The sequence below is a fragment of the Brachycentrus maculatus genome, unplaced genomic scaffold, assembly GCF_059751285.1.
Source record: "Brachycentrus maculatus isolate JH-2025_06_01 unplaced genomic scaffold, ASM5975128v1 h1tg000175l, whole genome shotgun sequence".
Taxonomy (NCBI): Eukaryota; Metazoa; Arthropoda; class Insecta; order Trichoptera; family Brachycentridae; genus Brachycentrus; species Brachycentrus maculatus.
The window spans coordinates 1,864,098-2,008,276 of NW_028280927.1; the positions used below are offsets into that span (position 1 = coordinate 1,864,098).

The 144,179-nt window shown below is 31.3% G+C and overlaps 3 protein-coding genes and 1 pseudogene across 8 annotated transcripts in view; 1 reads left to right on the forward strand and 3 right to left on the reverse strand.

Moving 5' to 3' along the window:
• Positions 1-10,448: 10,448 nt before the first annotated feature.
• LOC148308174 (uncharacterized) lies at positions 10,449-67,609 on the reverse strand. The gene is made up of 7 exons (XM_088262225.1): positions 67,516-67,609; positions 44,465-44,642; positions 38,034-38,212; positions 27,578-27,628; positions 25,941-26,057; positions 16,028-16,112; positions 10,449-11,145 (listed from the first exon to the last, which is right to left on the reverse strand). Exons 1-7 carry the CDS (start codon positions 67,607-67,609, stop codon positions 11,055-11,057), a joined length of 795 nt encoding a protein of 264 aa, XP_088118351.1. The 3' UTR covers positions 10,449-11,054.
• A 27,505-nt stretch (positions 67,610-95,114) lies between these two features.
• Positions 95,115-106,423, reverse strand: LOC148308175 (DNA repair protein XRCC1-like). Its single transcript, XM_088262181.1, has 8 exons — positions 106,244-106,423; positions 105,766-105,960; positions 104,496-104,663; positions 102,675-102,858; positions 100,831-101,322; positions 98,980-99,163; positions 97,506-97,771; positions 95,115-95,982 (listed from the first exon to the last, which is right to left on the reverse strand). Exons 1-8 carry the CDS (start codon positions 106,292-106,294, stop codon positions 95,255-95,257), a joined length of 2,268 nt encoding a protein of 755 aa, XP_088118307.1. The 5' UTR covers positions 106,295-106,423; the 3' UTR covers positions 95,115-95,254.
• A 6,888-nt stretch (positions 106,424-113,311) lies between these two features.
• Positions 113,312-140,738, reverse strand: LOC148308176 (inhibin beta chain pseudogene; annotated as a pseudogene). Of its 4 annotated transcripts, none has more exons than XR_015837720.1 (4): positions 140,501-140,738; positions 138,612-138,684; positions 117,408-117,616; positions 113,312-116,778 (listed from the first exon to the last, which is right to left on the reverse strand). The product of XR_015837720.1 is annotated as an inhibin beta chain pseudogene, transcript variant X2 (transcript). The 4 variants fall into 4 exon arrangements; XR_015837719.1 differs by having other exon boundaries at positions 138,612-138,687; XR_015837721.1 differs by lacking the exons at positions 138,612-138,684; positions 140,501-140,738 and adding an exon at positions 119,554-119,700.
• The window catches only part of LOC148308177 (uncharacterized), a 20,797-nt gene continuing 16,535 nt past the window's right edge, over positions 139,918-144,179 (forward strand). Inside the window, exons 1-2 of one of the 2 annotated variants that reach the window (XM_088262234.1) lie at positions 139,918-140,481; positions 143,526-143,615. In XM_088262234.1, coding sequence (XP_088118360.1) covers positions 140,470-140,481; positions 143,526-143,615 — 102 coding nt within the window. In that variant the 5' untranslated portion in view covers positions 139,918-140,469. The remainder of the gene's footprint in view (positions 140,482-143,525; positions 143,616-144,179) is intronic. The other variant, XM_088262233.1, reaches the window with a different exon arrangement.

Here is a 144,179-nt window from a genome sequence, read left to right on the forward strand (position 1 = left end):
ATATATATATATATATATATATATATATATATATATATATATATATATATATATATATATATATATATATATATATATATATATATATATATATATATATATATATATATATATATATATATATATATATATATATATATATATATATATATATATATATATATATATATATATATATATATATATATATATACATATATATACAGTATCTACTCAATGAATTAGGGCCACGCAGAATTTCGCGCAATTTCTCAATTCAAACAGGAATAACTCAGAGAAAACCTTGAATAAAACAACATTGAATTTTATTTACACATGAACACTTTATTACGCTTAAATTATGCATATATATTCATATAAATATAGTTAGTATTTAGTATTTCCACCTTTGGCAGAAATAACTGCCTCAATTCTTTTTGGCATACTTAAAATGCACTGTTTTATCATGTTTTTTATTTCTTCGTCTTCTGACCGAATTTTTTGAATATTTTTTTTTAGACAGTCTACTGTCGGATTTGGAAATGAGTTTACCTTATTTTTTAACATGCTCCATACGTTTTCTATAGGATTAAGGTCCGGAAAATTTCCAGGCCAGGGGAGCAAAGGCAGATTTTTGTTAGACAAAAATTTTATTATTGATTTAGCCCGGTGGCAAGGTCCTGGCCCTGCATGAAGGTGTATGGACCTTCTGTTGGGTCGAGTGTATGGTAGAAGGGCAATAAAATTCGTTCGAAGACCTGCTTATAGGAATTTTGGTTCATTGTTCCTTCCACGAAAAACAACGGCCCAGGTAAATTGTTAATAATACATGACCATATCATTGTTGCAGGGGGGTGTTTGATAACTTTTACCACACAGGCCTCATTGTAACGTTCCATTGGTGTTCTCCTGACGAATCGACGGCTCTCTGTCACGGCTTCTAACCGGCACTCATCACTAAAGATGACCTGAAAAATAATGAAAATTTAAGTTTAATTCAAATATATAAGTTTATTTACTAAAATGATATGTTGAAAATTCAATTAAAATAAATACCTTTTTCCAATCATCTACCGAGTAATTTCGATGTAGCCTGGCCCATTTTAATCGATCCGCTTTCATTCGTGGTGTCAATTTTGGTACTTTTACAGGGCGCTTGCATTTCAGATTTACTTCGTAAAGACGTCGCCTCAGTGTTGATACCGATATATTTATACCCTCTTCTTCCAATTTTATTTTTAATGTTTTTGCTGATGCACTACGGTTTTCTAAGGCACTTTGAACGATTTTTCGATCAGTCCTCGGTGTTGTTTTTCTAATCCTACGACAGTTCTTTCGCCGATTGCTGGTGGCGGGTGACTGATTTTTTATTGATTTTGAAATTCTGTCCACTGTTTGACGAGAAACGTTTTCTTTTTTTGAAATTTCTCTATTAGATAGTATTTCTAATTTCAGTAGCACTATAACACTAGACTTTTTTTCCTCGGAAATGTCTTTACTTTTTCCCATTTTGTCCTTTTCAAAAAAAACACTTGTGTTTACAAAAAAATTTTATACTTTATTAACTGAAATTAAAAATTAAGTTTTTTTCACAAAACACGATAACTATATAACCTCTCTGAACAAAACAACAACCAGAACTCAAGAAACTTCACTAATAAATGAGATAAGACTATTTTTTGAACTTTCAATTATCTGTCTACCTGTGCTAATTAGAGACCTTTCTCAGAAAAAGGGTTTGAAATTTTGTAAAGGCTTTAATGATCCAGGTATATTTTACATATTATTGAAGGTAATATACATGATATTAGATATCAATAGAAAACTTAAAGTATTTATGTAAAATAAATATAATAATCCAAAAGATTTCAGAGTATTCAAAAAAATAATGGGTGGCCCTAATTCATTGAGTAGATACTGTATATATATATATATATATATACATATTTATATATATATATATATATATATATATATATATATATATACATATATATATATACATATATATATATATATATATATATATATATATATATATATATATATATATATATATATATATATATATATATATATATATATATATATATATATATATATATATATATATATATATATATATATATATATATATATATATATATATATATATGTTATCTTTTCTAAAGCATCGACTCTAAAATCTATTTTAAGATCATCTGGTTTTTAAGGGTTAATCCTTTAGTAAAAGTGTTTTCACGATTAAATGAATATTAAAAACATGTTTATGAACAATTTCGCTTTTAATTTGGTTATGATATCTATTTTTTTTACATGTTTTCAACTCTGAATTGTTTTGTTTAGATAAAAAAAGACAGAATTTAACTAATTTAGTGATTCAAGGACATATTTTTGTCTTACATTATTAAATCTATACAATATTATTAGGATTTGACTTTGTGTTCAATATTACCTTGATTAGCGATAAATGGTCCTTAATTTTGGAATGGCGAATGTTACACAAGTGTATAAAGTAAACACTTAAGCCAGCCAAATGCTATGCCATAAGCCCCGGAATGCTCAGACTTCAAACTTCTTTCGTATAAAAAAATTATAGATGTTACACCCATATACGAGTATAAAAAACAAACGCAATTGCAAAATGAATATAAAAAAGTTACCTAGGTTGACTGTATCTAAGTATTATAATAAATAGAATACAACAGTGTTAAGCTAATATGTGTAGTATATGTTACAATATACTGTTTTTTATGGCTTTTTTTCAAACATATTATAGTTTAAAGTGAGTACAATAAATGATTGGTTATAATTTCCTAAATGTAATGTATCTCTACTCTACAGGTATTCTATAATGACCAAGATAAGCGTATTTGTCTCAAGTAGTGTTACGTATTACCGGTGGGAAGATGTGCGAGGAATGGGTTGAATGTTTCCACAAAATGATTGAGCGGCCAACGAAACTACATAATATTGTAACTCTTATGAATATTCTTAACAATAAATCCTTTGGTCTAATAATGCATTTGTTTTATTTTATTTTCTGGCTAGTTCCTATTGAACATTTGTAACATTTACAGGGATATAAAGGAACAAGATAATACCGCATCAGGCACAGTTGGTCATCAATATTTGCAGTTTAGCAAACTTGCAAATATATTATTCAATGTTGCTACAAACTCGTATGATAAAATAATGGTAATTTTAATAATTTTAAACAACTTTAGAGTAATTTTCTAAATTTGTAACTTAGTCTGTATTTAGTTCTTACCATATCCTTGTTATATATATGTAGAAGGGGATTCCTCGATTTACTAGGATTGGATCAGCCTGGAAGCAGATTTATCCGAGGTACTTTGTATTTCCAAAATCACTAAAAAACGTTACAAATTTATTTAAAAAATAAAACATATTAAAAATTTGTTTGTGTATTTTTCGAAAAAGTCAATAGTGTATATTATTTTGAGAAATAAAAAGACTTTGTTTTTTTTGATCCACTCACATGTAAGTGGATCAAAAAACAAAGTCTTTTTATTTCTCAAAATAATATATCAATATGGCCCACAAAGTTAATGCTTTCAATATTCAAAACAAGTAAATATTGGGTTTTGAAAAAGTAAATAGTGGGTAAAAAGGTACATAGTCACTACTCTGTTTCCACACAGTGTAATACATTTTTAATAAGGTCCTTTTGGTATATTTGCAGAAATATTTTATTAGGCGAGTTCAGCTGTTTAAACTGAAATACATAACTTTATAAAAATTTGAGAAAAACAGGTGATTACAATATTTTTACTAGCCTGGAGGGGAAGTGAGGGAGAGGAAGATCCCCACGTGATAGACCAATCAAGTTAAGACAGCAGCAGGCACTTCGGTTGGAATGCTATGTGCAGCGCAGTCAAGGGATAACCGGAGAAGAGTTATTGCTTCAACAAGGGTCAAAACCCTCTACTATGAATACTAAAACGGAGAAGAAGAAGACAATAGTTTTCTTTTTCAAACTTTTTTTTATATAATTTTTTTTACATACCAAAATTTGTAGTTAGCCAATTAGTCAATTGTAGGTTTACACTGATTAAATCGGCAATAATTTGCTGACTAAAATAGACACTAACATATCATTTCCAACGAAAATTAATGTATTTCAAATAAATAAAGACAATTTGAATGCATAATGTTTTGATATATTTTTATTTGGCCTCAAACTTGACAAAGATGATGCAGTGACATCAATTTAGGGACATGAACATTTCATCAACAGTAATAAATGAGGTTACATACTAAAATTTACATTACATAATAAAACAAACACATACGTATGTATTTTTAATACTTAAACATATTATAAGTTGTATTTTATAAAGACAACTATAATAATCAATTATTATTAAAAATAAAATAGAAATAATTAACCTACAATACATTTTTTACAGGAAGTAAATATAGTAATGCTAAATTATTAAATAATTTTGTAAATAATAAAAAAAAAATTCTTAGTAATATTAAATCAATAATCAAACACATATTCAAGACAAAGATTATAAAATCTCGTTATATTTTATATGTGAACTATTTAAATAATCTGAAATTGATACATAATTTTAAAAAAATAGAATTTTCAATCATCCAGCCATTTAATGATTGGTTTTGGGTAAGTTTTCATTTAGTTTTATAACATTAAGATATTTTTAAAAATCTATACATACGTAACAAATCATTGGATTTTATGTTTTTGCTATTAAATTATCGATAAACATAGATATTACACATACATTTTATTCTCCTGATACTTGTAATTCTAATGTCTCTATTATGTTTATTACATAAAACCATTTAAATAGCTGCGAATATATAAAAGAAATCCATAGTACCTAATAATAAATAATATGTAAATGTAAAAGTCCCGATTAAGTTTTACGTGTTTCAATCTGAATATTGATAATTATTTCAATATATAACATAGTATTACAAATATAAATCAGTCTATTATTTTGATTGACTTATGTTTTAAAATAATAAAAATAAACGTCATTCTGTCCAGACACATTTTATTGAGAAAGAAGTGATTAAATGAATTAAAGGTGAAATTAATACGAAACTGAAACAAATTATCTAAAAAAATAATAATAACTATTAGTTTTTGTAAACCGAATTTGTTCTGTATTTAAACCAACGTCAAATGTTTATCTTACAAAATAATGTTTAAAACCCAGGTAAAGTATTTGTAAACCATTTAAAAAATATTATGAAGAAACTCTTTATATGTTATCAGAAAAATAGTAAATAAAATATATATGAAAAGCTCTTTAAAAATATTGAAAACGGCTATTACGGAATCAAGGGTTCCTTCCTGTCAACATTTTAAATCATGCATTATACCCTTAATACACTATTTATTATTTAAATTATTGTTCAAATTATTGATTATTGTTAAAACAATAATCTTTTTTCGTGTATATAATAATTGATTACTATTCTCGCTTTGAGAATACACGTTTATTGAATTGACTGAGGTTTGATTGAAAAAATATTTAATTCTGTAGCGCCACAAAGGCAATTTTCCCAATTTCAAATACACCTCCATAAAATAATTCAATAAGGTTTATTGACATAAGCAAAAGCGAGTTACAAAATTTCTGTTTACTTTTTTCGGTAAATTTTATTCGGATTGGTCTCTATATAGATTATATGTACACCGCTGGATACGGAAAAAACCATCCCACTCGTTAAAAATGAGAAATTTGGCAATAATTAATTACGTTTGATATTCAAATCGTTATTTTCTATTGGTTTACATATCTGATGAATACCGGAAAGCACATTGTCCGATCCTCGGCCGCAAAACGATAGATTTTTCAGTGCCGGTAGATACAATTTTCTTGCTGTTATTACGTGAATATTGCTTCATTTTGCTTCGTTCAATCTGTTTTCTTTGTCAGATTTAAATCACCCCTTTTGCTCCCTTTTTCCAGTCTGCAGACCAGATTTGGGACTGTTTTTTTTTTAATGGAATCTTTAGGGTGTTGATTCTAAATGGAAGACTAAAATAAACATAATTAAACATTAACAGTGCATACGATGAATAGAAAATGTGTAAAAAAAAACCCAGGATTAATTGTATAATCATCACATTTAAGAGGATATTAATTTTGGAATATGAAATTTACTAACGAGTAATGTTCTCTAGATGTCAATTCGATAACTTTAACTTTACTAAAACTACCGCAAAAACACAAAAGGGTTTTTTTAAAATTATTTTTCTATAAAAGTAACGTTAAATTTGTCTACACTACGTAATTAAGGCCCGGAGAATAGAATTCGTTACGAAATTTCATATTTCAAAACGATTTAACTGTAATTCACATCATTTTCTAGTAATTTTCATCAAGTTTTTGGAATATTAAAAAAAATACTTAAGAAACAAGATTTTTGGAATATTAAAAAAAATACTATGGAAAGGTAACTAGTAGTATCCCAAATACAGGGTAAAAAGACTAAGGTTTCCTTAGAAAATCGGTTCGATGTTAAGGGATGCAATAGGAATTAAGTGCGACGGTACTTTTGTCCATAGCTGTACATTGGTTTATGAGTTTGCTTAAAAATGTACACGTGATTATACAATAAACCAAACTTAATTAATTTTGGGTTGTTTTACGGAGTGTTACCAACTGAGCCAAAGTTAAATATTAGGTTAATTACTTACTTATTGTAAACAAATATTGGGTAAATTTATTATTAAAATATATAAAACTTTAACCATGGTCAGAATAAATGGATTATTATAATTCGAATAAAAATCGCATAAATATTCTGAATACTATAGAAAACTGGCTAGAACACCATCGAAGTGAATATTATTTTTACAACATTTTGAGTGTGTCCAAATACTTGTTTACAAATCTGGATTATGTATGTGATTATAATCCAGGATTCGGACCTCACATACTAATTTAAGAATATCTGATTACTAAAAAAACTTCTTTACATCTCACCAATAGATGTCTCTTGTGAAGTTCTAGTGATTCAAGAACGAGGTATCTAAATTGGTTCATATATATAGAGCTTCCAAGAAATTGAGTAGTATGGTTGTTAATAAAGGAGAAAATTGGTGAATGTCACACGTGTGTAAAGTGATCACTCACAGCAGCCTATGACGGTCGTCAGCCTCGTAAATGCCCAAACTTACATATTCTTCTTCATCTTTGATGAGATGTCAAAAAACAATATGAATATTATTTTAGCCAATGTTTGACAGGACCCATTGGTTTATTTAAAACAAATATTTATACAAAATAATAATAAAGTAAAAATGTAAAAAGAACCGGAGAAACGCGGATTTGTGAATAAGTAAAAGTTTATCTTGTTTTTTCTTGTGTATATCACATACAAATATTTATTATTGATATTTTCATAAAGTCGCAAAGACCTTTGAAAAAAGTGAGAATGGAAGTTTTAGGTATATATTGACAGGTAATTGTTTATTTTAATCTAAAAAATAATAATGACTAATACAAATTCACTTTGTGGAATATAAGGTATTTAAAAAAAAAATTAAGTAAAATTTAATTTAAAAATCCTTTAAAAATAATTTAAAAAATATACAAATAATGAACATCCCCTCGTTTACTTGGGGTAACCCTTTTTACTGGGTTTCAGTAATTAATTATGGAAGTTTAATCATGGTGAATGTTACAGCGTGTAAACTGATGACTTAAACCGGTCAATGACAAGTCATAAGCCTTAAACAGGGTCGTAAGTCCTGTGAATGCCTCGGACTTGTATATTCCCTTCCCACAAAGTTCTTCGTCTGTGGTAACAATCTCTCGGGGATTACCACAATTTATGCATATATATTTGGAGACGCAAAATTTATACTCAAAATATTATTTTGTATTATTTTCAATTAAAAAATACGTGTATTATTCTAAATACGTGAATGAATTTAAGCAATATATAATTTTTCATTATTTTAAATAAATTATAAAATTTTAAACATAATTAATAAAAATTTATATATCGCGGCCTTTTGCTATTTTTAAAAATCAAAAGTTTTTCTAAAAAAGGGTAAAAATGAGCTTTTTCAAGGAAGAGACTATTTCAGCAAAAGTCCGGGCTCATCCGTGGTTTAACCGCAATTAAAACATGAAATATTACATTAGGGGTAGACGCAAACGGAAGCTAATTTTAGACTTTAAAAAATAAAGAATGAAAGAACGGAACAATGTATAGGGGTTGGCTATTTTCCCTAAGGTAATTGGATTTTCAGTATATTATATTAAGCTTCATTTGATCGCGTAGCTACCAGGCGTATCCGACCTGTGGTCTGCGGGCTGCATGCATCACGGCAACGATATGAACGCGGCCAAACATTTAAAAAAAAAATTGATTCATCACCTTGTGGTTATATTTATCTTTTCCTCGGTAAATACCAGTATTTCGTAAAATCTATCGTGACACGTGTTTAAACTCACAAATTTAAATTAAGATTCACATGCGATGTTTGACATTGATACTGAACGTATCGAAACACGTGTCACAATAGGTTTTAAGATAAACATAGTGGTATTTACCATTTTAAATAGAAAATAAAAATTGCAGAATCACAATATTTTTGAGGATGCAACTGAAATTATCATTAATAAGATTGCAAATAATTAATAACTAAAAATTATGTTTAATAATAGTGAACAGATAAAGGTTAAGTATTCTCTCACATTTGAAAAGGTTTAATAAATCTGATATATTTGTATGAAAACCTATAAATATTTGAGGGTGTTCAGAGCATAAATATAATTATTGGCGAAAATCATAGTTTAGAACGTTGTTTAAATTGCAATTTTAATGCCACATATGGAGACAGTTGAATATTTTAGTTTTTAGTGTACAGTTCCGATAGTGCTCCCATTACTCGAATTTATAATTAAAATAAATAGGTATAAACATCTACATATAGCTGTATCTGTTACATTTTTGATAAATACGGAAGAATAAAAAAATACTTAAAAGTGATTATTTTTTTACAACAAATTTAATAATTACATTTACCTTAAATTTAATAATAACCTGTAATCAGGTACATTAAATTTAAGTTGTCAAGTTTATTTTGCACATATAAGAAAATCTTTAAGGGGCCTAATTAAAACCGGTTAATTTAAAATGTTTAAATTGAGTTAACGAAGAGATGGCAACAATAAAAAAACTGCATATATATATATATATATATATATATATATATATATATATATATATATATATATATATATATATATATATATATATATATATATATATATATATATATATATATATATATATAATAAACACAAATCCTCTTAAATACACACATGTTACTCACAACACATACATAAAATATACTTAATAAGGAACTAAAATATTATAATTTAATATTCATATAAAAAATTAATAGAAATAAAACAATCTAAAATTAAAAGTATGATTTAAAGATTGTTTTTTCCTGACCTCACCTAACCTGCGTTTACTAACGTCAGATAGGATTGCGTTAGTTAGGTTAGGTTCGGTGATATATGACGATTCACGGCCTAAATAGAAATATTTCTTTTTGTCTACCCAAGAAAAAGAAGCAACAAGAAGAAAGGTTTAAAGCCATTGGGACCGTGAAACTAGTAAGGGGGGAACATTAATTGATTTTTGTGATAAACAGAGGATTTTTCTTTCCCTTTTCAAAGTGTTTCTGTAGAGAGTTGGGTTAGGTTCGGTTATTTTCTATAGAGATTCACGACCACATAATTTTAATTGAGTTAAGATCCGCTGCCGCTTATAAAGTTCCCAAGAACATGTCGCTCACTCCTTTCAAGAACGTCATAAATCGAAATTCGTCAATTTTCAGTTGTGTTTGTTTACGAAATGCCCAGAAAATGTACTATATCCCAGAAAAAGAGGAATATTTTAAACTTTATATTTACCCGATACAGGGCAGAAAGCGTTGTTTTTGCATTTTGAAGAAAAGGTATTGTTTAATTATTTTTTTTAATATACTAAATATTTTTCAAATGGAGAAAAAATCTTCAGTTTTTACCTAAAAAGATCTGTTGTACAGTAAAAAGTTCAATAAGTTGATTGATATTTATTTTTAATAATTTATATTATATTTTTAAACATTAAAAACGATCTCCCGAAAAATCAAGTTTTTTTGATTTATGACGTTCTTGAAAGGAGTGAGCGATGTCATATACCATATATTTCGTCAAGGAACTCACACGTTTTACAAGTATCCAAGTTGCACAAACTAGCAATTATTACTTTTCTCCCTTTTCATTCCCATATTTGAGTAATATTCATTACAGATCTAGTATCTCGATCATATGCGATCTGATTCACTGATCTTGCACAATTGGGTAAGAAGAGGAATTAGAAGAATTATTACACAATTTGTGTAAGACTTTCAGTTTTTGACAAAAAAAGATTCTACACTGGATTCTTGACGAACTTATTATTATGTATATTCCTCTCGTTTAAGTTTTCGGAAACATGAAATAGGAAATCAATTCAATATACGATCAACTAGGGTATTCCTTCAAAATATTATTTACTGATTTAAATAACATAATGATTGAAATATAAAAAAATAAAATAAAAAACGCTTGTGACTACATTTTTGAGTATAATAATGTAAACACGACAAGTTTCAAAAACTTCAGATTGTGAGAACATCAACAAGTGAACATATAATTGACATCAAACTCAAAAAAGTGGTCTTACACAAGCGTTTTATGTATTTTGATTTTTAAATCTTCGACGTAGCTTGAAGTGACAACGGTGAATTTGAGTTATAGATTATAATTAGCAGCAGATCTGAGATCATGAGATGGATACATGGTTTCTCGTTAAGTTGTGATTGACGTATCTAAAAATAGTTGGGTTATTTGGGATTGGGGGTTTGAGGGGATGCGTGACTCTAATAGCACATTTCCCATCTTGCTCGCCGGCCGACGAGGCTGAAGGGCTGTTTCTGTGGGAGTCACGAGACAGGTAATTTGTCGTCCATTCCAGTTTGAAGGGTCTAAGAATAGGGTCGGGTCGCGTCGAGGGGGCGCTTACCGCCGCCCCAGCCCGGTCCACAGCAGCGCGGGGTCGTGGCTGTTAGCCCCACGGAGCTCCAAAGGGCCGGGGTCCTCTACGAACGATCTGCAATGGGAACTCGCTGTCAAGGGAATTACACAGCATATTAACAAACTGCGGTGCATGGGTAAGCCAGGGTGCTACAGCTAACAGTCAGCATACAGAAGGGCATATGAAAACAGTAAAAAAAACTCTAAAGCGTCAGCAATATGAAACGAACTATTTTTTTAGAAAGGTCAAATTTTGAATTTTAGGAAATCGCGAAGCCTCTTCTTTTAGAGGCTTGTCTGGAAGTAGGATAGTAAGGATAGGGAAAATAAATGTGAAAATACATTACAAACACCCAGACCAATTGAAAATAAATCATTCTTGAATTTATTTTGCACTTGGCGGGAATCGAAACCGCGACGCCAGTTTCGTAGTCGAGTGTCTATCTTCTCAAGCGGTTGGGTGAGACTGCGTTTACTTTGAGTAAATTTGTTTATAAGTTCAAAAATTTATTCGAGCATCTTTAATTATAACTAGTATTGCTTCGCATTTCGAAAGATTTTTTTAAATACTGGAAAACTAGCATCTCAAGGTTCGATTCCCGCTAGTTAAAATATTTATGTTCAGTTTATCTAGGTATTTTTTTATGGGAGTTGCATTTAATATTTACCTTAATTATTATGTACAAAGTTTATGATCAATAAGTGAGTTTTTCTTTCTTCTAGCTAAAACCATGTTTTTTTATTATCTAGATATTGCGCAGTTTTTTTGTAGCCTTTCTCTTCCAGACAAGCTTCTAAAATAGGGGCTTTGGGTGCTGTTAGCTTCAAACATGACGTTTGTCTTAGTTTTCATATTGTCAAATGCTGTACAGTCAAAATTAAGAAAATATATATACATGGAAATATAATACAGCAAATGCATTCTTTAAAAGCAGAAAATTTAAAGCACGTTTTATTACCACATATAAAACATTCAATATTAATTTATTCCCACATAAATAAGAGCAATTTTTTGGAAATATTGATGCTTTGGTTGATATAAAACATTTCAGCAGACTTTTTAAGAAAATATTAAGTGGATGTGAAAATTTAAGGGCACTTTTTCCAAGTTTATGAGTGGAAGTTATGAATGAAATTTGGATTTGTCACGTATCGTGTTTAGTGGAGCAATGAGATAAAAGGAGGCGGAGGAAGTGTTTAGAGATGATGTGCACATAAATATAAAACAATTATGGCCATAACGTGATAAAACATGAATGGATCATACATAATTTTTGAAAATTTTAATGTCGAAAAAATAACGCCCACATCGTTCTGAGAAATAAATTTTGGTTTCGGGCACGGTTTCATACTTATTTTAACGTATTTAAAAATGGTTTTCTCAAAAACTTTAAACGGTATTTACATATTCTATTTTGTCTCGCCTCTATAGTGTTTTTATCCACACCACATTTATATACCATGCTGGAGGTCACGGGTTCGATTCCCAGGGGGAGTCAAAATATATTTTTTTTTCATAAAATAATAGTGTTTTCTAATAATATTTATTTGAAATTACCCCAGTCTAGTACCTGTAGAGTAAGAATGATCACCTGGCCTTCATAAAAATAACATACATAATTAAAATTGCATCAATTTGATGCAGTGCCTTATGCACCATTGGGTGCGCATGAGGATAAGAACGGAACATACCTATCTTAATAAATGACGAATTTTTCAGTTATTAAGGCTGTACTCTCAAATATGCAATTCAGTACGTAAACCTGCTGCGCGAGAAGCTATACGTGTATTCCGCGCACATTATTTTTTTTAATTTGATTTTTTAAACTCCTTACCTTTCAATAACTGTTTTCTTTTTAAAACTATATTTGTGTTTCGAAGAAAAATATTTTTTTCAATACAAAAAAGGTGTTTTAAGCAATAAATTCAATTAAGCTAAATGTTACGTAGGCTTATAGAAACTTTTGTTGCGGGCTATCGATTATAACGCCTTAAAGAAAATACCATAGAAATATAATGAATTACGTTTTTTTTATTTGCCTCTTTATCGATTGGAGCGGACGATCGAGCTAAAGTTTATTATTTTGTCAAATTCGGAAAATTTATTCTCTTTTACAATTCATTTTTATTTTAAGCATAAAACTTATTCTGAAGAATTTCAATACAATTATTTTCCGGGTCACTGTGAACATTAAGGGAATATTAAAGATATTACGTATTTAATGTTCACTCATTGTCATTCATACTGTGTTTAGGGAAAAAACTAATACAAATTTCATTAGTCTTCCTCGCAAAGTTCGTCAAATGAAAAGAAATAATATTTATTTTACCGTTCTTGTACCCTGGAAGTTGGATAGAAGTATAATCATTTGAAAACATGTGCTGAAATTGTTTTTCAAGTATGTAAATATTCTAAAATTACAGCGAATTCTGTGATATTAATTTGACGTATAACTTTTTTAAAATCTGAAGATGTTCTATTTATAAAAAGCTATCAAATTAAGTCGAGGAGACGACAATATTATAGAGAAGGAGATGACAATATTAGTTGAAAGTTCATAGATATAATGTTTATGAAAAGCTGTAAAATTAAGTGAAGGAGATGAGTCGATTAGTTTTAATTGCATAGATGTTCTATTTATAAAAAAAGGTATCAAATTGAATGAGTAGATGATTCTCTTAGTTTTATTTTTATTTATTTTATTAAATTTAAACTTCATGTACAGAAAATAGAGAAGTACATTAGCGGTCTTATTGCTAAAAAGCAATATTATCCAACCAACCAAAAACATTCTAGTGATATTGATCAAAACGTTTGATACCATATATAGCTGTTTGCAATCAGAGGGTAGATAATACTTGAACATTTAAATATATCATAAATTACAAAAGATTATAATAAGGAGGGCAAAGGATAAAGGGAGATTAGGGAAGTAGGTAGAGGGAAAAACTAAGGGAGGAGGTTTGATGGACAGTTAGGATTCTAATGATAAATAGTAATGTCTCAGACGTTTCTTAAAAGTTATGAGAGAAGGCGTATTTTTTACAAGGAGAGGTAATTACTTTTCTATATATTCTATTAACGAAAAACTATCGAATTAAGGGAATGGGAGGATTATATTAGTTTAACTTTGACAGGTGTTATATTTATGAAATGTTATTAAATGAAGTAAGGAGATTATTATATTAGTTAAAATTTTGTAGATGTTCTATTTATGAAGAACTATTTAACTAAGTGAAGGAGATGTTTTCATTAGTTTTATATTCAAAGATGCTCAATTTTAAAGAGGAAATTATTAATATCAATTTTAATTTTAAAGATGTTCTATTTATGAAAAACCATCAAATGATGTGAAGGAGATGATTATATTACACATGTACATAAATGCTATTGGTTAGATGATAGACACTAGAGAAACTTCAATTAAAATATATTAGATACATATTATTATAGTTGGGACCAAAAATACTGATACATAAAAATAAATTAAATTATTTAGGCAAATCGTTGATATGGATATGGGGTCCAGGGAATTTGCCTCAGGCGTTGCTGGGGAAATACCATGGTCAGATTACTTTCCATTATTAATATTCAAGAATTCTGACTCCATGTTTCGTTATCTTTGATGATATTATTATTTCTAAAAATAAAGGTTGTTATTAATATTTTATTGTGGTATGCACACTAAAAAATCATAAGTATACGTACACTAAAAAATAACATTAGGATGCAAGTGTTATACGAGCCTTTTTCTATATTTAAGTCATAAACAATACTCTTATTCTACAGTTTAAAAGGAACTACATTCTTCTTGGTAAGGTGTTTGTATAGGGTCTTCCAATAAGAGGTTTCATTTTGAACAGCCCGCTATCTGGGCAGCTGCCACTTTTGAAGCTGTCATCTTTTGACATTTGACAAGTAAAAACGCGATTAATAAAAATGCAACGATACACGCTTCAACAACGCATTGAAATTGTTAAAATTCACTACAGAAATGGTGAAAATTTTGCAATCACAGTTCGTGAAACTAAAGCACTTTTTGGTCGTCGTGAAGCGCCTTCTCGGCCAGCAATAGTGAAACTTGTCAAATTGAGCTGTTGGGACAACTTGGTGATGTAAGAATCGAAACCCTCAACGTGTCACTGTTTGGTGCGGTTTTTCGGGCTGGCGGTGTGATTGGACCTTACTTATTCGAAAAAGAGGCTGGCGCAACTGTTACGGTGAATGGATTGCGCTATCGAGCTATGATTAATGATTTTTTATGGCCGGATTTGAAGATATTGATGTGGACGACGTTTATTTTCAACAAGACGGCGCTACGTGCCACACAAGCAACGAAACAATCGCAATTTTGCAACAAAAAATTCCTGGCCGTGTTATTTCTCGAAGAGGTGATCACAGTTGGCCCCCGAGATCTTGTTATTAAATTAAAACCTTGAGACTTTTTTCCTTGGGGCCACGTAAAAGATAAGGTCTATGCCAATGCTCTTCAATCGATTGAAGACCTTAAAGATGGAATTCGTGAAGTTATCGTGGACATACAGCTGCAAATGTGCGAATAGGTCATGGAAAATTTCATGAAAAGGATATGGTGCTGCAGCCGTAGCCGTGTGGCGGCCATTTGGCTGATATCGTCTTCCATCGTTAATCGCATACTTTTTTCTTAACAATGCAATAAATATTCATTGATTTATCTTAAAATATACCAAAATGAAACTTCTTTTTGGATAACCCTATATTTAATAAAAACTTTTTGCTTGTACTTTGAACAATTTCGGGGATTGGTATTTGACAAAAAAGCATTCTAGGTTATGTATGGAATAGAGTACAAGATGAGCGTGCAGAGCTAGTGAAGCAGTGACGTGGCAGTCTAGAAGCGAAAGGGGAGGTGAGGTAGATACGTTACGTTTTGTAGTAGCGTGCCGGAGTGGATTCATGCTGTGCGGGCCACACTGACCTTATGCGGTGCGAGGGTCCGTGAGAGCGCAGCGCGTGCAGGTACGCAGCCGTAGCTGCCGGCCGGGGACCGCCGCGCGAGACGCCTGAAATCGCGACAAATGATACAACATCTCATCATTATTCTTCTTCTTCTTCCTGTGGCAGAGTGTCTGTATTCCGTCTTGTATGGCACGTCTCACATATTGTGTTTGTTTCTTTCCATTTAAGAAAGATGTGTCGAGATGGTTTGGACATGTGGAACGTATGAGTGGAGAACGAACGGTTAAACAAATTTATGAGGCGAATGTAGTTGGAAAAAGAAGCAGAGGAAGACCGAGGAAAACTTGGCACAATCAGGTATGTCAAATACTTGAAAGCGGCCGGGTCAGGAGTCGTAATAATCGTCGGGTATGTATGAAGAGATGCATGAATGTAGAAGAGGCAAAGAATGTTTGCAAAGACAGAGTGGTGTGGCGTTCAATTCTCTCTGGCTACCCCTGCGGAGAAGCGGCGTGATGGTTAGTTAGTAAGTTAGTTAGTTTTCTTTCCATTAGGTGTCTGATTTCTACATTAGGTCCATGTATATGGCTACACAGTGTTCCGTGCTATTTCTCCCAAGACTATTCCAGCTTCTGTTGTAATACCCTGCTTGTGATATTTAAATGGTTATGTTGGATCAAAGGTGCTGCATAATAAGGTTGTTTTCTTTATGTTGGTACTGCATTGTGTTATCGTCTTTCTATGTAGTGGTTAAGGACTTTGTACTCGGTTGTGAGTTAGGGTTGTTTTTTTTTCTCCATCGTTTATTACAATAGGTTATCGAGAAAAAATCAAAGACTTTGTGAAAGTGATCCGTATTAGAATGTCGATGAATGATAAATGATGAATGTCGATGAATGATGAATGTCGATGAATGTTGAATGTCGATGAATGTTGAATGTCGATGAATGATGAATGTCGATGAATGTTGAATGTCGATGAATGATGAATGTCGATGAATGATGAATGTCGATGAATGATGAATGTCGATGAATGATGAATGTCGATGAATGATGAATGTCGATGAATGATGAATGTCGATGAATGATGAATGTCGATGAATGATGAATGTCGATGAATGATGAATGTCGATGAATGATGAATGTCGATGAATGATGAATGTCGATGAATGATGAATGTCGATGAATGATGAATGTCGATGAATGTTGAGTGTCAAATGCAATCACTAATCAGGTTTTGCATGCCCTTCAGATGGGCATCCAGAGTTCTTGGGGTGGAGACATGAAGTGAGGAATAGGCTGATCTCAGAAAAGATAAGCCAATTATCCCCGTCGCGGGTAGTAAGTTGATTGCTCAAACAAGAGAAGTCTGTAAAAAAATAGAAGAGGCCTAAATCCAGCAGTGAAGAGACGGCTAACAAAGAAGAAAAAGAAAAATCAGGATACCGAAATTGACTCATGTTTATTTAATATAGTTATTTGTTTAATGTAGTTACATTTTTAAGTACAACATAATACAATTTCTAAACATTTATACATATCGCTCACTCCTTTCAAGAACGTCATAAATAAAAAATCGACAATTTTCAGTTGTGCATGTTTTCAAAATGCCCAGAAAATGTACTATATCCCAGAAAAAGAGGCATATTTTTAACTTAATATTTACCCGCTACAGGGCAGAAAATGTTTTTACATTTTGAAGAAAAGGTATTGTTTAATTCTTTTATTTAAATATACTTAATATTTTTAAAATGGGGAAAAAATCTTCAGGTTTTACCTAAAAAGATCTGTTGCACAGTAAAAAGTTCAAAAAGTGGCTTGATATTTATTTGTAAAACATTGTATTATATTTTTAAACTTTAAAAACGTTCTCCTGAAAAATCAAGTTTTTTATTTATTACGTTCTTGAAAGGAGTGAGCGATATGTCAAACTTAATGTTTTAGATTCGCTGTGCCTCTCCAAAAAAGAGACTGAGCTCTTGTGCTTGGAGAGGGACTTATACTCAAGGTTTAATGTTTTATATAATTAATGATAAAATAGTTTTTTTCCAATGTATATATTTAAAATTTATTGCTGATCCTAGATTCCTAGACTCATATTAACTATTTGTAATTAATCTCTTATAACGAAACCATTATATATGTACATATAAATCTTTCAGCTATAAACACTTTTTAGGGACGTCGCATATCCGAGAAAAAGGGAGTAGGACGAATTATATCAAAAGTTCATATAATTTGATATAAATAAATTAAAATTTAAAACTATCTAAATTAATTTGGATATCACATATTCGACAAATGCCATATGGCGCTCTTTATTTGATTGAATTCGTATAATAGTAATAATACAATATTTGTAACGTTAAAATTTTGATATTTGACAGACAAGAAACATACACACAAACGAGTAGTTTACTTGTATGCTGTCTCTCAAATGTCAAGAGGATGAACGTCTGCCATACACAGCAGTGTAAGGCAAGAAACAGGAGGAAGATTGAAGGGGAAGTTGTAATTAGTGAAAAACGGCTGAGGGAAGACAAACGCAACAGAATTAAGTAGTTAGTTCGACAAACATCCCATCTGCATCCCTAATGTCTACGTTGTACTAATTGACGATAATATTACATTACACGTGTATTGCTCTCGGAATAACTAATTTATTCGAGAATATTCTCCCCAGAGGAATTATGAACTCTTGACTCGCCAAAATGATTTTGAATTTAAATTTAGCATAACTACTGCTTATTATAACGTTCGTCAGAATTGCTAAACCGCTTTAGTGCGCCTCCTGAGACACCGTTGTAGTTCCAATTCTTTTTTTATTTGTTTTTTTTTTAATTGTATGTCGTTAATAGTTTGTAAATGGAAAAATGGAATAAAAGAGAATATATATTACTCTACCAGCGATTAATTTGGAAATATTTTTTAAGCACATTGTTGTACAATTAAAGAGTTAATTTAATTCACAAAGCTAGTAAAAGTAGATTTTAATGTCATTAACTGATTCGGCACTTTGTGGTAAAATCTATTCATTTACAATTTAAGTTTTGCTTAGTAAAAACAACAATTTCTTAAAATCTCTAATGACACGTGTTTCGATGCATTCCGCACTGCAATTACAAAAAAATTACATTAAAAACTGCGATTACAAAAAATACAGTTTTATGTGGAATATGCCATCGTTAATTTGATTGTCGAATTAAGCAGAACCATAAAAAAAACACGAAAGATCGAAGTGCAAAATAAATCATAAAACTATCATTATGAAAAAAATGCACGCATTATCATTTGTTATAAGAATAAATTTATTACAGGGCATTATTGATGTCTTGGCATTAACGAGACCTCTGTTATTGGCTGGTTATACAGGCGTGTGTGTGTATACGTATATAAATATACATATCTGTTCACTTATTACCGCTATTTAAAATGTCTGGACTTTCATATACTTCCTTCTTATCAAGTTCTTTGCTATGATACCTGTAAAAATCTTGACACACCCGTAATATTGCATATTTTTAGTATTTTTAGGTAGCTAAAATTACAGATAATTTTACTCGCTTTCTCGGAAATAAAAAAGTACTGTATTATTTTGTGGCACGTTTAATAATTCGTTATCCATTTTTATCAAACGAGTTCCGGTTTCAAATAACGCCTGTCCTAGAGTGCGTTCAGCAAATTCAGGATATAAAAGACAGTTGACAGGTCCATACGTTTTATTAATGACGCCCACGGCAAGCCGTCACTAAAATATCGCCAAATCAGCATGATCATGTTTACAAGCAAATCGAATAAAAATGGGCTATTCGAGGCACGCAGAACAAAGCGGATCGGTTTTAATATGTAACATACATATATTTAGACTTTAACCCATCCGCATATCAGTTTTAAAAATACATATACTAAAAACTGATTTAATGTAGGTATGCCCGAAAGTAAAGTTGCCCCGCCCGAAGTAGAGGTGACATGGTTTGTCAAACAATGACGCGCTAATATTTTGCACCTGATAAAACGAGAACAAACGTAGAAATAATCTACTACATTTTTAGTGTGTCCAAAGAATCGGACCTCACATACTAATAAAAGAGTTTCTGCTCAAAAAAAGCTTCTTTTCATCTCACCAATAGATGTCTGTAGTGAAGTTCTAGTGAATTAAGAACAATGCTTCGAAATTGGTTAATATATATATATATATATATAGAGCTTCCAAGAATTTGAGTAGTGTGATTGTCAATAATGAATAGAATTGGTGAATGTTACACGTGTGTAAAGTGATCACTCAAAACAGTCAGCCCCGCAAATGCCCAGACTTCCATATTCTTCTTCATCTTTGATGAGATGTCAAAAAATAAGTAGAAATAATCTTCAAATGCAAAAAAGGTAGCCGCACTACACAAATTGATTTTTGTGGTATAAATCAGTCCAACAAATCATGTGACTCATACTTTTGAAACGTTAAAGGCGTTCAAATTCAACCGAATTATAAAAAAATAAACTGTCTCACAAATATATTACTGTTTTAACAATAAATATGGTACATATAACTATTGCGCCCATATTTTATCGAGTGTCTAGATCAGAAATGTGATGAATTGACAAGAAAAGTTAAAAAAATAACTCGGTAAAACATTATGCCTGGGATGTTAATATTAGAATTTTAACTGATAAGTTGATATTTTAACCAAAAGGATAATTACATCCTTACAAGAACATCTTTGGTCAAGTGCCTTTAATAAATTTCTATAAAAATAATAAGAAATAATAATAAAATAATACAATATCTCAAGTTCTCTTCACTGATTTGTATAATAGATATCACACGGAAGTATCTTTATAATATGAACTACCCACGGAGGTGTGGCTTACAACGAGTGGCTGATATGCGAATGTAAAATATTCTTAGATAAAATAAGATATGGTGTCCGGTATGCCGATGGGTTAATATGTTACATATATTTGGAATTTAAATAAAATGTTTTGACGGCGTGAAAATAAAACGCGTTTATTATTTGACGTACGTGTTGACAGGCGAGGGGGGCTAATGAAAAGGTTCCGGGAAAGCTGGTTCATCAATTTACGTACCTACATGCCCACATCAAACGGAAGTACGATAAGCTGAGCTTAAAAGCTGTTGGGTATCGAGTATATGAGGTCCCTTCACCTCCTCTTTTTGCGCTGATAGCCGATTTGGGAAGGCAATCAGTTGCCGTTAATGCATTTTGTGAATTCTATTGTTCCTGTGACGACCATTCATCTCATACATCATCATATCGGACTCATCGAAAGATTAAAAAATGGTTGCGAATTTTGAATTTTGGCAAGATATTAACGATTTTTTGTTGGCATAAAAACACATATTGTTCTTTTGGTAAAAAATTGCGTATAACATTTTGAGTGTGTCTAATTACAGGAGTTATTTTTCATATTTTTAAGAAGAATATAGAAGTCTGGGCATTTACGGGGCTGACGATCGTCAAATGAAAAGTAACTCCTGTAATTGGAGATAATCCAGATTTGAGAACAAGTATTTGGACACACTCAAATAGTTATTTTTTCAATATGTGCACGAAAGGCTTTTTTTACTGTTTACTGGTAGAATTTCCATCCGGTTGAAATAAGATCCGTATCGGTGACCTGTCAACATGACAATTTAGTCCTAGTTTTAGTATAAAACATCTTTAGATAAAAAAAAATTGCGAGAATCCCATCTATACTTGAACTTTCTCGATTAAAACGTCCAATTTAATGAGAAGTTACAAATTAGAGGAGTCATTACCGTTATCCGTTACTCAAAGATGTAGCTACTATCAGGTTTCTTGTTATCCTGTGCTTGAGTTATCGGATGCCTCCTTCGAATTAGGAAGTCAATGCGATTTAGTGGCAGAGGATAACGATTGTGGGCTGACATTCCACAAAGGAAATAATGACCAGTGAACTCGAGGATTTGTGGCTACATCCTTACTGCAAACTTGACGTCACTCGCAGGACCCTCGGTACACTTATTCAAGTATTATTTATACCTATAGATATGTCAATAACAGGACTACATACTGTTCGACTGTAAATTTTTAAAATAAGATATAAAATGTTTAAAATAAAACTAAAAAAAAAAAAAAAAAAAAAACTAATAACGCTGAGATAAGCATTATCGATAAAAGTAAGAAAGGTGTGTTGAGATGGTTTGGACATGTAGAACGAATGAGTGAGGAAAGAACGGTAAAACAAATTTATGTGGAGAATGTTAGTGGGAAAAGAAGCGGAGGAAGACCGAAACAAACATGGTACAATCAGGTATGCCAAATACTTGAAAGTGGTCAGGTTAGGAGTCGTAACAATCGGCAGGTATGGATGAGGAGATGCATGAACGTGGAAGAGGCGAAGAATGTTTGCAAGGACAGAGTGGTGTGGTGCTCTATTCTCTCTGCCTACCCCTGCTAGGAAGCGGCGTGATGGTGAGTTAGTTAGTTAGTTAAAATAAAACTAAAACATTGTTATTTATAGATTTGGCGTTTAATTTGTAGAACTAGATTTTAATTTATGTATTTAATGTTAAATCAAAAAATGATTTTTTGAGTCTAGTAAGTTGTATTTTATTATTAAAAAACACATAAAAATCAATTCGTGATAATTGCTTCGCCTTGTTATGGCATGTTCAAACGAAGGTAAATATTAAATGGACTGACGGTCCTATACAATTCTAGGTACTGAGGTAATAGTTTTACCATGTGCAGTAATAATTTATGGGAGGCAATAATTGGGGATGTAGGTACATAATAATAATAAAACCCTTTTCTGCACCCCAATGGTGCATAGGGCACTGCGTCATATAAACGCAGTGTTATCTTGATCGTTTACACATGAAGGAAAGGTGATCAGCCCTCCGCTTCAGGTACCAGTCCAGGGTAATATTGAATAAATATGACAGTGAAAAAATCACTTATATTTATTTTACCCCCCTTGGGAATCGAACCCGGGACCTCCAGAACGGTGGCCGAGCGTGCTAACCATTACACTACGGAGGCGGACTGTAGGTACATATTTATACTTATATTCATTTGGTAGTAGACTCAAAACATCAGTGTTTGATTTAACATTAACACTCAAATTAAAACATTGTTTTTAGCCACTATTATTAAGTGTTTCAAATTGTAGTTATAGTTTTATTTTATAAAATTTGCCACAAAGAACTCGTATCTGCAAAAAAACATTCAAGAAAAAACAAGACTTCTTGATATCTCAACATAGATGAAGAAGAATAAGAGAGTCTGGGTATTAATAGGATTAACGAACTGTCAGAGGCTAGTTTAAATGATCACTTAACACATGTGTAACATTCACCATTCTGCCCGTGGTTGACAATTACACTACTTAACTTTCGGAAGTTGTATTTATGCTTCAATTTACACCTTTTTTCACACGCAAGTTCTCGACACTATGTTTGGTTGAGTTGAGTAAATTTTGTAGTTGAAGAGACCTTTATAAAATTATTTATATAATATTCTAGGTACTTGTTTTATTAAACATACTAGGAAACGCTTGAAAATATCATTTTAATTTTTTATTAAACTTTCATATACATTGTGACTTGTCAACTTGTCGTTACAAATCGTTTATAGAATTTATAACTTTAAACAAATTCATAGAATATACCCGTAAGTTAGATTATTTAATTATTTATTCAAAATGCAGTAAAGGAACATATTACACGCGTTCGTTGGATTAAAAATATATATATATATATATATATATATATATATATATATATATATATATATATATATATATATATATATATATATATATATATATATATATATATATATATATATATATATTTGAATAACCATTGCCAAAATCTGAATTTTCAAAAGCTCGTATTACCCTTTTCCTAAATGAAGGCGAAGTATAAAATAAATAAATAAAATTGAAACTTTGAATATAAGTGAATTTAAGCCACTTATTAAAACGTTTACAGTGCTGAATAAAAAGGGCGACATTTAACATAAAAAGAAACAATATCGAAATAAGGGTAATTTCATTTCAGAGGGCGGGTGCCTTGAATAACAATATTGTATCAATAAAAAGGCTATGTTTTTCCTTATTGTCAAATAAATGGTATCTACCTTTGCATAAAACATAATTGGATCGGTCATATACTAGTAAACAATTTACTATGGATAACTAACTAAACTAACTGCAATTTACAGTATGTAAAAGAAAAGTTTGAAAAAGAAAACTATTTTAACAAGCTGTTATTCTCAAAATTTGAAGCTTCAAGTTATGTATTTTTTTATTATTTTAAATTCTTTTGCATTTCATAATATATTATAAAAATGAGTACAAAAAAATACAAAATGTAAATACAAAAAATGATTCCTCAAAGACGCGGCCTGTGTGTGGGTATTATTATTAACCATATACGCTCCCTAGGTGGAGCATATGGAGTCCACAAACTGTCTCCAGGCTTTTCTGTCGGCTGCCAGCTCCCTTGCATCCTCCCAAGTCAGATCCGCGTCCCGAAGTTCTGACGAGAACTGCCGACGAATTGTCAGCAGTGGTCGTCCTGGGCGGCTCGAACCTGATGCCTTGTAAAAGAGGCAAGCTTGATTAAGGCTCTCAGGAGGCATGCGGAGTACATGGCCAAGCCAACTGAATCGCATTTTCTTGACGACAGTTGTGACCAAGATTTGCTGCGTCCTACGCCTTATCTTTTCATTCCTCACAAAGTCAAAGCACCGCACGCCTAAGATTCTCCGCAAACACCTATTCTCAAAGCTTAGTACACGACTGCTCTGGGCCCTTGTAAGGTGCCATGTTTCACAGCCGTATAAGAGAACAGGACATATGCAGGCATTGTATAGGCGCCATTTGGTTTTCACCGTGTGTGGGTATACATTATATTTTAGATTATAATGAAGGGCACTGGCAAGAATACAATAAAAATTGTCAGAAATAAAATTATCAGAAATGAAACAGAGTTGTGACTATAAACCTTTTTACCCACTGCAAAAACATTTAGTATTAATCAGTCTTGATAAAGAAGCGGTTAGTTTCGAAACCGGTAGACATTTAACTAAGTTATAATAAAATATTTTTTGTGATTTTAAAACAAAGTTACATTTTAAGTATAAAATGATAAAATGGAAAATCACAAAGTAAGTGCTTCAAATATAAATTATATTATGCATTATTTTTATAAATAAATTTGGGACATTGGTTTTTAGTGATTTGGTTAGTACAAATCATTTCGGATAATCTGCTTCCAGGATGATCTAATTACAGTAAATCAAAAGATTCCTTTCTACACACTCGTATATTACAACGATATGGTAAAAACTAATTAATGTTACAAAATTTCTTTCGAGTAATATAAAATGACTCAAGTAATTTCCATTATTTCATTTGTTCCGTATTGCCTATTTCTAGCTTCTAATATATTTGATTTAAATTTTGTAGTAATATTTATTGGTGGAATTGAATTTTATATAATAAAATAACAACTATATTTTTGTTCCAATGACCAGGTTTCATCGTTACCGACATCATCAGACTGCTGATGTCAGTATTGATGAAACCCAGTAACTGATCAAATAAAATATATGTGAAAAAAAACTGTATTGTTTTTATTTCATTATATCAAATATATATGACATCCAAAATTTAAACTAGAATATAATAAAAACCGAGAGAAAGCAACGTTAACCATCTGAATTGGTTAACCGAATAATATAGTTACCCATTAGTCACATCTCGGATAAGGGGCATCATTATCAGTCAACTAAATATTTTTGAGTGTCCGAATAGGTATATATTTTTCTTTATCCCATAAATCATATGTATTTCCGGTTTTCGATACATTACATATTTCTAACAGAAATGTTGATGAAGTATGTACAAAAATGTTTCTTTGCAAAAGTGATGAGAGCTTACCAAAAAAATGATGGTTTAAGTTTGGGGTTGGAGCTTGGTTGTCTTCAGGATCATCAGCAAGCGTCTCCAAGTGCTGTTGCAGCCCCTTGAAGTACTGCCCCACGTTGCTCAACACACCTGGAACAAAAAAATAATATATTTGAACTTATTCTCAAAAAAGAGCAATTCAATTCTTAAGAAAATGTAACATTCCATTCCTCCCTTACTAAGTTTACATAGTGCTAGCTAATTCAGCCACTAATAAATATTACTTTGTGTACTTATATGTATTTGATATATATATTTTTAATACCCCTGAAAGATAAGTTAGATCTATGTTGAAGAAGCGAACGTCCGTGAGCGAAATTGAGTAATAGTGAAATCAAGTAATAAATCTTAGGAAAATTATGAAAGTTACTGAGTGTTGATCATTTAAACCAGCCAATAACAGGTCGTAGATATTATTTATGCTGAAACTTCTTAATTCAAATCTGAATAACTTTGCACGTATGTATATCAGTTTAAATACAAAAAATGAAACGTTTTTGTAATGATGAAAATGTCATACAGAGAAAAATTATATTTTCTTCACGCACGTTTTTGTAACCACTCAATTTGGGATGAATTTTTCAGGAAAACAGGAAAACCAAAATACGGTCATAACTGAATTTTTTAAATTAAATAGAAACCATTATAGTTAGATAATTTTCCAGAAAATGTAGGTAATTACACATAATATTTCAGAAAAAATTGTAGGAAATAAATAAAAATATTAAAATGAACGAAAATACCTTTGTAACAAAATAAGTTATAAAATTGTATGGACGGAATTTTTCATTAATTTTTAACGTGGATAGTCAAATCGAAAGATAACTGTCTTAAGATCGGTCGATAGATAAATTATAATAAATAAAATATAAATAAATACGAAAACTATTTATCGAACAAGCTTTATATCAAGTTGATTATCTTAGTATTCGAATATCAAAATCATACCTAAAACTATGTTTTATAAACTCGCCTACGCCTTAATGAATAAATAAGGCGTAGACGAATAAATAAATAAGTTATTGGAGATACCAAGAAATGCCTCGGGTTCGATTCTCAAGGGGAAAAAATAAATACTAATTATAATGGTGCATGTTTGGGTAACCTCGGCTCGTAACGCATGTCTGTGTTGAAAACAGTAGTGTATGTTGGTCTTCGGGTCGACCAAAAATCGCATGTGTTAGACAATTTGTGTAGTTTTGAGTGTGTAAATGGTGCTATGGTGGTGAAGGGTGGTATTGCTTGCATGCTGTGTTAGTGATTGTCCTGGCAAAAAGACGGGTACGTCTCGAAACCGGTAGACATAAAAATCTCGGTCAGTGGTTACATACTAATATTATTAAAATTTTTGTAAAAAAAAAGAAGTAAAAATGACTAACCACAAAGTAAATGCTTTAAATATTAATATTGAGAATAATATAAATACTAATGACTTTTTTGCTTTAATTAAGGACCAAATTTATAAAGTATCTAATTGATACGGTGCCATATGCACCATTGAGTGTGGAGAAGACTTAGAAGAAGATACTTGCTAAGGAAATAATAGTAATCGTATTGGAAAATTCTAGCTTGAAAGGTAAACTAATTAGATATTATAATAATTAGCTTACCGAGTACTTTGTAGTCGCCCAGCTTCGAATCTTTTGCACCGGACATCTTACCTACAAAAAAGGTATCCCGGTTAGTGAAGCGCATAGCCGAGAAACGATCAATGATAACGACTGATTGGCTCATAATTCGATTGAGAATTAAACATTGATCGATTTAGTACATTCAGTTACTAATATATGGTTAAATTTTTTGGTCCTTAAAGAAGTATAAGGTGCAACTTAGTCTTTTTTGACATTCTCAATTTGCTTTTCTTAGTAACTCGTAATTTAGATACTTCCAAATATCTAATGCGATTAACTATTCATGCGTCGCGGAGACCACCATTATACCCAAGGAATTATTTCTTTTTTTTTGACATCTCAACAAAGATGAAGAAGAATATGGAAGTTAGGGCATTTACAAGGCTTACGGCCGTCATAGGTGTAACATTTACCAATTCTACCCACGATTGACAACCACAATATTCAAATTATTGAAACTTCTAGATATATTGATCAAACTCCAAACATAGTGCTTGACTTCACTAGACTTCACTAGAGACATCTGCGGTGGGATGAGGGAAGCTTTTTATAAAGAAGAAACTGTTTCATTTGAATGTGAGGTCCGAATCCTGTATTATATTCACATACTTGAGAAACGCCAGAAAACATCATTTCCATTTATTATTTAAGCTGATATTTGACCAGTTAATTTATTTTCGACCTTTTTAGTGTGCACACATATTTGTTCACAAATCTGGATTATCTCCAATTAGGAATTGTCAAAAAAATAATGTAAAAAAAACTCCCAATTGGAGATAATTCAGATTTGTGAACAAGTATTTGGACACACTCAAAATGTTGCAACTAAAAAAAAATTGCTTAAAAACAGTGTAGCCTATACATAACGGAAAGGTTTTTATTTATTTATTTTTTATTATTGTTTACTTATATGTTTTATCAATATAAACATTTAAAGTAGATAATTTTGAAGGAGTAGTCTAGAAACTAGGTCATGAATAAATTCAACTAAAAATATGGATTTTTTATTTTCAACCCGCGGGCGATATTTTTGGGGTGACGATAAAATACATACTTTATTGGAATCAGTATTTTATGTAACAGACAATCATAAAATACATTTCTTTATTAAAGGTTTAGTGTCACGACTTGCACGTTGTATGATATACTGTACAAGCATGCTATAAAATACCCGACCCAAAATACGTAATCACGTATATTTGCTATATTTATTTTTACCAAAGTTTTCATATCCCAAGACAAATGAATAAGAATATGGGGCTGTCGTTGGCTTGTTTATATGATCACTTTATACAATGTGTTAAATGTATCATTCTACCCATGATCGATAATCATATCACTCTAATTTCGGAAATTGCATTTATGCTTCAATTGAAAAAATCAACTCATGTTACTTCGTAATCGACATGTGTGGTTGAAAAAAGTAAGTTTTATTGTCAGCAACCTTCAAGATATACATGTAAGATTCTTTTTCGAATAATTTCTAGTGAAGTTCTAGTGATTCAAGAATAATGTTTCAACATTGGTTCATATATAATATAGAACTTCCAAGGATTTGAATAGTGTGGTTATCAATAATGGGTAGAATTGGTGAATGTTACACGTGTGTAAAGTGATCACTTAAAGCAGCCCATTACGGTCGTCAGCCTCGTAAATGCCCAGATTTCCATATTCTTCTTCATCTTTGATTAGATGTCAAAAAATAATATAATTTCCGATGCTTTAAGACAGCTGAAAATATAATTTAATAAATGTATAGAACTTATTTTGATAATCGGTTTTTGGGAAAATTTGGATACATTAAAATAAAAATCAGTTGCGAATAAAATCATCATCATTTTTACATTTATATTAGCGATAAAACAATAAATTTTCTGCAAAATAATAGTACTTTTGCACGCTGAAATGAAAATAACTAATTTTCAGTTTCAGATTGACTTAGAACTTTTAATTCATTGATTGGTAAATATGTAAATTTCTCTTAATTGATTACTTTGGAAACGTTAAAGAGGAAATAATTAAATTCATTGAAAACGATTGACCAATTTTCAGTATTGGTTTGATTATATTTTTATATGTTAATTTAAAACGATGCCCTTACAGAGAAAAATAAAGAAATGGAGTCATAAAATTCGTGTTGTCAATCAATTGACTTTATCTTAATTAATATCTTATTTAAGATTAAAACCCGATGTCAGAAAAACTTACATTTAAATCTTAGCGTTGGCAGTTTTCAAGGATTTTATTGGATTAATTTCAAATTTGTATCAAGTCCTGGGAATATCGATTCTTGGAAAAAAATATACGGCAAGGTTTATTTTTTCTTCCTATCACTACTGCTTCGAAGATAAAGCCTCACTTTTGTTCGATAAAACATAATTGAATCATTCTACAACAGCGTTTATCTATAATCCCCCCTACCTGAAAATCTGCAGATGTAATAGAAACAGTGAGATTTATATTTATCAAGATAAAAAATGATTACTTGATGATATTACAAGACGGGTTGTTTATTAATAAAAAAGTGACATTACATCTGCTAGATATTATGTAATAATAATTTTGATTATAATTTCTTGGACAATTTGAATAGCGCCATTTTCGTGAGAAATCACCTCATGGGCCCTATATATTATTTATAAATATAGCTTTTCTTAGATATACGAGCTCATATCTGTAATATGCTGTCGCGTATTAAAGGTTTTTGTATTCGTATTGTACAAATTTTAATAGATAAAATCAACATCCTTTAATATAAAAATAGTTTGAAAATGGGTTAAAAATTCCATTTTAATTAATTAACTAAAACCTATCACAATATAACTTACATGAAATTTAATTTGATTTTTATTCCTTTTTTTAAAAAGAAGTGAGGTGAAATTTCAACCCTTACCCGCACCCCAATGGTGCATAGGGCACTGCATCGTATAAACGCAGTGTTATCTTGATCGTAAACACATGAAGGAAAGGTGATCAGCCCTCCACTTCAGGTACCAGTCCAGGGTAATGATTATATATTTGAGTGAAAAAAATCACCTATATTGTTTTTCCCCCCCCCTGGGAATCGAAGCCGGGACCTCCAGAACGGTAGCCGAGCGTGCTGACCATTACACTACGATTCGGAAGTGAAATTTACAGTAAAATAAATAAGGATAATTCTATTTATTAAATTAAATTAAATGAAGTTTTTTTGGAACATAGCGACTCACTTTGTATGGTTACAATCAACATAAAACAGTATTCAATTAATATATTATTAGATTAAAACCAATATTTTTAGCTTTTCCACTTTATTTTTATTTGACCAGCAACCGGGTTTCGTCGTTACCGACATCATCAGACTGGTCAAACCAGTCCACTTTATTTTTCCACTTTATTTTTATTTGACCAGCTGGTCAAATAAAAATAAAGTGGAAAAGCTAAAAATATTGGTTTTAATCTAATAATATATTAAAAATGCAATTCCATCACGAAGTGTCAGTGGATAATTTAAAAAAAAGTATTCAATTAATTTTTTTTAAATCATGTAGGTAGGTACATGTGTGTATGTTTTATGAGAGAAATAATTACTTGATCGATCCATATTTAAAAGGTTATTCTCGACTTAAGTTGACTTAAATAAAGTTTTAATTAGGTTCAATGTTGATTTAATGTCGCTTTGGTTTCGAGCTGAGTTGAATTAGTTTAATATAACAGATTTTTTTTTCATTAATTCATGATTAATGAACCAATATTGTCACATGTAAACCCATGAATATTATCGGTACGGTAGGTACATGGTTAAAAAGTACCTAACAATTTCCCAACTTTTGTTATGATTATTTTTCAGTTTTTCATGAAAGAAAATGGACTATCAACATGTGCTACTATGTTATTTTAATCAGATTCACTGCGGGGGATATTTATTTACGTACATTACGACGTCATATAAATTAGGGGTAGCTAAATCATCCTCTCTCGAATGACTCTATACTTAATATCAGTATAAGTTCTTTTACAATAACAATAGTCAATACAATAACATAGAGGAAGATTAGTTATTATTTTAGATAGTAAGTAAAGGTCACAATGGAAATGTCCATATAAATAAAAATTAAAAATATTACTCTTTTTTATTCTAAATGTAATTTAATATGTATTTTTGATTCTTTTGACTAACTAACTAACTAACTAACCATCACGCCGCTTCCCCGCAGGGGTAGGCAGAGAGAATAGAACGCCACACTACTCTGTCCTTGCAAACATTCTTCGCCTCTTCCACGTTCATGCATCTCCTCATACATACCCGCCGATTGTTACGACTCCTAACCTGACCACTTTCAAGTATTTGGCATACCTGATCGTGCCATGTTTTTCTCGGTCTTCCTCTGCTTCTTTTCCCGCTAACATTCGCCTCATAAATTTGTTTTACCGTTCTTTCCTCACTCATTCGTTCTACATGTCCAAACCATCTCAACACACCTTTATTAATTTTATCGATAATGCTTATCTCAGCTTTGCATTCCTTCCTTATTTCACTATTCGTACATCTATCATACATCGTTTTGTCGCACATTCTTCTGAGAGATTGCATTTCGACTGCATTCAGTCTACTTTCATCCTTCTTTTGCCAACTCCATGTTTCACATCCATACATTAGAGTTGGATTGATTCTTTTGGTATGTGTGGTATATATCTAGTTGTATGGCGTTATATTCTTTCTGCCTACTCCCGCGGAGAAGCGGCGTGTTGGTTAGTTAGTTAATTATTTTTTAATCTTTTGTTTGTAAATACAAATAAGAAACTAGCTGAAAAATCCCTTATATGACTGACTCCCAAATAAAACACTTAAAAAAAGCATAAGAATGTTAATTTTGGTACTAATAGTACTTAAAAGAGCATGTTTAGGTTGAGAGAAAGCAAGGGTAACCAATTAAAACGCTTAAGCATTCTTATTGGTATGTAATATACATATCAGCAGTTTGACATACATTTTTTTGATTAAAATAATTGCACTTCACGGGCCTCATACTGTATTACTGATGACTTTTTATGCGCGAAAGACAAAATAAGTAAATAAAATATTTAAAGAATATAAGTATTGTATTTTGTATTTCGGCAAATAGTATTTTCTTTCTTTTATTTAACATTTTTGAGGTAGAAAACAGTGTCGATTTAAAGGCGAATCGTTTTCCAATATATATTTTCAGGTTTCATATGAAATAAAGAAATTTAGACCCAATTTTATCTCCATTGAACTTTAAACAATTCTGTATTTTTTAAGCACGAATGGGGTAACTGACGAATACACACACACATTTATACATATATATATATATATATATATATATATATATATATATATATATATATATATATATATATATATATATATATATATATATATATATATATATATATATATATATATATATATATATATCGATAAAATTATCGATAAAATGAAGAAAGGTGTGTTGAGATGATTTGAGCGTGTGAATCGAATGAGTGAAGAAGTTATATTAAAAATTTATATACATTTATAGATCTCGCAATCAAGTGATAAATCTTTAAACGTATTATGTTGTGTTTGTTACAATGAAATTCATCCCAATGGCGTACAGGGTGCTGCATCGTATAGCAGTGTTATCTTGACAATTAAATACAAGAAGGTAAGGTGATCAGCCTTGCGCTTTAAGTACCAGCCCAGGAAGATATTAAATAAATATTAGACAATAATATTTATTTAATATGAAAAACAATAATATTTATTTAGACCCTTTTGTGAATCCAGGACCTTCAGCATGTTAGCCTAGCGAGCTAACCGCTACACTATGGAAGCGGATAACGCAATTAATTCGAAAAGTGTCCATGAAAATAATATTAAGAATGTTAATACGTCTATAAAAGCAAGTATGTACATATATAAATGTATTATGCACTCATTAAGTATACCTTTTTACGCCCAAAATATCGAATCGATTTTTTAATAAACGAAAATAACACAAACGATTGAAATAGACTTTTATATTGTCAGGCAAAATCATAAATATCTATGGTGGACTTAAGGGAGATTATTTTTGGAAATACTTGGAAAATCGTGACGTTATGAATATGCAATAAAATGCCAGACCATGAGGTGTGAGTATAAAATGTATGAATTATTGGTAAACCTTTGGCGACACGCAACACCTGGAAAAGTGACGAGAAAATAAAACATTTGACTTAAAATGAATATAAGAATATGAAGAAAACTCTCAGGAACGAAAGTCAAATGAAAGCAGAAAAGGGTGGATATCATAAACAGGTGATTTTTACCATTATTTATAGACATAGGTTTGAAGCTCAGATACATAACGAGGGGAAGAATATTGTAAAATTATATGTGAGTAAGTAGCATTGGGAATAAATCAACCCATCGAATTAAAAAAAAATGAAATAACGACTAATTTAAGAGATTTTCGAAATGTAGTAGTGCGAGCGTTTATATACTCTTATAGTCTTGACACAATATTTTATGGCAGTACGTAATGATTTAAAACAATACACGGTAATTAGGTAGACGCTTGAGTGCGAAACGATTCCCGTCAATTGCAAAATTCAAGGAATATTTATTTTCAATTAATCTGGGTGTTTGTGATGTGTTTTTCACCTTAACCTTCCATTTTCTTACTATTCTATCTGCAGACAGCCTCTAAAAGTAGAAGTTTGTGGGTTGTTCCTTTTAAAAAATGTGTAAACGTGTAATTTCCGAGTGTAAACTCAGCTTTACTCCCCTCGACGACACCATGTTAATACTCGCTTGTTTCGAAGAGAGCATAAACATGAACCGCGCGTGAATACTACACACAAAGAGAACAGAATGTTCTAGTATCTATAAAAATAAGTTTCAGATTATAACATATTTTTAATAAAGTATAAATTGTCATTTTATAAGCATCTCGTGATAGTTCGAGGTAAATAACACGACCAGCTTAACACGAGTCGCTCTTGGGTGTAATTTTTTTTCGAAAACCCTCGTATTAGATAATATTAGTACTTCTGCTATTTGAAGTAAATACGAGTATGCATAAAAATTGTCAAGAAAAAGTACTAACTAATGCTAGAAAACTAACAAATAATAATATTCAATTGAATATCTCGTAAAAAACAAATATTTTATAGGGGATATTCAATTTAATGTCGTCATAGAATTATTGAGATATCAAACGTAAAACATATACTTATGTGATAAAATATACTCCTTTTTATTTGGTGAATAGCAAATAATGTTTTTAATAAAACATGATCTGTATAATAATTTTTGCTGGGTTATTTTCGTGTTCATAACAGGTATACAAAAATACAAATATTTTATAAATTGAGTACTTACTAGGCAAGAAAAAACATTAATTTTAAGTTGACACGCGTGAGGTTTATAGGAACACATTTAAATAAATAAATAAATAAGGTATTTTCAGATATTTCAGTTATTACCCTTTATGACGACGACATTTTGCCCTGTATCTATGATTTAGGTTGATATTTTTGTTACACGAGTGATTCACAAAACGCTCGAGGAACGTCCAAATATTAACTTGAAGAACTTAAGATGGAAGCTTAGCTTCCGAAACTAGTAGACATAAATAAACTCAAGTGGTATAAAAACAAGTGTTTTCTTTAATAATTTTAAAAATTGTCCGCCTCCGTAGTGTAATGGTCAGCACGCTCGGCTACCGTTCTGAAGGTCCCGAGTTCGATTCCCAAGGGGGGTAAAATAAATAAAAGTGATTTTTTCACTGTAAAATTTATTCAATATTACCCTGGACTGGTACCTGAAGCGGAAGAGTGATCACCTTTCCTTCATGTGTAAACGATCAAGATAACACTGCGTTTATATGACGCAGTGCCCTATGCACCATTGGGTGCGGATAAGGTTTTTTTTTTAGTTCACACATAAGCATGAAAAAATAAAGTTTATATTACCATATGCCATATTGTACTTTTATTTTAAACTTCTTTCAGTATTTTGAACGGAGATTAACGGGAAGGGATTTTTGAGCTGTAAAATATGTTCACAAAGAATACATAATAATTTCTTCACAACATTTTCAATGTGTCCAAATACTCCTTCACAAATCTGGGTTTTCTCCACTTAGTTAAGTTAATTACGATATTTATTCCTGTATGATAAAAAAAAAGCTAGGAACCTCGAAAAAATTCAGGCAAATAGGTACCTATGTAGAATTTAAACTCAAATTATAATGAGAAAAAGTCAGTATTTCATCGTCAGTCTTAGCGACCCCAAAGTAAAGCCTCCCTAAAATGATAATCATATTTTTACCTAATTACATCCTGTCAAGTGAGTATACGTACAAAGTACACATGTAGTGTGTATGAATCATCACGTTTATTTGGTAATCACTAGAATAATGAACACGTAGGTACGTGACGGACACGTAAAGGGTATTTTAACGTTGTAAAGTAAAATAACCTTTACGTAACGTACCTAATTTATCCATCTCGCGTGAGCACAACAGGTAGTATCAAATAAATAATATCCACCATCACGAATATAGGCGAATCTTTAACGCAAATTATTTTCAAAATCTTCTGCTTTTAAAACATTTTTGAAGTGCCAAGGATTTTTTATTATTATTATTGTTTTGCGCTTTTCGTTCATAATTGGATATGTTTCATATAAAGTAAAGTTAAAATAATTTATTTATTTATTTATTTATTTATGTTTTGTACTTACATTTCTTGGTGGAACTGTATTTTATAGAATAAAATAAAAACTTTGTAGTTTTTTTTCTACACAAATTTTATTTGACCAGATATCGGTTACGACGAAACCCTGTTTCGTCGTAATCGATATCATCAGAATAGTATGTTGCTGGTCAAATAAAATTCTTGTGGAAAAAAAACTACTGAGTTGTTTTTTCTTTTTTTAATTTATTCATTTAGTGCCAAAATAGAGTAATGTTAAAAACGTTTTCATAAACCGAATTATTTTCTTTTTCTTTCATTTTTCTAAAAACACTCAGTAATCCGAACGATTCTCCAATCCGAACGAACTACGGCATGATTTACGTTCGGATTATCGAGCTGGCACCGTATTGCGAAATGATTTTCTTTAAAACTGAATGCTCTCAACGCTTCTACGATTTTCGGATTCGTTCTTGTAAATGACTTATTTTATTGACATCTCAACATAGATGAAGAAGAATGTATATGGAAGTCTGAGCATTTTTAGGGCTTACGACCGTCATATACTGGTTAAAATGATCACTTTACACACGTGTAACATTTACCAATTCTACCCATGATTGACAAACACACTACTCAAATTCTTGAATCTAGGTTTATTGATCAAACCCGTAACACAGTATGCGCGAGTTCACTATTACCATCTATAGTGGGGTGAGGAAAGCTTTTATTAAGCAGAGACTCTTTAATTTGTATGCGAGGTGCGTATCTTGGATTATATTCACATACTTGAGAAACGCTTGAAAACATTATTTGCTCTAATTTTTATATTTGAAGCAATTACTTTGTGATTAAAAAGAAAACATAAATTACAAATTGATGATAATAAGGAAGGCAAAGGAAAAGGTGAGTTTAGGGACGGAGGTAGAGGGAAAAACTAAGTGAGGAGGTTTGATGGACAGTTACGATTCTAATGAAAAATAGATTTGATAAATGGATATGATAAGAAATTATTTTCATTAGAACTGAGAACGTTCGAAGGTATATTATTTATGTATTAATTTTAAATTAAACACAGATTTTTTGAGTCTACTAAGTTAACTTAGTAGACTCAAAAATCTGTGTTTGATTTTAAATTAATACATAAATTAAAATGGAGTTCTACAAATTAAACGCCGAATCAATAAATAAGTATATTATTTATTGACATCTCATCAAAGATGAAGAAGAATATGTTCTGAGTATTTACGGGGCTGACGATCACTTTACACACGTGTAACGTTCACCAATTCTATCCATTATTGACAACCACGCTACTCAAATTCTTGGAAGTTCTATATATTTATGAACCAATTTTGAAACATTGTTCTTGAATCACTTCACTAGAGACATTTGAAGGTATTCTTAACGCTTATACAATTTTCGGATTCGTTCTTGTAAATGACTGTTAAGTTTGGTACTATATGCCAGTTAGCCAGTTGAACAAAGGCAAAATAAAGGAATGGGTAAATGATCAAGAGTTAATTTTATGAAAATTGTAAAATGTCTATATTCTTAATTCTTTCTCTTTTTTGTATTAAAATCGTTAAAAGCAATAAAAAAATGTATTAAAAAAGAATTCCATAGACAAGACACACAAAGTGGCTTGGTGGGTTTCTGCAAACAAAAAAAAGTTCTAAATATGTATAAATTGTGATTTAAATAAATGTATACAAATAAAAAAATAAAAAAAAGACAATGTGAAGGCTTAGTGGTAAAGTGCACTCACCGACCCCCAGGTAGGGGGCGTGCACGGCCTGCGACCGTCTGCTCACGAAGGAGCCGTCCGACAAGGAAGGGGGCGCTATGAACACGTGGCTGCCCAGCGACTGGGGGCCCGACACGGCCGAGCCGCGCGCCATGCGGGCGGCCAGGGCGGCGCGCAGGCCGGACCGCTTGCTCTCCAACCTGCAAAACGGACAAATAAGTGACAAATCGCTCACTCCTTTCAAGAACGTCACAAATAAAAAAACTTTATTTTTCAGGAGAACGTTTTTAAAGATTAAAAATATAATACTGTGTATTAAAATTAAATATCAAGCCACTCATTGAACTTTTTACTGTGCAAAACCTGAAGGTTTTTTCTCCATTTGAAAAATATGAAGTAAATTTCAAAAACTAATTAAACAAAACCTTTTCTTCAAAATGCAAAAACAATACATTCTGTCCTGTAGCGGGTAAATATTAAGTTAAAAATATGCCTCTTTTGCTGGGATATAGTACATTTTCTGGGCATTCCGAAAACATGCACAATTAAAAATTGACGATTTTTGATTTATGACGTTGTTGAAAGGAGTGAGCGAAATGTATTTATACCGATAAATTATTTCTTCTTCTATCCTATACCGGGGTGCTTCTAAAAAAATTGGTAGTGGATTTACAAACTTGTATTTATTTAGATTGGCAGTAACAGGTATATTGAAAGCTTTTAAATGTAAATTCACAGTAAAATGGGGATGCATTTAAATGTAAATTCACAGTAAAGTCGGTAATGACAAAACCCAGTCACTGGGTTTCGTTATTACCGACATCATACGACTGGTAGGCGGGTAGATAAAATATTATATCCACAACAAGGTAGGGGTAGAATACATTTTTATTATTAACCCTTTCCGGTCCCCTAAAATTAAAAAAAAAATCTAGATAGACAGTTATATTCCAATTGGAAAAAATATTTTGGCCTCTGCTACACATACTGTTGTAATAGATACGAGTGACAAAAATTTAAGCTTGGAATTTAAATGAATAATTTTAATGATGAAAAAAATGTCGAATAACATCCGATAAAGGACATAAGAGCAAAAAATCGATGTCGAGATATTGGACCAATAAAGGTTAAGGTGTGTTCTATTTCTTTCATCATCTTCTTCTTCTTCTTCTTATTGTAGGCCTTACGGCCTGTTTTTAAGAGGGATTAGCCTCTTGCGACGTCGATTCCCAGCTATCGGCCCATCTCTTTGGTGGTCTGCCCGGGAGTCGTCTACCATGGGGTTGGCCGTACAATGCGATGTGGGGGAGTCTGGATGGTTCCATTCTCCTCACATGCGCATACCATTGTCTTCTTCGTTGCCTTCTCCACCTAACGACATCTTCGATCTCGCATATTTCCCTGATCTTGGCATTTCTCAATCTATCTCGAAGACTCTTGCCTGTTATGCTTCTCAGAGTCTTCATTTCTGACACTCTAAGCGTGTTTTTTGTGGCAGCGGTGTCTGCTCTTCTTTCGATTCCATACGTCATGATGGGTCGGACACAAGTTTTGTATATCTTGATCTTGCTGCCGATCTTCATCTCAGGGTTTTTCCATATAGCATTTTTCAGGCATCCTGAGATGGCTGCAGCTTTGTTCACTTGCCCCATCACTTCGCATCGCAGATCCGTCTGAGCACATAGGTCCACACCCAGGTATTTAAACTTTTCCACCTGCTCTACCAAGACGCCGTCCACAGTCACGCTACATCCCACTGGGGTGCGAGAGAACACCATACTCTTGGTCTTTGTAGCGGATATAGCCATATTGAATTTTTGACTAGCAAGGTGGAATGTGTTCAAGAGTAGTTGCAGGTCCCCTTCAGTCTCAGCGAATACAACGGCATCATCCGCATAGCAGACAACATCGATGGTTTCTTTCATCTCTTTTCTATAATATGTAACCATATTTGTTTATAAAAAGCATTGCTTACTTTGTGGTATGGTAATATAATACCCTGCTAATCATGCTAAAAAAAGCTTCTTTTCATCTCACCAATAAATGTATCTAGTGAAGTTCTAGTGATTTAATAATAATGTTTCAAAATTGGTTCATATATACATATAGAACTTCCAAGAATTTGAATAGTGTGTTTGTCATTAATGGGTAGAATTGGTGAATGTTACACATGTGTAAAGTGATCACTTGAACCAGCCTATGACGGTCTTCCGCCTCGTAAATGCCCAGACTTCTACCCATTATTGACAACCACACTTGTCAAATTCTTGTAAGTTCTATATATACATGAACCAATTTTGAAACATTATTCTTGAATCACTAGAACTTCACTAGAAACCAGCCTATGACGGTCGTCAGCCCCGTAAATGGCCAGACTTCCATATTATTCTTCGTCTTTGATGAGATGTCAAAAAACAATATGTATCCATTTATTTATATCACAATTTCAAACAATTTTTTTTAATTACAGAGACCCACCAAGCCACCTTGTGTGTCTTTAATTATTTACAACATTTTGAGTGTGTCCAAATACTTGTTCACAAAATCTGGATTATCTCCAATTACAGGAGTTATTTTCATATTATTTTTTGACATCTCATCAAAGATGAAGAAGAATATGGAAGTCTGGGCATTTACGGGGCTGACGACCGTCATAGGCTGGTGATCACTTTACACACGTGTAACATTCACCAATTCTACCCATTATTGACAACCACACTACTCAAATTCTTGGAAGTTCTATATATATGAACCAATTTAGAAACCTTGTTCTTGAATCACTAGAACTTCATTAGAGACATCTATTGGTGAGATGTAAAGAAGCTTTTTTATTAAGCAATTATAATAATTAATTATACTTTACATTTTGACATCTCTACATAGATGAAGCAGAATATGGAAGTCTAGATATTTAAAGGGCTTACGACCATAAAATTTACCATTTCGATCATCATTGACAACCACACTACTCTTCGGAGAATGATTGCAAAAAGTATTATTGTATTTTGTATATTAAAAGCATCGATAACTCTGTGGTTTGGTAATATAACACTCTCCTTCTCATTCATCGTTCACTTTGTGTAATAACACTAAAAAAAAGTGGTATTACACAAAAAGATTGATAAGAGTATAATATTTAACTAGCCAATGAAATGAGTACACGAGTCTGGCTAGTATTAAATAAATATTGCCTTGAAAAATCACTTACATTTTTTATATTTCACTACGGAGAAAACAAATAATGCAGGAGGCGGATGACCTTTTAGATCATAGATTCCCAAACTGGGCAACATCACTCGCTTGTGGGCGATTAAGTAATCCCAGTGGACAATTTTGGCTTCGAGAGAATTAGGTGGGCAATTTGAAGAGTCAAATAACAGATTGTTGAAAAATTGTTTTTTTTTTTAAATCTCTGTTTAGAATAGGAAGGATAAATTTTTCATATATGTTGAGATTATAAATTCACTTTTAAAAATTTCAAATTCCCTATGTGAAATTAAAAACACATCGCTCACTCCTTTCAACAACAAAATAAATATCAAGCCACTTATTGAACTTTTCACTGTACAACAGATCTTTTTAGGTAAAACCTGAATATTTTATCTCCATTTGAACAGTATTTAGTATATTTAAAAAAAAAAATCAATACCTTTTCTTCCAAATGCAAAAACAACACTTTCTGCCCTATGGCGGGTAAATATTAATTAAAAAAATATGCCGCCAGTTGGAATAAAGTAAATTTTCTGGGCATTCCGAAAACATGCAGAGCTGAAAATTAACGATTTTTGAAATATGACGTTGTTGTAAGGAGTGAGCGATATGTCACGTAACTATAATGGTTTTTATTAAAAAAATACTCTTAGGTACGTTTTATATTTACCATTACCGTAAACACAGATACAGTTTTCCTAGGGTTGGCGATTAAAAATATTGACATTGAAAATTAGGCGTCCAGTCAAATAAGTTTGAGAATCTATGTGTTGGATGGTAAAAAATAATTTCTACGTGTTATTTATTCACTAGGTACTTCGCTAAATAAATAATCAAGAGAAATGTAAAAGTTAGGTACATATATACCCTTAGTACATTAATGTACAGTGTACACACACACAAGGACATAAACTAATCTTCATTACCCAACACTCCCTTCCTTTTTTTAGAATTGCCAACATAAAATAAAAACAAATTGTGTTACTTAATCAGGGCTGCGGTTAGGCTTATTCAAACCAAGACAAATCTCCGTTTTACAAAGCTTTTTATCTACATATACGAGAGCTGTTTCCACTTTAATTTAGTTTTATTTTGTCCTCTTGAGAATGGAGATTAAATGTTATTTCTTAATTTCAATCACCCCTTCATACTAGAAAGCGTTTATTCGTAATTAATAAATATACCATAGCATGCAGGATTGTGTTTATATATAATAATAATAATAAAACCCTTATCCGCACCCCAATGGTGCATAGGGCACTGCTTCATATGAACACAGTGTTATCTTGATCGTTTACACACGAAGGAAAGGTGATCAGCCCTCCGCTTCAGGTACCAGTCCAGGGTAATATTAAATAAATATTACAGTGAAAAAATCACTAATATTTATTTGACCCCCTTGGGAATCGAACCCGGGACCTCCAGAACGGTAGCCGAGCGTGCGGACCATTACACTACAGATGCGGTGTTTATATATAATATACTTTTATTACTGTCAAAAACGCTAACACAATAAAACATTCATAGCATTGTGAGTGTCAGTACCTATACATGTATATCATACATTTTTTTCCTTCCAATTATCTTTTAAATATTTCAAAGAGTTCAAGGAAATCAACCCAAGAAAATACAAACAGCATTTGACTGTTACGTTGTTTACTGTTACTGTGTAAATTAAGCTTTAATTATTTTATACGTATCCATGTATGCAGATGCGTATGTTTTATACATGCAACGATCTCATAGTTTACAAGCAATTAAGTCTATTTTGAATCCATTTGCAGATTACAAACACACTCTCCCATCAGGGAATATTGCGGTTAGACAAGATTCGAAGTTGTCTCAAACTTTGTGATTGAAGATTATCAGAGCAAACTTATTTATAACTCAACTACTCGCACTTATATTCAGCTTATTTATTACTGATTACAGTAGTCTATTCTTAAAAAATCCAAGGGACTGAGAATTGGCCATCTATATTTGTAAATATATATATATATATATATATATATATATATATATATATATATATATATATATATATATATATATATATAAATATATATTTGTATATATATATATATATATATATATATATATATATATATATATATATATATATATATATATATATATAAATATAAATATAAAGAGAAAACAACAATATACACACGTGTAAAACAACTATTATTCACCAATTCTACCCATTATTGACAACCACACTTGTCAAATTCTTGAAATTCTATATTTATGAACCAATTTCGAAACATTATTCTTGAATCACTAGAACTTCACTAGAAACCAGCCTATGACGGTCGTCAGTCCCGTAAATGCCCAGACTCCATATTCTTCTTCATATTTTATGAGATGTCAAAAAATAATGTGAAAATGAATCCTGTAATTAGATATAATCCAGATTTTGTGAACAAGTATTTGGACACGCTCAAAATGTAATATGTGAATGTAATATGTGTGTAAAGTGATCACTTAACCAGTCTATGACTGATCGAAGGCCTTGCGAATGCCCAGACTTCCATGTTCTTCTTTAGATGAGATGTCAAAAAAGACAAACATGTCTTACCCAATAATGGGTATTTCCCCAAACAAAATTTAAAAAAATGTTATTATGTTGACCTTTTAATAAAATAAGAAAAATGTTGTTTTTATGAAGTACTTATTTTTTAATATAATTTATTATAAAACGTATTTTCTACAAGTTCTATGTTGAGATGTCATATATCGCTCACTCCTTTCAACAACGTCATGTATCAAAAACTTGATTTTTCAGGAGATCGTTTTTAAAGTTTAAAAATATAATAAAATGTATTAAAAATAAATATCAAGCCACTTATTTAACTTTTTACCGTGCATCAGGTCTTTTTAGGTAAAACCTGAATATTTTTTCTCCATTTGAAAAATATTAAGTATATTTAAAAAAATAATTAAACAATACCTTTTCTTCAAAATGCAAAAACAACACTTTCTGCCCTGTAACGGGTAAATATAAAATTAAAATATGCCTCTTTTGCTGGGATATAGTACATTTTCTGGGCATTCCGAAAACATGCACAACTGAAAATTGACGATTTTTGATATACATATGACGTTGTTGAAAGGAGTGAGCGGTATGTAAAAAAAATAACTCCTAAGTAGAGATAATTCAGATTTGTGAACAAGTATTAGGATACACTCAAAATCTTATATATAATTTCAGCCCTGTTATTATTATTAACTAAGATTACCTTATGTCATTCGTCTCTCCGAAGATCTTCATCAGTTCAGTGTCAGGATAGTGCTGGTCGAGGTCTTCATCATCAGGGACTCTGTTCCTATCATCCGAGATGGGACTTGGAGTTCTATCCTCCGCAGATCCCAAGGATAGTTCATAAGCCAGGAGATCTTGAAAAGATGGGTTAAAATCTGTAACAAAAAATAAAATTTATTGTTAACTTGTATCGAACCCGGGACCTCCAGAACGGTAGTCGAGCGTGCTGACCATTACACTACGGAGGCAGACAATAAAGACAAGGGGGGTTAAATAAATATAAGTGATTTTTTCACTCTAATATTTATTCAATATTATCCTGGACTGGTACCTTAAGCGGAGGGCTGATCACCTTTCCTTCGTGTGTTAACGATCAATATAACACTGTGTTTGTATAATGCAGTGCCCTATGCACCATTGGGGTGCAGTAAGGGTTTGAATTGAATTGTTAACTTGTATTATTAATCCTTTATCATCATTTTATTTTTTATTTTCGTTACATTTTAAGTTTTATTATGTAGACAGATAATTGATGCTATAGAAATTGAAATCTAATCGCATTGATAGGAAAAAATCATAACTATTTTCAAAGTTTGATTTTTCAAGCTAGTCTCATTATTTTGGTTGAGTCCATATCCTTGTTCTCTTATCTGGGTTTCTTCAATTAGTTATTTATACGATGTATGATAGATGTTCAAATAGTGAAATAAGGAAGGAATGCAGCTGAGACAAGTATTACCGATAAAATTAAGAAAGGTGCGTTGAGATGGTTTTTGGACATGTAAAACGAATGAATGAGGAAAGAACGGTAAAACAAATATATGAGGCAAATGTAATTGGAAAAAGAAGCAGAGGAAGACCGAGAAAAACTTGGCACGATCAAGTATGCCAAATACTTGAAAGTGGTAAGGTTAGGAGTCGCAACAATCGGCGGGTATGCATGAGGAGATGCATGAACGTGGAAGAGGCGAAGAATGTTTGCAAAGACAGAGTGGTGTGGCCTACCACAAGCGGGAAGGCGTGGTGATGGTTAGTTAGTTAGTCAATTATACATTTTGACATCTCACCATAGATAAAGAAGAATATGTAATTTTATTAATTGATTCGGCAGTTTTTTGTGGTAATATCAATCCTCATTAAATTTTTTGTTTTAGTTTTGCTTGGATAATATCACTATTTCTTAAAATCTCTTGTGATACGTGTTACAATGCATTCCGCATCATTTTCAATCACCCAAAATGCATCGGAATGCATCAAAATACGTGTCAATATACTTGAAGAAAAAGTGGTGTTTCCCAAGGAAAAATCAAATTAATAAAATAATATAAGTTAGTAAAGTGGTCACTAAAATAAGGAAATATGCTAGTGTAAGTGACCACTTTACACATATCGCTCACTCCTTTCAAGAACGTCATAAATCAAAAAACTCGATTTTTCAGGAGAACGTTTTTAATGTTTAAAAATATAATACAATGTATTAAAAATAAATATCAAGCCACTTATTGAAATTTTTACTGTGCAACAGATCTTTTTAAGTACAACCTGAAGGTTTTTTCGGCATTTGAAAAATATTTAGTTTATTTTAAAAAATAATTAAACAATACCTTTTCTTCAAAATGCAAAAACAACACTTTCTTACCTGTAGCGGGTAAATATTAAGTTAAAAATATGCCGCTTTTGTTGGGATATAGTACATTTTCTGGGCATTCCGAAAACATGCACAACTCAAAATTGGCGATTTTTGATTTATGACGTTCTTGAAAGGAGTGAGCGATATGTAACATTGACCATTCTACCATGATTGACAACCACGCTATTCGAATTGGTAAATGAAATGATTCATGCTTCGTTTCATGTGCGAGTTCGTACATCTGTGGTTGATTTGAGTGAGCTTTATTTAGCGGAGACTCTTCTAAATGTATGACAGATCCTAACTGAATTATTTTACATACTAGGAGACGACTGAAAATATGTATTTATTTTTAATTATCTATTTTACAAATAATCTAAATTGAGATAGCAATAAAAAATTTCCATATAAATATTTCCTAACATGTATGATATGATTCATACGTCTCGTTTTGAAAACTATCTTTTCAAAGTAAGATTGGCTAAAGTCATTTAATGCATATAAGGGCGAGAAGAAAATAGACCTTAATTTTGGATCATAATCAAATAAATCGACGACACCTACATAAAGTACTCTATCTGCAAATCTGTTACTTTACAGGAGAGAGCTTAGAATTTTTTTTCAACGTATTCTTTTTTATTAATTAACGGTTTTATCTGAAATTCTAAACTAGTATTATTCATTCAAAAACACGTTAGAACAATGTATTAAATCTTTTTAAAACTTTATGCTTTGTCAAAATGAAGTAGTTAGCGTTTTACGAGTTCAATTCATTTCGAAAATTCCATGTAGATAGCGTCTTTTACGTCTGAAAACTAGGCGTAATTTATTATATATATTTTTTTGTTTGTTTATATTTGTATGTAGATAACTGTCAGTTGATAACATACACCAAATATCTCAAAATTGACAAAAATGTAGTTAGAGCACTTAACGTAGGGCACGTCGAAATATAAAAATAATTTTCAATGATTAAAGAAAACACTTCGTTTTTTACCACTTGAGTTTTATTATAGACTACATGTTTCAGAAGTTAAACTTCCATCATTCAGGTCTATATAATAACTATTAGTTAGTTATTATATAGACCTGAATGATGGAAGTTTAACTTCTGAAACATGTAGTCTATAATAAAACTCAAGTGGTAAAAAACGAAGTGTTTTCTTTAATCATTGTAACATGTCTTACCACAAAGTTAATGCCGAAACAATAAATAAAATAAAAATAATTTATGTATCAAATGTTTAATCAAACACTAATTAAATATAATTATTTATATGTCCCAGAGAAGCCTAAAGATTGGTCAAACGACACCCTAGGTTTAAACCTTCTGCGTCAGAAGAGAGGGTGTGCCGATTCTGAATGAGCGGTCTTCATTCTTCGCATGTTATAAGGACGTCCCTGGGAGATATGAAACCATAAAAACTAGATGATTATATTCTCTTGGACACATTGTACCATTATTAGCTGAGGCAAAATGATGGCGGAGAGGGGGATGAGGGTAAACTTAATATCGACGAAAATAAATATACAAGGTGGGACAAAACAATACGTTCAATTGGTTGACATTAAAAATTAAATATATTTTGTTTGCAGACATTCTAAACTGACTAACTTATTTATTGATTTGGCGTTTAATTTGTAGAACTCCATTTTAATTTATGTATTAATTTTAAATCAAACACAGATTTTTTGAGTCTACTAAGTTGTATTTTATTAACAAAAACAAATAAAAAATTATTACATTGTGACAATTGTTTCGCCTTGTTGGGGCATTATCAAACAAATGTGAAGAATTTTTTTTTTTTTTTTGATCTTCACATTCGTTTGATAATGCCCTAACAAGGTGAAACAATTGTCACAGTATAATAATTTTTTATGTATTTTTGTTAATAAAATACAACTCAGTAGACTCAAACAAACTGTGTTTGATTTAAAATTAATACATAAACTAACTAACTTAGTTTAGAATGTCTGCAAACAAAATATATTTTATTATTTTTGTTTGCAGACATTCAGACATTCTACGTTTGCAGACATTCTACATTTGCAGACATTCAGTAATTAAATTAATACATTGTCTTAAATTTTAAACAATAAATAACCTTTTAGTTTAATAATATTAACACGACTATTTATTTTTTGATATCTCAACATAGATGAAGAAGAATATGGAAGTCTGGGCATTTACGGGGCTTACGACCGTCATAAGCTTGTTTAAGTGATCACTTAACGTTGAGTAAAGTGATCGCTTAAACCAGCCTATGTCCATATTCTTCTTCATATATGTTGAAATAACAAAAAGTAATATGAAAAATAACTCCTATAATTCGAGACTATCCAGATACATACTTAGAAAAATGACGATGAATATCAAGTAAATGCAGTTTGGCTGTCCAAACTTAAAACACAGTAAGGGACATTTTTTTATAGAATCTACTTAGTCCAAAAATGCAAAAAAAAGTACTACAAAAAATGTCCCATACTGTGTTTTGAGTTTGGACAGCCGAGTTACTTCCGATATGTGTACATATTTGGAAAATGTTCACCTCTTTGAGTACCTCAAAAGCTGATTTTAATTGATTTTGTTACCATACACCGTGTACAAAAGTAAGTACATTTTTAAGCCGTACTTTACGCCCATCAAAAAATAAAAAAAAGGATATTGACATTGCGGATGAAATGTGTCTTTTCTGTATTTTAATCTTTCTTGTAAACAAAATTTCCATGCATTAGGAAGATCATAAACAATAAGTTTTTTAATATTCGAGGACCATTTTGTTTACTTTGTTGAATATTACTTTTTAAATTTTATTAACGAAAAAATCTTCTTTTCAACTTAGTCACTAAATATTGCGTCGCGTCATTTACCATTATTTATTTTACCATTTTTGGTCATTAATTTTAGTGAAAAGTAATTAGTCCTGCGCTAACAAGTAATATTGAATAAATATGATTGCGAAATAACAACATATTTTTAATCGCATTGTCCAATTACACTTAATCAATATATGTATATATATATATATATATATATATATATATATATATATATATATATATATATATATATTTATATATATATATATATATACATATATATATATAAACATATATATATATATATATGTATATATATATATATATATATATATATATATATATATATATATATATATATATATATATATATATATATATATATATATATATATATATATATATATATATATATATATATATATATATATATATATATATATTTATCAGCCATTAAACGCGATTCGAGAAAACAAGCCTCCACACGCCACCATACACACAATAATTAATTGCAAACATTTTTTGGTTAATTTAAAGTTTAATATTAAAGCTAACAAAACTTGTACGATATTTACGTTGGATTATGCATAAAAGGGTGAATAATAATCGAGAATCCGTTAGAACATAAACGTGTATTTTAAAATGATTAGATAAAAATGTATTTTTTAACGTATGCTCGAGAATATTCTAAGAATTACCGAGTCTATTTTTTTTCACACACAACGCCTTCACGTAAAACAAATGTAAAAAAGTTAATAAAAAATATTTGTTGTTCAAATTCCAAGAATGAAACTATTAATCACAAAATAATGTCAGGAGTTAATTAATAAAGGAAAGGGTAAACGAAGGCTTTACAAAATTGGAGATTTCCGTGAAATTTTTACGTTTACTGAAAATTGCCTTTTCAGGAATTATTTTCTAATCTGGCTATAAAATACTACGGGTTTGTGGCACCGTTATATGTATCTCAGACTTTTTCTTTTAGAGTTCAAACCCAATATATCATAAATTGATAACTATTTTTAAAAAGCCCTTTAGTATATTATTAGATTAAAACCAATATTTTTAGCTTTTCCACTTTATTTTTATTTGACCAGCGACCGGGTTTCGTCGTTACCGACATCATCAGACTGGATGATGTCGGTAACGACGAAACCCGGTCGCTGGTCAAATAAAAATAAAGTGGAAAAGCTAAAAATATTGGTTTTAATCAAATAATATATTAAAAATGCAATTCCATCACGAAGTGTCAGTGGGTAATAAAAATCTATTAAAAAGCCCTTTAGGCTTTAAAAATAGTATGAAATTACAACATTTTGAGTGTGTCCAAATACTTGTTCACAAAATCTGGATTATCTCCAATTATAGGAGTTATTTTCATATTATTTTTTGACATCTCATCAAAGATGAAGAAGAATATGGAAGTCTGGGCATTTACGGGGCTGACGACCGTCATAGGCTGGTTTAAGTGATCATTTTACACACGTGTAACATTCACCAATTCTACCCATTATTGACAACCACACTACTCAAATTCTTGGAAGTTCTGTATATATGAACCAATTTAGAAACCTTGTTCTTGAATCACTAGAACTTCACTAGAGACATCTATTGGTGAGATGTAAAGAAGCTTTTTACTAAGCAGAAACTCTTATATTAGTATGTGAGGTCCAAATCCTGAATTATAATCACACACATGAGAAACGCCAGAAAATACCATTTTCATTTTTATTATTTAAGCTTATAATTTGACCAGACAATTTATGTTGTAAATAAATTAAAAAATAATATAGTATGAAATTAAAATACATTATTTTTGACATCTTAACATGAAACAAGAACATGCATATCTGGGCATTTACTGAGCTTACGACCGTCATTGCATAGTTTAATTGATCACCTTACATACGTGTAACATCCACCAATTCTACCTATGATTGGAAACCATGGTTGTGTGACAAAAATATGAAAATGTGCTTGTTAACTTTGAATTCTCAAGAGATTTATCGAGCGATTTTTTTGAATAATGTAAAAACTGTAGTTCTATTTTTGTGGAGGGTAATTATTATCATAACTTAAATACTTTTTAAACTTCAGATTAAATTGGATTTACTTGAAAGTTTTACTTGTCTAAAATTATGTAATACTGAGATACTCATCTTATGTAAATAGTTTTTGGTAGAAATACTTAAAAATGAAGTTATTTTTTTAAATATTTTTTTTGCACCAATGTATTAAATATTTGCTATTTTTTCATTAAAAAAGATAAAATTATTTATTCGTATTATTGAATTGAATGTTTTAATTTATACAGCTTTTGTAGGCTGGAGTTTTAAAACGCAATCATTTAAAAAACGACCGTTATTAATGTCCCACATTTTTAAAAGCTTTAATTTTTTTTCAAATATAATAAAATATTTTTAATCGGAACTTTGCCAAAATACCCTCCGCTTCAATAAATATAAAAATTCAATCAATGAAAATAAATAATGGACAAATTTTTATCAGATGTATCGTTTTATGATTGATAACTCAAACAGTTTTTAATTAAAAATGGCATTCCTTCATTTTCTTTCGTGTATTAAAAATATTTTCTCTTATCCTCCTCAGTGATTTGTCGCGCTGGAATATTTGATTTCGTAATACATATATCATGATATAAATTGTTTCTATGCGTCAAATATATGGTCCATATATCCAATGAAATTTTGTTGCCTTCTCCTATCTCAAGCCAGGAGTTCAATTTAAAAAAATCAAATTTGCTTTATGTTTTAAAAATGTAAATTAACTTAATGATGGGCACTACAATAGCATAGGAAATAGTACGGTAGTATTTATTGCTGGTATTTACAAGGCTTGCGACTCGTCATAGGCTGGTTTAAGTGACCACTTTAAACACATTTATCATTCTACCTATGCTTGACAACCACACGATTCAAATTTCGAAAGTTATATTTACGTTTTAATTGAAAAAATCTTTTATGTGCTACATCTTCGGTGACATCTATGATTGAATCAAATTAGCTTTTTTATTAGCAGATAAATGTATACCATATACGATTCATCACAAATCATTTTATATACTAGGAGACGCCTGAAAATATCAATTATTTTTTGTATTATATATTAAAACACCGTATTTTGTCCGCTTCCGTAGTGTAATGGTCAGCACGCAAGTCCCGGGTTCGATTCCCAGGGGGAGGGGGTCAAATAAAAAAAGTGTTTTTTTCAATAAATATTTATTCAATAAGAATATTCTAAAGCGGAGGGCTGATCACCTTTCCCTCATGTGTTCGATCAAGATAACATTTTATTTATTTGATGCAGTGCCCTATGCACCATTGGGGTGCGGATAAGGGTTTAAGTATAGATCACAAACTATTAAAAATATCAATAAAATAATCTTGGTATAAATAACTCTTAGCTGAAGCAAATTTTGAATTTCCAAATATTTTTTTTATCCCAATTTATACTTATATTAATTTATACTAATTTAGTATAAATTAGTATTCGTATATAAAAAAGTTTATTAACGACCGTATTTATTGCAACTGCAGACAGTTGGTAGAATTCCATATTGAATTGTTGGGTAATACATCCAAAATTAAACACGGTTGTTGGATTGAATTATACTTTATTTACATATATGATATGTGACGCGTTTCGTCTTATTAAGACATAATCAAACACTTGTTTGATAATGTCTTAATAAGACATTATATATGTAAATTAAGTAAAATTCAATCCAATAACCGTAATTTTGGATATATTACCCAACTATTATAAGGATCTGCAATAAAAATCAAAATGTAAATAGATTGAGGTCAAAGATTTATCCCAAGTGAAAAGTATTATAGTACTATTTATACTGTTCCTACAACATATAACAGCACTTAATGGGTTTGCGTGATCTTATATGAGCGTCATAAATACAGAATGTTTATTAATAACAATGTTTAATAAGAAGGTTTAATAACACTGGCCAACAATTTACAATTTTTATTTGTAACTTGCTTGAAAATACCTGGTCTTTATTCACTTTGCAAGAAATTCAATTAAAAAGGAAAGCAAAAAAAATGTAGCACGTCAGATTTTTTAGTTATGGATATTTTTAATTCTGATGTTGACAAGATTTATGTATAATTATGTAACTAACTAACTAACTAACTAACCATCACGCCACTTCCCCGCAGGGGTAGGCAGAGAGAATAGAACGCCACACCATTCTGTCTTTGCAAACGTTCTTCGCCTCTTCCACGTCCATGCATCTCCTCATACATACTCGCCGATTGTTACGACTCCTAACCTGACCACTTTCAAGTATTTGGCATACCTGATCGTGCCATGTTTTTCTCGGTCTTCCTCTACTCTTTTTTCCACTTACATTCGCCTCATAAATTTGTTTTACCGTTCTTTCCTCAATCATTCGTTCTACATGTCTAAACCATCTCAACACACCTTTCTCAATTTTATCGATAATGCTTATCTCAGTTTTGCATTCCTTCCTTATTTCACTATTAGCACATCTATACATCGTTTATACATATTGTGCGTACATCGTTTATACATATTGTGCGACAAAACAACGCATTATTATGTATAAACATATAATGCTATCGTATTTAATATTAATAAGTTAATACATTTCCACTGTTACTCCATAATTATCAATACTTTTTTTTAATCCTTTAGACCTTAGACTAAAACATATCTAGATACCAACCACTATTACGGTTTCAACGTATGGGGTCCATGCAAACAATAATATGACTGTAAAATCAAAACTTGACGTGATACAAGCTTGTCACCATATAGACTTATCATAAAAATTAAAGTCATAAAAATTTCAGTTACAAAATCCAGTTGACCAGCGTAATCAGACCATGAATTAAATCTGAGAAATCATGAAAGAAATGAGTTCTGTTAGTTACTTATTGAAGGATGCATTTTTTTAAATGGAAAGGGCAAAATAAGGAAATGTTTTAAAATCAATCTATTGTACGACATTAATTTAACAAATTCTTTAAATTCAATATATCGCAGATAATCACGAGATGACAAAATAGAAATTTTCAAAACGATAAAACAACATTAAAAGTAAAAAATAAAATGAAAGTTATTTTTGTAGATACTAGTATACACTGTTATCTTTGTGTGTAGCATTCACGCGCTGCTCATTTTCGATATGTATACTCACTTTGAGACAAGCGAGTATAAACATGAGCTATAGTCTAGTCGTAGATCATAAAACATCAATGCAATTGAAAACATTAAAAATGATTAGTGACAACACCTGCCAAGAAGCACGCTGTCCTCCATGAGCAATGTTTAATTTGTCATGTGTTGCTACAACGTTGAACAGATGACGCTACCCTTGTGATCACAACAGGTGATTAAAAAAAACTATAGCTAATGCAGCGTTGTCCAAATTTCAGAAAAATTATGAAATGTTTGAGAGATATAAGATTTTGGACCAATGAACAATTATATATTATGTATATAATAAGTAAAATAATGTTATTTTAAAATTATTGCTTGCTGAGCTTTAATTAATTAAGCTTTAATCCTTTTCAAAATAAAATTGTAATAAAATTAATCTGAAATATATTTTCTAAATCCTGCTAAAAATAACATTTTAATACCTAAAAAGAGATATGAAATTTAAATACATGTAATATGATTATGAACAAAAAATTACCGATACATTAATTTATTAAACGATATTTTTTCACCCTATGGGCTTTTACGATAAAATGGGTAGTGCACGAATTAAATGTGTCAATATAACATATAATAAAATAAAATAAAAGATTAATTACAAAATATAACACCTTTTGAAGTGTAGAGGAAATCTCTTCACCCTAACGAGGCATTTAATTTCAAAACCAAATCTCTTTTCTACAAAAGAGCTTTGGGTTAAAAATTCCATTATTTTCATAAAGGGAAAGTATTTTTGTAACTTGAAAGATATCTTAATCCAGAGGTTTGGAAAGGGTGCGATTAAATATTACTAATCTTCCCGTCAATTAAAATCTGAAAGAATTTGTACTAACAAATTAATAGAAATTGTCAACATAACGCCCTACCATTCACGTACTACCCTTATTTATTAGGGGTATATTCATTCAAAAAGCCCGAATATATATGTATTAACCTATATACGTGTATACTACACTATTATTGTATTGGCACATGCAATACCCTGGGGCATTGGTCATTTCTATAACCAGTGCTAGAAGAGTTTTAATCATATGTTACGCACTAGTTCTTCGTGTTTAATTACGTTATTGATTTCATAAAGTATTTAATTTACTGTAAATTCAAGTAAAGACAACCTTATGGGCGCTTGTCCACTCCCCGGAATTTCACCGTCCGGCAGTACGGTTTTGAAAAATGAAAGCGACTACAAAAGTTTAGTGTGATCGAATTTACGCGCAACGTAAGAAATATGGACAAAAGCGCAGGCCAATTCAAGCCAATCGTCGTTTAACGCTAATTAATTCCGTGTAATTCCGTGCAGTGGACAAACGCCCTATAAGTAAAATTATTTTTCATAGCTACAAAACTTTTAAAAAAATCATGCCGAGGAAAACTTGGCATGATGAAGAATTTTAAATACTTAGGCGTGGGCAAGTCAGGAGTTGGAATAATCAGCGGATATGTATAATGAGATCCATGAATGTGGAAACGGCGAAGATTATTTAAAGATTGTGGGAGTTTTTTCTGCCCACCCCTGAGGAGAAGCGGCAAATATTAATGCAAATTTTTCCCGGGAAATATTAACTAAAAAACGGAGCTGTATATAAAAAAAAATGTTTTAATTCTTTAACCATCTTTCCCAATTATTTTGAACATTACAAACCTATATCCAATATTATTAAATACACTCATATCAACACATATACACCCTTAATACATAAAAATATTATTTAAATACACTTTTATTCGAGTTTTTATCTGTCAACGAACTCTATTGTATTATTTTTTTTTTATAATTGAACACTAATAAGTTTTATTTATATATATATATATATATATATATATATATATATATATATATATATATATACATATATATATATATATATATATATATATATATATATATATATATATATATATATATATATATATATATATATATATATATATATATATATATATATATATATATATACGACTAGTTTCGAAAACTTACAGATATTTTCATCTTTTAGTAAAAATTAAAACTAAGTTTAAAATTAAGTTTTGATTTTTACCAGAAGATGAAAACATCTGTAAGTTTTCGAAACTAGTCGTATATATATAAATAAAACTCATTAAGTGGTATATTCAAGTGTTTAATTAAAAAAAAATAATCAACATGTCATTCCACAAAGTTAATGCCGAATCAATAAATAATATATCACTATTGTATTTCTGTAGAAATCTATAACTAGTTTTTTTCTATGTTTATATGTTCATTTACTTATATGTTCGCCTCCGTAGTGTAACGCTCGGCTATCGTTCTGGAGGTCCCGGTTTCGATTCCCAGGGGGGTCAAATAAATATAAGTGATTTTTTTCACTGTAATATTTATTCAATATTACCCTGGACTGGTCCTGAAGCGGGGGGCTGATCACCTTTCCTTCATGTGTAAACGATCAAGATAACACTGCGTTTAGGGTTTTATTATATTACTATTATATGATCATGCTTTATTGCATATGTTGCTGTTGATTTCCCCAAATAAATAAATTCATCAACAACGTTACGACCACCTACGCGCTTAGTTTACGATTCTCAAAAATATAAAAAAAATTACAACCTTAGTTGTTAAAAATATTGATATGTAACACTTGTCATATAAGATAACATCGAGATAAAAACAATAGCTTGGTAAATATATTAACATTTTTGTAATCTTGCGAAACACGCGTGGGTTTGCGAAAAGTACAAGTAAAAAAATAATAACTACGAATATTTTGCAAAACTCGAAACATCATCGCGGTAATAAAAAACGTTATTTATGTCTCATGCCATCTTCACACGGGTAATATTTTACGACTGCCGCAATATTGGGAAAAGAAATGTAACATTTTCCATTATGTTGTTCGCACTTTGTTTAACTTAATAAAGCAAATTCAAATAATATCAAATACCAAGAGGTAGAAATATAAGATTACTGAGGCACTTAGGAGATTTACCGTCTGTTTTGTGTTTCCCTTGAAAAAAAGTGTCATGCGTTACGTGTTTAAGAGGAATGTACCTACCCGTTAGATTGTGGAGCTCTAGCAACCCTTGTCATTTTAAGGGTCCTGTTTTTACATTGCGAAAGGTAACAAATAATGCATCTAAAATTTGCTGTTTTTCTATTACACATTTTTACCGACTTTTTAATCATTATTTTTTTTTACAGAATACATATACTTGTACAGTAAACCCCCTTGTAATGTTGAGATAAGTACCGCAATACGGAGTGACCGTTTTGGAGGGTAAATGTTTTAAAATCGTATTTTAATTTAATAATGACTCATTTCAGTCATTCGCTGGTGAAAATGTAAAAATTAAATTTCAAACATCGAACCCCTATACTGTTCCCTCCGATAACGCAGTACCTATCTCAACGTTATATGGGGGTTTAGTAATATTGGCTAAGTGCTTGTTTATAAGTTAAAACGAAAAATATACTGATATAATCCTTTCAAACTTAAAGGGCTTTATGAAATGCTCCTACAACACTCTTTTTGCTAAGTTTGTTAAAACCAAATGTGTATTCCCACTAAAGTAAGGCTTTCCGCTTTCTCAGAAATTTCAGAATTAAAAAGATATATTTTGGATAAAATCATAAAATAATGAAATTTATTTCATGGTTCACGATTCGTTTTTTATTAATTTTATTTTCATTAAATTTTGGCATAAAAATTCAAATTATTTCCATCCTTAAACTAATGTTCCGGGAACAATGTCCCCAGAAAACTCATAAAATAATAAAATAAAAATGTAAATTATTAGACTTTTTGTAAAATAAATTAAAGTTCAGAAACATTCTTATCAGTTAATGGCGTATATCATTGATTCAAAAGCCAAAAACAATACTTACTTTAAAAAAAGTTTAAACGTACAAAGAAAAAATATAATGTAAATGGTAAAGATATGTAAAAGGTAGGTACGATAGGTACTGAGGTATCGATTTTTCAGTTACATTATACTGTCAATATTTGATAATTCACCATATAACTTTTTTTCTTCTTTTTACTTAAGTAGGTACAAACATTGTCTTAATGGAGGATTTTTTTGTTGATATACAAATATTTAAATTTCATATCTTTTTGCAAGATTATTTTATTTATTTTATAAGGCTCCAATCGTTTGCGAGTGATTTTGACTATTACAAACAAAATGCATTGCAATAAAAAAGGTAGGCGTATAAGAGGAGATAGAGAGAGGAGATAAAAACAATAATAATTAATTGAAATTCAGGAAAATATTAAATGAATTAGTCGAACTTTTTTAATCAAAACCGTATTAAAACATGGACGGTAATTTTTTTGTTACCTGAAATGTAACTTTGTAATATGGATCATACACTTGCACATACACTTGTGCATACACACACACACACCCACACACCCACACCCACACACACACACCCACACACACACACACACACACACACATACACACACACACACACACACACACACACACACACACACACACACACACACAAACATGTGTGTGTATGTGTGTATATATACAGGTGCTTAATTAAGTAATTGTTTCATATACATATTATTTTATCTTCAAAATATGTACGAATAACAATAGAACTAATATTTCTAGAACGAAACATTAAAATTTCAATTTAAATAATCATTTCTAAATGGTTCACATTAGTCATATATTTTTGTATAAATTAAAATATTTTAAAAATGATATGAGAACTTGGATTAAAAGAGATTTTATTGTTAAAATATGAGAGCTTTAAAGCTTCGTCCTCAACGGAACATACCACTCACATTTAAAAAGCATTTTAATGTTTTAAGTATACGATGAGAATGTAGAATATTCAACCGTAGTTTCAAAATAACATTGCAATAAAGTAAAGTACAATTTCTAAAGTAACTTGAGTATTTGAAACTTGGTAAAAATTTTGTCAAAGGGTTTGTATTTTAATATTTTTACAAATGTGTGAAACGTTACTAAGAAATTTTTATAATGTTTTCTTTTCAAATATTTTAGATGGTTGTTCACGAACTGTTTTTAATTTCATTATTGATATTTCAACAAAGATGATGAAAAATATGGTAGTCTGGGTATCTACAGAACTGACAACTTATCATAGGCTGGTCTAAGTGATTATTTTACATGTACGTGTAACATTCACTATTGAATCCATGATTGAAACCACACTACTAAAATTTTAGAAGTTGTATTTATGCTTCAATTGACACTTTTTCCACATGCCAGTTTTCAGCACCAACTATGGTTGAGTTCAGTTTTTTTTCAGAGACCTTCATGAAATAAATCTATGTAAAATTATTCCTGAATCATTTCTGATCTAAGAGACGCTTAAAAACATGACAGGCAGTAAGCCTTGTAAATACCCAGACTTCCAAATTCTTTCTTCTTTATCTATGTTGAGATATCAAAAAATAATGTTTCAATATTCTTCTTCATCTATGTATGTTGCGATATCAATTCCTAAGTGCACAAACCCAGATAATGAACAAAAATTTGGACGCACTCAAAATATTATGCTGTCAATGCTAAGTTTGAGCGATGTATTTTTTGCTTAAAGTATCATTAATATCTCCCCTTAAACGATGATTTAGGTTTGAAAGGGTCAAAGGTTGTGTCTACTGTGTTATAAGGGTCTATATTGGTATTTAGGGGTAGGGTCAGAAGCCAAACCGCCCTTAATGAGATGAAATCTTTGTGTCGATGCGAAAACTTTAAAGGAAAAGTGGTGTATTTAGTTTTATCACGTGATCCAGTATATAGACTATGACGTCTTACTCCTTAATTAGTTTTTCTTAGAGTAATAACAACACTGAAAATGACAAGGATATGAAATAAGTTATACCAAATGAGTATCATTTCATGGGGATAATGCACAACGAATTGAGTGTGTCCAAATCCTCGTTCATAAATCTGGGTTTCTTCAAGTAGGAGTTTATTTATTAGAAGCCATTATGATTATTTATAATGGCATCTCAACATAGATGAAGAACAATATGGATATCTAAGTATTGACAGGGATTACGACCCGTCACAGGTTTTATAACTTCCATATTCTCCCCATCTTTTTGAGATTTCAATGTAAATAGTTCTTAGGTGGAGAAACCCATATTTGTGATTAAGGATTTGGACACACTAAAATGTTGTGAATGAAATACCTTGCTAAGATATAAGCCAAATAAAAATTTAAAAAATAAATATTTTACTTATTGTAAACCTCTAACCCTCCCCCTAACTTTCCCCTCTCCTTATTTATAGAACAATTTTATATTTTATATTTTAGTTATTATACAGACCTGAATGATGGAAGTTTAACTTCTGAAACATGTAGTCTATAATAAAACTCAAGTGGTAAAAAACAGGTGTTTTCTTTAATCATTGTAAAAAATAAATGTTTTCAAGATTTTCCTAATGAAGGTGCCAACCCCAAGGTAGACGACTCTCGAGCAGACCACCAAAGAAATGAATAGACAATTGGGAATCGACATCGCAGGAGGCTAATTCCTCTTAAAATCAGGCCACAAGGCCTGCACCAAGCTGAAGAAGAAGAAGAATGGTTGAGTTATATGAGAAATAAACTGTTTCAAGTAAAATTGTTAAATTTTTTCAACAAAAGCCAAGTAATTCGACTGGGTAAAGTATTGTGCCTATGTTCATGTTAATCAGATAATTAATTTCGGAAATACTAGAAGCTCCATGAAATAATAACAATTAAAAGTACGTTGTCGACCCGCGAGGCTAAAAGTTTTCTGTATAATAAAATATTCTTTATTTCTCCGTTATTCAGGTACGGTATGTAAAGCCTAGGGGTGTTTACAAATTACAAGGAAAACACGTCAGCTAATAAAGGGGTATATACGTACCTATGTAGGCTTTATGTGCGGGCAGTCTTTATACCCGAAACCCACGTGTAAAATGACCCAAACGTCTGATATAATATTATAGGTATAAAACAACGCAAACTTTGTCATTGCATGCATTGTCACTGTGAATGAAGGGTTTCCATTATTATTTTAGCTTTACTAAAACTTTAATATACGTGGAGCTTTACAAAATAGTGACAGATATATTTAAGATACCACTGAGGAAGAAAAATTCTCAACAAACTTTTGTTTGAAGGGTTTTCCATCTGAACCAGTGGTTCCCAAACTCTTTTGGCCCACGGACCCCTTTTCATAGTCAAATTTGATCACGTACTCTAGATGAAAAACTACATGAATGCATCGTAGAAAAATTACAAATTTAAATTTGATGTCTTGAATGGTAAATGGTGTCGTAAAAATGGATTGGAAATTCAGATTCTGAAATAGTTTCATCAAAGGCTGCAAAATCGGCATCAATTTTAATCATTCAACAAGAATCTCGACGCTGAATTTTAAAACCATGTGAAATAAGGTTAACTTTGGAGAAAAAAAAAATTACGGAAGCTATGTAAATTCATGTAATTTAATTATTTTGTTTGTCAATGGGATGATGATATGTAGGAACAGTGCATAAAACGATTATTTTGATCTCTAAAGACTTTTGTCTCCAGAACCTGATAGATTTATGCAAAAATTGACACAAAATACATAACATTTTTAGTGTGTCATTTTGAACAACAACATGAGTTATTTTCATTTCATTTTTTGACATCTCACATACTAATATAGGATTTTCTGCTTAGTAAAAGCTTCTTTACATCTCACCAATAGATGTCTCTAGTGAAGTTCTAGTGATTCAAGAACAAGGTTTCTAAATTTGTTCATATATATAGAACTTCCAAGAATTTGAGTAGTGTAGTTGTCAATAATGGGTAGAATTGGTGAATGTTACACGTGTGTAAAGTGATCACTTGAACCAGCCCATAACGGTCGTCAGCCCCGTAAATGCCCAGACTTCCATATTCTTCTTCATTTTTGATGAGATGTCAAAAAAAATAAAACGAAATACATAGTTTAAAGACTGAAATTTTAAAACTGTAATATCTTGACATTCATTTTGTCGGAGAGTCGCTCACAAAAGCATCGCAATGGCATTTAATATGCATTTGAGAGAGATGTGCAAAGAGCTCTTTCAAAAACCATATAATTATGCCATACAAAATGTTTTTGAAGTCTTTATCTGTAAGGAATATGGGTACGTTGCGGACAAAGTGGTGATAAGAACATCCCGCAAACGCAAACTCACGTCACACACTAAAAGCTCCTAATAACTTGAATATGCATAAAATAAAACAGAGTCAAAGAACTAGCAATATTTTATTGTCTTATTCCACCACCTAACCACACAACATCATCATTATTCACTTCATAATTGTACCATTGAAAGATTGATTACATCACTTCATATTTAATTACATCATTGAAATTTCCCATATTTAATTACATATACTATGTTTTTTACCCATATTTGATTCAAATTACCTACAACTATTTTGTCCTGGAAAATAAATCCACCAAAAGGCATATAATTTTCTTAGTGACTTTTGCGAAAAGGGTTTATTTAGGGTGTGAATTTATTAATGATTTCGTTTTAAAAATAAGAATAAAATATCTAAATATTTATTCAACATTTGCAAGTTCTTCTTTGACCTTCCACTCTTTAAAAGTATCTCGCCCATTTTGATTTTTATATCAAAGTAATCAGAGAATAAATTAAAATGACATTTTAAATTTATAGAGTTACAGAGATTTTTAAGACAATTCTTTAAAATGTTTGGATCTAGCTCTTAAAATGATTATGCTAATTTAATAACAATTATGTTAATTTTCTCTTTTATAATATGCTCTTGGAGTAATAATAGAAATATTACACGAAACAAAAGCGCTCTTAGAAAAATCTGAATACGAAATTTTGCAAGATAATACAGATATAGAATTAACATAAGTGAACGAACTCATTTCCTTTCTTTAAACGTAGCATTGCATACAAAGGATTTTTAAGAAACTGTTGGTTAAATGCGATACGAATGTATATATTTTTTACTTTAGTTAAGTTATCTTTTCGACGGTAAATATGGTCCTATAAAGATTTTTTTTTTAAAACGATAAAACCAAATAAAAAAAAAATAACGTTTGTTAGTTAAATATCTCCTCAAGTGTCACCAATTGCCACACCACTTCTCCGCAGGGATAAGGCAGTGAAAAAAACGCCCTACTAATCTGTTTTTCATACTTATATTTCAGTTTGGTAACTAGTTTAATGAATTATTATGCTTACGAATAACGAATTAGAAATAATGATTGTATTTTTCATATAAAATATGAAATACATCTTACTTTATTTTATTAAAATTAAACACTTGAATAATCCACTTAATCGAGTTTTATTTTTATTTACGACTAGTTTCGAAAACGACAATTGTTTTCATCTTCGGGTACAAATTAAAACATATTAATATGTCATTCCACAAAGTTAATGCCGAATCAATAAATAATACATCGTACTTGTTGTGTTGTAAACATATTAATTATTTAATAAGATATAAAATACAATATTTTGAGTGTTTTCAAAATTTTGTCCAAATATTTCGGATTTGGTCCACTTAGGAGTTTTTTATATCAATATTTTTATTGTATCTCAATGATTATTTTTTTTAACATCTCAACATAGATAAGGAAGAATATAAAAGTCTGGGCATTTACGGGGCTTACGACCGTCATAGGCTATGATGAGATGTCAAAAAATAATATGAAAAATAACTCCTATAATTGAGATAATCCTGGTTTGTGAACAAGTATTTGGACAAACTCAAAATGTTGAGTCTCAATATATTATAGATGTTTTTTATACATTTCGTAAAGGCTTCTGCTAATAAAAAAAACTTAATATATGCAATAAATACTAGTTTAGTATTAGTGTTAATCAGTCTTGATAAAGAAGCGGTTAGCTTCGAAACCGGTAGACATTATAATTAATAACAATAAATAATAAAACCCTTATCCGCACCCCAATGGTGCATAGGGCACTGCGTCATATAAACGCAGTGTTATCTTGATCGTTTACACATGAAGGAAAGGTGATCAGCCCTCCGCTTCAGGTACTAGTCCAGGGTAATATTGAATAAATACGACAGTGAAAAAATCACTAATATTTATTTTACCCCCCTTGGGAATCGAACCCAGGACTTCCAAAACGGTAGCCGAGCGTGCTGACCATTACACTATGGAGGCGGACAGTTAAGTTATAATAAAATATTTATGGTGATATTAAAACAGTTACATTTTAATTATAAGAAAAGTAATCGTTACACAGTTTAAAGGTGGTATAAGTGATCACTTATACCACCCAATGACACGTAGCCCTAGCCCTGTCAATACGCAGATTCTCATAATTTTTCTTGACGTGACTAAAAATTCTTGAAGTAACTAATTAATTTGTTGAATGAAAAATGTTTTTTTTTTCTAAGCAAGTCAACTAATAAGCAACCCTTATTTGCCAATGACGATTTTTAATAATAAAAAAATTAATTAAGGGTGACAATAGACCAATTTAATTCTATTTGTGTGAGTTTAGTCAATGATTTCGAGGACCTTTGATTTCAAACTCAAATTTTGGGAGGTGGAATTGTTTTTTATTCTACGTAATTGGATGTCTTCTAACGAATGATGAAAAATTTTGCGGTCAAAATAATACATAATTAAGGAAATTCATTAGGTCTACCTGAATGACTTTGTTGTTTTCATTTTACTTCTGTTTTAATTTAATTGTTTTTTAATTGAATTTTTAATGAAATACCCCTACATAGATATTATGCTTGTATTTAATGAATTCTATTTAAAAAAAAAATAAAAAAAACAATACACTAAACCTATAACCATCACACTGCTTCTTTGCAAGGGTAAGCAAAAAAAATAGAACGCTACACCACTTTCGTTGAAAACATTCTTCCCCTCTTCCACATTCACATATCTCCTAATACATACCCGCCGATTGATCCGACTCCAGATCTGACTACGCCCAAGCATTTGACCTGCTTGATCATGCCAAGGTTTTTTCGGTCTTTCTCTGCTCTTATTTCTTACAAACTTGTTTTATCGTTCATTCCTCATTCATTCGTTCCACATGTCCAAACCATATTTCACCATACCTTTCTTCATTTTATCCAAAATGCTTACCTCAGCCTTGGATTTGATTTAATTCAGCTTCCAGACAGGATAATAATATCAAAATATTGATTATTCAATTAAGAACCTTAATCATTTCACCAATCGAGATAAAAGTAGACTGAATGCAGTCGAAATGCGTATTCTTAAACGAATGTGCGACAAAGCGTTTGAATGAATTTAAGGAAAGAAAGCAATAAAATTAAGAAAGTTGTGTGAATTTGGGCATCGAATAAGTGAATAAACAAATGTATGAGAAGAACGTGGTTGCTAATAGAAGCAGAAAAAGACCGAGGAAAACTTGACATAATCAAGTATTTCAAATGCTTGAAAGCACACAGGTCAGGAGTTGGAATAATCGGCTGGTATCTATGATAAGGTGTTTGAATATGTTTGAATGTGGAAGAAACGTAGATTGTGTGCAAAGACAAATTGGTATGGCGTTCTATTCTCTCTGCTTATCCCTGCGATAAGCAGCGTTTGTTATTTAGTTGGTAAGTAAAAAAAAAATATTTACAGCCGACACACAAGTATTTGCAAAAAATAAAGCAGTAAAATGTTGAAAAAAGAGAAATTTTCAAATAGACGCCATAATGATATTCCCATTTTTCCACAACAAAATTTTAGATTTTATTTTATTTCATTTTAAAACAAAAATCTGACAAAAAGGGTTGATTCTTTTTTTTTAAATTCTTTGAATTCATATTCTCTTTACATAGAATTAAGAATTTCGTATCAAATATGTACGTGATTTTTTTTTCGCAGCAAATAAACGTTTATAACGGTTTTTTAGCGGCCATAATTTTAACAACTATGTATAATATGCAAAAACTGGGAGTTTAGGGACCGTTTTTATGTTTAAATTAAATAATATATTAGAGGTGTGAGTTGCGCCATTTTGTGTTAATTTAATTTTAAAATTTAAACAAAATTTCCATTAAGCTCCCACTAACCAGCTAACTAACTAACCATCACACCGTTTCCCCGCGGGAGTAGCCAGAGAGAATTGAACGGCATACCAATCTGCCTTTGCATAGAATCTTCGCTTTTTCCACATTCATACATCTTCTCATACATACACGCTGATTATTCCGACTCAATGCACCGTCTGATGGTTTCACCCGCCTCTATTGAGTAATGGTTAGTGCGTTTGGCTACAGCCACATGAGATTCAAAACTCGATTTCAGGGAGGTTAAAATGAAATTTAATTTTTCTAAGGAAAAAATATTTCGCACCACCGTGAATGGGTACCGGAAGCGCAATACTGATTGTCTTGCTTTCATGTGCAGTGTCCCGTGAACCATTTTTTCAGTGCAATATCGGAATAATCATATAATTTAACTTGCCTGCGATATGTGCAATGAAATGCTTAATTCAATAGACATCAATAATATTTCTTTTAAAACGTTTAAGAGAAATATTGATGATGTCTATTTGACTATTTGATTACTTAATTGAGAAATGTGAGTTAATATTACATAAAATAGTTATATTTATGAACATGGATTTTTTTAAAGATTATTTTTAAGTAAAATCCTGTAATTGGATTTAAAAAAAAGGAATAAACCGCAAATCCTGTATTTTTGAGATGCAGCTTGTCTGCAGGTAGAATAGTAAGGAAAGTGAAAGAAAATGTGAAAAACACGTCACAAATATCCAGACCAATAGAAAATATATTTATATTTTTAAATGTTTTGTTAAAATTCTATTGGTTTTTCAATAAATAAATAATGGTCAAAAATATAATTTTTAATAACAAAAGTAAGATGTTTTGTACTGACATTTCTTGGTAGAACTGCATTTTATAGAATGAAATAACAACTATGTAATTTGTTCCACATTAAGGTTATTTGACCAGCAACCGGGTTTCGTCGTAACCAACATCATCAGACTGGTAAAAAAGTATGAAAATTATTCGAAACAATATCAAATCCCAGCTAAAATTACCAGTGCAGGAAATGTTTTTCAATGAATTACTTCATACTACTTTTTGACATCTCATCAAAGATGAAGAATAATATGGAAGTTTGGGCATTTACGGGGCTGACGACCATCATAGATGAGATGTCAAAAAAACTACTATAGTTGGAGATAATCCAGATTTGTGAACAAGTATTTTTTTTTATTATTTATTAGCAAAGCACCGAAAATTGAGTGATACATAAATATTTGGACACTCAAAATGTTGTAAATGAAATACTTGATTAAGACCTATGATTAAATTAATATTTTTATCAAAATAAAAATAAATAAGCAGGTGTATATACCTGATAAATACAAGGGTCCTGCCGCAATCAGCGTCGGCAGCAGGAAAACCAGCAGGGTGGGTATCATCATGATGTTGCGGTCACCGATTAACATCCGCGCGCTATCACCATCGCCCAGGTCAAGGGATGATTGGAGACTGAAGGAGCGACCACGGATGCCGCCCTTATATGTCGGCACCGACCCCCTCCTCCTCCCTCCTCCCCTACCACCACCCCGCCCCGCCCACAGCGCGGGGTCGTTCCGCCCACCATCAAACAATACGTACAATAATCATGTAATCATTTTCCTATGGTATTCCCCGTTGCAATTGCCGACGACTGCAATCATGGTCATATTGGATGATAAATATTTGCGGACCTATACTTATGCTAGTTCCAAGTTTGACGTGACTTTCAAAACACAGGCGTAATGGGGAGACGCTCCACTGCAAAACTGGCGTCGCAGGTTTAATTCCCTTCAATTGCAAAATAAATTTAAGAAATATTTATTTATAATTGGTCTAGGTGTTTGTGATATATATATGTATATGATATATACATACATTTATATATATTTTTATATTATATATTTAAATGTCAATTTTTCATATTTTCCTTCTTTATCCTTACTTTCCTACTTGCAGACAAGACTCTAAAAGTAGAGGCTTTGCGGGTAATTCCTTTAGTAAAAAAAATAGCCGAATGTTAAATGTTACTGTGTATCATACGTGATCACTCAGCTCTGAACCAGCCAATGTAAGGCCGTGATCCCTGTATATGCCCAGACTTCCATATTATTGTGGAAGTTTTTGGTAAGGGAAAAATAATTAACTATGAGTATTTCAATGTTTTAGAATTTAGTACATAAACCCTGATGATGACAAGATTCTTGTCGAAATCGGTTGGATAAAGTATACCAATAAAAAGTGGTTAAAACAAAGTTGTTTTATTTTATAAAGTTTATTAAATGTGCCATAATGTATCTGCGAAAAATATTCAAGAAATTCCACATTATTTTTTTAAATTATCTTACCTCAAAGATTTATTTTTAATTGGTCTGGATGTTTGTGATGCATTTTTTACATTTTTCTTCCATATTCTTACTATCCTACCTGCAGACAAGACTCTAAAAGCAGAGGCTTTGCGGGTTAGTCTTTAAAAAAATATATCGTCCTTCAATACTTCGGCTACATTCCAGTTAGAATGTAGCCGAAACATAACATAAACATATTTATATCGGAGTTAACGAATCATGAATATTGTACAAATGTTGCGAACACATTATTTTAACAATATCCACTCACTATGGCATTCTTTTGTTTTTTCTGACCCTTATCGGCACACATCAGATCGACCAAATTTTAAGTGGATCGTTAAATATATACATAATGGTAAAGCCATCAGTCCTGCGTTTCAGGTATTGTCGTAAGAGAATCTAGCTTTACATATTAATACTTTTATAAATCTATTTGATTTTTTCAATACAGTTTAATAAGGTATAGCGCAAAAGTTTTCACATAAAATCATAAATCGTATTTTGGTTTGAAAAAACTAATACAGCAGTTTAGAGGTGTTTTTTTTAAAGATGTTTGCATTTATTATTTGTATTGCTTATTATATACAAAGTTTATAGATCATTAAGTGGATTTTTGTTTCTTTTCAGTTAAAAAATATGTTATATTTTAATCTGTGTTTGGATCAGGACGGATAATTTAGTGTGGGACTATCAAGAACTTCTCAGCATTTGCCCATTGCTAGGATGAAACCACGCAAAACCTCCCTCAGGAGAAGCCAGACTGTTGACTGTCGTCAACAGAGTTTAGAGGATGTTCTTAGTAGAGTAAATACAGATTTTGTGGACGCATACTTGCGTTGAACGCCATTTTAAATTGTTTTTATTTTCAACTTTTAGCTTTGAATAGAAAACCAAATTTACTAGAAAACTTCATTTTATTCTACAACGGTTTCAATTATTTTTCTCTAAGATCGATATTTCTTGACTTAAATAAAAAAGGTTAAATTAATTTATTGAGAAAAACAATAACAAAATTTTTTAAAACGTGTTTTTACCATTTTTGCTTGGTTTGGCCTTTAGTTGTCTTCTTCTTTTTCTTTTTGTAGATCCTAGGGATCTGTTTGTGCACCGCATGTCGCTCTTGGAATGTTGACTCCCAGCTGTATTTCCATCTTTTCGGAGGTCTGCCTAGGGGGCTTGCGTCCTTCAGGGTTACCTTGGAGGGCGATACGTGGAAGTCTGTCTTCTGACATTCTGTTTATATGTTCCTTCCAGTATCGCCTTCGTTGTCGTCCCCACCTCACGATATCCTCCGTCTTACACATGCTCCGGATGTCGGTATTTTTTACTCGGTCTCGCAATGTGTTTCCGGTTATGGATCGGAGAGTCTTCATCTCGGAGGTTCGAAGTCGAGATTTTGTTCTGGAAGTATCTGCTCTTAGGTTGTGTAAATACATAATTCAAAATGGTGGCTAAGAGTTGAGGACTTTAAAATCTGGATTAAAATTGTCAACGACCTCTTCCAACGATCACAAAAGAAAAACTTTCATATTTAATTAAAGCAATTCCAAATTCTCACCAGAGTACAGCACAATAGGCACAATATTTAAGACTAGTCGTGGTTCTGTAGTAATGTCATGGACTTGATAAATCAGGTACTAGCCAGATCCTGAGTTATTTTATAACTAAAGCTGCAAAAAATGACAACAAATTTGAATTGAGACTAAGAATACAATTTAAAAAATAAAACAGTTGTGTTATACCGCTATTGAGTTGGTTAGCATTTTTTATTTTTATTTCTTTAATTAGCTTATATTACACTAATATACACCATTTTTTACACTTAATTCTCATCGCTTTATTTTGTATAATTTCCAATTTATTTAAATTTCCTTCATTTGCCAAAAATAATATTGCTGAGCAGTAATCTATATGTGGAATTATGATAGTTTTACAAATGATTTCTGCAGTATGTTTATCTAACTTATTCCTTAATCTACTAAGATTTTTTTGTTGATATTTTAATTTTTTGATATTATTTTTAACAGAAACACAAGTTTCTGTATATTTGAAAAAATCAACATTGACAAATATCCACGGATGAACCCAATTTTTTATAAAAAAACAACGTAACTTTTAGCTTGTTCAACTTATGGACTTTGAACGAGTGTGGGTATGCGACCCAGAGTATCCTGGCCGTTATGTTAAGTATCCTAACTGTTGTTCTACTTTTATTCACCTATATTATTCGTACCTACTATTACTTTACATTTTCAAAATAATGTAATGAAATCTGTTTTTTAAACACATTTTGTTGCGCCTTCACAAGACAAAACAGCTGTGACAAAATAATAAATTTCTTAATTAACAATCTTGCTTTGATTTTTATTAATTACAATTGATAAATTGACATTTTTTTATTTCACTAAATGAACGCTAACAGAAGAAAATTTAACAAATTATTTTTTGAATTAAAGGGTAATACATCCAAAATTAAACACGGTTATTGGATTGAATACTATTTTTATTTACATACATATGATAATATATGACGCATTTCGTCTTATTAAGACATTATCAAACACTCTATAGTGTTTGATAATGTCAAAAGAAGACGAAACGCGTCACATATTATCGTATATATATGTAAATAAAAGTAGAATTCAATCCAATAACCGTGTTTAATTTTGGATGTATTACCCAAGAATTCAATATGGAATTTTAATGCATTTCAGCCACCCAAAACTTTTACTGCTTAGTGAAAAACTGTTGTAACTAACAATTCTAAATTAATTTTTTTTGTTTTATATCAGAAAATTAGATTTTACTGATGTTTCTTCATGATTGCAGTTTGGATTTCTGAATAGTTGGATAAAAATTACCGTTACTTATGACATTTACTACGAGTATGCACTCAATATGTATTTTTTCAATGCGTAAAGAAGATTTCATTTTATTGATTCGGCAGACACTTAGTAGTAAATATCCATCCATTTTTATTTTAAGTCTTACTTGGTTCAAACCATTATTATTTAATTAATACCGTGCAGTTATTTTCAAATTGATACTATAAATACCATTGTTATGATTAAATACTAAAATGTTATTGTCAGACATGTATCGATTCATTTCACATTAATTTTCAGACACCAAAGCAATGTGTCGCAATTAGATTTGAAGAAATATTGGTATTAAACAATCAAAAAATAAAGTGAAATAATCGATTTGATATACGACAGTCGATTTGTTAGCAGCGAAGTTTGGTACTTAATATTCCGAATTCGGATTTAAAGGTTATACAAAAATATATATTCATAAATTTTTTTGAAATATAATTAACTTTTAAAGTACACATTAACTTTAAGTTATCAGCGGGGTCTATTTTCTCCTTAAAATAAGCTGTCTTATAAAAGCTTTTTTTTTTAATGTAGCATGGCGTTTATTATGCATGATTTATTTTAAAACGTTATTTTTTAATTGAATCAGTAGCCTCTCCCTTCTTCAAATTCATCCGGAAGTTGGAAGGAGAGAGTGGGAAAATCTTTTCTACCATCGCATACGTCATAGGCAGTCTCCGCGCATGTGCCGCGTTTACTGTGTTAATACGTAGCATAGTGAACCAGTAAACGCTTGCATATTATACTGTACGTTAGCTTAAAACTTTTTATTATTTATAAGTTAACAATTTCCACTGTGTGACAAGTAAAATGAAGAAAAAGACAAGTAGAGAAAGAGTGCAAGCCTTTATGGAACGAAAAACAGCAAATAAAGTAATAAAAATCGCCAAAAACTACTTTGGAAAGAAAAAGAGAGATTCGAGGTAAGTAGATAACGTAAAATAAATTAAAATTTATATTTGAAGTAATAATTTTGTGATTTCCCAATTTATTTTAAAATTAAAATATAACTTAATAATTAAAATATACTTCTAATCAATAAGTATTGATCAGTCTTGAAAAAGCGATAAGCTTTGAAACCGGTAAACATTGTGTTTAAGGTAAAATAAAATATTTATAGTGATTTCAAAACAAAGTAACATTTTAACTGTAAAATCAACTGTGTCTTGAACCTAAAAAGTTTCACTTATAACTTGCGAGAGTCTCAAGCATTTTTTGTTACTACTTAAGTATACTGATTGATTGAAGAACTGTCACTTTTAACCGTTCACTGGCAGAACTATACGACTAAGAAAATTAATCTCAAAAACTACCCTCGTAAAACGTTTAATTTTCCATCTATTTAAAAAGTAAAAAAAAACAATCTCGTTTCTACCGCTCTCACAATAAATATTTTCTTGGTTATATTTATGCATGAATGAAACGTTTTAATTGAATCGTGAATTTATTGAATCGGTTAAAGAAACGTGCACAAATAAAACACGGTAAATGAATAAAACAATAAATGTAATATCTGTACACATTCCGACAAGATACGCATGTCAATAATTTACATACAGGAGGGGTGATCCGACACACCCCTATTTTATGACTCGGTAAAAATAAGGGATATGAAATTGAATTATGTTTCTTTCAATAAAACGCATTTTATTGTTCCAATACGATGTTGACACGAAGAGATATAAAAACTATAATAGGTAATCCGTGGCCTACTGAAAAGGCGTTTGACGGGGAATCTATTTTTTAAGGGTTCATTTTACTGTCGGATACAAATGAAATTCAATTTAAATTTTAATATCTTTTTATCAATCTACTTGTAAGTTAATGTTCAAAATTCAAAAGATCGATATAATAGGTACAAAAGTCTGGTTGTGGTCCCGTGGTTAATGTCGGGATCTCTGAGCCAGAGTTACTAGGTTCGAGTCCACTTTAGCGTAAATTGATTTCGTGTTTTAGTTAAGGGTTGCTCAGCCAACGAATAGAGGATGAAATTTCAATATGTGTAACATAAATAATACAAATAAATATGATGAGCGTTAATAATAATTTATTTTATTAAACATATGTCTCAGCAGTGACGTAGAAGTTTGTTGAAACGGAAATGTGGAACTGGGGCATTTCACTTAAGACCTGTGATTGGCAAGTATAAGTGATATACTATGTAAAATTCAACATTCCGACAACCCGTTTGGCTATATGAATTTGTATGTATGGATTCGGAGGAACTTCAAATATTATAACTGGATAAATTTAATATAAAAGATTTTACTACTGTACCTTTAACTTTAATTTAAAAGATGAAGTCATAGTCTTTCAATTACCTGAAAACTGAAACAAAACAGGAAAACTTGGCATGATCGAGACTTTCAAATACCTGACGACAGGAGTCGGAAAAATCGGCGGGTATGTATAAGATACATGGATGTGGAAAAGTCGAAGATTGTTTGCAAATACACATTGGTGTGGCGTTATCTTTGCCCCTGCGAGTAGCGGCGTGAAGGTAAGTTAGTTATTTAGTTAGAAACAAAACAATATGAAAAAAACTATATGAAATACATATCGCTCACTTCCTTCTAGAACGTCATAAATAAAAAATCATCCATTTTCAGTTGTGCATGTTTTCGAAATGCCCAAAAAATGTACTATATCACAGTGAAAGCGGCATATTTTTAAACTTAATATTTACCCGCTACAGGGCAGAAAGTGTTGTTTTTGCATTTTGAAGAAAAGGTTTTGCTTAATTATTTTTTTAAATATGATAAATATTTTTCTAATGGAAAAAAAACCTTCAGGTTTTACCTAAAAAGATCTGTTGCACAGTAAAAAATTCAATAAGTGGCTTGATATTCATTTTTAATACATTGTGTTTTATTTTTATACTTTAAAAACATTCTCCTGAAAAATCAAGTTTTTTGATTTAAGACGTTTTTGAAAGGAGTGAGCGATATATCAAAAAAAAAATTTAGGAGATCGTTTTTAATGTTTAAAATATGATAAAATGTATTAAAAATAAATATCAAGCCACTTATTGAACCTTTTACTTTGCAACATATCTTTTTAGTTAAAACCTGGATGTTTTTTCTCCATTTAAAAAATATTTTTTACATAAAAAAAAAAAACATTACCCTTTATTTAAAATGCCAAAACAACACTTTCTGCCCTGTAGCGGGAAATATTAAGTTAAAATTATGCCACTTTTGCTGGGATATAGTACATTATCTGGGCAATCCGAAAACATTCACAACTGAAATTTGATGATTTTTGATGTATGACTTTGTTGAAAGGAGTGAGCGATATGTTAAAATTACATATTACTTAGTGAATGTAACGTGAATCATCCCGCCTACTCATCTGCGTATGTACGAGTATGTTGATTGTTTCCGTAATACAATTTATGTGGCTCTTTGTCATAAAATACATGGTTAATATACATAATGTCCTTTGCTAATACATATTACATGTGTAGGATTATATGGTCACTTCAATATCCATTAGATCAAGTTGGTTCCATGAAGGTACGTTGCGATGGACAAAAGACATTCCCTAGCATATGAAGTACAACCAAGATTATATTTTTACATCTTGATAATTAAACATACATGAAGAAGAATATGGAATTCTAAGTACTCACAGGGCTTATCACCTGTAATAGGCTGGTTAAATGATCACTTTAAATACGTGTTACATTCACCATTCTACCCATGATTGAAAGCCACGTTTCTCAAATTTTAGTAACTCATATAAATCTCCTGTGTGAGTTCATGGAAGTATCTTTTCAAGCCCTTATCTATACCCAAAGGTGCATAGGGCACTGCATCGTTCACCGGGCATTGGATACGCAATGTTATCTTGATCGTTGCTTATATGAAGGTAATGTGATTACTCCTGCGCTTCAGGAACCGGTCCAGGTTAATATTAAATAAACATTAGACTGTAAAATCACTATTCACTTTATTTTCGCTCCCTCTGAGAATCGAACCCGGGACCTCCAACTCGATAGCTAAATACGCTTACCATTACACCACGGAGGTGGACAGTATCTATGGTTGATTTGAGAAAGGTTTTATTTAGCGGAGACCCTTTTATTTAAATATATACAAGACCTTGCGGAATCATTATATATACTGGGAGAAGACGAAAAACATGTTTAATGTTCATCATTATAAATTTTTGGATGTTACATTTGTATTAAGTTACCACGTAATCAGCCTATGACAGATCATAAGCCCTGTAAATACTCAGACTTCCATATTTTTCATCTATGTTGAGATTTAAAAAAAAACTTTTGCTTTATAAATTATGTTCGATATGGGTAGTTAAATCCCGAATATTTAAAATAAAACAAAATTAAAACCATAGTACGTAATACGATGGTCACATACTGTACTCATATGCCGAAGTTACTTTAAGGGTTTACGTCAAGGTTAATAAGCTACAGGTGGTTTTCATAAAACCATTAAAAATATTTTAGCCATCATTAAAATATAAATCACCTTAACTTAACAGCATTCTGTAGAATTATTGTATTATATTAATAAATACTAAGCATTAAAATACATTTTTACAAAAAGTTTCGAAAATGATATTTCAAAAAATCCTTTGACTACTACTACTACTACTACTACCATCACGCCGTTTCCCCGCAGGGGTAGGCAGAAAGTATGGAATGCTACACTCTTCTGTCCTGACATACACTCTCGCCTCCTTCTCATCCATACATCTAGTCATACATGCCCTCCGATTACGCAGACTTTTAAAATCCTTTGATAACACCAAAATTCAGATACCAGATCATGTAGAAAGAATAGAATAATTATATATTTTGAAAGTCCCCACAACATTTCCGAATCTAATGCAGAAGCTCTATGCTTTCTGATGGATTTTTTTTATAAATAATTTTTTATAAACTGAAAACACAGTCAGGGTAATTTTTTGTTGTACGTGTTTTTTTGCTTTTTTGGACTAAGTAGATTCTACTAGTCCAAAAAAGCAAAAAAACTTCTACTTTTTACTATTAAAATTCAACAAAAAAAACGTACTACAAAAAATTGTCCTTTATTTACTGTGTTTTATGTGTGGACAGCAAAGCAGCGAAAATTATTTAAAAATATATATATAAATAAATATATATATATATATATATATATATATATATATATATATATATATATATATATATATATATATATATATATATATATATATATATATATATATATATATATATATATATATATATATATATATATATATATATATATATATATATATATATATATATATATATATATATATATATATATATATATATATATATATATTATTTATATATATATATATTTATATATATATATATATATATATATATATATATATATATATATATATATATATATATATATATATATATATATATATATATATATATATGTATATACATATTTATATATACTTTCTTGTGTTATGTGAGAGTGATTCTTATATGAATTAGTAAGGGTTGTTTTAGAATATATTTGTTTGACTTTCATTAATTTCAATTTGTTGAATTTATAATAATGTACACATATTCATACACACATATATATTTGTATACATATATACAGTGGCGTGAGTAGAGTTTTTAATCACGGTAGGTAGTTAAGTTGTGTAGTAAGATACAATAAGGCAGGCAATACAATAGGCATAGTAGGCACTGGTCGTGTTTCAATATGAAATGCGAGTTATTTAGGGTAGGTACTGCTTTTCTGCCTGTGTAGAATGCCTCTGCATATATCGCTCACTCCTTTCAACCAAATCGTATATCAAAAAACTAGATTTTTCAGGTGACCGTTTTTAATGTTTAAAAATAAAATGAAATGTATGGAAAATAAATGTCAAGCCACTCATTGAACTTTTTACTGTGCAACAGATCTTTTTAGGTATAACCTGAAGGTTTTTTTTCCATTTGAAAAATATTAAGTTTATTTGAAAAAATTATTAAACAACACCTTTCTTCAAAATGCAAAAACAACACTTTCTGCCCTGTAGCGGGTAAATATTAAGTTAAAAATATGCCGATTTTTCTGGAAATAGTACATTTTCTGAGCATTCCGAAAACATGCACAACTGAAAATGGACGATTTTTTATTTATGACGTTGTTGTTAGGAGTGAGCGATATGAAGGAATTCTTTCCATAGCAGTAACACGCGAATTTAGTACAGTAAAAAACTTGTGTTTATTTCAAATTGAAAAGACGATAACTATATTAAATTGGTAATTGAAATGAAATGAAATTGGTAATTGAAATCGTGTCGGGTTGTGGTCCCGTGGTTAGTGTCGCGGACTCTTGAGTCAGAGTTTCTGGGCATTCCGAAAACATGCACAACTGTGAAAGGAGTGAGCGATGTATCAATGTAGTCAATCTGAATTTTACTTAAGTCAGTCGAATATCAAGCCACGACGCTCACACATAGTGATCATCAGAAGGACAGTATAAAATCATAACACAGGTTGTGGAATAATCTTTGTGATACGTGTGTAGCCGTTACGTTGTAACCCTGACAAAAGGGTTGAATACATAAACAATACATGTATTCTCATACCCGAGCTAGATTACCCCACCTACGTCATCACGTATTTAGTATGTAGGTACTCGTTATAGTGTTTTAATCATGTGTGGTACAAGTATTAGACGCCCATACATCATGTGAGCATATCGAAGAAAGCACTAAATGTCATCTTTAATATATATATATATATATATATATAAATATATATATATATATATATATATATATATATATATATATATATATATATATATATATATATATATATATATATATATATATATATAAATATATATATATATATATATATATATATATATAAATATAAATATATATATATATATATAAAAATATATTTTTAAAACCCTTATCCGCACCCCAATGGTGCAAAGGGCACTGTGTCATATAAACGCAGTGTTATCTTGATCGTTTATACATGAAGGAAAGGTGATCAGCCCTCCGCTTCAGGTACCAGTCCATGGTAATTTTGAATAAATATTACTATAATTCTGACTTTATATTGTCAACCTTTATACCGTCTCCGTAGTGTAATGGTCAGCACGCTCGGCTATCGTTCTGGAGGTCTCGGGTTCGATTCCCAGGGGGGGTCAAATAAATATAAGTGAATTTTTCACTCTGATATTTATTCAATAATACCCTGGACTGGGCTGATCACCTTTCCTTCGTGTATTAACGATCAAGATAACACTATGTTTGTATAATGCAGTGCCCTATGCACCATTGTCGTGAGGATAAGGGTTTGAATTGAATTGAATTATATTGTCAATGACTCTTTCTTAGTTCCTCTTCCTCTATCCTCCAACTTCTTATCTGATCCTAACTTTTTTTTAAATATTTCCGTTGATTTTACGGTTGCATAAATTAACAATAAAGTTTTTTTTGACATTTCAACATAAATGAATAAGAATATGGAGCAACCTAGATCAAGTTGTTTCTTTGAAGGTAAGTTGAGATAGACAAAAGACACTTACTAGCATATGATGAACAGTCAAGATACATTTTGACATCTCATACATTTTGAAGTCTAGGTATTAAAAGGGCTTAAGACCATAAAAAATACAATTTTGAAAATCGTCATATTTCAGATGGGTGTGTTTTCGGAATGCCCAGAAAATGTACTATATCCCACCAAAGAGGCATATTTTTAACTTAATATTTACCTGCTACGGGGCAAAAAGTGTTGTTTTTGCATTTTGAAGAAAAGGTATTGTTTAATTATTTTTTAAAATATACTAAATATTTTTCAAATGGAGTAAAAAACCTTTAGATTTTACCTAAAAAGATTAGTTACGCAGTAAAAAGTTCAGTAAGTGGCTTGATATTTATTTGTTATACATTGTATTATATTTTTTAACTTTACAAAGGTTCTCCTGAAAAATCCAGTTTTTTGATTTATGACGTTCTTGAAAGGAATGAGTGAAATGTCACATCGTCATAATTTTATTTTAATGACCTGATGGTGGAATGATTATTCCAAAAGCGGTAGTCACGACCAAGTGTTTATAAAAGTGGTATTACACAAAGTGAACAATGAATGGTAAGAAGAGGGTTAAGCATTTTTTGCACAAACAAGATGAAAGGTTGGTTCCAAATGGTATTGAATATCGAGTAATATTCCTGAAACGTCGCGACTCGGGATATATTTCATTAGGTTCCCACTCACGGGCGGAAAATGACGCGACATAAACAGAGAGTAAATTTCCATGTTTATAGTAATATGATACCGCCGGCGTCACCTCACCTGCGCTCCGTGCTCGACACCTCCAAATGTCACTGTCGTCGTGATAATGAAATGAAAATAGTTTGAGGGTATTGTTAAGTGAAAAGTCTGACACGTCCCGCGTGAAAGTTCAATTCTCCCGATGCAATAAAACCGCGGCAAAAAGAGTCCGATTTACCCCCTGTTATAAAAACTATGCTGCAAGGACGGGGTCTGATTTACCCCAGAACAGAGAACCTTAAATAATTATGGAAATGCCTTAGTTTTCGAGATATTTCTACTTTCCTCAATTTTTAAAGATAACTTGCCGGGTTAGCATCATATATTTATTCTCATGGTGATAAGTATTTTTTTCACATCTCATCAAAGATGAAGAAAAATATATAAATCTGGGCATTTACGGGGCTGACAACCGTCATAGGCTGGTTTAAGTGATCACTTTACACACGTGTAACATTCACCAATTCTACCCATTATTGACAATCACACTACTCAAATTCTCGGAAGTTCTATTTATATGAACCAATTTTCAAACATTTTTCTTGGATCACTAGAACTTCACTAAACACATCTATTGGTGAGACGGAAAGAAGCTTTTTATTGAACAGAAACTCTTTTATTAGTATGTGAGGTCCGAATCCTGGATTACAATCACACACATGAGAAACGCCAGAAAACATCATTTTCATTTTTATCATTAAAGCTTATAATTTAACCAGATAATTTATTTACAACATTTTGAGTGTGTCCAAATACTTGTTCACAAAATCTGGAAGAAAATAACTCCTGTAATTGGAAATAATTCAGATGTTGTGAACAAGTATTTGGACACACTCAAAATGTTGTAAATAAATTGGTAATATGTTGGACTATGATCTACAGAATAGTTATTCAGTATTTTGAAACATGAATTAGAATCCTAAAATATCAAAAAATTGAAGAAGTGGCACTCAAAAAATTGATCTAAGGCGTAGATCTTCAGGAAATGCAAGTGATGATTTTTATGAGTGTATTCTTAATTGTTATTGTACATATTTTCGTTAATATTGTTAAAGGCATTAGCTGTAAATAAAATAAAAGAACGAAAATAAAGTTTATATATGGTACGTAAGAAATATTCCAATGTCTATAAATGGAACACTAGATATTTCGATATAGTCTAGAATCAAATAATATTCACAGCAATTTTTTTTTTTATTTCTTAAGCTTACCTTAATGGAGTATTATTTTTTTATTACTATATTCGACTTTTTTTAATAATCGAATAAACTTATTTCGGATTTTTCTTTAATCACGACTCGAGTCATAACCGCGTATTAAGTGATAACGCCAGTCATCGTTCTTTTATTCTACCCGCGCAAAATCGGAACTTTCTCAGTAAGGGTGGAATGAACTTGACATGAAAAATCTGATAATAAAACTCATCTTAACGTGGTCAGATTTCTAGGAGAGATAAATCTACAGAGTGTTCTACCTTTAGAGATTTTGATGACGTATTAACTTAAGTACAATGGTTTTATCTCAGCTTTTAAAATATAATTAGTCTGAAAATCTTACGATTTTTTAAAATAATTATTTATTAAAAAATAAATCCAGATAATTTACTGAGAAATATTAAAGTGTAATGACAGTTATGCTCAACCTTCAGGTTCCCAACATTTTTAAGTCTATCAACATCCCGCCATTTTTTTTTTCGTCAACGGGGGAAGGAAATGTGACAGATCTTAATTGATATAATATATTGAATCCATTGTATCTATTATACTGTATCAATGTATCAATTGTATTATTTAGGGATCAAACTCATTAATTTATTTATTGTAACTTATGACAGTTGGTAGAATTCCATATTGAATTCTTGGGTAATATATCCAAAATTAAACAAGGTTTATTGGATTTGAATTCTACATTTATTTATGTTTATGTTAATACGTGATGCATTTCTTCTTATTAAGACATTATCAAACACTCAATACGTGTGTTTGATAATGTCTTCATAAGACGAAACGCGTCACGTATTAACATATACATAAATAATGTAGAATTCAAATCCAATAAACCTTGTTTAATTTTTGATATATTACACAACAATTCATTAATTTATTATTAACTAAACACATTCACTATCACTTTTAAGATATATAAATAGCAAGGAGAATATTCTTGAGCAACTAAAAAAATTTTAAAAAAAGATAACGAGGGAAGGAAATTGCAAGATTGTGTCTTTATACAAAGAGGGAGAAATTCAAATATACTGACCACTTCCCAGTCCTCCCTTCTGTATTCTAGAATCTCTTTCACCCTCTAGAAGACCTTTACAGAACCTGAGGAACGGTACCACTTCTGCCCAAAGCATATAGCCTAAATTTAAACTCGTGTCGGGTTGTGGTCCCGTAGTTAGGGTAGCGGACTCTTAAGTCAGAGTTTCTCGGTTCGCACCCACTCCACCACAATTTGATACCTATTAAATGAGCCACTTAAGCTCACAGAAATAGTATGAAATTGAAATATTTGTTCAAATAATAAAAACACAAATATTTCTCTACTTAAAAAAGAATAGTTTCTTTATTTTACACGTTTATTACTTTGTAAGACATTCGGAATAAAAAAATTCGATGTGGAAGTATTTTTAATGTACTTTTATCATATATGAACAAGTGTATATAAATATTTCTGAAAAATATTCTGTATATGAAAAAATGTTAAAATAAAATTGTTTTTATTTACGGCAAAAAAAAACTAATTGATAAACAATTTTCTGCATTTTTTTTATCATACGAGTACTTTACAACCCACTTTCAAACATTAAGTTCCACCTGGAAGTCAAAAAACTACCAATTTTCTCTGCGGAAAAATAATACAACACTTCAATTAAAATATTTATTTGTTTAGTATAGTTACAAAATAAATTTAATTCATTAGCCACTTATAAAAAAATATTATATTAGTTACGCTATGCCTCTCCATATAAGAGACTACGCTCTTGTGCTTGGAGAGGGACTTACACTCAATATTTATTTATTTTACTTAATTAAGAATGTAATAAATTATTTTTCCTTTGAATATTTTTTTGTTGTTTTTCATATAAAAGGAAAATTTTTAAATATATTTTTTTAAATATCCGTTGCAGTTTTGGTATCCGTAAGTTATTAAAATATCCGATTTCCAAATATTTGAAATATTCACAACATTTTCAATAATTTATAATTCTAGTAGTGATCATGTCTTTAAGAACAGTGACCGTCGATGGTTGCTTTTCGTTGGAAGGGACAAGGTAGAAAGTGAATTAATTAAAGTCCAGGTGTAATTATTTTATTGTAAAACCTTTATACTGTAAATTGTTATTATATCTATTGTATGTAATGTGTATAATATAATAATTTAAAAAAAAAAAACAAAAAAATAAAATAAAAATATTAACATGTAAGTATTTCGGCTCAACACAGGCCATGCCTAAAGAGCCGTAATACATATAGTATAAAAAATGTATGTATCTATGAAATTAATAAATAAATAAAATGAATTTTTTATCTAAAATAAGAGTGTGTCCGAATACATGCAAATTTTACATTGTGGATTTTTATTATTATTTTATTAAAAGTTATATTTACCGTAGGCCTAATGACATGTCATAGAAAGCTTAGGACAGATCACAAACCAAAACCTCCATATTTTTCTTTATCTATGTTGAGATGTTACTATTAAAATGCCTTTTTATCGTATTAAAATTAAATGTATCAAATGTACGTTTTTAAAATTGAATATTTTAAAAAATTGTTTCTACATTGGGGACATAAAATTTTGAAGATAATGTTTTTATCGGATGGAATTCTTAAAAAAAAAGAATTGTTCTAGTTCAGAGGTTCCCAAACTTTTTTGTCTCGTAGACCCCTTGCCATGTTTTTCGATTTTTGGTAGATCCCCCCTTACCTGATATTGTTTTTCAGCAAATTCACTATCTTCTAATGTATTTTTGAAAGCCGATGTATGTAGTGCACATTGAAAGATTGAAATTTATAACGTGGGTGATAATTTATAAAGTGTAATGAAAATTCAAAAAATACACACATGTCAGGTTAATTCAAATTAAAATTTACTTTCTGTTACACACAATAAATAAGCAAAAAATAAATGCTTTTAATAGATTAAAAAATTATTTATTTCCTTAGAAGGAATAAACCTGATGTCGTTGACCTCCATTTCTTTTTCATGGACCCCCAATTTTTTTTCGCTGACATATACCCCTTCCAAGTCATCGTAGACCCATAGGGGTCGATATAGACCACTTTTGGAATCACTGTTCTAGTTGAACTATTTTTACAGATTATTAAAAAATATAAAAACTTGTAAAATACTACTTAATAAGTTTTATTTCATTACAAACGACAAGTTATGAAAACTACTGTAGTTTTCATCGACAGGTGATTGTTAAAAACGATTTTTTTAAATAATCAACATTCAAAAAAGTTGATGCCGAATCAACAAATAATTAACGAGTTGATAAACGATAAAAATATTTTCTATAAATTCTTTAATTAATTAAATGACAGAATATTAAGTATTCTGGGAAATCATGAAACACTTCAAGTAAAAAAGTTTTCGCAAAGCCTCAAACCATAAATACTTGTTTTTGGAATTGGTACCTCACTAGTTCTCAATGAATTTTATTGAACAATACAGTTCAAATTTTACCGGGATAATGAAGAGAGGGTGTTTACTTGGAAGTGTCAACGGTCGTTTTCATTCTGAGAAATCTCCCTCTGAGCAATGGCTTTGGGGGTAAGTAGCAATCAGCGGGAGAATGGGGGTAGGGGTTGATTCACGACCACTGCGAGTGAAATTCCCTATCGTTAAATCATCCCAATTATTAATAAATTCACTTGATTTCAGCCCCTAAAATTCTTAGTATCTGTAACGGGTGGATAATGTAATCACTCTGGATTGACGTTTTTTTTATAACTTCATTAAAAAAAATTGTAATATCACCAATGATAATTTTCATTTTATTTTTTGACATCTCATCAAAGATGAAGAAGAATATGAGAGTCTGGGCATTTACGGGGCCGACGACCGTCAAAGGCTGGTTTAAGTGATAACTTTACACACGTGTAACATTCACCAATTCTACCCATTATTGACAACCACAATACTCAAATTCTTGGAAGTTCTATATATATGAACCAATTTTGAAACATTGTTCTTGAATCACTAGAACTTCACTAGAGACATCTATTGGTGAGATGAAAATATGCTTTTTATTGAGCAGAAACTCTTTTATTAGTATGTGAGGTCCGAATCCTGAATTATAATCACACACATGAGAAACGCCAGAAAATATCATTTTCATTTCATTTCATTTGAATGTTTATTTTATTGTCAACTGCTAGTGTTTTTAAAAAGTAGTGGTATTATAACATTTTGGGCATGCCCAAATCCTTGTATACAAATCAGGGTTTCTTCACATAAATGAAGAATAATACATAAGTCTGGGTATTTACAAAGCTTATGACCTATCATAGGATGGTTAAGTTATCACTTTACACAAGTGTAACATTCACCATTCTACCCATGACTGACCACCCCAGTTCTCATTTTTTTTGGAACTCCTACGTGCATCATAAATCTCATGACGCATTATGTAAAAACTACCCCTAAAAGGAGAAACGTAGATTTGAGAACAAGGATTTAGACACGCCCAAAATGTTGTGAATAAAATATCTGGTCAAATTATCACCTGGGTAAACATTTTAAGTCGTGCTTTCAGGCATCTTCTAGTGTGGAAAATAATCTGGTTTGGATCTTGTATATATCTAAATAAATGGGGCTACATAAAAGCCTCAAACCAATCATAGTCGCTGACATGAACTCAAACGTGAATGCAGAGTATATATGTGTCGCCTACTTTCAAAATCCGCCAGATCCGTGTAAGTCGATTCTACAAAAAATGCGAAATTCTCCGGGTAATATTTATGTTTAAAAGATTTGTCTATCATTAGATAAAATATTATGAAATAGAGAATTTTCCCATTTTTTAAAAAAATTATTCATTATTTAAAAAAACACGAGATACAAACCCATCATGACGTCATCTTAATTTTTGATCTATTCCCGCTCTCTGATTGGCCGATATGGGTCAGAAGACAAGTTCCATGAATACAGCGGAATTTGAAATAAAACGCTGTTTTTAAATATTGTTTAGCAGGGTTTTTAAGTATTTGAATATTTTAAATAATAAAACCCACAATTGGCATTCCGATAGAGTATTTATTTTAAAATCTTATAAAATTGGATCTGGCGGATTTTAAAAGTAGGCGACATATATATATATTATACCCGATATTCATTCATTGTGATAATTCCCTATTGTTTCACCTGATGAGTTGAGGTTAGATCTCAAACGTTCAACTCAGAATGCGCTCGGCCGCGCTCAGAGCTGCACGTACCTTCATGCTCCATTAAAAAAAATGTTTACTTTTTTTAACTCCTTACCTTTCAATAACACTTTTCTTTTCAAAACCATTTAAACCGATTCATAACCGTTTATTTCGACAAAAAAACATTTAAAAAAATTCAATTACTTCAAATATTTTACTTGGCTTAGAGAAAATTAGTTAAGATATAACGAATACTGGGCCTTAAAATATGAAAAATAAATCCATTTACGAATACTTTATTTTTTTAAAGATCCTAAGTTTATTTATGAAAGAACATTAAAGCTTTTAAAAAAATTATACTTGAAAAACAGGTAACATAATATTCCAAAATGATCTTGCATTTATAGCACTTTTAAAAACAAATATTTTTTTCATATTTTAATATTCGAAATATTAGTTTTCAGTAATTTTTCAGCCATCCGATATTTGTAAAACTCATAAAAAAATAATCAATGATTTTTTCCATTGTGATTAAAATTTATCTGAAAAAAATAATTTAAGCTTGAATCCATTTTTTTATTCATACTTTAAGTTTTTCTATCAGATGGATATCAGCAGACAAGAGGCTATATTTAAAGACACCAAAATATAATGGACCAGAAAAATATTCTACAGAATAAGATATTGACTTGATTAAATAATAATTAGATTATTTAAAAAAATATAATTGTCTTAATCAAAATGTAAGTATTATTTAATTAGAAAATTTTATGATAATAACATTTTAATTAAGTCTGATCATTCACGTCAAGATTATTAAAATAATCATTTTTAAAATGAGTATTTTTTTCATTTACGTTAATTTAGTATTCAAATATGTATGTATAAGTGTATAATGTGTTCAAGGAATGTGATTTATTGATGAATGTTAGCAAATCCAATATTATGGTTTTTGAAAGAGACGAATGTAGACCTGAGTGTGAAATATTGGTGAATGGAGAAATGCTGGAACAGGTAGATTTAGGATATTTGGGTGGTATATTTTCTAGGGATGGAAAGATTGATAAAGAATAGAAAGGAGAGTGAATGCCGGAAAGAAAGTGAATGGTGCACTGAATACAGTTTTAGCAAATAAAAACCTATCAGCGGAAGCTAAACTGGCAGTACACAACGGAGTCCTGGTTCCAACTCTAATGTATGGAAGTGAAACATGGAGTTGGCAAAAGAAGGATGAAAGTAGACTGAATGCAGTCGAAATGCGATCTCTCAGAAGAATGTGCGACAAAACGATGTATGATAGATGTTCAAATAATGAAATAAGGAAAAAATGCAAAGCTGAGATAAGCACTATCGATAAAATTAAGAAAAGTGTGTTGAAATACGACGTCATTTGCAAAGATTATCACATCTTCCGATAGGGTGATCAATTTTGTGCCAACGTTATTATATATATTTTTTAAAAGAACACATCACATTTTAAATCAATACGAGTATGTAATATTAGCATAGGTTTTTTTTAAGAAATTTATAAAACTATGTACATTTAAAAACTCTCGTGTAAGATATGTTTTATGTTACATGGGACATTTCTGTATTTAACTGACGATTTGGTGTGTGCGTCCATTTCGCATTCTCTGAGTCTGACGCTGATAAACTGACAAGTTGTATGTGACACCAATAGTAAAGTCATTCAAACGGGTTGATTTACGAACTATTTCTAGAAACTAGAAAGCATTATTGATGGCGTTTCTAGAATAACTAGGCTCTAGTAAATAACATTATAGTTCTTCTTTTACAGCGACAGGTTGACGAAAATAGAACATAGAACACAGTTTATAGCTTGTTTTTAATTTTTAAATGTTTCGAATTAAATTATTTTCGGTGGTCTTTATTCCAATCGAAGGTGAAATCAAAAATAAAATTGATTACTGATAACTGAGGTCAAATTTTTTATAATTAATAGTAAAAGCTGGAAATTAGCTAGTTAACTTTATACAATATTTTGAAAAATACTAAAAAATTTAATTTATTCATGTAATATCAATGAGAAATAATCGGAAATACTAATTTTGAATAAAAATAAAGCTTAATTTGTATTTAATCTCCAAAAGTAAAATAAATCAAGGAAAAGTTGTCTCAACTAAAAATCATTTGTATGCGTTTACCATAAGGTTCATCATGGTAAATTATTGTGATTAAAAAGTTGCTAAGAAATTGTGGGCTAGCGCCTACAATTTCTCAGTTTGTTCACAAATATATATTTATATATATTTATATTTTATATATAAATATATATTTACATTTCCTTAGGTGGGAATACATCTTCCCATCGCCCACGAAAGGGTTAACCGATTCGTTTGTGCCCGCCAGTATTCGACAGAGGCAGAATTTTTTCATAAACACTAATTAAAAATGTGAATCATTTTTATTTATTTGTTGGCTTTAATTTTTTTTAGTGCCTGGTTTATTAAATGCGTACGTATGTTCGCCATATTTTATGTATGAGTGGTTCCTTTGCTGACAGTACTTAGAAATAAGTCAATTGAAAACAGGTGGCGCCCGCCACCCTACCGATATTTTAGAATGTGTACTAGAGTACAAAAAGGTTGGGAACCCCTGTTCTAGAGTAATAAATTGTATTTTTTTGTTTTGGGTTTGATATGATTGAAATCAAACATCGTCTCTCCGTTACTGAATTAATTAAGCGGTTTCTGATACGTGTTTTAAAAGATAAATGTGCTAATAGGTCACAGGTTACGCAGCAGTGGGCGGTAAAGCTTTGTAATCATCATATATAGTAATGCGATTATTTGCCGATAGCTTTACTCAGAATCAGCGTTATGAATTATACACCAGTCTTATATGTAGATTATACACCAATCAAATAACTGAAAACGCCGGCAAATTTATGGGTTACGTTTTCAGTGATTGTTGAAACGTCACCAGCAAAAGGCAGAGGGATATTTCAAGAAGTCTCTTATTCGGGAACAAAGAGTGTCGTACTACAACACCTTTGGAGAGAAATGTGAGCCGAGTGGTACATGTTGTGTTCAGGGTGGGATTAATACCTTTAGATGCTCTAATTTATGGTCTAATATCCGATAAATCGCAACCATATTCTCTTTAAACCTAGGTTGCATTTGACATAATTATATATTTGAATTAAAACACCAATTTTGAATTGAAAAAATAAATTTTTCTTCGATATAAATATATTTTTGAAAAAAGTTCTCTAAAGGTAAGGAGTTAAAAAGTATATATCCATATATTTTTAAATATTAAAAAAAAATACTTCCATTATATATTCTTATAAAATTGAGCGCGGAGAGACGTCTAACCTAATGTAAGCGTTCGAGATATCGGCTTTAATGATTTTGGTGCACCCATATGTAAGGAATTTTGAAAAACTATTTATGTCATATTGCTAACAATAATGTCACTCGTTTTTTAGCCAATTTTTATTTTTGATAACGTTCTACCTTCCCCAAAAAATACGAGATTTTATTTTTATTTTATTTGGAAAACCAACAGAGAACAATAACATATCTAATAAGTATACATCTTCATCATGTCCGCCTCCGTAGTGTAATGGTCAGCACGCTCGGCTACCATTCTGGTGGTCCCGGGTTCAATTCCCAGGGGGGGTCAAATAAATAAAAGTGATTTTTTCACTGTAATATTTATTCAATATTACCCTGGACTGGTATATGAAGCGAAGGGCTGATCACCTTTCCTTCGTGTATTAACGATCAAGATAACACTGCGTTTATATAATGCAGTACCCTATGTACCATTGGGGTGCGGACAGGTTTTCGCAGAGTGAGCGTTAACAGTAACAAAAAACAGAAAATTAAATGTAATATAATATATTACATTCAATTGTTTTTTTTAATTATTTTTTTATGAAGGAGAGAGAAAGGAATTGGAATAGGGAATTATGCTTGGAGAAGGACTTACTCTATTTTAGTATAAATCAGAGCTTTACAGCCTTAAATCCGTTGACTCTTTTTGACTGATTCTTGACTGATTTTGTATTTTTCATATAAGTATGTATATACAAAGTAAAATTGACGTCGATTTTTTATTTTCTTTTCAAAACTTCCTGGAAACTATTTTTTATCTCATTTCTGGTGGATTATTTTTTCAGATAAAATTTTATGACGATTTTTTTTTTAAACCTAAAATTGTATAAAATGGTCCCTTAAAAAATAAAGCAATCTCCCTTTAAACAACGGAAAAGAAATATTACACCCAAAAGACCACAATTATTTTAATTGATTGTTAAAAAATACTAGTTACAACAATTTTGGGTACGAATGCAAATACGTTTAACTTAAAATTAAAATTCCAAAAACGTAGCGTAGAAAACTTTAAACATGACTTCTATTCGGTAAAAACAAATAAGACGAACTTCCTGATAACACGTATCGCAACCGATTTCGAAATACCGGCATCATTAGAAATACAATAAATGTCCAGCAACAAAGTTTAAATTATCTATAGTACTTGGTTAAGGCGTTTGTAATATCGTAGACATACAGGAGAAAAAGACCTAGTGCATTTTTTACAAAAACGTGATTATTGACTATTTGATATCTTACTAGCTTAATATTGTCCTGAAAAAAATCCCGAAGCGATTTTAAACTTGGAAGTATAATATATTGACTTATTAAAAATGACTAACTGCATTGATGTTTATTTTCTTGCCAAGCAAAAGTGACTTAAATGGCCCTCCTGAACATGTTACGTTTTGTAAGTTAGTCACTTTCTCCTGTACGACTACTATATAAAACCTAATGTACCATTCATAATTATATTTCACACATATCTTTTTGCTGAAATGTTTTTGCCACATTTTGATATTTAAAAGTTTCGTTTCAAGAAATTTTAATAATGCGGTTGAAAATAATTTATAATAGAAACGAAAGCCCGGATTAAATTTGAATGAATTAACGAAGTATTATCACATTTTAATTAATTTTAATCAGACATTAAATTACTTCACAATAGATCACTAAATCTGAAAATAAAAACCTAGATATGAAAAAGAAAGTGTGAGGCAAAAGTAGTTGGAAATAGGAGCAAAGGAAGACCGAGAAATTTGGCTTTATCAAGTTTGTCAAGTACTTGAAATTGTCAGGTCAGGAGTCAAAATAATTGGCGGGCATGAATGAGGATATGCATGAATGTGGGAGAGGCGGAGATTGTTTGCAAAGACAGAGTGGTATGGCTTTCTCTCTGCTTACCCCTTCAGAAAGCGGCGTGGTGGTAAGTTTTTAGATAGTTATTTATTGGAAATAATTATTGAATTTGTCATACCAATAATGAGTGTAAGTCCCTCCCAAAGCACAAGAGTTTAGTCATTTTTTGGAGACGAACAGCATATCTAGTATTAAGATATGCTAAAACTAGAAATGTCTAGCAAATTGATAAAATTGAAATATGTTTTTCTAACTATTATATATTCAATAAATATATAATTTTAAATGTTTGTCTTATTTAGTTCACGCAATACCATTGTATATGTTTGTATGTGCGAATACGCAATAATATTATATAAATTATTCAAAGTTCTCGGGAGCTTTCATACCGTAGGTGTCCTGCACGTACTTATTAAGCTAAGGACCTAATCCGGGCCTGATTAAATTCCATAGTTTCCCAGATTAGAGAGATAAAAGGATGAAAAGGAATTTTGAAACCCATAAAAATAAAACAAACCTCATCATTCACGAAATATCGCAAAGAGGTCAAGCAGAAAATAAATATAATAAACAGGTCATCTAGCAAATGTTTGTGAACCACGATTGATTGTAGGGGAATGGAATATAAATATATTTTGTTTTAAACTTTCATGTGAATAAAAAAATATTAATGATTATGAAGAAACAAAAGTTTTTCCGTTTTTTAATTTTTTCTATCACTTTTTCAGGCGTAATTCTTCCCATAATAATCGTCACAAGATAAATGAAGTATTAAATTTATTTCAATTATTGATTCGGCAGTCACTTTGTGGTAAAATCTATCCATTTTAATTGATGTTTTACGTAGTAAATACCACTATTTCTTAAAATCTACTGTGATACGTGTTTCGATGCATTCCGCATCATGTTCGGTGTTTGCATTCCGCATCATATACGGTGTTTGAAAATGATGCGGAATGTATCGAAACACGTGTCACAGTAGATTTCAAGAAATAGTGGTTTTTACTAGGTAAAACATTTATTAAAAAAATTAAAATGTATGTTTTCTTTCAATTTCATTAAAAAAATCTACCGGTTATTTATTGCAAATTACAAATTATTAGATTTTCATATGATTTTATGTATTTGCTTCAACATATTGCACACGTATAGATTAAATTATGAAATTGTCATTTGCTCTTGGGGTATTGACACGTGGGTCCAGAGCGTATGACAATTTGAACTGAATGAAGTTAGGTTCAATTTTAAATATAATTGTTAATATGTGCAATAATATTTTATGGATATATAGATGAATATTAAATACGAAAAGGCCAAACGCCACACTTACCTTAGTTGTAGTTCACACACAAAAATTGAATATTTTTATTACTCCATTTTTAGTTTTAGAGCACAACACACACCGGAACACTTTTCAGATATTTTTTGCAGGCGTTAAGTGGAGACTGACCGGAGCATTTCGTCGTAACATAACGTCGTAACATCGCTCGCGGCGAGCATCTGAAACTATGGATGGAGCGCTCGGCTCGGTGTACTGACTGTCTGAATGCTCGCATCGTAACATGTTACGTTACGACGAAATGCTTCGGTCAGTCTTCGCCCTTATTAATTCGTTACACTGTATCAAGCTTTGAATACTTTACTTGTAGGTAGATTCAGAATCCAGACGTGAATAAGTCGGTTCATATTTGCTATTCATTATTGCGCAACAGATTGAAATACTAATTGACCGCGTTCAACTTTAAGGCGGTTTTAAAATTTTCCTAACACTTTTTTTATTTACATATTTATGGCTAAAATTACAACACGAGCGAGCCATTTAAAAAAATATGTTTAAGGCAAATATTGTATTTGTGTGCTATATAAGCAAATATCGCTCACTCTTTTCAACAACGTCATATTTAAAAAAACTTGATATTTCAGGAGATCGTTTTTGATGTTTAAGAATATAATGAAATGTATTAAAAATAAATATCAAGCCACTTTTTTTACTTTTTACTGTGCAACAAATGTTTTTGGGTAAAATTTGAAGGTGTTCTCTCTATTTGAAAAATATTTAGAATATTTAAAAAAAATAATTAAACAATACCTTTTCTTCGAAATGTAACAACAACACATTCTGCCCTGCAGCTTGTAAATATTAAGTTAAAAATATGCCGCGTTTGCTGGGATATAGTACATTTTCTGGGCATTCCGAAAACATGCACAACTGAAAATTGACGATTTTTTTATATATGACGTTGTTGAAAGGAGTGAGCGATATGTCAATTTTATACTCGTACTATTCTTTGTAGACCTAAGCAGCCATTAATAAAATAGGATCAAATTGTGGTAGAGTGGGTTCGAACCCAGAAACTCGCTAACTAAATCACACATTCGACTCGCGTCTTGCGTCACCTTTTCTGCGGATGCGTAAATGTAGCCTTGCATCATTTATCTCGAGTTATTATTATTTATTATCCCAGCTTTGTTGTATGTTTCTATGGATTGTTGTACTTTTTATGTGAATGATCCTAAATAAAATTAAAACTCATATTATTTTTTGACATCTCATCAAAGAAGAAGAATATGGAAGTCTGGGCATTTACTGGGCTGACGACCGTCATAGGCTGGTTTAAGTGATCACTTTACACATGTATAACATTCACCAATTCTACCCATTATTGACAACCACACTACTAAAATTCTAGGAAGTTCTATATATATGAACCAATTAAATAATATGAAAAATAACTCCTGTGATTGGAGATAATCCAGATTTGTGAACAAGTATTTGGACACACTCAAAATGTTGTAAAAATAAAAATATTTAATGTTCGAATAGGCACCATAGGCATGATCAAGTATTTCAAATACTTGAAAGTGGTCAGGTCAGGAGTCGGAATAATCTGCGGGTATGTATGAGGAGATGCATGAATGTGAAAGAGGCGAAGATTGTGATGGCCGATTGGTGTGGCGTTCTATTTTCACTGCCTACCCCTGCGGAAAGCGGCGTGACGGCTAATTAGTTAGTCATCCCCTATGTTATGTTGGGTTGAAAATATGTGGATAAGGGAAATTAATCAATATCACATTTTTTGTATAACATTAAAATAAATAATACATTTATTAAACAGAAAGTATCTTTTATATTTTTTTTACTATCAATAATAGCGGTAACATTTGTGGTCATAGAAGCAAACAATTTTTCCTTTTTTATAAAGTAATGTGGAAAACTGCTTAAAAAGCTGAACGAAAACAAGTTCAAAATAAAAATAATACACAAAGACATTGAATTTCAATCACATCAAATAAAATAATGTATGTTTTGAATATTAAAAGCATTAACTTTGTGGATCATATTGATATATTATTTTGAGAAATAAAAACACTTTGTTTTTGATCCACTCACATTTTTATTAACAACCAACTAATTTCGGCAACAAATTGTTGTCCTCTTTTATTTCTGAAAATATTTCTCAAAATAATATAAAATATGAAATATATATAAAATATGAAATATATATAATATGAAATATATATAAAATATGAAATATAATATAAAATATATGTAAGGCTGAACGAGGAATAATCGAAAAGATTAGGAAGAGTTCTTTACGGTGGTATGGACATGTGGAGCGAATGGATAGCGAGAGAATGACTAAGAAAATATATGTGGCGAATGTGAGAGGGAAAACAGAACGAGGACTACCGAAAAAGACTTGGCACGATCAGATCAATCAGAACCTAAAGTCTGGCGGTGTCAAAAGTCTGCGTAATCGGAGGGCATGTATGACTAGATGTATGGATGTAGGCGAGGAGTGTATGTCAGGACAGAATAGTGTGGCATTCCATCCTCTCTGCCTACCCCTGCTGAGAAACGGCGTGATGGTAGTATTAGAAGTAGTAGTATATAAATTATAAAATATGAAATAACTTTATTTCTCAAGATAATATAAAATAATGTATATTTCTTCAAGAAATAAATGACATAGAGAAACGCTTCATGCAATTCTGTACTTCTCAAATGAATATAACTCTCTTGTATCGTTGCATTTCCAAACCCATTCCGGTCGCATGAATTGGCACTTCTTGGCCTTCCCGTCTCTCAAGTCATCTGCCCATTTGTCTGTGGTGACTGCTACATCTATCTCTTTATTCGGCCACGCATCCAAGATTTCACCTTTGTAAGCCAGCACATATCTTTTAACTTCGTCGACATCGTATTTGGCTCTTGACAGATTAGGATCGATGAAGAATTTGATTCCAGAAAACATATCGGGGAGGGAATCTTTTATCGTCAAATCGTCAAAAGGTTCTCCGTTATTATGGTCTTTGATTTCGTCAGTTTTAAACTTCTTTTTCGTATCATTGATATTGGTTTCATCATTTTTTTGTTTGTTAACGGTAGGAGAAACAGGTTTGATTTCTTTATCAGTATTTTTTACATTTTTCTCTGGTGCCTGGTTTTTGAATAGTTCAATCAATGTTTCATCTATATCCGTAGAGGAATCAGAGCTGTAATATACATTTTTAGATGCCTTAAGATCTTTTATTGTCTCTTTCTGTGTTGTATCTACCTTTGTTTGAGTTTTAACTTTTGTAGATTCATTTTCTTGAATATTTTTTGTTTGTTTTCCCTTTTCTTCATTTGTTTTCTTCAATTCCTGTTTCTTTTGTTCTTCTAGGACTCGTTCAATCTCATCTTCCGTGTCCATTTCTTCATCTGAAACTGTAGTTATTCAATGAAAAACTTGTTTAAATTTTAAATAAAGCATACTTCATAAACTGAAATAATGGGTTTTGTACATATATACATAATGAGAAAGATGTAGCTCTAGCTTTTGTAATGCAATGAGGAGGATGCAATTAAACCTGGAAAATGTTGAAAAAGTGTCGCAAAATCTTCTTTCAGTAATAGTTTAAAACCTGTCCATTGGCTTCTTGGTGACTGAGTTCTTGCAAACTAAACTGTATTCTAATGAGTGAATTTCTTTTGCCTTAAAAACTTTTTTTCTTCTCTTTTGTAACTTTTTTTGTCACAATATCATGGATTAACCGAAAATCAACTGATAATTGAGTAAATGTGATGTCGGAACAAAAACATTGAAAACTCGATGGCCCCTACGTAAAGTACTCTATCTGCAAATCTTTTACTTTTCAGGAGAGAGCTTATAAGATTTTTTCAACATATTTTTTATATTTAATTAACGGTTTTATCTGAAATTCTAAACTTGAATTAAACATTAAAAACAGGATAAAATAATGTATTAAATCGTTTTAAAACTTTATGTTTTGTCAAAATTAAGTACTCAGCGTTTTAGGAGTTCAGTTCATTTCGAAAATTCGATGTAGATAGCGTCTTACACGCCTGAAGAAAACTAGGCGTAATTTATTTAATATATTTTTTTTGTTTATTTATATTTGTAGATAACGGTGTAGTTAGAGCACTTTATGTAGGGCACGTCGAAATATGAACTACAGCTTCAAAAAGCTTTAATGAAAACCACCACAGATGTCAGTAATAGTCTTATTATTTTTTGTAATTAATTTGACAGAGCCTGAATAATGAACATTGATAAAACATTGGTCAATAAATTGATAATTTAATAAATTTGAGACAATAAATTTGGACGGTAAAGATCACCCACATTCTTCGAATAAATCAACAACAACAAAAGAAAAAAGATTGATTTGTCAGTTACTTTGTGGTAATATCCATTTTAAAATTAAGTTTTATTTGGTAAATACCACTATTTTAATAAATATATTGTGACATGTCGCTCACTCCTTTCAAGAACGTCATAAATCAAAAATCGACAATTTTCAGTTGATCATGTTTTCGGAATGCCCAGAAAATGTACTTTATCCCCGCAAAAGAGGCATATTTTTAACTTAATATTTACCCGCTATAGGGCAGAAAATGTTGCTTTTGCATTTAGAAGAAAAGATATTGTTTAAATATTTTTTTAAATATACTAAATATTTTTCAAATGCAGAAAAAACGTTAAGGTTTTACCTAAAAAGATATGTTGGACAGTAAAAAGTTCAATAAGTGGCTTGATATTTATTTTTAATACATTGTGTTATGTTTTTAAACTTTAAAAACGTTCTCCTGAAAAATCAGGTTTTTTGATTTATGATGTTCTTGAAAGGAGTGAGCGATGTGTTCGATGCATTCAGTGTTTAAAAAACAATTTTACGAAATAGTGGTATTTACCAAGTAAAACAAGGTATAAAAATATTACAACATACTTCGACTGGTACTAGCTGTAGTGCTTGGTGTTTGATCCATCTTTTGGTTATTCCTCAAATCTCCTCTACTTCTTGGACTATCTTGGGGTTTTGGGAGTGGGTCTTTGGGTCGGGCAACTCTCTGCTGAGGGTCTACTGCATACCACTTCCACGGAAGACAAGCCTGCTCCGTCTTGCAGTCTTCAATCCACTGGCCGCTGACTATCCCGGCTTGAACTCCTAATTTCTTTACTTGGTCATGTTTCGGAGTGTTGGCAAATGCGCATCTAGAGCGGAAATGAAAATATAAACGAGTTACTTAGAAGATTTAATTCTAAAGTAATTTACGTATATAGGGAGCCTTAACTTAAATAGTTTACATTATTTAAAAGTTGTTCAATTCAAAAAAACAAAACAGCAATAATTTTTTTATTTTTTTAAAAAAACTCTATACCATAGAACATTCGGGTTTTTTTTTCACAAAAATAGAACTAAAAATATCAGGTTATTTTACTTTTAACTTAAAGAGTTTCCATAATTTAAAAGTTGTCCAGTTCAATAAAACAAAACAGCAATAATTTTTGTATTTTTTTTAAAAATTTTTTTACTTGAACTTTGATGTGTTACTTGAGCCCAGTACAAAAAAAAAATTAAATCTGTATTTGGTCTACAATAATGAACATATCGACATGATTCCTTGTTTCCCTGACAGGTGACACTTACTGTCACGAGACTTCGATCGATACCACAATCTAATTTTTTTTTGTACTGGGCTCAAGTAACACATCAAAGTTCAAGTAGCCCCGTTCTACGGGACATGTTTTTCACTTCAAATTGGGCATTTTACAAACCAAATTTATAATTTTTTAAATTTATATTTAGTTTTTTATTAAATTAAAAATTAAAAAAGCAATAAATTAAATATATTGAGAATAAAGACTGTATTTTTGGCGCCATAGCGGCGACACTAAGTAGTACGGCAAACCATGCATGATACCTTTGCACTCGATTACTATGGGTTAGTCACGGTTCTTTACTCAGGATTTCCACTAGTAGCAATTCATCGTCAGTTACAGCCTGAACTACGGAATACAGGCCTAATTTGGAAGAACCTGCTAACCGCTAGAAGATTCTAGAGGCAGTTTCTGAATTCCATATGCTCCACATGCATGTTTGCTAATTTTATACAAGTATTAGCTTTATCTTCTTCTTCTTCTAACCCTTATCCACACCCAATGGTGCATAGGGCACTGCATCGTAGCGACGCAGTAACATCTTGATCATTAATTGCATGAAGGAAAGGTGATCAGCCCTGCGCTTCTTGTACCAGTCCAGGGTGATATTAAATAAATATGAGAGTGAAAATCAGCCATATTTATTTTGACCCCCCTGGGAATCGGACCCGGGACCTCCAGCACGGCAACCAAACGCGCTGACCACTGCGCTTCGGAGGTGGACAGTGAGTAGCTTTTTAGAATAGCAAAAAAACACTTACACGAGGTGGGTGCAGTTGGGTCCCCAATCCGGACTGTACCTAGCACCTAGAGATATGGCAGTATCTCTGAGGGTGCTCCGTTTGGGGTTGACATAGCCACTAAGAACAAACACGACACCCTTCAAGCACATGGGACCTCGTGGGATAGCCACCATTTCGTTATCCGTCGATCGTTGCTTTTTAACTGAAATATATAAAACATACAATAATTTAAACACGGTTATTATTGAAACAGCTGAAAATACTTTATTTCAAAAAGTAAATTTTGCCAAAATGAGAAATGAAATGATTGATGTTTTAGGAATTTTATAAATTAAAAAGTCTTTGACGTGTCTTATTCTTCTTCTGACACTTCGCTCACTCCTTTCAAGAACGTCATAAATCAAAAATCGTCAATTTTCAGTTGTGCATGTTTTCGGAATGCCCAGAAAATGTACTATATCCCAGCAAAAGACATATTTTTAACTTAATATTTACCGGCTACAGGGCAGAAAGTGTTGTTTTTGCATTTTGAAGAAAAGGTATTGTTTAATTATTATTTAAGGAAGACGGAAGAAAACTTATTTGAAGGCATGATTAAGTATTTCAAATACTAGAAAGTGGTCAGGTCAAAAGTTCAAAAACCCGGAGATATGTATGAAAGAGATACATGAATTCCCGGTTAATTGGACTTTTGACCTGACCACTTTCTAGTATTTGAAATACTAAATGATGATTTGTAATAAGTTTTCTTCTGTCTTCCTCTACTCCTATTTCCAACAACATTCGCCTCAGATTAGTTTTACTGATTTTCCTTCAGTCATTTGATTCACATGCAAAAACCATATCGACATATCATTATTTTTTTTTATAAAAAGTTAAACATTCGTGTTTTTATTATTAACCAAAATACTTCCATTTCATACTATTTCTATGAGACTAAAGGTGGAGACTAACCGGAGCATTTAGTCGTGACGTAACACGTTACGATGTGAGCATTCAGGCAGTCAGTACAGCGAGCCGAGCGCTCCATCCATAGTTTCAGATGCTCGCCGCGAGCGATGTTACGACTTTTTGCTACGACGAAATGCTCCGGTCAGTCTCCACCTTAAGCGGCTCATTATTAGAAATAGGTTTCAAATTGTGGTAGAGGGTTCAAACCGACTCAAGAGTCTGCGACACTAACCACGAGACCACAACCCTACACTTTCTTAATTTTATTGATAATGCTTATCTCAGCCTTGCATTATTTTCTTATATAACCATTCAAACATCTATCATACATTATTTTACCACACATTCATCTGAGTGATCGCATTTTGAGTGCATTTAGTCTTCTCCACGAGGGTTAGAACCATTCAATTGAATTAAATTCTAATAAATAGACCCAAAAGCAAATTTTATTATGCTTCAGTAAGGTTTTTACATTATTCAATTCGGTTGATGAAAAAAGTTAATTTGGCAAAATTAGCTTTTTTAAAACTAACTAACGAAACCATCACGCCGCTTCACCGCAGGGATAGGCAGAGAGAATAGAGGCCACACCACGCTGTCCTTGCAAACATTCTTCACCTCATCCACGTTCATGCATCTCCTCATACATACCCGCCGATTGTTTCGACTCCTAACCTGACCACTTTTAAGTATTTGGCATACTTGATAGTGCCAAGTTTTTCTCGGTCTTCCTTTGCTCCTTTTTCCAATTACTTTCGCCTCATAAATTTGTTTTACCGTTCTTTCCTCACTCATTCGTTCTACATGTCCAAACCATCTCAACACGCCTTTCGTAATTTTGTCGATAACGCTTGTCTCAGCTTGATGCTTTTCGAGGGAGTATTGAAAAATTAAAATATTTGAAAACAATAAAATTACCAGAACTATTTCCTCTTCCGTCTGGAGATCTATGCCGCTTTTTGTCGCTTCTATCAATATCAATCTTCGAAGACCTTGAACTGTCTCTGCTCCCCTGGCTATGCTGGACCTTTAAAGAGCTTTCATCTTTCTTATTATCAGTCTCAGTATCGAAAAGATTATGCTTTTTCGGACAGGCTTTGATATCTTGGCCCATGTCTTCATCATCTGAATCTGATTTGAATTTTTTCACACTATTTCTTTTAGTTTCAAGTTCTTTTGCCTTTTCTTCTCTGTCTCGTTTCATAATCCTGTCTATTTTGTCATTCCTTTCATTGTCTTCGTCTTCATAAAATAACTCGTCCCTGCGACGCGACAATGCGCTATCGTCGTCAGATTTTGGATCGTTCATTTTAATAGTTTTTTGGGGTCTAGAGGCTTTTACCAACAAGTTTGTGTTCTTTTTGTCAGAATTCAAGTTGAGCGGGGAACTGGCTTGACGTATCTGGGAATCTAAAAATGAAATTATCTATCAATTTAAGAATTCAGGGCATAAACAAGAAATCTTCTTTTTTTCATTTTTAGATTCGTTGTCTCTGATTACAAACAGTTGTAAAATATCCCTCAAAGTAGGTATAAAACATATGAACAATATTCATATTATTTATTATACCAGATTATTCAGCCCGGATGAGATGTCAATATTATATCGACGGCCCCTACATAAAGTACTATCTGCAAATCTGTTACTTTACAGGAGAGAGCTCAGAAGATTTTTTCAACGTATTTTAATTTTATTCATAACAGTTTTATCTGAAATTCGTAACTAGTATATAATTCAAAAACACGATAAAACAATGTATTAAATCGTTTTAAAACTTTAAGCCTTGTCAAAATTAAGTAGTTAGCCTTTTAGGAGTTCAGTTCTTTTCGAAAATTCGATGTAGATAGTGTCTTATACGCCTGAAAACTAGGTAACTTATTTTATACATTTTTTTTTGTTTGTTTATATTTGTAGATAACAGTCAGTTGATAAAGTACACCAAATATCTCAAAATTGACCAAAACGTAGTTAGAGTACTTTACGTAGGGCATGTCGATATGTTCCTCAACTTGATATGAAATATATGAACGAAACGATATGTTCAATGATGGGCAGACTGGTGAACGTTACACAAGTGTATGAAGTGATTGCTTAAGCCAGCTAAATGCCAGATCGTAGGTCCTGGGATGCCCAGACTTCCATCTTCTTTCATAGAAAGAGGAAAGATAGATGTTTCATATCAAGTTGAGACATATATAATATACAACATATGATTGCATTGTGATTTTGGATTGAATTTTTCTTCTCACCCTGATCCGCACCCAATGGTACATAGGGCACTGCATCAAATTGATGCAATGTTAAGTTGATTGTTAACTATACAGAGGCAAGGTGATCAGTTGTACACTACGGGTCCAGTCTAGGGTAATGTTAAATAAATATTGAATTAATAATTATCCGCCTGGGAATCGAACCTGTTACCTACAGTACGGTAGCCAAACAAGGTGGCAGGTATGACCATTACACTATGGAGACAGACAAAAGTTGACATTATTTTTTGGACTGAATAGGGAACCAGATTTTAATTTGTGTAAATCAATGTTCCGGATTATAAAATATTTCTATATTCCTCTTATGGTAGGGCCTGATCGGAGGCATTTAGTTGTAACGTCACACGTTACGATGCAAGCATTTGTATAGTCAGTACAGCGAGCCGAGTGCTCCGTCCATAGTTTCAGATGCTCGCAGCGAGCTGTTACGACGTTACACTACGACAAAATGCTCTGGTCAGTCTCCACCATTAGACATAAAAATTTTATACCTGCAGAAAGGGTTCCCTTTTGTTTAAATCTTGCAAATAACTCTCCGGGTTTAGCGTCCTCTTCATCAGAAGATAAATCCTTCAGTTTAAACCTTCCCAACATTTGTGATGATGTTTGCGAATCGCTGGACACATTTGGAGTTTGGGCATCACTGTTATACAATTCAATGAAGGAAAGCCCGAACTGCAAATTCAAACAATATTTATGAAAACATGTACACCTGCGTGGTCAAACGGATCTACCATGTGAATTAATGGGGCAAGTAAACAAGGCTGCAGTCATCTCAGGATGCCTGAAAAATTCTATATGGAAAAACCCTGAAAAGAAGATCAATAGCAAAATTTAAATTTTATATATAAAACTTTTGTGCGACATATCATGACATATGGAATTGAATGCAAAGCGTAATAGAAAAAAAACACGGTAAGAGTGTCAGAAATAAAAACTTTAAGGAGCATATTTGGCTAGAATCTACGACATAGAATCAGGAACACCAGGATAAGAGAAATATGCGACATCGAAGATGTCGTTAGGTAGGGAAATAAAAAAATAGAGAGCATGAATTCTTAATATTAAAAACAAACTAAAAAATGCAATTGATTTAAAAAAAAAGCCAAATTACAGCAGCTGATGAGAAGCATGCTGCCCACCATGAGCGCTGTTTAGTATTGCGTATATTATTGTTACGCTAAACAAATGGCGCTGTCACGGTAAAAAAGCCAGTTTAAAAAAAAATATCTATCCCAGATAAAGGCACCCGAGGTGGATCTAATAAATACAAATGATTTTTTCACAATAATATTTATTTAATATTACCCTGGACTGGTACCTGAAGCGGAGGGCTGATCACCTTTCCTTCGTGTGTTAACGATCAAGATAACACTGCGTTTGTATGATGCAGTGCCCTATGCACCATTGGGGTGCGGATAAGGGTTCAAATGATAAAGACACCTATGACAGATGTTTATAAAAACACGCACATATTCAAATGCAACGCTCATTCAATTTTTTTTAGCAATCAGTAATAACTTGCGGAGATTTGAGAATTTGAACAAACTATTATTTACAAAGACAGTTGATTTTGAAATTCTTCGTATCGCATATTATGAAATTAATATGAAATTCGCAGTATCTCATCAAACTTCAAATCGAAATTGATATAAAAGAAAAAAAAAACTATTCATTCAGTAGCATATTAACATATTGTTATCGCGCGGTTTTTTCATCAACCCGTCCCCTAATTAGTATACTAATTAGGGTCGTATACTAATCACAACTAACCTAATCAAAAGTAATTACAAACCCTATTCCGATCTGCACAATGTTTTTTGGCATCTCACGCTCTACCAAAAGTAAGCAAATAGAACGCTTATAAGCATCTCCCGCTCTCTACTAACAGTATGTAAAAGACGCTTTTAAGCGTTTCCCGCAAACAATGTGTTAAATAAACATGGAGAACCATATCAAATATTTACACACAAGTATAGTACGCGGTCTAAGTAACGAAACTGCGAGTGTTTTTGGCTAGAATTTTCACTCATGAATTACATGAAATTATAATAACTTTAAACATAAAGAGTAAATCCACTCACGAGTAGGCATAGGCTATGAAACTTAAAATGTTGAAGCCTAAGTAGGGTCTTGATAAGCGGTGTTGCATAAGCCGTAGCTAGATTTAAGAGTCACTTAGATGTTAGGTAATTAAAAAAAAAATTACCATGAAACTTTCACCTTTTGTAACTAAGACCAGAGATAAAATTTAAAATATCAACAAAATCCACAGATAAAATTTGAATTAAGAAAAATTATTCTACATTTACCTGTACATGTTTGTTAAAAGGTTGAGTGCACACAACTCTAATTCTATCCCATTTCTTAGCCTGTATAGCTGGTACCATCTGATCTTTACTAAATGTCCTGACCCGTAATATATTCTCAGAGTTCCGGGAGTCCGCTGGGTTCATAAAAGAACTGGCACATATTAGAACCTGGAAGAGAATGTCATTAGAGTATAATCCGAGGCTTTTTTCCACGCAACACGGTGGAATGGAAATTCCAGCACCTTTTTTCACAGATACATATTTTTCAATTTTCAAAATCAATTAGACGAAACAATTTTTGTGCTAACGTAATTACAATCTGTATTTATATAATTCGTTAAAATGACAAAATATGGTATTGTAATGAATATGTAAATGATATTTGATTATGTTTTTGTGAGTTCCCGGGCCTTTTCTGGGAGTTTAAAAGTGAGTTCCGGGACCTTTTTTATTTAAAAAAAGCCCTGGTATATATAATCTATTGTCGCCTCCGTGGTGTAATGGTAAGCAAGCTTGGCTACCGTTCTGGAGGTCCCGGGTTCAAATCCGAGGGGGGGTCAAATAAATAAATAAGATTTTTTCACTCTAGTATTTATTTAATATTACCCTGGACTGGTCTGTGTGCCGGCCAACGTCGAGTCGTAATCGGATCTAGCTGACTAATTGAACTAAACACTAATCCCTTTCACTGCCTACACTGGGGAACTTTTAGAAAATTTGGTGACGGACTTACAGCCTTGTATTATTTAGATTGGCAGTGACAGGTATATTGAAAGCTTTTAAATGTAAATTCATAGTAAAATCGGGATACAATTTTATGTTGTTTCACATTTTCAATAAATTTCGCAACTTAGTTCAAAAAAAAAATTGCTTAGCAAGAGCAGATCTGTCAGGAAGCCTAGATGCTTCTGTATCAGATCTGGGCATGCGGTGGGACAGCTTTCAATATACCCTGGACTGGTACCTGAAGCGGAGGACTGATCACCTTTCCTTCATGTGACGTCACTTCACGACGAGTGCCCGATGACAATATTATAAATGGAATTTTATTTGTCTTTTTAATTGTTTATTTATATCTAAATAAACAATACAATGTTCGTATTATCAGAAAAAAGTTTTTTGATTTAAATGAAACATATTTTTATATAACGGAATTCTATATAACGCTACTGGCTCGGTATTAGTCCTTTATAATATAAAGTTTATATCAATGTTTTACTGTTATACGAAACAAATGTATATTTTAAAAGCAAATTGAGATTATAAATACCTCAAAAGATCCAGAAGCTTCCGAGCGTCCAACTAACACTTCGATAAGTGCAGAATGGTATGTTCCAATTGATACAGAAGTTATTTGTGTTGAGTTTTCCAATTGCAACACTACAGAGTTAGAAGAATCGCCTTTTTGTCCAATCCAACGCATGTGAGAAATGTCATTCGATAACAAATTACTAGCAGGGTAATTCTACAATAAATAAAAAATACGTCTAGTAAGGTAACAGCAAATAATAATAACAATTTTGGATAGTTAGTACAGCGCAACTTTCGTAAAACACTACCTCAAGTCAAACGAAATCAAATCTTACTTGTCTTATCACGTAACCGAAAAAAAAAATGAAGATATAAGTCTCACAATTTGTGACAAAGATTGTGAACAATATACGATAAGGAAATATGAAAATATATTGTCATAACATTGCGAGAAGGGTTATAAAACTGTCAAAAAGTAAAAAATATTATATAATTACTGGATCCTCGCTGCTGAAGCTCACGACACTAGTCACCTTAACTTTAGGCATGTTAAAATAAATATTCAAAACGTTTCAAAGTATATTTCAAGTGAAAAAAGGCAAAAGTGGCTTTTTCCACTACAGACACATTTCAAAATTTTGTAAACACGATGTCATAGACAATAAACATGCGAGCACAGAAATTATAGAAGAATATAAGGGGACCTATTGCAGTGCGTCCAGATAAAATTGAGCATTCTAATGGGTAGGTACCTGCTCTGCAAACGCGACTGTCTCCCTTTCAATGTTTAGGAAAGAGAACAAATTTTCTGCAGTTAAAAAAATTAAACCGCTATTAGCTATATCTTTTTGAAAATGTCAAAGATACATTTTGAAGAAATATAGAAAATAAATATTTTGGATATCATGACTCTCTCTTACACTGAGTATAATTCCAATTTAGTTAACAAAGGCCAGAAAGATTATCGTTTTAAGATGATGGTTGGAAAATTATAATATGTAGTCATATTTTTTATAACAAAATAAACTCACCATATTTTTTAAATTGAATATTACATAATGTTTATTCAAAAGGTACCTTAGGAAATATGTAAATTATATAAAATTAAAACATAAAAAAAATCCTTAAATTTCTCTCATGATTCGAATAACATTTTTGTTAATGCTACGACTAGCGGTGAGTAGCACAATTAATTTAAGGATGGCAAAAGTTGCAAACTTTTATCCTGCTACTCGTCAATATTGTTTTAATACAGATTAAAATTTGTAATTTATGAACTCGTCAATGTTCACGAACAATAATATCAATGAAGGAAATTGAAAATACATATTATAAGTCATTTGGAGAAATTAAGCTAAGTAAAACACATATATATATTTTTTTTATATACATTTTCAACATTTTTACATATTTAGAACATTTTTTTTGCAGATACACACCAAGCCACCTTGTGTGTCTTGTCGGTGATTCATCTGTTAATTAAAATTGACGTGTTTATAAATAATTTATTTCAAATAAAAATGACGCATGTCGATTGAAAGCTTTACAATATTTTGAGTGTCCAAATATTTTAAGATTTAAGCACACTAAAATTATTGTGAATGAAATAACTGGACCAATTATAATTTTAACGAAAACTGAATTTTTTTTAAGCGTCTCTTAGTATATAAAATAAATCGGGAAAATCTTAAAGGTCTCAGGTGCTAAATAAAAAAAAGTCATCCTACTCAACCTTAGTTGGTATCGAGAACTCGCAAGTTAAAGAAGGTATCATTTAAAGGATATTTACAACTTCTGAAATTGGAGTAGTGTGGTTTTCAATAATGAATAGACTGAATGTTACGCGTGTATAAAGTGATCACTCAAAACCAGCGTATGGCAAGTCATAAGCTCTGTTAAATCCCAGATTTCCATATTCTTTTTATCTATATTGAGATGTCAATTTCGCAGCTTTATACCTTCAATTCACAAATTCTGTTAAAATTTGATCTTGAAACGAAAATTCCATACAAGAAGTATGTAAGTATTAGACCGGTTTCTTTTATTCTTTTATTTTAATGTGTATTTTTTTGTGAAAAGCTTGACCTGAAGTTTAGTAAGTTCCGACACCTTTTTTGTTTAAAAAAAAAATTAAAAAATCGAACACAGCTGTTCGCAAATGTGTCATGTTTTCAATCCCAGGTGTATGATGAATCAGGCGATATTTTTGCGTGACGGGGTTTCCTCTCCCAGATGAGCGGGCGGGAGATTGTCGGGAATCGCTTGATAACAATAAAATAGGGTGGCAGAGTAGATAGTTTCTTAATATTTCGATGGGAACGGGCCGCAATGTGAGCGCCAAGGGGACAGCGTTGTCATGGCGGCAGACGCGATGGCTCCTGCAATATCGATTATAAACTTCATATAACCAGGGCCAGCATTGGCTTTGCAAAAAAAACACGTGAGTAGATCAAATAAAGTAAATTAATTGTGATTATTATATTATTTTTTGACATCTCAAAGTTAAAGAAGAATATGGAAGTCTGGAAACTCTATCGTAAATGTAGCCTTGCATCATTTATCTAGAGTTATTTTTATTTATAATCCAGCTTTGTTGTCTGTTTCTATGGATTATTTTAATTTTATGTGAATGATAAAAATTAAAAATTAAAATCACAATATTTTTTGACATCTCATAAAAGGTGAAGAAGAATATGGAAGTCTAAGCATTTACGGGGCTGACGACCGTCATAGGCTGGTTTAAGTGATCACTTTACACACGTGTAACATTCACCAATTCTACCCATTATTGACAACCACCCTACTCAATTACTCAATTTTTAAGTGATCACTTAAACCAGCCTATGACGGTCTTCAGCCCCGTAAATAACCAGACTTCCATATTATTCTTCATCTTTGATGAGATGTCAAAAATAATATGAAAAATACTCCTATAATTGGAGATAATCCAGATTTGATATTTTTATGTCTACCGGTTTTATGTCTAGACGTTAGACATAAAAATCTCGGTGAGTGGTTTATATACTAAGATTACTATCATTTTTGTAATAAAATATAAGTAAAAATGACTAACCATAAAGTAAATGCTTCAAATATTAATGATATTGAGAAAATATTCACTGTGAAGGTCTTCACAAAAAAAGTTGCATTTCCAATATTGCACAAAAAATCATTTAATGCAAATCTGTTATATTTACTGTATTCATTAAAAATCTCAATTAAAGTTGCGACAATACGTAACCAATGCTGTGTTAAACCAATATGAAATCATTAAATCGCACAAAAACGTAACAATGTTACGCTAGAATGTTTTGCTAGAATTCCTGATCAGTTAACATCATTTATAATGGGTATGTAAAATTTTGGTGAGGACCTCCACAATTGTGGTAAATTATTGATCATGCTTTTATCTAAATAATACGCAATTTTATTAAATAAAACAATTCTTTTTTACCTGGAATAATGCCCCTATATTTAAGGAATGGGTCTGTTAGTAATTAGAATAAATATCAAATACTAAAGTCCCGGGTTTGATTCACAGGGGAATCAAAATGAATTTAAGTGATTCACTCTACCTACCCCTAGAGGGAAGAGGCGTATTTATATATATATATATATATATATATATATATATATATATATATATATATATATATATATATATATATATATATATATATATATATATATATATATATATATATATATGTGTGTGTGTGATGCATCACAAACTATATAATATAGAAGATTTTTCCACATATATAAAAAATAGAGAATTTTCAAATGACTATACTTCAGAGAATAATAGAATATTATAAAAAGGACAGAAGGAGGGCCCACAACTTCCCAAAGTAAGTATACGAGCTGAAGACTACAAATTATGGAGTATTAAAGATTGATAAAAGCAAATCCAGACACGGATATTCTAATTGAACAAAACTCAGATTTTTAAACAAAAATTTGGACATACTCAAAATATTGTGACCAAAACTACAATTCAATCCCATTTTTTTATGTGCCGAATCCCCCTCTGCTACAGTAGACACAGAGATGGCGCCACGTCTTCTGGACGCCATCCAGTCTAGGAATATATTATTATTATTTTCCCCGCAATGCGTGCACCATTCAATTTGTCGCTATCGGAAGGTCTCTAACCCCTGAGAACTTAAACTCCAATTTTCGAAATAACCAATTATTATATAATCAGAGTGCGAATTATTTTTAGCTTTTATTTATTACTTATATGATATTTTGATACAATTTGAATTGTATGACTAATAAAATAATCATTTCTTATATCGCTCACTCCTTTCAACAACGTCATATATAAAAAAATAGATTTTTCAGGATATCGTTTTTAAAGTTTAAAAATAAAATAAAATGTTTGAAAAATAAATATCAAGCCACTTTTTACTTTGCAACAGATCTTTTTAGGTAAATCCTGAATGTTTATTTCTCAATTTGAATTTTTTTTAAAATAAAATAATTAAACAATACCTTATCTTCAAAATGCAAAACAACAGTTTTTGCCCTGTAGCGGGTAAATATTAAGTTAAAAATATCCGCTTTTGCTGGGATATAGTACATTTTCTGGGCATTCCGAAAACATGCAAAACTGAAATTTGTCGATTTTTGATTTATGACGTTGTGGAAAGGAGTGAGCGATTTGATGAATGCAATTTAATTAAGCCTTTTTGAACATTTTCTTATTTATTATCTGCTTCATGTAATTGAATTTTCTGATTATATCAGTTAATTCAATTACATCAGTGTGGCATCCCACTGTCTACCTCCTCTCTGTCTACCCTGCGGGGAAACGGCGTGACGGAAGTTGTAGTAGTAGTATTTTACTTTGATGTAAATATTTTTTTCTTATTTCGTAAAATAATACGAAACAATGCGAAGATGAGCTTTTCTCGGCTAGGCTGCAACTACTTGGTCCCAAGGATTTTCAAGGCTTTTTATCTCGTTCATCCCAATTTTATACGACATTCTATGCTAAAAATAAAACTTTCGGGGTGGTAGACATTATTTTTAATTTCTGCAAGTTGCGATGTATAATCTTATTTACGAGATATTTAATGGCATTTAAAAAACTTCTGACGTAAATTGGATTAATTTTTGGCGAATTTAAAGATGGCGTCACAAATTCCCCCAAATTAACCCCTTCAGACTTGAAATCATTTTGTCTATTTATTGCAAATAAGGGACTAATATTATTATATTAATCCCTTATTTGCACCTGATGGTGCTTAGGTACATAAATATATATATATATATATATACATATATATATATATATATATATATATATATATATATATATATATATATATATATATTTATATATATATATATATATATATATATATATATATATATATATATATATATATATATATATATATATATATTTATATATAAATATATATATATATATATATATATATATATATATATATATATATATATATATATTTATATATATATATATAAATATATATATATACATATATATAAATATATATATATATATATATATATATATATATATATATATATATATATATATATATATATATATATATATAAATACACATATTATTCCTCTTTAAACCCTTATTTGCAAACGATGGTGCATAGGTCACTGCATCATATAAACGCAGTGTTATCTTGATCGTTAACACATGAATTGAAGGTGATCAGCCCTCCGCATTAGGTATCAGTCCAGGGTAATATTGAATAGATATTAGAGTGAAAAAATCACTTAAATTTATTTCACCCCCCTGGGAATTAAGCCCGGGACCTCCAGTATGGTAGCCGTGCTGACCATTAAATTATACAAATATATAAATAAGTCAATTGGCTAATTTAGATTAGTAATTTTAGTATTTCATTTATACAGTTTATTATAATCACCGCGGTGAAATATGTTTTACAATATTTTACTAAATATTTCTCAATGTAAATGTCCAGAATTACACTTTCATTCCAAAATTATAATTACCTTAGTTTAGCACCAAAAGTGATTTACACATGGTCTGTAGGGGCTAAAATAGAAGTTTTACTTAGTAGATACCACTATTTTTAAAAATCTATTGCGACACGTGTTTCGATGCATTCTGCAAACATATTTTCGAACACCGTATTTGAAAACGTATTTTTGAAACGCATACGGAATGCATCGAAACACGTGTCACAATAGATTTAAAGATGTTTTTTTTATGGTATTCGCCAAGTAAAACTTAAAGAGAAAATGAATAGATATTACCACAAAGTGACTACCGAATCATTTAATGAAGATAAAATAGACGTTCAACGACGTTTTTTTGCAATTGGTCCGGATATTGTTATATATTTTCATAACTTTTTTTAAAATTATTATTTTTACTTTAGCTCTAAATTAAGTCTGCCTTTTAATCTTTTTTGAATCGGAGGGCTGATCACCTTTCCTTCATGTGTAAACGATCAACATAACACTGCGTTTATATGACGCAGTGCCCTATGCACCATTGGGGTGCGGATAAGGGTTTTATTATTTATTATTATTATTTTAATCTTTTTAACTTTTGCCATATTTTATTCTTGCTGTTTACTTTTAACTTATTTAACATTTGTGAAATTTTGTAATTGAAATATAACAATTACCTGCTTTGTTTGTTATTTATTATTGTAAATGTATTTGTGTTAATGTACTGTTCAATTTCTAAATAAATAAAATAAAATACCTTCGTTCCATATTTCATCTTTTTTTGCTGACTTATTCTTTCTTACTTTAAAAAAATGTTATGTCCTAAATATTTTATATAATTTAAATTAATTACAAATGATGATATGTTTTTTGTTGTTGTTTGTTGAAAAAATTAAAAATTAATTAACAGTGAAATATTTGTTAATCCTTAAAAATTGCCTGGTTACATCGCAATGTTAGCCGACTTAGCAAAAGCTTGAAGTTTGTGAAACCCTAATTTGTATTACTTAGTGTAGCCACCCTTCCGAAAAGAGACTTACGTACATTAGCAGCGTACAATGGATTACATGATATTACATAAATATTTTTTGGCATACGGGGCTGACGACCGTCATAGCCTGGTTTAAGTGATTACTTTACATACGTGTAACATTCACTAATTCTACCCATTATTGACAACCACACTACTCAAATTCTTGGAAGATCGTGGTGTGTCCCTAATCTCATACAATTTTACTTTGGCTTGAACTTTGATGTTTCCCTTTTCCCCTTTTCCTCCCGTCCCTCTTCCAGGTATTTTCACAAATTTAGAGATGTGGATTTTTGTAATTGGAATAGTACGAGTACTTATTTTGTGTAACTCATTAATGCAAATGACTTGATGGATGTAAATATTCTGTAAAATTTTCAAATAAAAATAATATTTCAAAATTATAGAGGGTGAGTATGTAACCCCGAGTGCCATATCATTGTTTCTATTCTCGTTCAATATTTTTTCCTTACTTCCTGAGATAAAGTTGATAATTGATAATTGATTATTGACAGTTCTGAAAATGAATTACATAAGGAAAAAAATGAAAGAATGAAATCTGTGTTATCTTCAAAATTTATTGTATTTATGTAATGTAGGATAAAGTTGTCTGAGAGTTGTGAACGAATATTATATAATTCAAAATTCATTGTATTTATGGAATGAAGGATAACATTGTCTGAGAGTTGAGAACAAAAAGCATAAAATCCAAAAATTATTGTATTGTTGTAATGTAGGATAAAGTAGTCCGAGAGTTGAGAACGAAATTTATAAAATATTTTTTTATTGTATTTATGTAATGTAAGATAAAGTTGTCTGAGAGTTGTGAACAAATAATATACTATATAATCCAAAATTTATTGTATTAATGTAATAGAGGATAAAGTTGTCTGAGAGTTGTGAACGAATAATATATAATCCATAATTTTCATTAAATGAAATGTATTTTGAAAACAATATTACGTAATACATGTTTTAGGCATAGCCCGAGATTAGTTAACTTATTAGGAACATGGACAACTCTGTGGCAGGTTTAAGGAAGTCTGAGAATCACAAACAAATCTCATACTGCAATGTCTTAATATTACTCAATTGAAAATGAATTTTATTAAATATTAGCAGAAATCTTAAAACTATTTATAATACATTGGTAGTATAATAATTCCTGAATCTTACTGGAATTAAAAATTATAAACTTGATTAAAAAACTCTTTACAACGATTGAATATATATTTTTGATTGCCGAAAAGGCAGAGTTCTCCGAATATTAATTCTAGTGAAATATTATTTACCACATACTTCCGTTTTCTGAACATGACATGTCTGGATTTTAATTTACTGATAATAAATAACCAAATTAATGTTTAGCTAGTTATATACAAGGCTATTATAATGTCCCTACTTTAACATTATAAACATTTGTAGTTCCAGAAAATCGTTTAGTTTTTAACAGGTCAATATCATTTTATTGTTGAAATGTATCTGTACCTCCTGAAGCCATCTCCGAGAAATCATAAAAACACATTTCAACATTAAACTGATATTGTTATAGATATACTAATATATTTAAATATTACATCTATTTGGCTCGGTTTATTGTTTATTTGTAGAAATCGTATGACAGAAAACGAAGAATTATGTGGAAATTGTAAATGTAGTAATTATATTATAAACCCTGCCACAGACATCCAAAATTCTTGAACGTGGATTTCTTACATAAGTCAAAAGGTATTTTTTACAATTTGGTTATTTTTTCATATGTTTAGACATAAATGTTTATATAAATTTATAGTATTTTGTATAATGAAACGAAGCTTCCACAGTATTCCTTTATTATTGTCGTGTGGTCCTCATCCTGTCTGGACTCAGTTCCCTGTCTTCCCGTTATCCTGACACTCTTATTCCGTACAGTTTCTAACCATTCGCCATCGATTCTTCACATTCCCGTCATTCGCTTTAAACTCTTTTACGATAGTTCACACTTTCTCTCTTTCAAATGCTTTCATTTTCTCAGCGGCCAAAGAGGATGAGACAACACAAAAATAAACACCTTCAAACCGATTCAGAACAACCCAAATCCAAAATTTCGTATAAAATGTATAGTGTTTTTGGATTCTGATCAATCAATTTAAGTTATTGCATTAACGATACTTAATCAATGGTCTGCACGCAAGGCCTTTTACAAATCATACATTTCTTAATAAACAATATTTTCGTGACGATTTGTCACCAAGTTTCGCCAACATAATCGGAAAGGAGAGTTACTGAAGTTACAAGAGGTTGAAGGGCATCGGAACACAGTATTTTTCCACAAATTTCCTAAAGTAAATCACACACATTTTACTTCGAATGATAAATTCAACAGATTATTTTGAATCAAGTGATATTAAAATAATACTTAAAAAATATTTTTTGTCTACAAATTTATTTATATTTACAGCATGAATAAATTTAAAAAAGAACTTTAAATTGATGGGTTTTAAATAGTTGAATTAGAGGTTTATTTTGGATTTAATTGAAAATCAGTGTTATTCGTAAGTAAAAAGTTCACGGTAAAATAAATTAGTTACGATGCCCCTTATGCTACATATGCGTAAACCATGCATGCAGCTCTTTGATCACTTTTTAATTGTTACTCATACCTATATATTACAAATGAATATGTTATTATAAATATTTTTAACAAAAATAATTTAAATGATTTCTTACAGTCAACGAATTCGGCAGCATTTAATTGTATGTATTAATAATTGGATAAATGAAATTTTTACACGATTTGCGAAGATTTAACTGCCGATTAACAATGCTGATTCTGCCGAAAAGCTGTTACCGAAAACAAAGACTCCTCTTGCCTTCGTACAAAATGATTAATTTGAAGCCTATCTATCGTTATATCGTAATATTAATTAATTAACCCTATCCCGAATGCGACTGTTCAACTGTGATTCTTAACAAGTGTTTCTTCTTTAACTACCCAGCGATTAGGTCATACTAGATATCATCAAAATAGTATTAGCTTTCCACGAAACAATATGGAAAGAACATACATTCGGAATCACAATAGAGTCGAGTCGGACAGAGAAGGGTGTTAACATTATTTACAAACGTATCATTCGTCCACCTAGGAGTGGCGGTAGGAGTGACGGCAATAGAGAGCTTTTCTAGCGCGAATGTCCGGAAACGAAGGTAAGTATCGAAACCGGAGCCACGCTGTACTGAGATCAGTTTGGGCGATACTTAACACGTTACTTAACCTGACTAATTATTGAAGTATTCATTTATAATTTGGCTAACTAGTTAAAAGCAGTCGACGAGACTCGGTAAAAAAGTGTTATAAAATACCTCGTGTTTAGTAATACATATATTGTAGTAGGCGTCGCGGAGCGCGGAGAGTAATGATATCGTCCTCGGGACGCAGCTCAGGGACAGCCGCACTCGTCCACCACCATCTTGGGCAGGTCCCGCTTGATGATGTTGGAGTCGGGCCCGAAGTAGATGAGCGACATGCTGGAGAACTTGAGCGGCGCGCAGCAGGGCCGCAGGCCGGCCAGGCGGTCCAGCCGCCGGTACTCGTCCAGCACGTGCGAGTAGTACGTGAGGAAGGTGTCCGGCGTGCGGTTGGCGCCGCAGTCGCCGCGGCAGTAGTTGGCGAAGTAGCCGTGCGGCGCGATGATCCAGTCGTCCCAGCCGAGCGTCTTGAAGCTCACGTAGAAGCGCTGCTTGCAGCACTGGTTGCGCGCGTCGGGCCCGCAGTCGAGCGCGCGGCGGCGCACGCGGCGCGCCGTGGGCGGCGCGGCGCGCAGCACGAGGAAGGGGCGCGCGGGGCCCGGCAGCGGCAGGCGCACGGCCTCCCCGCAGCCTGAGCAGTCCAGCAGCAGCAGCAGCGTGCCGGGCGCGCCCTCGGCCGCCCAGCGCCGCACGCCGCTCGTCACGTCCACGCGCTGCCAGCCGCCGCCGCTCCCGCCGCTGCCGCTGCCGCCGCCCACGCGCAAGCCCAGTGAGCCGGCCATCTCCGTGTAGTCGTCAAACTCCTGGAACCGCTTCCCAGTCAATTATTACTAACCTACCGATCTACGGGACGATACTCCTACTACCATTCCTACTGTCACTGAACATTAGGGTGAGGTATCCTTGTACCATTCAGACTTTCAACTGTCACTGAATATTGTGGGTTATCATTAGGGTGAGCTAACCCTGGTACCATCCAGAAGTTTCAACTAGTACCATTCCAACTATCACTGAATATTGTGAGTGTCATCAGGGTGAGCTATCCTAGTACCATTCAGACTTTCAACTGTCACTGACTATTGTGGGTGTCATCAGGGTGAGCTATCCTAGTACCATTCAGACTTTCAACTGTCACTGAACATTGTGGGTATCATTTATTTATTTTTAATTTCAGTTTTTCTTAGTAAATACTACTATTCCTTAAAATCTACTGTGATACGTGTTTCAATGCATTCCGCATCATTTTCAAACACCTGTGAAGCCTAAATTTTAGAGTTGTGTCCTTGGACGTTGAAGGTTGAAGAGGGGGTAGAAGCTGTAACTTTTTTATCAGTACGTAGACAATAGGGTAGTTTGGGAAGGAACAACAAGAGAACCTGACATATATATACATATACTTATTTATATAATAAAAATAACAAAATTTACGTACTTGTGCACTCAGCCTCGTGGCGTTTCCGCTAGGCGGTAATCTCCTAACCCGAAAGGCCCACAGCGTGAGGTTCCTGGCTCGTATCGCGGCCCCCGCTCTGGGCTCTACCCTCAACCAAAGGGTCGCTGTAGCCACCCCCTGGGCCGCCAGGGACCTGGCAGCGCCTCCTACTGGGAACTCTACCAAGCGCTGGCCATTCAGCGCTCCTCCTAAAGAGAAAGATCTTTGAATTTTTTGTTCTTTATCATATAAAGTTAAAAAAAAAACACGGTGTACTTTAGATCGATGTAGATCATTGAAAAATACTTTTTCTTAAAATAATAATTATAATAATAAAGTAGATCCCTGAAAGAAATCATCTATAAATTAATAAGTACACTTGTGGAGGTCCTCACCAAAAGTTACATTTCCAATATTGCACAAAAATCATTTAAATGCAAATATTTTCTGTTTACTGTAATATATCGAAATATTAATTAAAGTTGCAACAAAACCTGACCAATTCTGTGTTAAACCAATATGAAATCGTTAAATCGCACCAAAACTTAACAATTTTACAAGCTGGAATTCCTAATACCTTAATATCATTTATAATGTATGTATAACGTTTTGGTGAGGATCTCCACACTTAATTACATGTCGTTTAAACTTAAGTACGTCAAATGAGCAAAGAATACAAAAAAAACGGCAAAAATTCTTCAAAGGGCGAGTAGGCTGGATTTTATCACCTGTAAGAGGATGTTAAAAATTTCAGACATTAAAAAAAATTTGATTTGATATACTTTTATTAAGACTGCTGGTGGTAAAGATAATTTCAAGTCTCAGCTTCTTGAAAAATCATGGACCAACTCATAACCTTGGTATCCTGTGATAAAAGATTGTTCATTTTCTAATTAATAAAGAATTTTTTTATCTAACTGATTTTTTATATCGTCAAATATAGGTGTAATATTAAGATTTTAAACCCTCACACATGATACCTCGAGAAATGAAACAGTCATTTATAAAAGCATTTTGAATATTTAATTCAATACAAGTTTTTGATTTATTTGTTCATTATTTCTGTCTGAGATTTTCTTAAAAAAATTATACACAATTATTTTAAAGTTACGAAAAGGTTAAAATATTCGAATCATAAAATATAATTTAAAAATGTGTAATCAAATGGAACTTTAAACAAATCAAACGTGTAACAATTAAGGAATAATTAAAGTGTGACTTTTAAATAATATAAAATTGGATCTAGGAGGGGAGGAATATCATGGAAATTTTCAAATACTTTAAAAAAATCAAATGAAAATAGCTGCCATGTATTTTATTTTAAATCGAATAATTGTTGTTAAATTTGTATATGTTTTCATAAATATTCTCAAAAATGTTTACGTTAAAACCCGATAGAATAAAATAACTATTTAGGTACATCCAAAAGTCTATTTTACGCTCATAGTAAAATAATTTATTGGATTTCTGACAAAATTTTGGTTTTATATGGTCAAAGGTTATATTAAAGAAACACAATTGAGAATAAGATATATTTCAATCATAAATTTTGGCTACCATGTTCACGAATGAGTAATATACAATCATTCTTAAGTTTTAAATAAATGGCTTTAAACTGTAGAATGTTTGCATATTTTTTATTAATAAATGAGTCAAAATTATTTATCATTGTTCCTTTTTTCATATTCAGGAAGGGAAAAGGGAAAAATAAATATGATGAAAAGAATTTATTTATAGAGCGAAGGTAAAATGAATGAATATCTAGGAAAAATTTCAGTTCAGTCGTGTTTATGAAAACTCCTGACACCTGTTTCAGTTTCAGAGTTTCAGGCTCTGCGCGGTCAATAACCCCGCTGAAAGACCTTGGAAAATCAGCTGTAAGGAAAAGCCTCACGGAAAATCCATTGAGTAATGGAGGTAAAAATGCTTACTAACGCAAATATCACTGAACAGTATTCCGTTATAAAAAATCACTTAAAAATACATACTAGTATAAAACATGTATAGTTTTTTTTTCTTTTGAAAGTTAGAGAAACGCTCAATTTATATTTTCTTGTGATATTTTTAATTTTCAATAGAATAAACATCGAAGACATATGACGCTAAATTATTTCTAAGGAAATTTAAAATTGAAAAGATAACTTACCGTTTCGAATCCTTTTCTTGAAAAGACTGGAATAATAATTTATTACGTTTACACTTACCCGAGTACCGTAATGGTGGAATACATATATTTTATTACTAATTTTTAATAGATTTATATTATCCACTGACACTTCGTGATGGAATTGCATTTTTAATTTATTATTAGATTAAAACCAATATTTTTAGCTTTTCCACTTTTTTATTTGACCAGCGACCGGGTTTCGTCGTTACCGACATCATCAGACTGGTGATGTCGGTAACGACGAAACCCGGTCGCTGGTCAAATAAAAAAGTGGAAAAGCTAAAAATATTGGTTTTAATCTAATAATAAATTTTATTACTAACGTTACTTTATTATCATTTGATTATTTTTGTCTTCGTATTTTTCAGTTTGTTACTACTTTATTATTTTTTTAATTTACGCGATTTAAAAAATATTTTGATTCAAGAAATAAAACTTGTAAAACAACATTTAAGTAAATTGTTAAGATATGTATTATGCACTAGTGCTTGTGTGTTTTTTTTTAAAGTGTTTAGAAAAATGTTAGATAAGCCATGACAAGTATTATACAAAAACAATCTAAACATAATTAGATATTTAACAATAATTTAAATGATAATTTGTATTTTTATCTAGCTGAATTATTGGTTTATAAGAGTTTTATTTATTTATTTTGAATAAGTCATGGCATTTAAAAAAAGTGATAAGTAAGTTTGTTGTTTCGGTGTGTGATATGTATTTTCAGAGATTTATTTTTTCCATATTACGTAATATGTTTAAGTTATCATAATCTTACCGTCAATGTATGATTTATTTAAAAAAAAATCAAAAGACATGGATTGTTATAAAAAAAGTACAATATAATACACAGATTACCACGTTCGGCTAATATTTTGGAGGTTTAATTCCAAGAGAAGTCAAGGGTTTTTACTTTTTTTCACTACAATATTTATTCGATACTACCCTTAATGGTACTGATGTTTAAGATTGATTACCTTATTTAAAATAACATCGATTCTTTGACGTGGTAATGTACCATCACGTACGGATGAGGGTCAAAAGCATTATGTTTTCGAGATAGGCAGCCATTGAAAGTTATACCGGATAAATAAAACCTTCTACAAAATTTACGGTTTAAATCGTTAAGTATCAGATAAAATGAGTAAATATATTGCCTTATCTTACAGTTAAATCATTAAAAAAATAATGACTTCGTAAACTGTATTTATTGTATCTAGAAACACATCATATATTTTCCTATACACCCTGTTTTCGGAAAATTTAGGTACTTCGGTACATCGTCCTTGCAAAACAAGGCTTTCCTGAAACGTTCACACAATGTTAGGAATAATCGTTAGTTTTCAAAGTCTGAACATGTGTATAAATTTAGTTAGACGAGAACGTCCGTCTGTCGCCATATCACATCGTCACTCTTTTGACTTACAATCGTATCTGCGTTTGCATAAATTTTAAGGAGAACATTTTTTACTTGCAGATATAACTGTTAATTTTATATCAAATATGAACTAAGTGCTCGGATGTGTAAATATTTTTTAGGCTTTGAATCAGTATTTCTCAAATTGGGTGATAACGCCCCCTTGTGGGTGTTCTAGAAGACTTTTACAGGGCATAAAAAGCCCAAAGAGACAGATAGAAGTGCTAAGAAATAAGATATATGTTCTTATTCCTTCCCTCTTTCTATAATGGGACATTCTGGCGATTTTATTTTCCCCTTTGACGAGAAATTTTGATAGGGGGGCGCCAGACTAAAAAAGATTGGGAACCTGTGCTTTCAATTTTTGTAGATTTTTTTTAAACACACAAAATAAATGCTTAAAATTTCGATAAATGGTAAAAGACTTCGATACCATAAAAACATTTAGAAAATGTAAATATGTAAAAGTTTTTTTTAAATGAAACTGAAATGCAGAAAAAATGTCAGTTACGATTGTTACTTGGGAGACCGACGATACATATCAACTTTGTAGCGTGTCTGTGAAATGCCTTCAGTTGTACGAACACAACTAACAACCTAGAACTATTACCGGCTAACTTGGGTAATACAGTCTTATTGTAAATAATATCATAGCGCTTCAGAAACTTAACAGAAATCAAATGAGTTCTTTCAACTAAATATGTACCCATCTTACAGTTTAATCAAGATATATACATACAAAGTTGAGTAAAGACACAAGCGAATTATTTTAAACGTATTCTTGGTACAATATTGTTGAAATAAATGTATTCTTATGTGAAAACCAACATGCCTCGGATTAAAAGAGATATTTTGAAAATGAAAATTATAAATATTATATGTACCTACATATATACGCATTTTTCTGAATGTACGAGTACATAACAAAATTCTCTATTAGTATAGTAAAATATTTTTTTAGTACATTTTTTTATATCTTCAATATATTTTATAACTTTTACTTATTATGGCAGTTATTTACTTACAAAGATACATACAAAAATTTCTTTGCTTTGCGTATTTTTTATTTAACCTAATATTTACTTCCTTTATTTTAGTCATTATGCTGGATAAGCAAATAATAAAATTGAAACTAGATTATTTTATGCTGGATATTTTTTTTCCTGTAATGTAAAACTTAATAGAGCTTCTGAGGTAGCACGCATTGTATCAGGGAAGAAAAATAAAATTCCCATTCGCGGAGTTAATTAAAAATTCATCTTTATAAAACCAATGATGACAGGACAAATTGCCTCTTTTTTTAAAACAGGACGGTTAGTGGAGAAGGTTGAATAAATAACCCCGGAGGATGAAAAGGACTAAATTAATTAGAAGAGAAAAAATGCCATCCTTTTTCAGATGCAGACAATAAATAATACACTTTTGATGTTATTTTATTTTTTGACATCTCATCAAAGATAAAGAAGGATATGGAAGTCTGGGCATTTACGGGGCGGACGACCGTCATAGGCTGGTTTAAGAGATGACTTTACACACGTGTAACATTGACCAATTCTACCCATTATTGACAACCACACTACTCTAATTCTCAGAAATTCAATATATATATATGAACCAATTTGAATCACTAGAACTTCACTAGAGACATCTATTGGTGAGATGAAATTTTTTATTTTGTTAACTAATAATCCGTCAGCAAATTATTTCATCGTTTTATTTTTACACATAACATCATTAGCTGTGCGTATAATCGTAAGTAATTTAGAATTAGTTGTGTCTTGTACAAGTTAAGCGAGTACTTATGGCAAAACTTCATTTCATAGAGTGAGAGTGCCCGTCTGAAGTCTGTCTGAGTCACGCAGATAATATCTCAACCTACGCAGTCATAACCAGATATCCTCGAACTGTGAGACCGCCAGTAAAAAAGTTAAAATAAAATGTTATGGTCGTATCGTCTGAAAGAATGGGGCGACTCGATAAGTTGACAAGAATAAAGCCTGCTAAAGGCAAGCAAGTCAAAAAGACGACCATTCCTCAAAAGATCAACTGATCAAATATAGCTGTTAAAAATCGTTTTTGAATGCTGATTTCAACAAAAGCCAGTACAAAGAGAAATGGAGACTAACCGTTCAGGTAATGCAGTGGTCGGCAAACTTGTTGACCAAAGAGCCATTACAACGATTAAAACATTTCTTGAGAGCGAAATCTGTTTTCAAGTCTAGTACACCTTTATTATAATTTTAGACCTCTATGAAATTACTAGTACACTTATTTAATATGACACGAGGATTTTATTCATTGGTGTAAAATCTTTACAAAAGAACATAACTTATTGCGAATAATGTCCTTGCATCTGCTTTGAATGTTTGATCAAATCAGGTTAGTGTGTCGTCATTTTTAAAACGTTCCCATGTTGTCATCAAAAAGATGTTTTGTCAGTTTGCTTTTAATAAAGTTAATGCTTGAAAAAGATTGTTCGTAAATACGCATGAATACGTAGAGTCGAAGAGAGTTCCCGCGAATATTTGTTAACATGGTGTTGATTTAATGTGGCTCCCTATGCACAGTTTGGGTGCCAAAAAGGGTAAAAAAAACATTAAAACAATAAAACAATATGTTCCATTATTAATATTTTTTAGACGTTATTAAATATGTAAAAAGTTTTAAATTGTATTATTTCTTAGGGTTATGTTATTCGAAAATGTGTAATTATATTTAATTCTGCTTTGGTGCAATAAAATTTCAACTTTTTAGGGAGACTTATAAAAAAAGTTTGGGAGGTGTTGAAAAAAGATAATGGTAGCATGTAGGAAGCTCACAATGAGTCTCGGGGCGGCCATGTACTCCAACCCCATAACTAACTTCTAAGTGAACAGTCACGTCACCATGTAAGGTAGGTAACTCACCCTATTATCGTCCTACCGACTGAAAATTATCGAGATGGAATTTAAAAAATCACATTATTCAACAAATCAAACTGGCTGTTTGCAATTCAAATAACGAATCCAGGTTTTTTATAGTTTGTATATGCACTTTTGCCCCTTTTTAAATGTACCCTTTACAAAGTGTAAAGATTAACTTTTTTTTAATTAGCAGCTTTATTTCCATTACGAAATTTAAGGAAAAAAATTGTTGAAATTGTAGCGATTTCTTTTTACTACTTTTTTCAACTGGATTTGAAAAACACCTTGTCATTTTACACGTACGTATTCATCCCTGAAACTTAATTTATTTTATAAAGTTCATAAAATATGCCACAAAGTATTGACAAAATATACTTGAGTTTCGGATTATTTTTCAATTGTAATTTTTACGAGTATGTATTTGTGTTTTTTTCGTCAAAACATTTTTTTTAAATATTCAAAGTTATTTGAAGAAAGGCATTTTATCTTCAGTTTATCAATAGAAAATTAATGAATTAATAATCTTAGTAATTTTTAAAGGTACAATTCAACATCTTCGTTGTTCGGTTTTTTTTATTTACAGAAACCGCCAGCAACAAAAGTTTTGAATGATAAATGGAAACATAAGAATTTGATTATCGATTGCATTAAGGTTAAGATTTTATTATAACTAACATCCAAGTACGAGGATACAGCGGTTTGAAATTTTAAACTAGATAATCTGATAATTATTATAGACCTGACAGAAAAAGCTGAAGAATGTACGGAAAAACATGTATAGCACAAAACTACGCATATTTTGACTATGTAGTACTGTAAATGAATCGGTGAAAGGTAACATTACTATAGTTGCGCATTTCGAAACATTTTTTCAGTATTTTTAGTATTTTTCAGTTTTCATGTTTTCAGTATTTTTTTCCGCTACTGATGTTTTATTGACGGTTTATATTAATTTAAAATATCACCAGGGTGACGGTTCTGTTCAGGAGATGTTTTTGCCCCGACTATAAAATACGTAGGAACAAAAAACTGCCACATTACAAATCTTTTTGACAGGACGAAGTCTGTCGGGTCCGCTAGTATTAATTTAAAATTATGTATTACGATAACGAAAATCCGCTTTAAAAATACTTGCCAAATATTAAATTATTTATCATGTTTCATCGTTTGTTTTAGAATTTATAGTAAAAATTAACGAAATTTGTAAATTTATTTCAAAACTTGAATTTTTTTTAAAAATCGCGTATTATTAATTATAATTTAACATTGGAATCATCTTCTTCATTGATGTTCAGTATACCAGACCTGAAACAAAGATAAAACAATATTAATTCCCATTTCGTAAAGAAGGGGGGGGGGGCTGCTTTACGTCCGCCTCCGTAGTGTAATGGTCAGCACGCTCGGCTACCGTTCTGGAGGTCCTGGGTTCGATTCCCAGGGGGGGTAAACTAAATATAAGTGATTTTTTCGCTGTAATATTTATTTAATACTACCCTGGACTGGTACCTGAAGCGGAGGGCTGATCACCTTTCCTTCATGTTTAAACGATCAAGATGACACTGCGTTTATATGAAGCAGTGCCATATGCACCATTTGGTGCGGATAAGGGTTTTTATTTTATTTATTTTATTCGTAAAGAAAATATTATAGAAAAGAGATTTTTCCTAATTCTTCAAATAATACTTCATCGACCTATCAGTCAGTTTGATTGACGCACGACGCCGTTCGGTAAAATTATAATATCTTCCAATAGTGTGTTTAATCTTGCCACCCTGTGAATATACGTAATATTTTGCTAAGGATAACAATTGGCGGCGGAAACTAAGAAATAAATGTTCCAGAAAAGTGTTTACTAAAATCATATTCACAAAGGATAACCTCGAACAAAAGCCAAAAGTTTTTTTTTCATAGTTTTAACATATAAATATATAAGTAAGTCAGATGCCTATTTGCTTGGTTAAATTTCTTTCCCAGACTCTCTCTTGTGGGGAATGTTAAGAAAAAACAACCTTCGGATTCGCTAGATAATGAAATATTTACAATAGTGTAAGAAAATTATTCGAGGCCCGAAGGAAAGTAAATAATATTTTAGTGAATTCTAAATCAGTTTCAGGAATTTTATGTGAAATTCTAAATTTTTAGAAATACGCTGCTGAAATTTTAAATATATTTCTCGTGATATGAAGAATTTAAATGTATGTTTTCTTTACTTTTTCATTAGGGAATTTTCAATTTTATGATAATATAAGCGAATACTTAGAAGGACCCTCTTAGCAATTAATTAAATATTCTATGGTTTTGTTACTAGGCAAAATGTCTAAAATTCAATTTGAAAGAAAAATATTACCCTAATAAAATCGGGTTGAGGGCCCGTGGCTAGTGTCATTGACTCCCCGCTTTTCCACAGGGGTAGGAAGAGAGAATAGAACGCCACACCAAATGCCTTTGGAAACAATCTTCGCCTCTCTCACGTTCATGATTTTCCTCATACATACAGGTACACGCCGATTATTCCGTCTTTTGACCTGACCACTTTCAAGTATTTGAAAAACTTGATCACGCCATGTTTTCCTCGGTCTACCTCTGCTAATATTTCTAATTAAATTCGGCTCACACTTTCTATTTCATATCTACGTTTTAGATGATGATAATACGAATTATCTTGTGAGATGTAGCGAAGTAATTTAGTTGCTGATAAAAATTCCAAGCTTAACTCAAGTTTTCAAGTTATTGAAGTAGTATAGAAGATAGTAAAACAAATTTACGAGACCAATTTGATTGGTAACCGAAGCAGAAGAAGACCGAGGTATTTACCCCAACATGAGTAATCGGAAGGCGTGTGTGACTAGATATATGGATGTGAAGGAAGCTAGGAGTGTATGTCAGGTCAGAAGAGTGTGGCGTTCCATCCTCTCTGTCTAACTCTGCGGAGAAACGGCGTGATGGAAGTAGTGGTAGAATCAACGATATCTATTTTTCACAATATTTCGACTGTGACCAACACTTTGTTCTCAAATCAGAGTTCGCCCACACAGGAGTTATTTGTTATGAATTATTATTTTTTATAATTCCTTATTTTTAAATAAGGAATTATTTTTAATGCTTACATAAAAATACGTACGATAGGATAAACGTTTAATTTGGGGATAAACCTTTAAAACTTCCATCCTCTCTGCCTAACCCCGCGGAGAAACGGCGTGATGTTTGTAGTGGTAGAAGCAGTGATTTCTATTTTTCACAACATTTTGAGTGTGTCCAAATACTTGTTCACAAATCTGGATACAAATGGAAAAAGCCCGCTTTATAAAAGCTTTCCTCATTCCACCACAGATGTCTCTAGTGAACTCGCGTATACTGTGTGTGAGTTTGATCAATATATCTAGAAGTATCAAGAACTTCAGTATTGTGGTTGTCAAATTGGTGAATGTTACATGTGTGTAAAGTGATCACTTAAACACTTATGACAGCCGTGAGCCCTGTAAATGCCCAGACTTCTATGCTGAGGTGTCGAAAATAACTCCGAATGACATTTTTCCATATTATTTTTTGACATCTCAATATAGATGAAGAAGAATATAGAAGTCTGAACATTAACGGGTCTTACGACTGTCATTGGCTGGTTTAACTAATCATTTTAAATACGTGTAATAAAAAATAATATGAAAAATATCTCCTATAATTGGAGATAATTCAGACTTGTATTTTGTATTTGTATTTTTAAAGGAATAACCCGCAAAGCGTCTATTTTGCGTCTATGATGCTTGTCTGCATGAAGGATAGTAAGGATAGGGAAGGTAAATGTGAAAAAAATGCATCACAAGCACCCAGACCAATTGAAAATAAATCTCTATTGAATTCATTCTCCAATTGGCGGTAATCGAACACGCAAAACCAGTTTCGCAGTCGAGCGTCTTCACAACTACGCCACGGCGAATGTCAACAAATATTTCTGTGATCTGTAAACATGTATTTAGACACAATCAAAATGTTTTTCAATAGCGAGAAATTGTAACTATTTACAGGACTGCTAAACGTATGCAAACTCTCAACGATGGTCACCCCAAACAAGAAGTATAATAAATATATTTATGATTTGCAGTTAGCTGATAGTGAGTTATTCGATAACAAGCCTGGCGCCTATCTCGTTAGGATGTCTAGACGATCGGAAGGGGGGGTTGGAGAATGCTAAACTGGAAGGATATAAACTGGAGTGAGAAATACGTGGAGAATCCCGGAAATAAATCAGACTTTTGATTTCGGACACAAATATTCCATCAATAACTCGAGTACCTACCGTTTATCGGTTTAAACCAGTGGTCGGCAAACTTATTAGCCAAAGGGCTAAATATACACACTACAACTATTAAGAAAAAATTGAGAGCCAAGTCTGTTTTGAACAAGATAAAAAACAAACAGATCGAAGCAGCTTCTCCTTTTAATTTAGAACTCATATAGTACATATCGTATATATAGTATATATCGTAGTCATAAGGAGAAAGTGACCAAGTGCATTGTTTTACAAAAACGTGATCATTGACTATTTGATATCTTACTAGCTTAATATTGCCCTGAAAAAATCCCAAAGGATTTTAAACTTGGAAGTTTAACATATTGACTTGTTGATAATGACTATCTGCATTGGTGTTTATTTTCTTGCCAAGCAAAAGTGACTTAAATGGCCCTCCTGAGCATTTTACGTTTTCGTAGTTGGTCACTTTCTCCTGTACGACTACGACATATTCATCGTTTACTTTTTCATTATCAATTTTTGTTTTCTGTTAAATCTTGAATTTTTTCATTCCGCCAACGTGGTGTACTGGTTAGCGTGTTTAGCTACCGTGCTGGAGAGGTCACGGGTTCGATTCCCAGGGGGGGGGGGTGAAAATAAATGTTAGTGATTTTACTCTCTAATATTTATATTATATCATAAATAAGATAATAAGATATACGATAATGTCGAGATATATATTTCTTTAAGCATGTTCCGAACTATATGCGGAATCAGTTATTTTCGTGTTTAATATGTAAATTGAAGGAATGAAAACAAAAAAAAACTATGTAGAAAAGTACGGAAATGTTTATAGTTAAAAAAAATAATACTTAGCTGAATAAATCTGATCTGAAAAGTTTTGAAGCTACGGAGAAAGCTTGTTGGATGAAATTTCTCGAATTAAAAAGGAATTTGACTACTTTATACATATTTTAATAAATGTAAGGATTTTGCATAGTAATTCAATTTCCAGAAAACATTTATGATAATATATGAAAAGGATCGAGATGATGGGTAAAAGGAACATCGTACTTCATATATTATTAGAAGATAAAATTAAAAAAAGTATTTTATGGAAAGATATTTGGGTAAGTGATTAGTTATATGTATTTTCTCATTTGTTTCCTTGAAACATGCTTCTTACGTTATGTTTTTTATATGCTTCTTCTTCTTATTCTTATTATAGGTCTTGCGGCCTATTTTTAAGAGGGATAAGCCTCCTGCGACGTCGATTCCCAGCTATCGACCCATCTCTTTGGTGGTCTGCCCGGGAGTCGTCTACCATGGGGTTGGCCGTACAGTGCGATGTGGCAGAGTCTGGATGGTTCCATTCTCTTCACATGCGCATACTATTGTCTCCTTCGTTGCCTTCCCCACCTAACGACATCTTCGATCTCGCATATTTCCCTGATCCTGGCATTTTTGATTTTATCTCGAAGACTCTTGCCTGTTGTGCTTCTCAGAGTCTTCATTACTGACTTTTTTATATGCCTATTTACTATACTCGATTATTTTTTTACATTTTGCTATGCGTTAGATTTGTTAAAAATTCTGTAATTTTTTATTTCTCATTCGCGTTTCAGTCTTGTATACCTTAATCCCAAAACGAGTAATAGAAAATACTCACCAGGAATATTATATACTCGTATGTGACTTATGTACGTAATATGTTTTAAAATAAATAAACAAATATGCGTTGAATGAAAATCTACTTTAAAGAACTACATAATAGTATAAAAATAACCAGTTTGTTGTTGTTAGAAATGACGAAACCTAGTCACTGGTCAAATGGAAGAAATGTGGAAAAAACTTTAAAGTTGTTATTTCATTAAATTTAAAATGACATGATTTTACACAAGATAAACAGCGCATTTTGGTCTGCTTATAAAAGCTTCGAGATTGATAGTTACTTGTGAGTTTGTTTTTTTACTGTTTTTAACATTATAATTATATTAGTATTAATTATTATCATAATGTAGTACATTGGAGAGTTTATTTGTGTAACGTAATTACATCATAGAAATAAGCACTATTATTGATAAAAAAAATATTGTTATAAAAAATGTCTTTGGTATAAAAAGAGAGTGTTTCGGATCTTTGATTTCAATAAATAAATGTTATTTTTGTTTTTTGTAACCTTAGTTATGGGGATTTTTAGACAATACTTAACTTTTTTGGCACAGGAGCGCAGTGGTAAACAGACAAGACGATACTGAGGTCTTTGGTTCAATTCCAAGCTTTGTCAAAATAAGAAGCACTTTTCACTTTATTCATGATTCAACCCAAAGCTCGCCAACACAAAAACGTTTAAATTATTAGAATAACACATCACATCCATATCACTGAAATTTGAACATTTTCTCAATTCAATATTAGATTCAAATCGTTGCAACGATTCAACGAATCAACGCGTTGATTCGTTTGGCTTATGTAGTATTAGTTATACTTTGTAGTTAGTAATACATATAACATCTTTTTAATAGATTTATATTATCCACTGACACTTCGTGATGGAATTGCATTTTTAATTTATTATTAGATTAAAACCAATATTTTTAGCTTTTCCAGTCTGATGATGTCGGTAACGACGAAACCCGGTCGCTGGTCAAATAAAAAAGTGGAAAAGCTAAAAATATTGGTTTTAATCTAATAATAAATTACATATAACATCATTGTAATTTTTTATATGTTTTTATTTTAATTATGACAGCTCAAATTGTAACAGTTTAATTTAAATTTAAATTTTACTCGGTAAATATAACTATTTCTTAAAAATCTGTTATGACACTTGTTTCGATGAATACCGCATTATTTTTAACCACTGTGTTTGAAAATTATGCGGAATGCATCCAAACGCGTAGGTATCTCGATAGATTTTAAGAAATAGCGGTATTAACTAAGAAAAATTTAAATTAAAAATGGATAAATATTACCACAAATTGACTGCTGAATAAGGTTTATTTTCTTTAAACTCTCAACCGCACTCGATGGTGTATAAGGCACTGTTAAACGCAGTGTTATTTTGATCGTTAAAGGTGATCAGCCCTCCGCTTCAGGCACCAGTCCAAGGTTATATTGAATAAATATTAGAGTGAAAAATATTATATAAATAAATTATATTTATTGAATCGAACCCAGGACCTCCAGTACGGTAGAGCGTGCGGACCATAACACTACGAAGGCGGACAATTTTAATTCACACTGATATAATCTGTATTATACTATACATGGTGTCATTTGTACACGAGAAAACTATTTTCACTTTTGGAATCCATTCTTCCAACGCGAATAACGATAAAACAAAAAACATTTAATAGTTAATTTTAATTAATTTTCTATATATTTTATATTAATGAAGTTTATGGGGGTCTAAGGGACCCGACGCAAGCGGGCGTCTGGGGTTACTGCGCGTGCGTAAAAGTGCAACAAACGTTTTGTTATAAAAATAGAATGAAGTTGCCGCAGATGAGTTAATAATCCTGTCAAGCGAAATTCGTTAATTAGATGGCGCCACTCCACAATGACCCTAACCGTTGCTGTTATTGGATTGCCAGACATGTGGCCGTATTCACAAAACGCGTTCAAAGTTTGACAGCTCAACGAAAAGTTCTTACTTATTTAATTTTTTTTATTTAATTTAAAGGAATAACCCGCAAAGCGTCTATTTTAGATGCTTCTCTGCAGGTAGGATAGTAAGGATAAGGAAGGTAAATGTGAAAAATACATCACAAACACCCAGACCAATTGAAAATAAATCTTAATTAAATTCATTTTGCAATTGGCGGGAATCGAACCAGCGACGCCAGTTTCGTAGTCGAGCGTCGACCCAACTACGCCACGGCGCCTGTCTATATGAATTTTTCATATTTTTTATAAATATCATATTAAATTGACACTTTTTGCAAGTGCTCGGGTGGAAAAGTGGCAGACCCTAAGAGGAATCTAAGGGGTAGCATCTAATCACTTCTCTTGACGATCTCAAGGTTTAATTGAAAAAATCTAGCGTACGATACGTCTTCGGAGACATCTATGGTTGACAAAAGTTTTTTTTTTTAAAACCAATAAGTTTTACTCCGTAAATACCACTTTTTCTTAAAATCTACGGTGACACCCTTTTCAAAGCATTCCTCATCATTTTAAAGTTTTTTTTGCTATGTTAAAAAACAATAGTTAAAATCTGTTTCAGAATTCACCTAACGACTGTTGATTACATATACGAAAACGTAGATACTACTATGTAACAAATATTATGGTTACACTATTTTTTAACCTTTATGCGGACACTACATCTCGATAATATGTGACTGCTAATTTCACCTCAAAGAATTCGAACAGATTCCCACTGAATGTATGTAAATCCAACATACACATTTATATATATATATATATATATATATATATATATATATTTATATATATATATATATATATATATATATATATATATATATATATATATATATATATATATATATATATATATATATATATATATATATATATATATATATATATATATATATATATATATATATATATATATGTGTGTGTGTGTGTGTGTGTGTGTGTGTGTGTGTGCGTGTGTGTGTGTGTGTGTGTGTGTATATATAGATGTCTTGTGAATTGTTGTCCTCATTGTTAAGAGTGGTGATCATCCTCTCTCCTTGTTCTCAAAACATTTTGTAATGGACAACCGTCTAGGACGGAGAAATCTGGTGGTGTTAAAAGACTACGTAATCGGAGGGCATGTACGACTTGATGTATGGACGAGAAGTAATGTAAGAGATTTTCTTTTTCTCAGATGACTTGACATAGAATGCCAAGAAATGTCAGTATAAAACATAAATATGAGACATGATATTTTAAGTAATTACTATCTGTGTTTGTATTTTAAATCATTTATGTGAAAATGGTTCTTTTCACCATTATATCGAACACAGTATGAAAGTTCGTGGAAATAAAGCATTTTGTATTACAGTGTACAATAGAAGCAACGTTCAGTAAGCTTTTAGCCAATTACTTTACGTAATTTTCTGTGAAATAAGTAAGCTTTTATACCAATTTCCCTTAAATTGAATCATGATATAAAATACAAGTCCAATTACCTTTCATATAAACAAAATATATTATAATAAATTAGCATGTCGAATGAAGGTTTAATTCCTAGCAGTGGCAACAGCGAACGTTAGACTCTTCCGTTTATTGAGTTCAAAACATTCCCTTTTTAATGTCACAGTTGTATGACGCGAAAATACAGATAGATATAGATAAATATGTACACACGTAAATACCAACACCCTTCCACTGTTACAACTGTACTTCTCAAGAGATTTACCCAGCCCTAATAGTTGAACTGTCGGGTTCAATAATACATTGTTGTAACTCATCAATAAATCAGGCGTCTGCCGCTAGCCGTTGACGCTTTTAATGAAATAAACCTTAACCGTAATATTTTGATCAATAACTCAACAATAAAAAAAACAGTAAACTTCTTATCATTTTTTATTTTTAAAAATAGTATTTTGCATATGGTAGATTATTGTTTTTAATTCAATCAACGTACGATTCTTTTCAATAATTTTTTTCAATATTTAATAAATTTATTTCACTTGCAACACCAATGCTTGATCACTAAACGTCAAATTCTGTCAATAATGACTGCCAATATTTAAAAAAAAATGGGATTGTGATGCCAATTAAACGGTAGAAACGCGAATGCTATCAGAACAAAGTTACCATTTTTTTAGTTAGCCTAAGTAATTTAATTCAACCAATCACACTACATTACTTCCTTATGTATATTAGATACTAGAGTTCGAAATTAAATTATTTAATGATTAAGCACAACTTGGTTCATATTAATTTCAAACAGTGGTGCAGTCTAGGTGTCAGTTTGGCTACGAAATACCAGTGATATGCACATTGTACAAAGTGCATATTCCGTAGGTACTAAGTTTATTTCCCAATTATAATGATTAGGGGGTCGCAAACTGTAAATTAAGCCAGGGTTGCCAAAAGTTAGGCCAACCGAATGCTACATTAAAAAGGTCAACTTTAGATCTATAAGTATTTAATACAAATATGTAAGTAGCTTTTTATACTTTATTCGATGTATGCCGCGTTACATTGATTAAACATAATTCGTTAAATAAATATGCCCTGTTAAAATACACGTAAATATAAATGCTTCATATCCCAAAGAAGGGTCAGTTATTAAATATTGTATGTATGGTAAAAAAAAAACTTTTCTTGTTTTTATATATTCTTGTGCCCAAATAATAAAGACGATAATCCAATTAGTATTTTTTACAGATAAAATAAAAATTAAGTAAAAAATATTTTTTTCATTGATTTAACTTAGTAGATACCGCAAGTGAATTATAAATTGAAAAGGGGAAATATTTTTTAATGTACGATTTTACATATTCTAAACAAATAAATAAAATGCCTTTTATACACGTTAATTAAAAAAAAACAAACAAAAATTAAACAAAAAACTATTATATCATTCATAAGTATAAACAATAAACAATAAGTTTAAGTATTTTTCTAAGTACAAGAACATAGTCTCATTTTTGGAGAGGAACAGCGTAACTAACATCAAGTCATGTTAAAAGTAGAAATGTCTAGCAGATGAATTAAATGGTAATGTTTTTTGTAACTATGTGAAATAAAATATAAAATAATAAAAAAATACCAAAAAGTAACAAGTAATGAAATCATAGGATATTTACTACTCTCTTAACATTTTTCAAATATTTTTGACCATTCTCTTAAAACCTCATCTAAACGTATCCAAAAGTATTTTTTAGAAGTCTTATTATTACGATGGGTCGGTATATCGTTCTTAATGAAAAATGAGGATCGCGTGCAGGATGTACGGGAAGTGGTCCGTAGGTGTGATTTTGGTCAGCCCTGGGCAGAACAATGCACGCACGTACGTACTACACGAGAGGGGTTGTGCTAGCGTGCGGCGGAACCTTCTACGTTGGCAACTTTCCAGAATGTAGGCTTCATTTTAAAGTTTCACTCGAGTGAAAACACATTGGGAACCGAAAGGTGAACGCTCTGGGAAGGTTGCACGTATTACTTAAACATATATCAATTGTATCAGATATCACGCAGGGTTGTCAAATGTGTTTTATTCGAGAGAAAAATCTTAATGACGACACAAATTCATCGCGTCGAATAAAATATACCTTTTTTTTCGCACTTCCGCCTTCGTAGTGTAATGGTAAGCACGGAGGTCCCGGGTTCGATTCACAGGGGGGTCAAATAAATACAAGTGATTTTTTTCACTATAATATTTTTTGAATGTTACTCTGGACTGGTGCCTGAAGCGAAAGGCAGATCACATTTCCTTCACGTGTTAACGATCAAGATAACACTGCGTTTATAAAATGTAGTTTCCTATGTACCATTGGGTGTAGATGAGGGTTTAAAGAAGATGATTCATCGCTAGGATTCGTACCCGGGTCATCTGATTTTCAAACAACTAAACCAAATAAACGTTATATGGACAGTAATACTTTCTATCGTTAATTGTATTAAAATACCCCTATTTTGCAGATTCATACGACATAAAAAAATAATTTTCTGTTATAATATAAATTTTAATTTTTTTATTTATTAAGATACATGATAAAAATTATAAAGTACCAATAAACTGCGATTTGAGCAGTCTGTCATGGTGTTCATAATTAAAGTTGAAGTACATTTTGACACCTCAACATAGATGAAGAAAAGTATGGAAGTCTGGGTAATCGATAAAATCAAGAAAGGTGTATTTAGATGGTTTGGACATATGAGTGGAGAAAGAACGGCTAAACAAATTAATAAAATAGAAACAGAAAAAGATCGAGGAAAACTTGGCACGATTAAGTATTTCAAAAAAGTAGGTACATACTTGAAAGTGGTCAGGTCAGGAGTCGGAATAATCGTCAGGTACCTATGTATGAGTTGATATAAATGTGGAAGAGGCGAAAATTGTTAACAGAGACAGATCGATGTGGCGTTCCATTCTCTCTGCCTACCCCTGCGGGGAAACAGGGTGATTGTTGCTTAGTTAGTTAGCTCAGTCAAAACGATAGTTTGAATTAATTCTCCATTTATTTATTTTTATTATCAACCGTTTTGTTAAATATTTCAAGAATGGGACAACCTTGATGCGAAATTCCAAATATACGAGATGAACACTTTGACCAATAATGATATATTATAACAAGAGTAGGTATGCAGAAGTCCGCTTCCGTAGTGTAATGGTCAGCATGCTCGGCTACCGTTCGGAGGTCCCGGGTTCGATTCCCAGGGGGGTTTAATAAATATAAGTAATTTTTTCACTCTAATATTTATTCAATATTACACTGGACTGGTACCTGAAGTGGAGGGCTGATCACCTTTCCTTCATGTGTAAACGATCGAGATAACACTGCGTTTATATGAAGCAGTGCCCTATGCACCATTGGGGTGCGGTAAGGGATTTATTACTATTATTAAGGTATGCAGAGGTCCTCAATATAAATCATATTGAATCTTATCTAAACGGTTAGAGACATAATTTGAAGAATATGAGATGTCCATATTGAAATATTATTGATACTATGCACAAACGCACGCGATGAATCCATATTATAGTGGCATGGTCGTTTTATTCATAAATTGATATCTTTTTCTTCTTTTTTGACCCCTGTGTATACCAAAGCGGTGCATAGGGCACTGCATTGGGTAAACGTAGTTTTGACTCGATTCCAGATTATATGGAGGCAGGGTGGATCAGTTCCTCTCTTCTGATATTTGATAAGATAGTGGAATACTGAACAAGTGAGAGTTCAAGGAACATAGGTGATATTTTGAAACGGAAATGGAGGAGTAATATCAGATACCAAAGGAGTATGATAGGAGTATAACAGCAATGTCTAGGGCACCCGAGGCTACATACCCGTATTTGTGCTTGCTTGTGTAAGCCGTACACTGCTCATATGTACGAGTTCACCAATTAATTTTAATGCTGTATAAAGAGTTCTGTATACCGCATTTTTTTTACAATATCATATAAAGCACACTAGTAATATTGATCATTTCCCGGCGAAACATAATAATGAACGTGAAGGTAAGAAGGTAATAAATTCATTCTTTTAAATCTGCTCAAAATAAATACACGCATGACCTAGAAAAAACGTGTATAAATATATATATATATATATATATATGTTTATATATATATATATATATATATATATATATATATATATATATATATATATATATATATATATATATATGTATATACAAATATACATATATATATATATATATATATATATATATATATATATATATATATATATATATATATATATATATATATATATATATATATATATATATATATATATATATGTAAATATATATATATAGGTGATCAGCCCTCCGCTTCAGGTACCAGTCCAGGGTAATATTGAATAAATATAAGTGTGAAAAAAATTATCCTAGAACGGAGCCACTTGAACCCTGATGTATCACTTGAGCCCAGTACGAAAAAGAGATCCAAATATATATATATATATATATATATATATATATATATATATATATATATATATATATATATATATATATATATATATATATATATATATATATATATATATATATATATATATATATATATATATATATATATATATATATATATGTGTGTGTGTGTGTGTGTGTGTCTATACATACACATATACACACATTTAATGTAATATAGTAGCAGATTTAAAGAAACAAAACCATTTAATAATTGTTTATAAGTGGTCAATACTCAATAATTAACCGACTGATATACACGAGTATATTTGTTTTAATTAACCTACATTTGCTCGTTGTACTTACTATTTTATAACAAAAAATATACTTAATCTAATATTTAATTAACAAATTTATTAATAAATAATTAATTTTTAAGAAAAGGATGTAGGTACGTCATAACAAAACAAAACAATATCTCATTAATTCATATTTCTTTTTTGCATTAACGAACATACTAAAAATAATTAATGGTTATGTATTATATGTATGAATTCAAAAAAACTTAAATCGGATTTTAAAAATCATGTTTGTAATTTTAAATAAAAATTTAAACTTTAGACTACAGAAATTATAAAAGCTACACTTAACAAATTATTTACATATTTTATAAACTTTTGTAAAAACTATATTTAAATGGAATATGAAAGTTAATCATGATTTTAATCTTAAAAACAATGTTAATTTGTAGATACATAAATTAAACGAATTTTTATATGTCCACTCTTTTTTAAAATTATTCTGTGTGTTATATTTGTGTACTATTTGAAATATATAACTTATTTACAATAAGTTCAAATAATGTAATTTACAAAACCATATAAAATGTTGTATTATTGAAAGAAATTCAATCTTTTTTAGGAAAATAATAACTTACCAAGCGCCAATTGTTATGAAATCACGACTTTAATTTGAGAACCACACACTATTCAATTTTCTTTTAGGCTTCACTGCTAGAAAGTTTACAATAGAATAAGCATTCTTCTGAAAGTTGAGTGGTTTTATGAAGGTAACCCCTAGCGGTAAGTAGTTGAAACTTTATCTTGGAAACACACCAGTTTTATTATTGTCAAATACATATTTTTAGTGTGTAGTGTACAAATTTATTATCAACTGTGTAGATTTATTGTTTTACGTCTTTTGATGCAAAAATAATAATTTCTAATTTTTAATGTTTAATAAGTATAACAATGTTTTATTCTGTAAATATATTTTACACTTTTCATTAACATATATTTACAACTTTTTTTTAATAAAAACTAAATGTAAAAATAATGTACCATTTGAAATATTCATTACGAAAGATTTCGATTTGAATGCACCCTTATGCGTGTTATAAAAAAAAAAAAATATATCGTGCCATATTTCATATTTCAAAATCATGAAGGTGGCACAACTATTAGAATTTTAAGTTGTAGCAATAGCAAACTGTAGACTAAGATTTTGTTCGAAAATAAGTACCTATATACAATCCTCTCCGAACAACCGTAATTGATGCAGCGTTCAGCATAAAGTGTATGTTTACAAAAGAAATACAAAATAGAAAACATTGATTTATAGTTTTCCTGGTTAGGAAAGTCTTCAGTCATCGAATAAGAATATTAGGTTATTGACTTGCAAGATAAAAGAGAATTACTATTGGATTTCTAAAAATAATAACATCAGTCGTCAAAATATAATATCATCAGGACGGTCACCAGTAGTTATTCATCGAGGACTTACTTGGATATATATTTGTCAGTGAAAGATATTCTGGGCAAGTTCGGACGAAATCTATGAGCCCATTCCCAACCAAGATTCATATAGAAATTTTATAAAAACGAAACCGACTTCAACTTTGGACCACTAAAATCCTATTTACTTGACTTTACTTATAAGCAATTAAAAATAATTAAGAAGATAGATAACAATATAAGGTAACGATCGCTGGAGAACTTGCATCTGACTTATGTTTTGTTTCTATTATTGATATGGTCAACTCAATATATAAAAAAAAAACATATGGGGAAATGAATTATAAAGATCTGTATTTAGTTTTATTCACGGATGGCTTTACGTGTGTGTAAACCATTATGTTTCATACTTATATCGTCTATGGTTACCGGGTACCTACTCAGTTCGGCGTTGTTTCTAGTTTCTAGAAAATCCACAGTTCAAGGTTAGATAAAATATGAATATATGGCAGTTTTGTCTGTGGTTTTGTCTATGGTAGGTTCATCGCGCAGTATTGTGTTACGAAATATTCTTGTTTTGTTATTTTTATTGCGTTGTTGGCTCGGATATATCCATGTTGGCTCCAAGTTTGTTTGATCTTTCACTTGGGTGTACGACGCTATTCATGTTTTGCGACTTAATGTACATGTTACGATGTCAGCTTCGGCTGAACCCGCTACAGGCAAGGATAGCCTAATGAAGATGCTATTAACTAATTCGAGCATTCCTTTACAGAAGAATAGAGAATTGGTAAATAAATTTACGTCTAATCAAATGGGTACCAGCTTTCCTTTTGTGAAAAAGTGTGTGGATACCTATGTAAATCGTGCTAGTGATTTAAATTAACCCTGCATGATCAGTGATTGTTCCACTAACCACTAATGTCCGTGTATTTCACATTTTTTGAAAGGAAGGGACGATTGTGAATATTGACTCCTACACTATTCCATAACGATTAAACTGTGGTTAATCTTCATCTTCACTGAATTTCAACTGGAAACATGTATATATAACAACTTTCCATGTTTATCAAAGTAAGTCAGAGGTACTCACACATTATTTCCTTTATCGCATGTCCAATGCGCGAATCACATAAATACATATTCATTTGGTCCGAAACATACATTTGTCTGCCGTCTGATAAAGAACCTTATAATGTACTAATTCGACTTTGTATTTGATGTTACTTTTAGCTTAAAAATTGAAAGACAGGTTACACCAAATATAACCTACAATAAGTAACCATCCATTCTTTACATCAGGGAGACATAACCTTATCTTGGATGAAAACTTTCAGGATGACAATTTCAATCACTTAAAAAACAAAATAATAAAGAACACATTCAAATTAAAACATGTGTACTCTAAATAAACAAAAAAAATATTGTGTATATTCCAAACAATTTAATGTTTTTACTCCAAATTTTCTGTTGAAATATATTTCTTTAAGGACGGTAGTTTATTAGCATTTTACGCCGCGAAAATTTCTACCAAACGATGAGTTTTACTATTTTATTAAACCATATGAACGTAAATAACGTTGCTACCAGTCGTCATTAAGTATGTCGAAAGTCTATTTGTAATTTCACACTGAACCTCTGATTTAAAAATGATCACAAATTGATCAAACATAAAAATTTAAAATTGCAATTTATTATTATCATTGTTAAAATTAATATAAAAATCAGAATAAATAAAACAAAATACTAACATTCATCCACATCTAATCGTGTATAGGGCTTTGCATCTCTTGATATTGTTCTATTGGTGGTCAATTGGGTGAAGGCAAGGTGATCAGTCCCGTGGGTCAGGTACCATTCTAAAGTGATAATATTAAATAAATACTTATTATTAACCATATCCGCTCCTTAGGTGGAGCATATGGAGTCCACAAACTGTCTCCAGGCTTTTCTGTCGGCTGCCAGCTCCCTTGCATCCTCCCAAGTCAGATCCGTGTCCCGAAGTTCTGACGAGAACTGCCGACGAATTGTCAGCAGTGGTTGTCTTGGGCGGCGCGAACCTGATGCCTTGTAAAAGAGGCAAGCTTGATTAAGGCTCTCAGGAGGCATGCGGAGTACATGGCCAAGCCAACTGAATCGCCTTTTCTTGACAACAGTTGTGACCAAGATTTGCTGCGTCCTACGCCTTATCTCTTCATTCCTCACAAAGTCAAACCACCGCACGCCTAAGATTCTCCGCAAACACCTATTCTCAAAGCTTAGTACACGGCTGCTCTGGGCCCTTGTAAGGTGCCATGTTTCACAGCCGTATTAGAGAACAGTAGCAATGCAGGCATTGTATAGGCGGCATTTGGTTTTCACCGAGTATAAATCCGATCTTCAGACAGCCTTCATACTGTTAAATGCGGACCCAGCGAGTCCTAATCGCACTCCCAGTTCTTTTTGAAGGCTGCCATAAATAAATACTTGTTCTACAAATCATTTATTTTGACCCTCCTGGGAATCAAACCCAGGATCTACAGCATAGAAGTAAAATGTGCTAACCATTTGTCTTCGAAGGACATTTAAATAAAACAGTCTTCTATTTTCTATCTTATTCCGCTATGCATTACGCTAATCATAACTATTAGTATCTCAGAAAACAAAGCTCTGTACTTATCCAATGTCTTTTGTCCGGTTTACGTATCTAATTGGGAATGTGCGGAAATGATTAATTTTTCATCTTTTTAACTCAGCCAATGGCACATATCGCTCACTCTTTTCAACAACGTCATTAATCAAAAATCGACAATTTTCGGTTCAGCATGTTTTCGGAATGCCCAGAAAATGTACTATATCCCAGCAAAAGAGGCATATTTTTAACTTAATATTTACCCGCTACAGGGCAGAAAGTGCTGTTTTTGCATTTTGAAGAAAAGTTATTGTTTAATTATATTTTTAAATTTACTAAATATTTTTCAAATGGAGGAAAAACCTTCAGGTTTTACCTAAAAAGATCTGTTGCACAGTAAAAAGTTCAATAAGTGGCTTGATATTTATTTTTAATACATTGTATTATATTTTTAAACTTTAAAAACATTCTCCTGAAAAATCAAGTTTTATTTTATTTATGACGTTCTTGAAAGGAGTGAGCGATATGATTGCATACTGGGCGGTTCCACAAATGGAAGGTAGTGTAGGGTTAAAACGTTCTAATTTGGGGTTATATTAAAAAGTATGCATTCATACAAATATATTAAATATTTTATTACAATGCTCCCATTTCATTCCTCTTTTGCTTGGTGTAGGCCTTGTGGCCTGTTTTTAAGAGGGATTAGTCTCCTGCGATGTTGATTCCCAGCTATCATCCACCAAATTTCATCCAGGGGTGTGATATAAAAAGTGGTAAAATGCGACAAAGGATTTTCTAAGCTTTGTTTTTGACGCCTCTCAAAATGTCAGTCTGGGTTTTTTATGTTTTGGTTGTTCCTTGAATGATTTTACTTTTAAATTGTGCAGTCACGCTGGTTTGTTGCATTAATACAATGCACCGAGTGTAAAGACTCGCATTTAATAAAAAATAATGCAATTCTTTTTGATGTTGAAAGGTTTTGAAAATTGCGGTCTCAAAGTGAACAATGAATGATAAGGAGAGTGTTACGAACAGATAAATTGAAATCAAACTCGTATCACTTTAGCTAAAAAACTTTGGGTTTTACGCGGTAATGCTCTCCGCCTCCGTGGTGTAATGGTTAGCGTGTTTAGCTACCGTGCTGGAGGTCCCGGGTCTGATTCCAAGGGGTAGGGGTGAAAATAAATATTAGCGATTTTACACTCTAATATTCATTTGATATTACCTTGGACTGGTCCCTTAAGCGCAGGAGTGATCACCTTGCCTTTATGTAAGTGACGATCAAAATAACATTGTTTCAATATGATGCACGGCCCTATGCACCATTGGGTGCGGATAGGGTTAGAAGAAGAATACTAAAATATGAGTTATGTGATTTGCACGTTAGTCTGCGTTATCCTGTTCTAACCACTTCCATATTAATCTGTGGGCAGTGGAAACCTTGGAATATTATTTCTCTCTGTTTTGTTCACTCTGTTTCTCCATAATTGCTGTTCCGTTTTTACAGGGAGCTAGTTGCGATACAGACTTAGATCTAAGTGAAGAAAATCTGCACGAAACATTTGTTTCGTATATTCAAGCACTAACAGGCTCTTCAGTAAGTAAACACAATGAACTTATAATATGATTATTACGCAATTACGAGAGCCTATCACTGACGTTAAAAAGAATGACTAAATATCAACAGATAAAGACATGAAACATTATTGGCACTAATAAAATATTCCAAAATTTAATAAATGTTTTTGTGTTTTTTTCTTTTAGTTTGTGATATGCCCTTTTTCCGTGTGAATATTACAAATTATTTTGTCTAACACAATATTATAAAACTTAATATTAAAGTGTTCAATTTACTACTTTATTTATTGACCTTTTGCCCGATTTGCGTGTACCACATACGGGCAAAAAAAATGGGCCTTAGCGGATTTTCCCATAGCTCAAACTGATTTTACCATATTATTTTATGAGGTAGTTGAATATATTTTTGCAGGGTGGAGCTCTGTTTATGGACTGTAGTGGATTCTGTCGCCAATGTTGGTATTATTTCGTATGTTTCGAACATATCTTGATATCATTTATTTGAAATAAAAAACCTGCCCTTTTTTCAAATAAAATATTCATTGAATGTTATCAGTCAAAGAGTTGATACAGTTTTATTTAT

What these genes read in the sequence shown, in the direction of transcription:
- LOC148308174 (XM_088262225.1), bottom strand. Translation starts at nt 67,609, where the DNA reads ATGTTAATCGGTGACCGCAACATCATGATGATACCCACCCTGCTGGTT. An exon ending in AGGACCCTTGTATTTATCAG is followed by an intron (nt 44,643 to 67,515) that starts GTATATACACCT and finishes TTTTTGTTACAG; the next exon opens with ATTTTAACCCATCTTTTCAA. An exon ending in GGAGAGACGAATGACATAAG is followed by an intron (nt 38,213 to 44,464) that starts GTAATCTTAGTT and finishes TCCGTTTTGCAG; the next exon opens with GTTGGAGAGCAAGCGGTCCG.
- LOC148308175 (XM_088262181.1), bottom strand. Translation starts at nt 106,294, where the DNA reads ATGCCTAAAGTTAAGGTGACTAGTGTCGTGAGCTTCAGCAGCGAGGAT. An exon ending in CTTTTAACAAACATGTACAG is followed by an intron (nt 102,859 to 104,495) that starts GTAAATGTAGAA and finishes TTGAATTTGCAG; the next exon opens with TTCGGGCTTTCCTTCATTGA. An exon ending in CCCAACTGCACCCACCTCGT is followed by an intron (nt 97,772 to 98,979) that starts GTAAGTGTTTTT and finishes TTTCCGCTCTAG; the next exon opens with ATGCGCATTTGCCAACACTC.